The sequence below is a fragment of the Embiotoca jacksoni genome, unplaced genomic scaffold (assembly GCF_022577435.1).
Source record: "Embiotoca jacksoni isolate LCO1_2020_lvr unplaced genomic scaffold, fEmbJac1.0.p SCAF_2, whole genome shotgun sequence".
NCBI lineage: Eukaryota > Metazoa > Chordata > Actinopteri > Embiotocidae > Embiotoca > Embiotoca jacksoni.
The window spans coordinates 25,526,443-25,670,621 of NW_027185340.1; the positions used below are offsets into that span (position 1 = coordinate 25,526,443).

Genomic DNA, 144,179 nt, shown 5'->3' on the forward strand with positions numbered 1-144,179 from the left:
AATGAGAATCATGCTGCTGATGATACACATGTGCTAACTGTGCTAAAAAAAAAAAAAAAAGAGCTGTGAGCAGTGGTGTCCTCACTGAATCAAAAAGCAGCACTAATACTGGTCCACACGCGACCTTAATGGACCCCCGTCCAAAAAGACCAGGACCCCTCACCGGTCTCCCACCAGTGAACCCTGTATAACGAAGCATCAGGCCACTGGGATTAGTTCAGTGTGTCGACCTCCACCGGGTCAAACTGGTACCGACGTGACCTCCTCATAACTGGAGAACTCCATCAATGCTGCTTCACTGGTGTTCATGGGAACACAGAGTCCAGTGTCATGGTGTTGAACCTGTTCGAGGTTCACATACTGACAGGGAGTTTTACTGGATCAATCTATTGATCAGAGTTAATGACCTCAGCGACGACTTCATGCTGTGGTAATATGATCACTGTTTCTGCCCCTATGTTCAAACTTGAGCTCTGTTCTATATGAAAGAACCTTTTATAGCTTTTAAAAACCCACTTGTTTCACCCCAGTGAATGCTTGCCTCCTGTGTAGTCTCATTGATTCTGTATCTGATCCTGTGTTACCCGTCGTGTGTTTGATGGTTCATAGATCATTTTAATATTGTTTTACACTGTACATTTTTGTTTTTTAACTTGTTGTACTGCACCTTGTAACCCTGGTTTGGAAAGGTGCTTTATAAATAAAATGTATTCTTATCATTTTCATTACAGTTGTTACTGTTATCTTCTGTGATGTGAGTGTAAGTGCTCGTGAAGCACTTTAGTGAGACGGCCCGCAGGTTCTATTCGAGCCATGAGAAAACACTAGAACTGTTTGATTTCCATCTTTTACAGAAGTTAAAGATTTATAATGTGAATGAATCATTGTGGTTTCAAACACTCTTTAATGTGTATTTGTGTCAGTGATGGTGTAAAAACTACAGCTCCAACAGAAGAAGAACATGACAAGCCTGAGACCTGCATGGTTGAGCTGATGAAAGGTTCCCTTGCACCTCATAACTTTAATTAACATCATTTAACCCTCAGACTAATCCAGTGTGTTCCAAAAATAAATTACTGCTGACAGATGAAACTATAAAGCCCCAAGCAGCTGGTGTTGTTTCCTTTTCTTCTGTTAAAGTGATGTTACATACAGACCAGCTGTTTCCAGTCTCATTGTCTCAGTTTGAGGACAGGATGGAGGTCAGAGTGCTCTCAGCCAATGGTGAAGCTTCAAAAGGCTCACAGTCTGATTCACAGGGAAGCCATCAGAGCAGCAACAGTGAACATTTCAGCTGGGGATTCCAGCTGACTGTCAACCTGCTTCATCATGAAAGACAGAAAATGATCTTAGTTTATATCTACGAATACATTCTGCTCTCTCACCAACAGGAAAATGTCTCCCTGTTGAACATCTCACACTACTTCGCTGCCCTGAATCACGCTGGCAGGGTCCTACTCAGAAAGACAACCATCCTTCAACCCAAAGTCAAGCATCAAGAAGAGAAATATGATGTGATTGGAAGAAAGGATACATTTAACAAACCAGTGTGTCGGATGATCTATTAGCTGAAATATAATTTATTATTCCTAATTCTGCTTTTATTCGTGTATAATTACTGAAACAGGTTCCTTTTAATGATATTATGAACCGTAGATGATGAAATCCACTAATTATTTGTAGTTTTACGTTGAGGAACATTATTCTTTAATTGTTGCACTATTTTCCCACACAGTCTTTCACAGATAGATAGATAGATAGATAGATAGATAGATAGATATATAGATAGATAGATAGATAGATAGATAGATAGATAGATAGATAGATAGATAGATAGATAGATAGATAGATAGATAGACAGACAGACAGACAGACAGACAGACAGACAGACAGACAGACAGACAGACAGATAGATAGATAGATAGATAGATAGATAGATAGATAGATAGATAGATAGATAGATAGATAGATAGATAGATAGATAGTTACTTTATTAATCCCCAAGGATAATTTTTTTTCCGCTACAGCAGCATTTATAGATACAAGAAAGCAATTAAATAACAGTAAAAAATATTAAATATAAAAATGCACAGTATATACAATAAAATAGAATAAAATAAAATAAAATAGAATCGTTCAATTAAATTAAAACTAACTAAACAATAGTGCAATGTTTTTATTTTTTTTATTTTTAAACAAACAAGGAAAACAGGCAACGGTGTTATTGTTGTGTGATGGATTTTGCCAGAGGTGAGTTATTGTACAGTCTTATTGCAGTGGGCAGGAATGATCTCCTGTATCTGTCCTTGTGACAGTGGAGCTGGAGGAATCTTTTAGAGAAAGTGCTCCGCTGTCCCTGCAGCAGGTGGAGAGGGTGGTCAGGATTATCCAATATGGATAATAGTTTCCTCAGCATCCTCCTCTCCACCACCTTTTCCAGGCTGTCCAGATTACAGCCAATGATGGAGCCGGCCTTCTTAACCAGTTTGTTAAGTCTGTTGGTGTCTCCGGCTCCAATGCTCCCCGCCTCCCTACCTCCCCCCTAGCAGACCACAGCAAAGTACACTGCACTGGCCACAACAGACTGGTAGAACATCTCCAACATATCGCTGCACACATTGAAGGATCGAAGTTTCCTCAAGAAAAAGAGTCGACTCATCACCTTCTTGTAGACAGCATTGATGTTGGTCTTCCAGTTCAGTCTGTTGTCGATGGAGACACCCAGGTACTTGTACTCCTCAACCTTGTCCACCTCCTCCCCCAGAACTCTCAGCGGTTGTGGAGCCGTCGTCTTCCTCCTGAAGTCGACCACCATCTCTCTGGTCTTGGCCACGTTTAGGAGCACGTGATTTCTTCCCACCCACTCCACAAAGTCCTCCACTACTGCCCTGTACTCATCCTCCCGTCCATCCCTTATACATCCTACCACTGCACAGTCATCAGAGAACTTCTGCAGATGTCTTGACTCTGAGTTGTACTGGGAATCAGTGGTGTGTAAGGTGAACAGGAAGGGAGACAGAACAGTTCCCTGTGGAGCTCCAGTACCACTGACCACCATATCAGACAGCACACCACCCAGACGGACAAACTGTGGTCTGCCTGTCAGGTAGTCAGTGATCCAGGAGACGGTGGACGTGTCCACCCCCACTACCCGCAGCTTCTCACTCAGCAGCAGTGGTTGGATGGTGTTAAATGTACTGGAGAAATCAAAGAAAGTGATTCTCACAGAGTCACCGGTTCTGTCCAGGTGAGACTGAGCTCGTTGCAGCAAGTAGATGAGGACGTCGTCCACTCCCACATGAGGCTGGTACGCAAATTGCAGAGGGTCCAGTGAAGATTTCACCAGCGGTCTGAGGTGGGCCAAGACCAGCCTCTCCAGCACCTTCGTCACATGAGATGTGAGGGCAACCGGTCGGTAGTCATTGAGGCCAGATAGAGTCATCTTCTCAGGGACTGGAACCAGGCACGACGTCTTCCACAGCACCGGGACTTCCTCCTGCTTCAGGCTCAGGTTGAAGAGGTGTTGTAGGACCTCAGCCAGCTGGACGGCGCAGGTCTTCAGGACCCCGGGGCTGATGCCGTCAGGTCCTGCAGCCTTGTGCTGGTGGAGTCTCTCCAGCTGTCTCCTAACCTGGCCGGTCGTCACAGAGGTGGAGGGGGGGTCATGGCGTCAATGGTGGAAGAGCCCTTTGGAGTTGAGGACTCTGTGTCCATGCAGCTCACCAGGGGGGACAGAGGGGTGAGGGGGGAAGGCAGCAGAGGTGTTTGGGAGACAGATGAGGGCAGTGAACTAAACCTGTTGAAGAAACAGTTTAGCTCATTGGCCCTCTCCAGGATCCCCCTGGTTGTTCCTCTCCAGGTTCCCCCTGGTTGTCTCTCTCTTCCCTTGAACCCAGTAATCTCCTTCATACCGGTCCACACCTCCCTCACGTTGTTCTGCTGGAGTTTGGCCTCCAGCTTCCTCCTGTAGGAGTCCTTGCAATCCATGAGCTTCTCCTTCAGGTCGTGCTGCACTCTCCTGAGCTCCTCCCTGTCCCCAGACCTGAAGGCTGCTTTCTTCTGATTAAGAAGAACTTTCAGGTCACTGGTGATCCACGGCTTGTTGTTGGGGAAGCAGTGTACAGTCCTGGATGGTACAGTGATGTGTTCACAGAATTTGATGTATTCTGTGATACAGTCCGTCATGCTGTTGATGTCCTCCCCATGTGGTCCACACAGCACATCCCAGTCCGTGGACTCAAAGCAGTCCTGCAGGGCGTCTTTAGCCTCCTGTGTCCACCTCCTCACAGTCCTGGTGGTTACAGGCTGCCTCTGCACCAGAGGAACATACTTTGGTGTCAGCAGGACCAGGTTGTGATCAGACCTACCAAGGGGGTGAAGGGCAGTAGCACTGTATGCATCCATGGCATTAGCATACAGTAGGTCCAGAGTTTTATTGTTCCAGGTGGGGCAGTTAACATACTGGTGCAAAGTTGGCAAAAAAAAAAAAAAAAAAAAAATTGCACTATTGTTTAGTTAGTTTTAATTTAATTTAATTATTCTATTTTCTTTTATTATATTTATTGTATATACTGTGCATTTTTATATTTAATATTTTTTACTGTTATTTTATTGTTTTCCTGTATCTATAAATGCTGCTGTAGCGAAAAAATGCCCCCTTGGGGATTAATAAAGTAACTATCTATCTATCTATCTATCTATCTATCTATCTATCTATCTATCTATCTATCTATCTATCTATCTATCTATCTATCTATCTATCTATCTATCTATCTATCTATCTATCTATCTATCTATCTATCTATCTATCTATCTATCTATCTATCTATCTATTACAGGTTTCCTGCATCTCTGTATTTGTATCCAGCTTTTTTTGCACAAAAACAGTCTTAAAAAGAGTCTGAAATAAAAATGGGTAAAAAATTGTGGTGGTCTTTTCCCCAACCTGCTACAGTTTTGCTGTGGTGCATAATATTGTTTCTGAAATAATGTTTCTGACTTATCTGCATTCAAAATTCAATGTAATCTAAAGCAGCTATTAATCTAAATGTGATGACAGGTGTTAACTGGAAAAGGTTGATATGCTTTCAGAGCTTCAGACACAAACTTCTGTGTCACTGAAGCGTTTCTACTCGACTTCCTGAACAGCCTGAGGAACACAGATCACAGCTGTAATGTACATACAGCAGGCAGTTATTGAAGTGGGATGGCTTTTAATGGGACTATTATTCTGCACAATGACTGATGTTATCTCTCAGCCTGAGGAGGTTACACAGACTCACTGCTGCTCACAGACTGAAGGCACAACACCAACGGATTTCAAGCTGCTGCATGTCCACAGCAGGGACTGCACGTATTCAGTTTAATATTAAACAGAACATTTGGACATTCATTCTAATAATAATTGGGGGGAAAAATGGTATTCTCAATCATCTTCTCATTAACTCAGCCCTATAATAATATGTGGTCGCAGATATGCAGATGATGGTATAGTGAACCATTGACCTTGAAGGAGGTCCTTGTGTCTGAGGACACTTTAGTTTCAGTGCTGCTTTTTAACGTGTGTTTATGTCTCTATGTGATCATATGTGTGTATTTTACTAAACGTATCACAGAGCTACAGAATCAAACAACAGCTAACACGACTGTGTTCCTCACCTGCTCGTGATCATTCAGGTATGAGCTGTAACTTACAAGAAAGTCAGAAGAAGATTTCAGAGACTGTCTTCATTTCATGTTATTTTTCCAGAAACAAAGATGATTTCTGAGAGCTGCCGCCTGTCCATTGTGTGCAGCTGCTTCTGCAGAGTCACTGCCATGAATTGCTCCCTGCTCCTCTGTGGTAAATTCTCTGATGATAAGCACTTCTGCATTTCTCATTTGGGCATTTGCCATGGCATTAATGAAAAGACTCATGTGATTCGGATGAAAGCATGAAGGAAATGAATTGGCTTTTCACTGCTAAGAAAAGCAGAGAGCGAGCAATAAGGCGGGGCAGACCAAGAAAAGGCAATGAAACAAGAAACATTAGCTTTGGGGACGAGCTCCATAATCCAAGCAATTAAAATGAAACAGCTGACAGTGACAGTCAGTGTGCAGCAGCTCGCTGCTTTCATCTGTCTGTGGAGCTCCGTGGAACATGGACGGACAATTACGGAGAAGACAACAGCAGTTCAGATTTATTTATTACATTATTACTACAATATTAATACATATTTGCATATATGTCGATTCAAAGCGAAAATCACTCGAACTGTTTCATGGAGTTCACAGTTTCTCTTCATCATGTTCTGTGATGAGAAAGCAGGACCCCACAATGTGCAAACACACACACACAAACACACACACACACACACACACACACACACACACACACACACACACACACGCACACACACACACACACACACACACACACACACACACACACACACACACACACACACACCTGTGTGAGCTGTGTCCACGAGTACAATATGCTAACAACATGTTTACAATATGTGTACAATATGTTAACACTATGTTTACAATCATTTTACAATATGTTTACAATGTGTTTACAATGTATTTACAATGTATTTACATATATAGGTACAATATGTTTATAATATGTTTACAGCATGTTTATATCTACAAACTGTTTACAAAAAGTGTTTACAATATATTTACATACTGCCACATATATTTCTGTCGAATGTGTTAGGACCAGAACATAATGGCTTCCTGTTAGATGCTAACAAATAAAATGTATAAAATGTAAACATTTTGTTCAAATATAACGTATATAAGGATGGAAGAGACCAGGGGCCTGTTTTACCAAAACAGAATGAAGATATCCAGATAAGAGAGTAAATCCAGGCTTGACCGAACCCAGTCGCTGCATCCTGGATGAAGCTGTTCCACAACAAGCCTGCTGATCAGGTGCAGCTAGATCAACCCAGGTGGAATTAATCCCAATGAATGCACTTTCACAGCTGTTTTCAAAAGACCATGAGGTCGATCACAGATTCACTGATGGAGAAATGGAAAAGAGGCGTGATGATGCTAAAATCCAGTGAGAAACAGCTTTTAATGGAATCATACGAGGAGGAAAAGAACCAAATATGTAAATAAAGAAAACACTGCTGCTTTAATAAAAGAGCACCAACAGGTAGACAGCAGTGGACTGATAATAAATAATAAACATTTAGCAACCACACATCTTAAAACTGCCATAACTCTACAATTCAAGGAGTTACTGGCTCTAATTATCAGTTGTAAATGTTAATGCCTTAAAAGTGAGCAGAGAAAGTTAATAATACTGATATATTATTATATTATATTATTCACCATGAAGATTATACCCCCCCCCCTCTCTCTATGTCTGTGCATACACACACACAAATACACACACATAATCTGTAATTATTATACCTGTGATTTGATAAAATTCCTCCTTAATATCGTGTCATACTTCTGTGGGAAGATAATAAAGATGAAAATATTGTTTCAAAGCCAAATACACCTTCTAACGGAGACAAATACTGGCTTTGCTCAGATTTTCAACATCAGCGTAAAGAAAAACATGTCACTCTAAAATATTTTTAGCCCAGTACAGATCACCTGTAGGACGTCAGATCACCTGTAGGATGTCAGATCACCTGTAGGACGTCAGATCACCTGTAGGACATCAGATCACCTGTCGGACGTCAGATCATCTGGAGGACGTCAGATCACCTGGAGGACGTCAGATCACCTGTAGTCAGATCAGCTGTAGGACGGTCAGATCACCTGTCGGATGGCAGATCACCTGTAGGACGTCAGATCACCTGTAGGACGGTTAGATTACCTGTAGGACGTCAGATCACCTGTAGGACGTCAGATCACCTGTAGGACGGTCAGATCACCTGTAGGATGTCAGATCACCTGTTGGATGTGATATCACAGGATTGCAGCTCCCTTAAGATCTCCTATCTGGCACATAACCTCCTGAGTGAGCCGCCCTCTGATGCAGCCACTATGGAGAATTTAATTTGTGAAACGGAGACACTGCAGAGTTTCACTCATAGATGATGGATGAGCAGGGCTTTTCAGATGCAAAGAACGCTCACATTTAGACCTGAGCTCTTCTGATGACAGTGCCCTGCAGGCTATTCTTCTGAGTTCCTTATTCAGTGTGACATGGATGTATGAATATGTATCAAACTTGATCATTTCAATAAGTTATTGTGGTTTCATTATGCTACAAAATGACCAACCTGATGAGGGTCATGTAACAGAGGGTCTGCAGGCTGTTTTTGGTCAGCTGGGACATTTGCACTCTAAAACTTGTAGACAGGGATCAGCTGACACAGAATCAGTAGAAACATGTGCGTTCAAATGTAACGGGGAAACGAGAGCTGCAGTCTTTAGCACCAAACTCACTGTTGGTCATGGTATCAGTATAACAACTGTTCATTCAGGTGTCCCTTCAATCACTTGTTATGGATGTGTAACCGAGACAGTCTACAAGAAATAAAATGCTACATACAGAAGATATGACCTAAAACATAATTATAACCAATGTGTCACAGTTGAAACTGGGACAGGATCCAAACACACAACACTGAGGCGGTTACAGCAAACTGAAGTTTCCTCACACAGAAATGTTGAATTAACAAAGACCAGGAAGATGACCACAAAACCAAGGAAGAAGTGGGACAAGAGTTCAGAGTCCTGACAGTATGCAAGGACAAAAATCTGATGAAGAGAACTCAAGAAAAAATAATGATATGAAGGTTTATAATGCAGCAACTCGTACAAGTAGAAATAATGAGTGGGCTTACGGCAGAGTGGCTGCAGATCGAGCAGGAACTGGGTGCAGGTGAGGTTGTCAGGATTCCTGTCTGACCCTGTGTGTTTTAACCTTTGTTTCCCCCCAATCTCCTCTCCTCATGTGTTCTGTCATTCCCCTGTTTGTTATTGTGTTTTGTTCTGTGTTTTTCCTGTGCCTGCCTCCGGTCGCCTCCCACTGCTGCAACCCTCTCAGCGGGCGCAGCTGCTCCTTATTTCAGTGATCACCACCTGGCTGTATATCTGCCCCGACCTTACACTCCACCGGTGTCAGTCCATCCGTTCATCAAACCTGGTATCTGGTTGCCGTGCAATGAGTCTGTTTACCTGTCCAGTAATTCTGGTTCTGACTCCGTCTGTCTCCTACATACCTGCCATCCAGTGTCGATCCATGGGAATCACCTGTTCAAAGAAGCCGTTCGGTGTCATTCCACGGCGTTCACCTGAGACATCTTGGCGTCGGGCCATGGGAAGCCACACAGTCGACCTGCCCGCTGTCCTGTGTCGGACCTCAGGATACCACACAGTTGACCCAGCCTGCATCGACCCACGGGAATCACCAGGTGACCAGCCCCTACTCTGCATAGGTCCTCCGAGGACCCCTGCCAGCCTGCCGTTGCTGCGGTCCCGCCTGAACCTGCGCGGACCGGAGCAGAGGATGCAGGGACGTGCCTCCAGCCAGCGTAATCTCACCAGCCTGTCCCTGGGGAGAGTTACGGGACCTGTTTCTCCTACCCTTCGCCGAACTCAATCCCTCTCTCTCCTCCTGGAGGCGGTCGAGTTTTCTACACCGACTCGGGAAGAGGACCGAGACGGGAAGAGAGAGACAATAGGGTTCCAGCCATCTGTGAACGAAGACCTGTATTTGTGCATGTTCGGTTTGTTTCCCCGGACCCCGGGGAGAATAAAACTTCCTCTTTTGAACCTGCCTGCTGTGTGTGTGCATTTAGGGCCATTTATAACACCACCACATAACAGAGGTGGGTGTGGTAGGACGGAGGCCAGACATAGAGAGACGTTGGGGACCCCTCTTGGGCGGAGGGGTTACACAGCATTTTCAGTTTGCGGCTTACAGTCATGTTGGAGAAGCCTGTTGCCTTGGCACCACAGTTCAGGTGGTTCACAGTGAATGTTTTCCTTCAGACACCTCAGAAGGTCCCAGTAGAACTCGCTGTTGACAGTCTGACTCTGGGGGACAAATTCACGGTGCATAACCACGCCCATTTCAAAGAAAACCAGCGGGAAGCAGGACTTTATTTTTTTTTCAGAGAACGTTCTTAGATATGTAATAACATTCTTTCAAAACATTCTAAAACATGTTAAGAATGTTACCACATTTGTACAACCTTGTTACCAAAGAAGCTGTGTAAAATGTAAATAAAACAGATTGCGATGATTTGCAAATCGCCATCAATATTTAATGGACCAAAGACAACATACCAAATGTTGAAATTGAGAAATGTTATTGTTTTATGAAAAATATATACTTATTTTGAACTTGATGGCAGCAACACGTCTCTAAAAAAAACACCTGGTGGAACATCTGACAACTAATGAGGTTACTATGGCAACAATCAGTAACATGATTGGGTATAAAAAGATGATTTCAGAGAGGCAGAGTCTCTCAGCAGTGAAGATGAGGAGAGGTTCACCACTGTGAAAGACTGTGTGGGAAAATAATGCAACAGTCTAAGAACAATGTTCCTCAACGTAAAACTACAAAGAATTAGTGGATTTCATCGTCTACGGTTCATAATATCATTAAAGGAATCATATTAACAGCATGTTTTAAATAATATAATTATTCCTTGATAAATCAGTCTGCTCTGAGGGGGAAGGAGCTGTCCACCACTGTGGTGCTGAAATCAGTCTCAAAGAGAACAGGTCATTTTAAATGCAGCATTAACAACAGTACACATGTAAACCTGGTGTTCACAAAGAAGCATGCACGTGAGGTTTTCTATTTAACGTCATTCTAAGTGGATGATTATTATTGTTTTCACGTTGTCACATAGCACCAGGGCATCAAACGCACGTGCCAATATATAATGAAATGAATAATTGTAACTCCAGGTAGAGCAGGTGAGGACCTCCGGGTCTCTGACAGAAATCTCTGTTTTCACTGTAGATTCACGGCATCACACACTCTTCTCTGCCAATAAAGATTGGGAAAACTGGGGGGGGGGGGGGGGGGGGGGGGAGGTGCGACAGAGACGCTACTTAAATGGAGGAGGAGGGTGGTGTGTGTGTGTGGGGGGGGGGGGGGGGGGGGGGGTAGAGGAGAGAGAGAGGGCAGGCTGTAGCGCGCGGACGGAGGAGTGTCGACGTGGGTGCGTTTCCCTCCTTCTCCCCAGCACTCTGCTCCCATCCTTCCACGGTGGAGGAGCGAAGAGCAGCGGCTCCTCTGGGGTGTTTTTCTCCCGGTATCGATCATCACGCGGCGGTCACGGATTTCCCGTCCGGTCCGGACTCCGCTGGATAATGGATCTACCGCTGCATCTCATCTGGCTGCTGCGCGCCCTCAGCGCGGTGTCCGCCGGAACTCACTGTGAGTACCTGACCGTGGTCCCCTACAGCTCACCTTCTCCACCTGCACATACCACTGTCTGCTGGTTCTGGTAACGACGTGGAGGGGGGGGGGGGGGGGGGGGGGGGGGGGTTCTGTACTCTCCTTCTGTCTGGGGTCTGCGGGATGAAATCTACACATGATGAAGGTCAACCAAACAGGTTGTTTCTGTTCGGCTCTCACTCCGCAGATGTCCGCGGTTTATTTCCGATTGTTTGTCTCAAAAAGGTTTAATAAGAACAGTTTGGTGTGAGCTGCAGTGGAGAGGCTGGAGTCTGCTGGTCAGACTCAGTCCAGGAAGTTTCCGCCGCCGATAGAGGGCGCCTTTCTGCCGGTGAGGGGAATGAACGCTGGAGGGAACACCTGAAGACAGGTGTCTCACCTCATAACTGTTTTAATATCACAATGGAGGGATTCATCTCATGGTCATGTTGTTCCTGGCAAGGATTCATAAAACTCATACTGCTATTATTATTATTATTATTATTTGTATTATTATTATTATTAGATATTTTTTTCAAATATAAGCTAAGTTTGTTTTTCCTTCCTGTGTCAAACATTCAGTCCACATGGACCCAGGAGACACCAGTGATAAAACAGAGGCTAAGGGTTCGTACAGAATATGGAGACCTCCAGAGACAAACATTCATTTAACCATTATACTAATGTGTGTATATATATATATATATACACGCATATATATATATATGTAAATATTGTAAATGAGCCGTTTCCCTTGACTTCCATACGGCACTGTTTCTGTATTTGTTCTAACTAGAGATCTCTCTGTGACAAAATGTCCACACAACGTCCATGTTTAAAGGTCGACGGTGTGAACTCTGAGTCGAAGGAACAACCCAGTCGCTCAGTGAAATACACACACACTGTCGTTGGTTTAAAGTCTGAGGTAGTCATAAAATCTTTATGATAATCTTTATTTATCTATAATCAATTTGTGATGACTTCTGAAAAGCAAAGTAACAAAGAGACCTGAAGCAGATGGAAGAATGTGGTCTGAACGAGACGACTTCTGATCTGCTGCTCATTTCATCAACTGGAAGTTTGTGTCCTCACATTCATGGAAACACTCTGGTCCGGTCGATTGTTGGTTCTGCCGTGTGTTGGTTCTGTCGTATGTTGGTTCTGCCTCGGGTGTGTGTTGCTTCTGCTGTGTGTTGGTTCTGCCCTGGGTGTGTGTTGGTTCTGCTGTGTGTTGGTTCTGCCTCGGGTGTGTGTTGGTTCTGTCGTATGTTGGTTCTTCCCCGGTCGTGTGTTGGTTCTTCCCTGGATGTGTGTTGGTTCTGCCGTGTGTTGGTTCTGCTATGTATTGGTTCAGCCCTGGTCGTGTGTTGGTTCCTCCTCGGGTTCTGTCACATGTTGGTTCTTCCCCGGTCGTGTGTTGGTTCTGCTGTGTATAGGTTCAGCCCTGGTTGTGTGTTAGTTCCTCCTCGGGTGTGTGTTGGTTCTACGCCGGTCGTATGTTGGTTCTGTCACGATATGTGGTGTGACAACAGCAAAACTTCAGGTAAGGATATTTATTTCCCAAACACAGGTTATCAGACAGGCTGGACCGTATGGTCCTCTACATTACATTACATTACATTTCATTTAGCTGACGCTTTTATCCAAAGCGACTTACAATAACTGGAACAGCACGTCAGGCAGGATCGACTGGGTGGTACCCGAGGTCCAACACAGGATAACAGGCATCATCGACTGGGTGGTACCCGAGGTCCTACACAGGATAACAGGCAGGATCGATTGGGTGGTACCCGAGGTCTGACACAGGATAACAGGCAGGATCGACTGGGTGGTACCCGAGGTCCGACACAACTGGATCACAGGATCACAAGATCACAGGCACGCTGGTAGGAACTGCGGCAGGCGGAAAACAGACAGGAGGGTCAGAACCAGATTTTCAAATATGCAAACAACTTACGGAACTGCAGCGTAGTACCAGGTGAGGGTATTGGATGGACTGACGCAGGTGGAGTGCAGGACTGGGGTTCATATACGTCAGGTGATGAACGACTGCCCCAGTCGTGTGTTGGTTCTGTCACAGTTTGCTTCTGCCCCAGTAGTGTGTTGGTTCTACCGTGTGTTGGTTCTGTCCCGGTCGTGTGTTGGTTCTGCCCCGGTCGTGTGTTGGTTCTTCCCCAGTCATGTGTTGGTTCTGCCCCAGTCGTGTGTTGGTTCTGTCGTGTTGGTTCTGTCATAGTTTGGTCCTTCCCCGGTCATGTGTTGGTTCTGCCCCGGTCGTGTGTTGGTTCTGTCCCGGTTGTGTGTTGGTTCTGCCGTGTGTTGGTTCTTCCCCGGTCGTGTGTTGGTTCTGCCGTGTGTTGGTTCTGCCCCGGTCGTGTGTTGGTTCTGTCGTGTGTTGGTTCTTCCCCGGTCGTGTGTTGGTTCTGCCGTGTGTTGGTTCTTCCCTGGTTGTGTGTTGGTTCTGTCGTGTGTTGTTTCTTCCCCGGTCATGTGTTGGTTCTGTCGTGTGTTGGTTCTTCCCCGGTCGTGTGTTGGTTCTGTCGTGTGTTGGTTTTGTGTTCTTTCAGTAATTCTTATGTGCTGTTATTTTGTGCGACGCTGTGTTTGCACACTCCACAGCTTGTTGTGTGTCTGCTGAACTGAAGGGAGCACTGACTGCAGCAGAAGTGGGAGGAGCTGCTGGTCCCAGAAGTTGCTGTAATTTGATCTGGTCAGTGTGCATGAGTCTGTCAGGAGTATAGAAACACAGCGTGATGCTGGAGTTCATGGATTCATCGGATGATCCAAGCTCAAAGTTTCAGTTTTTACAACATTCATCGTTCACTATAGATTCTGCATGTTATCTAGATAGATAGATAGATAGATAGATAGATAGATAGATAGATAGATAGATAGATAGATAGATAGATAGATAGATAGATAGATAGATAGATAGATAGATAGATAGATAGATAGATAGATAGATAGATAGAGAAACAGACAGACAGATAGACAGATAGACAGATAGATAGATAGATAGATAGATAGATAGATAGATAGATAGATACTTTATTAATCCCCAAGGATACATTTTTTCGCTACAGCAGCATTTATAGATGCAGGAAAGCAATAAAATAACAGTAAAAAATATTAAATATAAAAATGCACAGTATATACAATAAAATAAAATAAAATAGAATAATTAAATTAAATTAAAACTAACTAAACAATAGTGCAAAGTTTTTTTATTTTTTTATTTTTATTTAAACAAACAAGAAAAACAGACAACGGTGTTATTGTTGTGTGATTGATTTTGCCAGAGGTGAGTTATTGTACAGTCTTATTGCAGTGGGCAGGAATGATCTCCTTGTATCTGTCCTTGTGACAGTGGAGCTGGAGGAGTCTTTTGGAGAAAGTGATCCGCTGTCCCTGCAGCAGGTGGAGAGGGTGGTCTGGATTATCCAATATGGATAATAGTTTCCTCAGTGTCCTCCTCTCCACCACCTTTTCCAGGCTGTCCAGATTGCAGCCAATGATGGAGCTGGCCTTCTTAACCAGTTTGTTAAGTCTGTTGGTGTCTCCGGCCCCAATGCTGCTCCCCCAGCAGACCACAGCGATGTTCCCCTCATTGCTGTTAGTTCTGCTCCAAACAGAAGTTTTTGTAAATACTTTGCATGACATGATGTAGAATAAATAAAAAGTACCGGCTGCAGGTAGTTAGTATGTCGGAGCCGCATGGAGTTTTTTTTACAAACAAACCCATTTTGTGTTTCTCAACTACTGGCTTGAAGCCTGACACATTTTCAATGTATTTGGAGCCCCAGAGAACTTTTGAAATGCAGGTTTTATTTTAAGGTTTGTTTACCTTGTTTACTCTTGCTGACCTTCTTCTTCTTGTTCTTGTTCTTGTTCTTCTTCTTCTTCTTCACTGTCTTTGTCGAGGTTCGCTGTGTTTCTGTGCACTTTACTGCCACCCACAGATCAGTGGATTCATGTCTTTGGTCTATTTTATATCAGATATGAGTTTACAGGATTTACAAATCATCACATTCTGTTTTTCTTAGAATTCCATCACATCTCCTCCACCTGCATCTCCATCACCTTCATCTCCTCCACCATCATCTCCATAACCTTCATCTCCTCCACCTTCATCTTCTCCACCTGCATCTCCATCACCTTCATCTCCTCCACCTTCATCCCCTCCACCTTAATCTCCATCACCTTCATCTTTACCTTCATCTTCTCTACCTGCATCTCCATCACCTTCATCTCCTCCACCTTCATTTTCTCCATCTGCATCTCCATCACCTTCATCTCCTCCGCCTTCATCTTCTCCACCTGCATCTCCATCACCTTCATCTCCTCCGCCTTCATCTTCTCCACATTCGTCTCCTTCACCTTCATCTCCATCACCTTCATCTCCATCACCTCCATCTTCTCCACCTTCATCATCTCCACCTTCATCTCGTCTACCTTCATATCGTACACCTTCATCTCCTCCACCTTAATCTCCTCCACCTTCATCTCCATCCCCTTCATCTTCTTCACCTTCATCTCCTCCACCTTCATCTCCATCACCTTCATCTGCTCCACCTTCATGTCCTCCACCTTCATCTCCTCCACCATTTGCAGCTCACTGCTCAAACAGGTCCTCGTTGTCTCAGTGCAGCTGCTGAGTCCCTTCCTGGGTATTTATGGGGGTGGAGCTTCTCTAGGCTGACTCAGGTGGGGGATTGTGGTTTGAACCAACAGTGTCAGCAGTGGGTGCTCACAGCTCTGGTCAGCCTTGAGCAGAAACATGCACCATCAGTCACCACCTCCACTGTGCGGTCAGTGCTCACATAAAAGCTGAGTAGGTGGGCGGAACCAGAGATGAAGTTATCTATTCCGTCTGCTTCAGTATACTCTCCTAAAACCAGGACATGTAGTTTATTGTGGTCTGCCTCGGCTCTCTGGGGGTCACCATGACACCAGGCATGTGTTGGCGTATATGTCAGTGATGTGAGCCGATGAACTGAACTAAACTGACAGCTGCATTACTCATGTATGGTGCTGGTGTGCTTTTCAAACACAGCCAGTGATGAGAATCGACATGCTGTGCAGAGATGAAATGGTGAGATGCTCTTGGAGGACAAGCAGTGGCTCTCATATTTACCTCTTGGAAAGAAAAGGGAAGGAGCAAACATCTGTCATAGCTGCTCTCACTGGCCCTGTGTCAGGTGACAGATAATGGCAGCCTCATCTTTGAGAAGACCACGTCCAGCTGTATATTGTCTCTGACAAACATTTGGTGTGTAGCTTCACAAGCTTTTAGAATCTCTCTTTGGTGACAGATGATCTGCACATCACAGCACCGCATCTAAGTTGTAAATTACACATCCTGCAGGCGACTTTCGTCATTACAAACAGCACCCAAATGTTCTAATAGTTTGTTGCCGACGATGGAGCTTCAGGGCACAGACGAATAAGAAATATCAGGCTTTGATTCAGACATAATATTTATTAGTAATGTAAATTCAGAAATGCGGAGCATGTCAGAAAAAAGTAAACACCTTGTGGAGGAATTTCCTGTGAACACAGGTCTCTGTTCAAAATAAATAAAAAGATGTGTTTAACATGAACATAACATCAAAGTGCTTCTATCACTGTTTGTCATACTGAACATGAGTCTGTTCTTGTCCTGTTAGATAATCCTACACCTTCTCTGGAGTCTGACAATAATTTAAGAAATAATTTTTGACATGATGACTGACAACAGGGTCTCAGTGTGACTGCAGGACGTGAGGTCTCTTCAGATGTCTCTGGGCAGGACACAGTGGGGCTTTCATCACCGTGCTGCCATCTATGAACCTTCACAGGGTCTGTGGGTGGAATATTGTTGTACTGTCAGGCAGCTGGTGGAGCATTCAGCACCACCATCCATCTTTTATAACCGTGAGTCTGTCAGCTCAGTGGCTCAGCACCTATAGGTTGTTTTATTTACTTAAACCTCCTGCTTTAAATGAGCTCACACACTTCACAGCTAATTATTTCCTGCTCGCTGGTTGTCGGAGCAGAGGCGGCCACTCAAGGCCCTTTGCTGTAGTTCATATTGATGAAGACTTGATAAATGCATCAGGAGCTAAATGAGGCAAACCGAGTGATATGATAACACTTTACTGAACAAACAGCAGGTTCCTCCACACAGACAGATGGAACTGAGCAGAAAATTCATCCGAACATCCACAGGCTGATGAATACCTGAAGGACTCGGGATGGAGAGATCAACTGAAGGAAGACTGAAACAATATCAACTTGTGAAGTAGCTGTTAATGCCTGAGTGAGAAGATCATGATACGGCATGCAGAGCAAACTCAAACCCAGTACACCTCCGAGCTGCACACAGGTAATACCTCAGTTACACTAAATATTGAAGCCAGCAAGTGACCTGTCATCCACTGTTGTTGTGTGGTCCATGTCCACCCTGTCCCTCATTCCTCACACACCTGAGAAGAAATCATTATTGGTTTCAAAGATACGTATAACTGAATGTCGTCTGCATAGCAAGGATAATTTATGTTCAATGGCTTGTATAATTTTAAAAGTAGTCCGAAGCTTGTGCAAACCCTGAACTAACTTTTTGGTGAGTGGAGGAGTCATCATCTGATAATCCACCAGATATATGATGTAAACCAGCCTCGGGAGATTCCTTTGATTATAATGACATGTCTGAATTACAACTTGTTATTACTGTTACTAATTTCTGTTGTGCAACTTTTGTCGCGTTTGTTTCAACATTTGTTTAAAAAAAAAACTCACATTATATAGACAAAATGCTCACATTATATAGAAGAAAAACTCACGTTATACATGTTAATTATACAGAGAAAAAAATCTCAACTTATAGAGAAAAAACTCATTATAAAGAGGAGAAACTCACATGATACAGATGAAAAACTGATTTTATAGAGGAAAAGCTGATCTTATATAGAGGAAAAACTCATTATTTAGAGGAAATATTTGCATTATAAAAAGAAAAAACTCACATTATACAGATGAAAAACTCATCTTATATAGAGGAAACACTAACATAGAGAGGAAAAAGTAACTTTATAGAGATGAAAAACTCATTATATAGAGAAATCAATCACATTATATAGAGGAAAAGGTCATTATATAGATGAATTACTTAGAGAAAAAACTCACGTTATATATATTAATTATATAGAGGAAACTCATATTATATAGTGGAAAAACTCATGTTATACATGTTAATTATATAGAGAAAAAAATGCATGTTATAAAGAGGAAAAACTCACATGATACAGATGAAAAACTGATTTTATAGAGGAAAAACTGATCTTATATAGAGAAAAAACTCATTATACAGATGAAAAACTCATATAGAGGAAACACTAGCATTATACAGGCGAAAAAAAACATTATATAGAGGAAAAGGTCATTATATAGATGAATTACTTAGAGGAAAAGCTCACTTCATGTAGAGAAAAAAAACTCATGTTATAAAGAGGAAAAACTCCCAATACAGATGAAAAACTGATCTTATATAGAGGAAAAACTCACATTATTTAGAGAAAAAACTCACGTTATAAAGAGGAAAAACTCATGATATAGATGAAAAACTGACTTTATATAGAGGAAAAACTGATCTTATATAGAGGAAAAACTCATTATTTAGAGGAAATATTTGCATTATACAAAGAAAAAACTCATTATACAGATGAAAAACTCATCTTATATAGAGGAAACACTAGCATTATACTGGCGAAAAAACTAAAGTTATATCGAGGAAAAACTCACATTATACATGTTAATTATATAGAGAAAAAAACCTCATAAAGAAAAAACTCATGTTATAAAAAGAAAAACTCATTATACAGGTGAAAAAAACTCATTATAGAGAGAAAAAACTGACATTATATAGAGGAAACACTCACATTATAGAGAGGAAAAACTCACTTCATAGAGATGAAAAACTTACATTATACAGAGAAATCAATCACATTATATAGAGGAAAAGGTCATTATATACATGAATTACTTAGAGAAAAAACTCATGTTATATATATTAATTATATAGAGGAAAAGCTCACATTATGTTGAGGAAAAACTCACATTATACTTATTAATTACATAGAGAAAAAAACAACTCATATAGAGAAAAAACTCTATTTAGAGGAAATATTAAAAACTCACTTTATAGAGATGAAAAACTCATATATAGAGAAATCAATCACATTATATAGAGGAAAAGGTCATTATATAGATGAATTACTTAGAGAAAAAAACTCACGTTATATATATTAATTATATAGAGGAAAAGCTCATTATATAGTGGAAAAACTCACATTATACATGTTCATTATATAGAGAAAAAACTCATGTTATAAAGAGGGAAAACTCACAATACAGATGAAAAACTGTTCTTATATAGAGGAAAAACACATTATTTAGAGGAAATATTTTCGTTGTATAGAGAAAAAAAACTCATTATATAGAGGAAAAGGTCATTATATAGATTAATTACTTAGAGGAAAAGCTCAATTATATAGAGGAAACACTCACATTACCCAGATGAAAAATTTACATTACACAGAGGAAACACTCACATTAAACATAGGAAAAACTCACATCATATGGAGCAAAAACTCACATTATATAGCGAAATCAATCACATTATATAGAGGAAAAACTCACATCATATAGACGGTGTCCCTTTGCCGGGACGCCAGATTGACGCTATTTACGAGTGCTGGAAATCACTTTGAAACACGTGATAACCTGCTCTCTCCAAAGACTCATGAAGTCATATTTTAAAGGATAGTTTTCTATGAACACCAGTGTGAATTTAAATGTGCCCTCCTCTTTGAGATAAAATCAGGATCTCCCCTCATGCCTCTTGGTACCAACAGTTCTGAAGCTTTAGGTCCCTGCTGACTTCTTTCAGGCTCTACGTGTATTTTTGAAGGTTCTGTTTGGCCTTACGACGCACCGTAGTTTGACTCAGTTAGGAGGCCTGTCTTTGTCGCCTCCTCTCCACAGCTGACTTTGGGACTCTTTTTTGTGCTTGTTGGTGGGAGTCATTTATGTATTAGCTTACCTCCTCAGGTGACTCAGAGACCTTCCATTTAGGTGGATGAATGATGTGGGTTTTTTTTATTGATGAACACAAACTTTGCTGTCTTTGCAGTTGTCATAAAAACCTGCCTGTGAAGTGAACCCCCGTGGATCATACAGCTGACTCTTCCTTTGTGGCGTTTTGTTTCTGACCGGAAATTAAAGTCCTTCTCAGTTTAATGGTTTTATGTGGGGGAGTTTAAGAAGACAGACATGTTCCATGTGTGACTGACACTGAGCTGTATACAGTAGCTTCAGCACAGAGGGGGCTTTAGTTTAATTCCTGAGTAGTGGGTGGGTTGGTAGTCACTTTATGTTAAGGAGATCCAGTGGTGCTAACATGAGGAAACAAGACCTTAAATATAGAGAATATTTAGTGTATTCAAAATGTAGTCTGTTTATACTATTTATTTTCATGTTATGTCATATGTTGTTATGTTATGTTATATGTTGTTATGTTATATTGTATGTTATGTTATATGCTGTTATATTATGTTGTTGTGTTAAAGTGTGGTGTGGCACGTCTGAGCTACTGTGGGGGTTCCTTGAGACAGACGACACACGCTGAGCCACAAAGTTTGATTTATGGTTTCGCTTTTATTGGTTGATCCACACTGCGGCACACACTCTGTTACACCCGGTGTTGGCGCTCTCCTGCCCAGCCTCCGAGCATCCGTTTCCAGGCTGCTTCCTCCTTCTCGTCCTCACCAGGTCCTGCTTACTTATGTAAGGGAAGAAACAATCTCCCCGATTCAGATCAGCTGCGCCAATTATCCTCCACCCGGCACCGTTCCCTGAACCACTCCCTCACTCTCTCCCCCCCCCCCTCCCCTCCTGCAGCTGAGCTAACCACGCCCCGCCACCACATACCCCCACCGCCCGACTTAGGCTGGGGAGCCGTCCGGCCTAACCTAAAGTAGGAAGTCGGCCACGGCCATCTGCGCCCCCGGCCTATGGACCACCTTGAAGTTAAACAGCTGTAACGCCAGATACCACCGAGTGAACCGGGCGTTGGTATCCAGAGCATGGTCCGAACAGAGGGTGAATGAGCGTCCCAGCAGGTAGTACCGCAGGGAGTCGACCGCCCACCGGATGGCCAGGCACTCCTTCTCCACTGTACTGTACCTGGCCTCCCTCTCCGACAGTTTCCGGCTGATGTACACAACAGGGCGGTCAACCCCCCGCACCTCCTGGGACAAAACGGCCCCCAGCCCTCTGTTCGATGCATCAGTCAGTAAAGGGGAGAGAGAAGTTAGGTGTGTGAAGGAGCGGTTCCCCACAGAGAGCCTGTTTTACCCTCTCAACTGCCCACTGGCACTGCTCCGTCCACTGGACCGGATCTGAGGCACCTTTCCGGGTCAGGTCGGTCAAAGGGCTGGTCAACTCTGCGAAGCCGGGGATGAACCGTCTGTAATACCCCGCCAGCCCCAAAAAACGCCTCACCTCCTTTTTGGTCTTGGGCTGCGATAGCAGCAGTCTTGTCCACCTGAGGGCACACCTGCCCACCGCCCAAGTGGTACCCCAGATACCGTACCTCCCTCCGCCCAAATGCACATTTCCCTGGGTTGGCGGTGAGCCCAGCCTGCCTCAGGGACTCCAGCACTGCACCCACCCGCTGCACATCTCCAGCATAGCAGCCAATTCCCTCTGAACAATTTTCCTCTTGTGTTCAGGTAACCTGTAGGGCCACAACTGCACCATCACGCCCGGAGACGTCTCAATGTTGTGCACTATGAGGTTCGTGCGTCCTGGGCGGAGGGAAAACACGTCAGCAAACTGCTTCTGCAACTGGGCAACATCTGTTCTCTGGGTCCCGGAGAGGTGGGCGTCGAAAGGGAACGAGGCAGGAATGGTGGACTTTGGAACCTCTGGCCCCAGCTCCTCTCTCTCAGACACAGCGGACACCAGAGAAACAGGCTCCGCCTCTCTCCATATTTTTAGGAGGTTGAGGTGGTAAATCTGTGTAGCTCCGCCCCTGTCAGATCGCACCACCTCATAGTCAACGTCCCCTACTCGCCGTGTGACCACAAAGGGCCCTTGCCACTTGGCGAGGAGCTTTGAGCTGGAAGACGGAAGCAATACAAGTACCTTTTCTCCCGGTGCGAATTGCCTCAGCTTGGCCCCTCTGTTGTAGAGCCGTTGTTGACGTTCCTGGGCCTGGAGCAAATTCTCACGTGACATCTGACCCAGTTTGTGGAGTTTTGCTCGCAGGTCCATGACGTACTGAATTAATTTTTTTCCGGGGCTTGGACCTTCCTCCCAGTTTTCCTTAAGTAGGTCGAGCACCCCTCGTGGTTTCCTGCCGAATAGCAGCTCAAAGGGAGAAAATCCCGTAGAGGCCTGGGGGACCTCCCGCATTGCAAACAACAGAGGATCAAGCCATTTATCCCAATTACGTCCATCATTGTGTATAAATTTACGAATCATGGACTTTAAAGTCCTATTCAGACGCTCCACCAGCCTGTCCGTCTGTGGGTGGTAAACACTGGTCCGAATAGACTTAATGCCCAGTAATCCATAAAGTTATCTCAGTGTTCGCGACATGAACTGGGTGCCCTGGTCAGTCAGAATCTCTTTTGGGATTCCCACTCGGGAGATGACCTGAAACAGAGCCTGTGCAACACTCTTTGCCGAAATGCTGCGCAACGGCACTGCCTCGGGATATCGTGTTGCGTAATTCACTAGGACTAACACAAAGCAATATCCGCGTGCGCTCTGGTGGAATGGCCTGATGAGGTCCATGCCAACACGGTCAAATGGGACCTCCATCAAGGGTAGCAGATGTAAAGGCGCCCTCGGAATGGCCGGCTGGTTTACCAGCTGACACTCCGGGCAAGATGCACACCAACGGCACACATCCCCCCGGATGCCCGGCCAGTATAACCGGGCCATTAGCCGGTCCAGAGTTTTCTCATATCCCATCCCATAACCCATCGGGTTATAGTGAGCCGCCTGGAAAATAATTTCCCGACGGCTTTTTGGCATCAACAACTGGGTGTTTTCTTGACCTGTTTGAGTGTCATGACTCACTCTATACAGTCTGTCCCTAATCAATGAAAAGTGCGGGTATGACAGCGCTGCATCAGGGCGCACCAGCTGACCATCAATTTTTATCACTTGGTCAAAGGCGAAGCGTAGAGTATCGTCCCGAGACTGCTCGAGTGGAAAATCCTCCATGGAGCATAATTCGGGAACCGGTGGAGTCTCCACCGGAGTCTCTGCCGGTTCCCCCTCCCTCTCTGCAGCGTCAGACAACCTCGCATCGCCGCTGAGCGCAGCACACATCCCGCATGTCCCTGCCGGTCGTGAACGCACCCCCCCACTCTGCCCCATTAACTTATGAAACCCAGGCCAATCTGTCTCCAAGATTAGGGGGTGCATAAGGTGGGAGCTAACCACTACCTTTACTTTATGCTTTTTCCCCGTATCAAATTTCTACGGCCACCACCAGATAATCGTGAATATCCCCATGCACACACTTAATCCTCACCCACGATGCCGCCACCAATGCCCCGGGCTGAACCAGGCTCTGGTGGATCAGCGACTGCATGCAGCCCGAATCCACCATCGCCTGGTGTGAACCCCCCTGTATCCTTACCGGAACGCGATACGTCGCTCCTGGACCGGGGGAGGATGTTGGAGGCCTGGCAACCCGAACCATCTGTCCCACCTCCATCAATGGACACTCCCTCCAGTAGTGTCCGGGCTGCCCACACCTCCAACATTCCTGCCCTGGCGGTTGAGGCCCCCCCTGTAGGAAGGCAAGTGTGCTGGGGCTGGCCACTCCCGAGGAATCAGGGAACCGGAGGGGTGTTAGTGCCCGTGGCGCCGGCAGGGCCCGGGCTGCTCCCGGCTGTGGGATTCCCCTCCGCGGCGCGGGAATCGGTCGGGCTGCCACTAGCGGCCAACCCCCCCATCCCCCTGCCCGCCAGGATGGACCATGAGGTGGTCTTTGGCCAGGGTGATGGCGGCCTCCAGCGTCGCCGGGCAGTGGTAGCAGACCCATGCCGCGGTCCTGGCCGGCAGCCCTTCCGTGAATTGCTCCTTCATGATCTTGTCCACCACCGCTGGCGCTCCTCCGGCGTTCCCCGGCTGCAGCCACCGGGTCCCTCAGCCGCTGAGCGTAGGCAAATGGTCGGTCCCTGGCCCCCAGCTTAGCCTCCCGGAAGTTCCTCCGGTGGTCTTCAGGGGACAAGCCTAGCCGGTCCATAATGGCCCTATTCACGTCCCCGTAGATGTGTCGGGCCCTGGGTGGCAGCCCCAGGGCCGCTGTCTGTGCCTCCCCTGCAATGAGAGGAAGGAGCCACACCGCCCACTCTGCCACCGGCCAGCCACACGCCTCCGCCGTTACCTCGAACATTTCGAGGAAGGACCTCATCCGCTGGCGTCATTTTATGCATCGCCACCCCCGAAAAGGGCGCCGGCACCAATGGGGCCCCCACAGCCCGGCCCGCGAGCTGTTCCAAGGCGCGGGTCTGCCACTCTGCTTGCGCCTGTAGCGTCCCCAGAAGCTGGCGGTTCGTTTCCGCCTGATCACGCTGCATTGCCGCAATCCCGCTTAGCATCTGTCCCGGTGCCACGATCGGCTGCATCGGCATCTCGCTCTGTTGTCCGCCTGTCTCCATGACCCACATTGGGCACCAGTGTAGCACGTCTGAGCTACCGTGGGGGTTCCTTGAGACAGACGACACACGCTGAGCCACAAAGTTTGATTTATGGTTTCGCTTTTATTGGTTGATCCACACTGTGGCACACACTCTTTTACACCCGGTGTCGGCGCTCTCCTGCCCAGCCTCCGAGCATCCGTTTCCAGGCTGCTTCCTCCTTCTCCTCCTCACCAGGTCCTGCTTACTTATGTAAGGGAAGAAACAATCTCCCCGATTCAGATCAGCTGCGCCAATTATCCTCCACCCGGCACCGTTCCCTGAACCACTCCCTCACTCTCTCTCCCCCCCCCTCCCCTCCTGCAGCTGAGCTAACCACGCCCTGCCACCACATGGTATGTTATATTGTCTTACGTTATGTTATATGTTGTTAGCCTACGTTATATTTTATGTTGTTATGTTATGTTATATGTTACGCTATATTTTATGTTATATGTTGTTGTGTTATGTTATATGTTATGCCAAATTTTATGTTATATGTTATGTTATATGTTATGTTATGTTATGCTATGTTATGTTATATGTTATGTTGGTAGTGTATAATTTGAGAGGTGGTTAAATGTCTACCTGCATGTTTCATCTGTAGGCTCTTCTACGGTATTTAAAGGCTCGTCCAAGTAAACTGTACATGAGTATTTAAAGGTTGAGAAGTGACGAGTCACTGTTAACACTCTTCTTCAGCCTGCATCATGCTGGTGGACCGAGCTCCTTCCTCTTCTCTAATAACAGTTAGAAATATGTGGGAGTGACTCTGTGACTGATTCACATCATCACAATGAATACAACATGACATAATAAATAATAACATAATAAACAGGGATTTAAAGATATTTAAAGGTGAAGTCCTGTAGCTCTGAGTCCCACCTTGTCTGTACACCGTGAAGCTCTATGTTTTTAACTCCCTGTTGTTCACTCTGAGACTGACTGTTTCATTACCGTAGCAACCCCTCGCTGATTATTGCACTTGTTTTATTGGTACGGTCAACAGAAAGTGGGTGTTGATAATCTGCTGAAACCCTCTGCCAGTAACACAGAAAACAAACAGAGGACGCCACAGCTATTTCAAGCATATTCATTACAGTCTATAGATGGGAGGCTGGTGCAGAGAGAGAGAGAGAGAGAGAGAGAGAGAGAGAGAGAGAGAGAGAGAGAGAGAGAGAGAGAGAGTGTGTGTGTGTGTAAGTGGTATATCTGGAAATGAAAAGGCCTCCATCGGCACCACATTCATCAAAATTGATTTTTTTTTCTGCTCTCTAGAGGCCGAGCAGAAATAATTGCTCTAAATAGGTTAATGTCATATATCATTGGAATTTTCTGCTGGTAAATGACTCATTACAGACAAACAGCATTGTTCTGTACACAGAGACTCTCCGGACTCCTTTGAACATGGAGCTCAGTTACATTTCAGCCTCCTTCCTCTCAGTCTCAGTGACTTAGTTTAAGAGCAGAATTAGTAGGCTGATAGGAGAGATGTGTGTTCCCAGAGGGACGATGTTCCAACAGAATATTAATTAATACTGTTCTTATGTAATTTGTGGACGTCAGTCAGTTTTGGAGACTCAGCTGTACAATATCAGAGTTCTGATCACAATGTAGATTGTTAAATGACTGTTAAATATTTCAGTGGATGAAGTGTAGTGAGGTGAAGTCAGGGTCACTTTATTTCACAGCTCTGCTACCTGCTGCAGGTCCCTAATGAACACAAAGGGAAACAGAGCAGCATGGAGCTCAGTGGTCAAACAGAGCAGCTCTCTGTCTCTGGATTACACCGTGACATGAGGATGATATTATTAGTACGTCTTTAATCTGCCTGTTACAGGCTCTGACTTAATCGCATTAAAAGCTGTATTATGATGTACGTATCAAACTGCTCTGCTTTAATGGTGAAAGTCGGTCTGAGCTGAAAGAAACACAAACATGTTCCTGTCGATGAGCAGCAGGAGCTCACTGAGCTGCTGCCACGTTCGCTGGAGGACGGCTTGGAGAGGTCGCCTGGTGATCCACTGCTCTGACATCCTTTTATTGGCACATCTGAAAATGTTTTATCACCAGATTGAAATCCTGAATGTCTGCTGTGTTCTCATTCAAGCTGTCCTCAGTGATGCTTCCTCACACTCAGGTCGCACTGTGAGCTCAGAGAACACGTGACAGACTGGTGTAACATTTCAGAAGTCTGCAGGAGACTCTGAACTCTGATGTGATTTAAGAACAAGTTTTAACTACTGTTGTCTGTAGACACAAACACAGAGAGAACATCGCTAGCAGGCTAACTCACCGCCAATACCACAACAACACCAACTCCACCAACTCCACAACACCACAACAATTCAATTCAATTTTATTTATATAGCGCCAAATCACAACACAGGTTATTTCAGGGTAAAGTACTTACAGCAAAACTTTACAATATTATACAGAGAAACCCAACAATTCAACAATTCCCACATAAGCTAAGGAAGGAAAAGGTCCTCTTTAAGGGAGAAAATCCTCCAACAGAGGGAAGGAAAACTCCCACTTAACAGGAAGAAACCTCTTACACCACCAGGCTCAGAGGTGGGCGGAGCATCTGCCTCGATCGGTTGGGGTGACATATAACAGCATAACTGTAGGATGGTTCAGAGCCACCTGAGCAGCTCTAACAATATGCTTTATCAAAAAGGAAAGTTTTGAGTCTAATCTCAAAGCTAGAGAGGGTTTCTGCCCCTCAAACACAAACTGGGAGCTGGTTCCACAGGAGAGGAGCCTGAAAACTGAAGCTTTGCCTCCCATTCTACTCTTGGAAACTCTGGGAACCACAAGTAGACCAGCGTACTGAGAGAGAAGTGCTCTTTCAGGACGATGTGGTTCTATAAGATCCCTACGATACAATGGAACCTGGTCATGAAGAGTTTTGTAAGTGAGCAAGATCATTTTAAATTATATTCTTGATTTAACAGGGTCGATGAAGAGAAACTAAAACTGGAGAAATATGATCTCTCTTGCTAAATCCCGTCAGTACTCTTGCTGCAGCATTTTGGATCAGCTGCAGGGTTTTTAATGACTAATTTTGACATCCTAACAATAGTGAATTACAATAATCTAGCCTAGAAGTAACAAATGCATCAATTAGTTTTTCTGCATCACGCTAAGGAGGGATTTTCCTGATTTTGTTAATATTACGTAGATGAAAGAAGGCAGTTCTGGAGATTTGCTTTATATGGTGGCTAAAGGACAAATCCTCATCAAAGATGACTCCAAGGTTCCTCACAGTTTTGCTGGAGGCCAAGACAATGTCATCTAGAGTAACTAAGTGATTTGAGAAAGAGTTGTTTAGGACCAAGTACAATAACTTCCGTTTTGTCTGAATTTAGAAGCAGGAAGTTTTTGATCATCCAGGCCTTTGTCTTTTAGACAGGCTTCAAGTTTTAATAACGGATTAGTTTCATCTGGTTTTATAGAAAGATATAGCTGAGTGTCATCTGCATAACAATGGAAGTTGATGCAGTGCTTCCTGATGACATCTCCTAATGGAAGCATGTACAAAGTGAAAAGTATTGGGCCCAACACTGAGCCTTGTGGAACTCCATAACTAACTCTTGTTTGTCTGGAATACTCATTGTTGACATGAACAAACTGAAATCTATCTGATTAGTGGGATTGAACCAGTCTAATGCAGTTCCTTTAATCCTCATAACATCTTCTAATCTCTGTAATAAAATTGTGTGATCAATCGTATGAAAAGCAGCACTGAGGTCTGGAAGAACAAGTCCAGAAACATGTCCATTATCTGAGGCTAATAAAAGGTCGTTATTAACTTTTACCAGAGCTGTTTCTGTGCTATGATGAACTCTAAAGCCTGACTGAAAATCTTCAAACAGATCATTCCTTTGTAAATGATCACAAAGTTGATTTGCAACAACTTTTTCAAGGATTTTAGAAATAAAGGTTGGGTTGGAAATTGGTCTGTAGTTTCCTAAAACAGCTGATCAAGAGTCAACTTTTTAAGTAAAGGTTTAATTACAGACACTTTCAAAGCCTGCGGTACATAGCCGGTTACAATAGATAAATTGATCTGATCTAATATGCAAGTATTAATTAAAGGGAAGACTTCCTTGAGGAGTTTAGTTGGGATGAGATTCAAGAGACAGGTTGATGATCCAGGTGAGGAAATAATTGCAGTTAACTCAGAGCTCAACAGGAGAGAAATGCTCAAAGTATAAATCTGGTCCCACGGTTGCTTTCAGGGCTTCTGTGCTTAACATCACATCAGTGATGGTGGCAGGGAGGGTCTGCCCGATTCTCTCACTAATAGTGAGAACTTTATTGGTGAAGAAGTTAATGAAGTCATTACTCCTGAGAGCTGAAAGAATAGAGGGGTCAACAGAGCTGTGACACTTTGTCAGCCTGGCTACAGTGCTGAAAATAAACCTGGGGTTGTTCTTGTTGTCCTCTATTAATGATGAATAATATTCAGTTCTGGCCTTACAAACAGCTTTCTTAAATTATATTAGACTATCGTTTTTGAGTGTTGATATTAGACTATCAACACCACCAACTCCACCAACACTACAACACCACCAACACTATAACACCCTCAACTCCACATCACCATCAACACTACAACACCACCAACACTATAACACCCTCAACTCCACATCACCATCAACACTACAACACCACCAACAACACTACAACACCCCCAACTCCACCACCAATACTACAACACCACAGCACCACCAACTCCACCACCACCAACACGACAACACCACCAACACTACCCACACTACAACACTACAACCCCACCAACACTACAACACCCCTAACTCCACCAACACCCCCAACTCCACCAAAACCACTAACACTACAACACCACAACCCCACCAACAGCACTAACACCACAACAGCACTAACACTGCAACACCAAAACACCACCAACAACACCAACAATACTACAACACCACCAATACTACAACACCACAGCACCACCAACACCACTAACACTACAACACCACCAATACTACAGCACCACCAACACCACAACACCACCAACACCACAACACCACCAACACTACAACATCACCAACAGTACCAACACTACTAACACTACCAACACTACAACACCGCAGAGAGCCAAAAGCATGAAGCTAATCTCTTAATCGGGCCGATAATGAACAGAAATCCTGTTTAGAAAAATGTGTGAATGATGGTTGAATAATTAATCTCTGCCAGATGAGAAGTGCAATCACTGCAGCTGTTTTACATTTTACACAGCAGCAGAGTTTTAAAGGTTTCAGACTTCATTTTCCTTTTGAACTACATTGAATATGAAACATATTTATGTTTGACTTCAATATATTTATCTGACAACTGGAGATGTATTAAATAGAATAGATAATAGTCCCGATTTAATTTCAGTATTTGAGGTGTGTGAACAGGATGTGTATGGGTGTGTGTGTACATCAAATCTAGAAAAATATATTCTGGAAATAAAAGTAATCAGAAACAAAGAGTCTAACCTGATCAGTGCAGACTCTGATGGACATCCTGGAGACTGTTTGAAATACTCTTTACTCTTTCATTGTTTTAATTAATAATACATCTCCTTTTGAAGAACAGGCTTTTCAAAGACATCACATCTCCTCATCATTATTCATTGTTTTCTCTTTTTATAACCAGTGAGTCCAACACGACCTGACACATTTTCAATAAACTGATTCCATTTTGGGAACTTCTACTTGTGATCACAACATTGACATTTTATAATGACAAAGGAACTGTTTTAGCGTCTCCTGAGAGTGTTTTGTACCTGATAACTCTCAGTGCTGATAAAGTTTTTTTTTTGTCCTTTCTCTTCTAATTATTTGAAATGTTTAATGTTCAGAAAAGAAACTGTAATTTGTTGGAATTCCTGAGGAAGGGAGTTTCTCTGTGTTCCCTCTCAACAAACTGCATGACACGTTCATGTCTGAGGAATTGATCGATATGATTTATTCATCAGCCGGTCAGTCTGACACAAATATCAGCTGAGCTATCAGGAAGTGAGCAGCTGGCTTCCAACACATTTAGACTCTGAGCCAAAGTCATAAATCTTCTAATATTCTGGATAAAGTGGCTGATTGTCTGTCAGCCAGACTGATCTCCTCTGATGGGACAGAGTTACTGGACAGTGTGAGATAATCAGCGGCCCAGAGAGATGCTGCAGGTCAGCGGACAGATAACCTCACCGAGCTGCAGCGTGGCTCTGAAGAGGAGCGTCTTCTTAATGCTGGTCTTCTGCCAGTTGAGGCACTTCACCCCCAGTGGGGGGGGGGACACGCACAAGCTCTGGTCCAGGCAATGTCTGGGAGCCGCAGACATGGCAGTCAGGCTGGCAGGAAGCAGACTGGAGCCCCTGGCGTGGTTTCCCGAGGTCCGACACCAGCAGACTGGATACTTGCGTGACCGGGTAGCAGGCAGGATGAAGTGGGTGAGGACAGGCTGGGTCCACTGGCGTGGTTTCCCAAGGTCCGACACCAGATGGCAGCAGACTGAACACTTGCGTGACAGGGCAGCAGGCTGGATGGAATGAGTGAGGTCTACAACATGTCACCAGCACGGGAACAGGAACGGGTACCGGTACAGAAAAAGGAATGGACAGACGGCTGGTAGGACTGGTGACAGACTCCAACTGGTAGTATGGACCGACACCTATTGACTGCAGGACCAGGGTAGATATAGTCCAGGGAGGTGATTAGTGAAATGAGCAACCTGCAGGTGGTGATCAGTTGGAGTGATGGCAGCTGTTCAGACTGATGAGGGGCGTGGCCAGGGGAGGTGACTGAAGGCAGCAGAGGAGGACACAGAACAAAACACAAGCACATGGCCAAAACAATAACAAACAGACATGGGGAATGACAGCACACATGAGGAGAGGTGATTGGGGATGAAATAGAGGGCGACACACTAGGGTCAGACAGGGATCCTGACAATGTTTTTAAAAAGTTGTGACAGGGTCTAAAAAGACTGGAAACATTGTGTAATGCTAAAAAAAAAAAAAAAAACCTGAACATGTTTGGATGTTTAACTAAAGTTAAATGTAAAATAAATGTAAAAATGTTATTTTTTTTTTTTAATATTTGGTTGGTTCTCTGTAATATGACATATAAAACACATTTCATCATGTATGTGCTGATCCTACTCGTGGTTATACAGTATTTGTGAAAACATGAATTTCATCTGTGACTGTGAATCAGTGAGCTATCCATAGTGAGTGGATGATGTTGGTAGAAAGGTTGTGTGTTCCTACTTTCAGTTTTATGACAGATTGTCCACCTAATATCAGCTGATCAACACAGTTTTCTGCTCTTTGTAATAATCCATCTTCATATGCGTCACTGAGTGACTGCTCCCCAGGGCAGTGGCAGGTCTCTGTTGTTTCTAACTACCCAGTCGCTGATAACAGATGGAGGAGCTGTTGTGCAGCTGCAGCACTTCAAAGTCTCTGCTGCTTCTTGACGACACGTGATGTATTTATGGCTCGGAGAGTTTCACACTCAGTCACAGTGTGTGTTTGTGTTGTTGCATGCAGATACCCGTCTGTGCTCGCATGAATATGAGATTTAAACCTTGCGGCTTTGCATAAAGAATGTGCCATAACACAATCCCATTCATGGCTGCAGAGGATTTTCAATTATCCCACAGGCTGAGCAGGCAGCAGCAGCCAGATCAGCCCCATCCATAAGTCTGTGTGATTGACAGCTCAGTGTTTGGCTCAGCACCAACACTGGAAACAACAGCAGGGTTTAGGAGAAGGAGAAGGAGAAGGAACTAACTGTCTGTCTGTGACCCTTCAGGAGGGAACTGTCTGTCTGTGACCCTTCAGGAGGGAATTTTTTTTCTGTGACCCTCCCATACTTCACTGTATGCATTGTTGAGCAGAGACTGGAGCTCTTCAGATAGTTCTGTCAAATAATTTCACCTTACTGACAGACAGAGGATGATGGACAGACTGACAGATAACACAAAACATGGCGTATTCGTAGGGGGTGATGGTGAAATTTATTGTGCTCATCTCCCAGAAGTGCAGATTAGGGGCAAAAATATATTTACAAGTAGAAAAAAGTCCCAAAAAACAACAACGAAAATAAAACAAAAATACAAATTCTAAACCAAAACGATTATAAAGTCACCGGTGTCTCAACAAAGTAGTTGTTACCTTCTCTGTAACTCCACCCACACTGACCTGCATCCTGAGGAGGCCCCTTTAAACGTAGTAAGCCCCTCCCATCAGGCTAATTAATTATTAATAAAACATACAATAAAGCAAATATCTTAACCCAGAGGTTATCATTCGTCTGCTTAGTGCAGAAAACAAAACAGAAAAACAAATACATTTTTCTTTCACTGATCTCTACAACTAGCTCTCCTGTCTTTTATGATTAAAAACTGTATTTTAAATAACCGGGACCGTCGCATACTGATGACGTCACAAAACGGTGTACCGCTACTGGCATATTAAACAGCTGATTGGCCAGTGCCTCAGTTTGAACATGAAGCTCTGGGAACCGGCGGAGAGGAGAGTCGACCTGCAGGAAGTGACCAGCGGTGGAAAGTTCTACCAGAACGACGAGTCTGCACATTGATCATCTACTGGACATCTGTATGATTGAATGAACCGCATCTATGTGACGGGGTCGCTCCTTCACGCTGACTCCACCCGTCTCCTCCTCCACCCATCTCCTCCTCCACCTGTCTTCCCTCCACCTGTCTCCTCCCTCCACCCGTCTCCTCCTTTCACCAGTCTCCTCCCACCACCCGTCTCCTCCCTCCACCCGTCTCCTCCCTCCACTTGTCTCCTCCCTCTACTTGTGTCTTTTCCTTCCACCCGTCTCCTCCCTTCACCCATCTCCTCCCACCACCCATCTCCTCCCTCCACCCGTCTCCTCCCTCCACCCGTTTCCTCCCTTCACCTGTTCCTCCCTCCACCTGTCTCCTCCTCTACCTGTCTCCTCCCTCCACCCGTTTCCTCCCTTCACCTGTTCCTCCCTCCACCTGTCTCCTCCTCCACCTGTCTCCTCCCTCCACCTGTGTCTTCCCTCCACCTGTCTCCTTCTCCACCTGTTTCCTCCCTCCACCTGTCTCCTCCCTCCACCTGTGCCTCCTCACTCCACCTGTATCAGTTTGTTATTGTTGACATAAAGAAGCTGATTCAGCTGTTTGGGTGGAGCTCAGCTATGTGAGTAAATGTTATTGAACATGCAAGAGCTCTCTGACACTTTCAGACTCCTGATCCAGCTGATATGTTCCAGTGTCACCCGCAGTGCTGAAGACTAGCTAGTTGCAACTAGTTACATGGCACTGAATTACAAAACAAATTAAATTATAATTTACAGTTTCTGAAAAAAATATGACGTAATTAATTTACTGTTTAAAATGTTGGTGATTCCAAAGCAGCTTCACTTTGTAGACTGAATGATTTTGACATTCACAGACCGACTGTGAGCGTTTCAGTCTATAAAAGGGTTGAGCTGAACAACAGCCAGCCTCCATCTGACATGACAGAGCAGGTTAGAAGTGCAGCTGTTAAAGCGGCCCCAAGGATTTATGTTTGTAAAAATACAAAAGTGTCATCTGTGTATTCGTTTCCAGAAACCAATGAAACTACGAAGAGTCACTGCAGAATGTGGTAATCTGGGAGAAATAGTCTAATCTCACGCTGCTGGATTAAAGAGAGCAAACACAAACACACACACACACACACACACACACACACACACACACACACACACACACACACACACACACACACACACACACACACACACACACACACGCACACACACACAAGCCCTCCTCTGTCCAGGGTCACATGTTAATGGACTGTTGGACGTCCATCTGAGAGGTGGATCAGTGAGGCTGCTCTGTTATTTTCCTTCATTCTTGCCTTAAACTCTAAACATCTGACGGACTGATGATTTACTTCCAACGAAAAACTTCAACTCCTCGACGGTGCATTTTCAGAGAAAATCTACATAAATTAGATTAATCATGTCAACACAAAGAGGCTGTTCTGTTTGAAGGGTAATGGATTCAGATGGATGTTTTAAGTTCAGGATGACGATAGATGCTGTGTTTTCAACATGTGGGATTGATGAGGAAATCCTGTTTGCACAGAGCACAGTCAGGATGTGGTAAACTTTATAAAACATAAAGATGGAGGCAGGAGGCCACAGTGAGTCTCTGTCTAAGTCTTAAAAAACACCTTTAAAGCTCATCATAAACTCACATGAGTGTTCATCTGCTCCAAACTCAACATTAAACGCTGCAGAAGAATACTTCTGTGTTTCTGTCTCCTGTGACATCAGCCGGTGCAGATGGAGGTGAACAGTGTTTTTGATCTGACTTTGAATCAGTGGCAGATGTTTGTTCAGTTTTACTATATTTATTTATATTTGTGAACCTGTGACATCACAGTTTGGAGTCAGTCAGCATGTGATGTCGACACGTCAAGCATGAATTGAATGAGTGAATATTTGCATATTAATATATTGTGGATCTTGGGGTGGAGTCAACGTCACTTTCATTTTGAATGGAAACCCAACCGACACAAAGTATTTTACTATCTTCAAACAGAGCAGATCCTGATCCATCCGAATAAACATCTCATTCTTCTCTGAAGTCTTTGGAGAATGTAACATTGAATGAACCTCTAACACCGGACTGTCTGTGATTCACTTCAATGTTTGATCAAGTCACGGATTCCTACTTGTGTTCACATCTGAGTCCTAACTTTGACTGACACAGGCTTTCATAGTCACACCTGAACTACACCTGTCGACTGATTGTATGAACAAGTGAGCCTCATGAAGACAACCGTGCTCTTCTATTTTGAACACGGTCCTGGGATGCATTCAAATAGTCCAATTTGCTAAGGAAGGTTCCTCAGTGAGTGACGTGACCTGGAAGTAAATAAGTGGCAGCCATATTAAGAGCTGTTAGAATTCTTCACATGTTTAGGAAAGGAGCTTCAATGTTTCCATTCCTATCTCTTTTAGCAGAGGATACAAAGGACCATCTTTTATAAAGGATTGGAGGTAACGCCGTCCCACAATTCCTTACAGCCGCAACATTTAATGCGATACGTCACTTATCTGTTCAGGAACGATGATATGATCAGCAGTAGATTTGAAGGCTGAACATCTTGTGCTCGTATGATTAGAATTCACAGGATGAAGGACCCAAAGTCCAGCCTTCAGCTGTGTCTGCTCCTTTGTTTCATGTCTCTCACTGTTTAAACAAACTTAACCTTTAACCTTAAACTCCACCTTTAACTTAACCTTTAACCAGTCAGTTAAATAAGAAATAACGTGGGGAAAAAAATCAGCCAGTCTGCATCAGTGACTGATTTCTAACTGGTGATTTCACTCTGAGAAAGAAATGAGAGGATTGAAGTGATTTATCAAGTAGAAGTCTTCTGTGTCGGTGAGGCTTTGAGTTTGGAGTTGATGTCACTCCCACATGTGAAGGTCTGTTCTTACATGATTCATGTAAGAACAGACATGTGTCTTTGAGACACCTGGCAGATGTTCCACTTGGGTTTCTTCTGCAGAATTTTGAAAACCTCAAATTCATGATGAAGTCCTTCTTTAATTACAGCAAATTCACTGACAGCCTTAATGTTCCACTGATCTTCCCTTTGTTACTGAAGACAACAAAGATACATGTTGTGACTGGATCACAGTGAGTCCTTCTGCTTCCTTCACAGATCACTGCAACAGTCCTTTGGTGTCCACGTTACCACAAACGTCCTTCCAGAGCTCCTCACAGCCCTCCAGCAGTTACGCTGCCCACAACGCCAAGCTCAACAGGAGAGATGGTGAGTAGAGCAGAGGCTGAGCCGCTGCCTCATCTCTACAGCATGACATCATCTGTACAGCATGACATCATCTCTACAGCACGACATCATCTGTACAGCATGACATCATCTCTACAGCACGACATCATCTCTACAGCATGACATCATCTGTACAGCACGACATCATCTCTACAGCACGATATAATCTCTACAGCACGACATCATCTCTACAGCACGATATCATCTCTACAGCATGACATCATCTCTACAGCACGACATCATCTCTACAGCACGATATAATCTCTACAGCACGACATCATCTCTACAGCACGATATCGTCTCTGCAGCACGACATCATCTCTACAGCACGACATCATCTCTACATCACGACATCATCTCTACATCATGACATTGTCTGTACAGCACGACATCATCTCTACAGCATGACATCATCTCTACATCATGACATCATCTCTACAGCACAACATCATCTCTACATCATGACATTATCTCTACAGCACGACATCATCTCTACATCATGACATCATCTCTACAGCATGACATCATCTCTACAGCATGACATCATCTCTACAGCACGACATCATCTCTACAGCATGCAATGAGTGTCAGCTGTGGAGGGTCACAAGTGTGAGTGTGTGAGTGAGAGAGAGAGTTATGCAGCTCTTCATCCCGTTGTCTGCTCCTCTAGGAGCAGGAGGCTGGTCTCCCATGGTGACAGACCCGGAGCCCTGGCTCCAGGTGGACCTCAGGGAGCGGATGGAGGTGAGGGCTGTGGCCACACAGGGGCGCTACGACAGTTCAGACTGGGTCAGCAGATACGTGCTGCTCTACAGTGACACAGGCCAGGCGTGGAGACAGTTCAGACAGGAGGACGGTGTTGGGGTAAGTCTGTACACGTTCATTTCTCCTGGGGGGGGATTTTCCTTGTGATGTCCACTTGCTGACTGATGCCGAATCATGTGGCAGTGGAATCGCTCCCTGGAGCAACATTAGGCTGATTCTGGTAGTTTGGCTCCATGTTAGGGGTCTGAATTTATGCCGGAAGTGTTCCATGAAACGAAGACCTGAACTGGGACTCCAGCTGAACAGGTTCTAGATCCGGGGACGGGCAGCGCGGTACTGGCAGGGTGAGTGGCTGTGATGACTGAAGTCCGGTTCAGTGGAGTAGAGAGTCCAGGTGGATCGTAGGCAGAACTGAAAGCGCTGAGATTCTGACTGGATCAGACGGCAGGACTGGATGGATCGATGGGAGGAAAACAGGAATGCATTCAACAAGGAAATATATAAATTTGTGTGTGTGTGTGTGTGTGTGTGTGTGTGTGTGTGTGTGTGTGTGTGTGTGTGTGTGTGTGTGTGTGTGTGTGTGTTCATTAATTCGTTATAAACTGTTGTGGGTGCTCCAGTTACTGTGCACCTTAAACTGATTCAGTTGTTTACTTGGACCACACAAAGTGTATGAACAGGAGGAGGTTCCTCTCTGGTCTGGACTTTAATCAGCTGACAATCTTTAGTTCATGGCTGATGGAGGATAAACGAGTGCAGGTTAGTCTGTCCACACCGTATCTGCTCGCTGAGCGTCCACTCTGCCTTCTGCATGCCGGCCTGCTTTGGGATGTAAACACCAAACAGAATGAAAGAACTGTCAGGAAGAGTAGAAGGTTTACAGCTGATGATCAGAGTTTCCAGAACAGAAGAACACATCTGTAGAGCATCCGTGGTTAGTTATAGAGACGATAGGAGCATAAGCATCACAGAGTTCTGGTCTCTGTCTCTCTCCTCGGGGGGGGGGGACAATGTCCATGTTGAACAGGAAATGGTATTCTAAGCAGATAATGTCCTAAAACATGTCTGACCCTCAACAGTCCACTCTGTTCTGGCTCCCAGAGTCAGAAGGACCCGAGTGAAGGGCTGAAGAACGGACAGACCAACCCAGCAGTCAGCCAGACGATCACAGCTGAACAGACAGCACAATGGATGGCAGCTCATTAAAGAGGCATATGTGATGACGCTCACAGCGAGCCGGACACCATAGCTTTCACCCAGACCTTTGCCTCTTACTAATTGACGTCCGTCTGGCATTTTAACAAGTGAAGTTCAAAGGTAAGAGCTCAGTGGCAGTACCTGAGCTGAGGGCACTAATTAGAGAGCAGCAGCTGCTCACACACTGTTCGCTCTCAGCAGTCCTGGACAGGACAAATTACACTCAACCTTTAGTTCCTTAAATCACCTGCACCAACAAAACAAGCATTTGGCCTTTAGTTTGACAGCAGGGGAGTCACATGACTGTCACTGTAGATGTTTAGTGACACAGAATAAAGAAATGTGGGTGTCTGCAAGGAATAATTAGCAGTGATATCATGAACTTCCACCAGAGCTGCATGTCAGTCTAAACTGACAGAATGTAAAACCTCCTGTTGATGGTTGTTTGGGGAGTTTATTTATGGGAGTAGTTTACTTACATAAAGAAGAAAAAGGACGTTCATCTTTATTTTTAACAAATAACCAAAAATATGGTCATCCATCCCTCAGTACTCCCTGACCTCCCCACCCTGTCTGTGGCCCTCAGTCCCACACCCACTGGTTCATGAAAAGTCCATTAAACATTAAACATTTAAAATGAACTCAAATCCTCCTCAGAATGTGAAATAACTGTTCTGTGGATGTTATGACAAAGACGTCTATGTATTAAGTTACAGAGATGGCTAGCACAGACTGTTTATAAAAATGTTTGTAGGCTCCAGGTCTGAAAAGGGAAGACAATGTGGAACTGCTTTAAAGTGTAATACCACTGAGGACCACTAGGGGCTGTCTTCCTTAGACTCCCATTGAAAAAGCATCCAGTTCTCTCCTGAAATCCAAAGTCAGTAAATGTTTACAGTCATCATGGTGTCATTAGATAAACTCCCTCCTTCTGACCAGTGTCCTGATTCTTCTGGAATAATTCATCATTAATTACACATCAGGACTCAAACACTGATATGTTTGGGGGCGGAGCTGTTTGTTTGACAGGTCTGTGGTTAAGTCAGTTTACAGTGTCTTTGGATTCTCAGTCAGATCCAACGCTCCTCTCCAGCTTGTCCAAACATGGTCACTTCCTGGCTCCAAAAAGCCTGAGAAGGCGACGACCAGACTGGAGGCTTCAAAACAGAAGTTCACAAACCAGCGGTTGTCACTTGATATCAATGGAGATTAGCATGCTAACCAGCTAGCCAGGACCAGTCCTGTCTTATAATACCTCACCACAACTCACCAAGTGATAACTGCTGTGTTCCAGATGACTACTGAGGGAACTCAGTACACTAACAGATAGTGGTCTTCCATGTCAGGACTCTTATTGTGTAGTACTTGAGTTTTAACAGACTAGTGTTGTTTCAAATCACACACTGCTGTTCTGTGCTGACAGGAAATTACCTCATCATGTGAACACATCACCCTCCAAAATATCTGCAGCTTTAATTATTTTACCCAGAAATCAATGTGTTTTTGTGGCCTCCTTTTAACACTCAATAAACACACTGATTCTTCTGTCCAGCAGCAGCAGCGGAAAATGAACACTTTGTGTTCAGGAACAGCTGCAGCTTCCTCACACGCTTTAATTTGAAAATTCTTTACGTCGATGGCCCCGCCCTTTCCTCCACAGAGCCAAGATGGCGACCGTTTAGGTGGAAAGCATAGACATATATAAATAGATGCTGCATTGGTCACTTCCACACATTGCTGCGATACATCAATGTGTCCACCATATTGGTCCGGGCCAGACTGGGCTGTCATCACATACAAGTGAACGGGGTAGCTGGAGTTTTACAGATAAAAAAACATAACGTTTCCAATTCCCAACCGCTTTCAATGAGTTGTATTGATATTACAATGTTTACTATAAACGTGGAGTTAAAAATACAGTTTTCGCTCCAGTTGATTAGAATCTTGAGGTCTACTATAATCTCCAGTCGACACTGCAGAGAGGAGTGTGTATTAACATCAGACTGACAGGAAAATATTTATTATATGGTGGAAAAGATTCATTATCATCGGGATTGTAAAAACTCAGATTCTGAGAACTCCAAAAAGTCGGTCTAACGTCACTCGACATGTTAACGTTTGTGGTGAAAGGAACAGAAACACCTGCTCAATGCAACAATAAGTCATGTTATGGTTAATATAGGTCATACTATTTAGCGCAGGGTGTTGTACTGGTAAAAAATACTAATAAACAATACTAATTACTATATTGACGAGCAACGTAAAGTGGTAACAATCCTCTCACACGGCCGCTACTTTGTTGCTGTTAGTTTGCTGTTTTAAACGTTATCTGCTAAAAACAATATGTAGAAATGTAGTGTACAATAAAAAAAATTATCTGTTTTGTCCCTGCAATGGTCTCCATGGTGAAGGTCTCCATGGTGATGACCAGGTTGTTTGTCACTCTTCTGTATTCAGAAGCAAATAGAGCAGATTTTCTTACGTTAGCTGTTTACATCTGACTCTTGTGGCCAATTAGTTTGCTATAAACATGATGTCAATACAACCACCAACACGTGTTCAGTCGTACCTGTGAGAGGTTATACCCTGACATCTAGTGTGAATAGTGCAGCGATTTGAACAATCCCAAGCAACGCACGACTCTGCCATTTTTACTCCCATTGTGTCAACTGGGAGATGTGGCAAGTTGCACGGACCAATATGGCAGCCATGTTGACTTACGATCCAGAGGCCAATGCGGCATCTATGTATATATGTCTATGGTGGAAAATGTCACAAGTAGAACCTCTGGAACACAAGTACAACATCTGGAATACAACACCTGAGTCACAGTCCAGTCTGGCCTCAGTCCAACATGAGATGAAGAAGTATTGTATTCTCACTTGTAGTTCTGATGAATTGAACTCTAAATTCAACGATGACTGAAACTCTTGGAGAACTGAAGGGAAAATACTCACTGACTCTGATGAGATGGACTCCTGCATAAACAGAACAAAACTTATGGTAGTTATTACAATTTTGTGCCAAATGACGAGGCATCATTCAAATGTAATGAGGAAAGTCGGTTGGTGCCATAAATGTATTGTATGTGTATTATCATCAGACTTTCTCTCTGCTGCAGAGAAACATAACAGCGATGGGCCCATGTACATATCTTTTTCTTGGGCTCCTCCCCTCCCATTTCCCAGCATGCCCTCATCCTCCATAACCTGTGAGGATAAAGCAACCACATTCAATATGTGTTAGTAATTGGTAGAAATGGTTTATTTCTAATGAAACATGAAGTTTGGAACATGTAAATCAGGTCAAATTCAGAGAGTGTATATAAAGAAGAAAGTGACTCAACCATAAATCACAATAATCTGTCACAATAATTGAAATGTTATCTGCAACTTCAGGAGGGCATTATAACATTTTATTAAAACACATGTGAGATATCTGTGAGCCTGAAATCTTGTCTGACCTGGAAACAGACTGTATTGTGACAGTATTGGAATTCTGTGAGAATCACCTTCTTTGATTTCTCCAGTGCATTTAACACCATCCAACCACTGCTGCTGAGTGAGAAGCTGCGGGTGGTGGGGGTGGACGCGCCCACCGTCTCCTGGATCAATGACTACCTGACAGGCAGACCACATTTTGTCCGTCTGGGCAGTGTGCTGTCTGATACGGTGGTCAGTGGTACTGGAGCTCCACAGGGGACTGTTCTGTCCCCCTTTCTGTTCACCTTGTACACAACTGACTTCCAGTACAACTCAGTGTCCTGCCATCTGCAGAAGTTCTCTGATGACTCTGCAGTGGTAGGATGTATAAGGGATGGACGGGAGGATGAGTACAGGGCAGTAGTGGAGGACTTTGTGGAGTGGGTGGGAAGGAATCACCTGCTTCTGAACGTGGCCAAGACCAGAGAGATGGTGGTCGACTTCAGGAGGAAGACGACGGCTCCACAACCGCTGAGAGTTCTGGGAGAGGAGGTGGACATGGTTGAGGAGTACAAGTACCTGGGTGTGTTCATCGACAACAGACTGAAATGGAAGACCAACATCAATGCTGTCTACAAGAAGGTGATGAGTCGACTCTTTTTCTTGAGGAAACTCCGATCCTTCAATGTGTGCAGCGATATGTTGGAGATGTTTTACCAGTCTGTTGTGGCCAGTGCTTTGTACTTCGCTGGGGTCTGCTGGGGGAGCAGCATTGGAGCCAGTGACACCAACAGACTTAACAAGCTGGTTAAGAAGGCCGGCTCCATCATCGGCTACAAACTAGATAGTCTGGAAAAGGTGGTGGAGAGGAGGACGCTGAACAAACTATTGTCCATCTTGGATAATCCTGTCCACCCTCTCAACCACCTGCTGCAGGGACAGCGGAGCACTTTCTCTAAAAGATTCCTCCAGCTCCACTGTCACAAGGACAGATACAGGAGATCATTCCTGCCCACTGCCATAAGACTTTACAATAACTCACCTCTGGCAAAATCCATCACAGTACAATAACACTGTTGACTGTGTTTCTTGGTTGCTTGTATATTATATATATATGTTGACTGTTTATTGGTTTGTTGTATATAATATATATAGATATATAATGTACTGTATATATACTGTATATACTGTGCATTTTATATTTATATTTTTTACTGCTATTTACTGCTATTTTATTTTATTGCTTTTCTATTATATTATTCTATTCTATTATTTTATTCTATTGAATAAAACAGAAGCAATAATAGAAACATTATTTTATTCTATTGTTTCTATTATTGCTTCTGTATGTATGCTGCTGTGGTGAAAAAATTTCCCCTCGGGGATTAATAAAGTATATACCTACCTACCATACCTACCTACCTACCTACCTTAAATACAGTATCATATAAAGTTAAAATAAAATATCATATAAACTTTATATAAAATATCATATAACTGAATGTATTGAACATGTCTGTGTCTTTGTAGATCATCCACACACTTGACTGATATGTTCAGAAACTGTTTTTCTAGTTAAAAAGCAGCAGGTTCATATCATCAGCAGCACTGCAGCCTGTTTCCACTGCAGGTCAGCATACTTTGCCTTCTTTAGACTTTGTGCTCAAAACATTATATATACCACGGTGTCATCAATATTTATGTTGTCGTCTCAGCCACATCAATGTGTTTCTCTAATTTCATTTGCCAAACATCAGTACACGTATAAACCCTAGAGTCATTACTGAACGGCTCCTCTGCATGAGGATTTCTCTGCCGATAGAAGTGCCTAGCTTGCATCTCCTTCAAGATTTAGCCACTTAAAGAGTTCAACAGACGAAGTGCTGAGCATGAATCACAATTTTCCCGTTAGATTGTCGCCTTCATTATGTGTGGAGGAACAGTGTCCTCGTGGATCCTCGTCCCCTGGGACACATTCAGCCTCCACTCTGATGGTCATTTGTGTTGCGACTCTGCATGCTTCACCAAAGAGCTTTGTGTGTCCTGCTGCCGGAAAAAACTGATTATTTGCCTTGTTTCGTTTTCTTTTTTTTCTTTTTTTTAATATTTGGCTGTTCATTGATGCTCATTTATAGTTGCTGGTTTTGCATCCTTCACATGTGGACTTTGGCCTGTTTGGTCCTGAAGCAAATACTCCATGTAGTCTTGGTTCAAGGGACTCATTTATGAACGCTGCATACACACAAAAAAAAACACCTGATAGAGGTGTAAGGTGGAGGTGGAGGTGGAGGTGGAGGTGGAGGTGTAAGACTCTACCTGGGAAAGGTAGGGACCAATCATTGGGCTCCGGACGGGAAGATGTGTGCACCAGAAACTCTGTCCATGTACGTACATTTTGGAGATGTGATGACCTGAAACAAAAGAGGATCCTCAAGGCACAAGATTGATCTGTGCTGAGAGGGTGGAGGGTGGAGGAGCTGGTGAAGTGCCGGAGATAGAGGGCTGTGTTGTATTTGTTTCCATCTTCTTTTGATGTATAGGTCTGCCTTTGTGAAGAGTCCAGGCGGTAGTATCGGCTTTGTTTTCAACAGAAGAACATGGCGGGGGGGTGAGTGTTTCCAGGTCCATTGGATCGTCAGAAATCTTGGTAATAGGTCAATCATATAAAATGGCTTCAACCTCCCAAAATACAGTTTGTAGTCCTTCATCGTCCAGTACTTGTTGTTTAAGAACAGAAGGGAGCAAATTGCGAACCATGCGGATCAATCGTTCCCAAACACCACCGTGAAGGGATCCTGCCTCGGAGGTTAAAGTGCCACTTTATCCCACGCTGAAGCATCACACTCTGAATCTTGTCCTGATTCATGTCAGTGAGTGCATCTCTTCATTCTCTTTCCACTCCAATAACGTTTGTGCCATTGTCTGACAAATAAATTTTCTTAATGCATTGATGCAAGAATCTGTGTCAAGTGTATTTGCAACTTCAATGTGCTCTGCCCTGCTCGCCATGCAAGTGAAGATCACACCATATCTCTTGACAAAACTTTGGCCCCTCTTGATCTCTATAGGACCAAAGAAGTCGACTCCAACATCTCAATGGAGGCTTATCTGGTAGGATTCTCTCCAGGGGCAAGTCGGACATTTTCTGTTCTCCAGCTGTTCCCCGCTACCGTTGACACACAACACACTCAGTTATGATCTTTCTTGCAGCGGAGTTAGCCTCAATAATCCAATATTTTTCAGAAATGAGAAAGCATATGATTTCTTCCTCCATGTCCATGCTGTTCGTGAATGTGTTGTAACAACAGTGTGGATATGTGAGAGTCCTTCCTCCAACACTGGATCCAGTTTTTACAAACGCCTCTTTTGACACCATCTTTTCCAGATTCTAGTGCAGATATTTCCTCCTTGAATCTTTGTCTTTGGATGAAAGAAATGACTGCGTTCTCTGCTTTGATAAGGTCTTCAGGACATAAACATGGTCCACTGAATGATGCTTTGAAGACAAACATTTCCTGCTGAACCTTCTCCTTTAGTGTGATAGGATCCTTTTCCACACTACCGACAGCAGTTTCAATCTCTTTTCTCATTCTGGCCAGCTGCATGAGTGTTGTTTTTACTCTCAGAAGCCAAGAAACAGCAGTCTTCAGATTCCACCAAGATGAGAAATAGTAGATCAAAGACTGTGTTGTGTTTAATGGATCACTGACAATGATGTTCATTGTAACTTTCCGTTTGACTTCTGGATCATTAACAGCAACTGCAGTCTCCAAGTGTGGATTTGGCCATTCCAGTTCTCCTTTACAGAGAAATGTTGGTTCCTTCATCCATCTTTGGAAGCATAAGAAGCGGTCTGCAGTTCATCCTCACGAGGCCTCATCTGCAGGATTTTCCTTGGTGCCAATGTATCTCCACTGTGATACTTCAGTAGCGTCCCTCAGAAAATAAATCCTGTTTGCTACAAATCTTTTGGAAGCGTCTTGTTTCAATGTTGATAATGTCGACTTGGGCTGCGAGGACTGCAGCTGTGAGCTCCAGTCCAGGAATGGTCGTCTGTTTTAAGGGGGCCACTTTAGATTTTCCAATGATGAAAGCAACACGCACCTTTTTGTTGTAGTTCTCCAACCTGAGATAGGATACAGTGCCATAGCCACTTTCACTGGGGTCTGAAAAGTGACGCAACTGTGCATGTTGTGTCTGACCAAAATTTGTGGGCTTCATACACCATTTCATTTTAAACTCTGCTATCTTGTAGAGATCTACTAGCCATCCTGTCCATCGCTAAGATGATTTGGGGAATGTTTTCATCCCATCTAAGCTTTTTCTTACAGAGCTCCTGCTTGATCAGTTTGGCTGGCAGAATAAATGGTGCTCAAAATCATAGAGGGTCGTATACAGAGCCAACCGTAGACAAGATACCTCGTCTTGAGTGTGGTCGTTCCTGAGCAGCAATTTTGAACTTGAACACATCAGTTTCAACAAACCAGTGTAATCCCAATGCTCTTTCCATCAGCAGATTGTCTTTGTCCAAGTCTGACTCCTTGGTCTCTTTGGTCCAAAACAGTGCGACTGTTACTAATCCACTTAGACAGCATGAATCCTCCCTTTTGGCAGAGACCAGTCAGGTATTTTACCATCTGGACTGCTTCCGGTTCCAATGACACAGATTTCAAATGATCGTCTATATAGAAGTTGTTCTTTATTGTGTCCGTCACCTCTGCTGGAACATAACTTGCGTTGTCCTCAATAGTCTTGCTTAATGCAAAGTTTGCACAACTCGGTGATGACACTGCTCCAAAGAGATGTATATTCATCCGGTATTCAACAAAATCTTGTTGCCCATCTCCATTGGGCCACCACAGGAATCACAGGTAGTCAACATATTTTTCTGACACTTTGACCTGATGGAACATTGCTTTGATGTCAGCCATCAAAGCGACTGGTTCTTGCCTGAATCGTATCAGAACACCAATGAGTGGGTTGGTAAGGTCTGCAGCAGTTGGCAGCAGTTGGCAGTTTAGTGAGGCTTCCTTGAAAACTGCACCACAGTCAAAGACAACTCTTAAAGTCCCCTTCTTTGAAGGATACACGCCGTGATGTGGGATGTACCACAACTCTCCATCACTTCGACTTAGTTTTTCAACTGGTACCATTTCAACAGAGTCATTGTCAATCATATCTTTGATGAAAGATGTGTACTCATCATGAAATTTCTTGTCCTTGTTAAACTTGCGTTTTAGACTTTGAATGGGCTGCTCTGCAATACAGTGGTTGTTTGGCATGCTGGGATGTTCTTGTCTGAAAGGCAAGTCTAAACAATAATGTCCAGCTTTCATTTTTGCTGTGTGATTCATGATGTCCAAAAATTTGACATTCTCTTTGGACATCTCCGTTGTTTCCTTGTTGGCTCTCTCACCGAAGTCCTGGTTGTACTGTTTGACCAACAGCTCCTCTACATTTTCAATAGATATCCGATTGACAGCAGCAGCAGGATAACCACCTTCCTTCTGGCTCTCATTTCCTGTCAGGGGACCGTATATGACCCCAATAGGGTCCTCACAGCATATGGTCGTTCTCTTTGGCTGTTGACCGCCTCCCAAGGTTCCAGTACATTAGAGGCATTCATTCCAATGAGTAGGTCGACTCCAGATTCTATTTCATGAACTTTTGATTTGTCTCAAATAAGGCCACTGTGCCAGGTCTTCTTGTCTGGGGATGTTGTCATTTGAAACGGGCATAATTTTGTGTGTGAACACATCAGACAGAAAAATAAAATAATCTTTGTCCAGACTGGACACTTCCAAATCTGAAATATGGTAACTGATCACAGGCTTTACTTGGTTCATGGTACGTAACAGACCACTGGTCTTTGGTTCTGTTATGTTGAGCTTTCTCATTAAGCTCTCTGTGCAAAAGGTAGATGAACTTCCATGATCCAAAAATGCCTAGGTTTTCAGCACTCTGTCCCCTTGTGGCTCTTTACTTGTACAGGTACAATTGAGAAGGTGGATGTTTCAGTACCGGCCCCAATATGCCTACATGTATGAGGTGAGACAACAGCATTGTTCCCAGTGGTTTCTCATTCCTTTCTGTATGCTCTGGTTTCTTTTGTTCAATGTGAAGTATTTCAGGATGATTTCGGTTGCACACATCACATATTAAATGGCTCTTGCTCATGTGTCCAATTTTCAAACAGCCAAAACAAACTCCCTTTTCCTTTAAGAAGTCTATTTTTTCTCCTCTGCGTAATTTTCTCTTGATCTGTGGACCCCGCCCTAATGTGTGGCCCCTCCTATTACAGAACAAACAAGAAATGTTGGAGTTATTAGTCGGTACATTTCCTTTTGGTGATGTCAAGTTTTCTTATATTTGTGTTTAGTATTTTGTGTAAAAGTTTTTGCAAAACTGCTTTCTTTCAGTATTGACATCATTTTCAAGGGTTTTATGAAAGGTAGGATTTTTTATAGTAGCAACTGGCGCATCCTGGATGTTTCCAAAGAGGGGATCTGACTGTATCTTCACATGTCTCTCAATGAAGTCAACCAGCTCAGAAAATTGAACTCGTCCTCCACGTTGTTCCTGTAGACCACAAACCCTGTTCCTCCACTTGTCTCAGTTTGTATGGCAGTTTCTGAAGAATGACTTCAGATTTAGTTGAACCAGAGGAGCAGTGATGTCATTTTGTCTTTGAATTATATCACAGATATCATTCTCGGCTGCAGCATTAATATAGATCAGCTCAGCTTCTTGCTTATGAGTCCCAAGATTTTGCCCTTTGAGAGAGTACTCAGCTAAATGATGAGCTTTGACAGGTGATCCAGGAGTTTTTACTTTTGGTCTCGCAACTGTTCCTGAGAAGCAGAGTGGCTTTCAAATAACACATTTCTGTTTGTCTGCATTTCACCAGGTAAGTATTTATCTGCATGTGGATGTGATGCAGCAGGTGTTTCATTTTGAGCAGTTCCTCTTCTATAATAATAATTGATTCCATCAGACACTTTTGAGTGGTTTCTGGATCCCATTGTTTCAAGCACATTAAATTTAGCATTTGTAGCTGTTCAGTCTCTATTTCCAGTTGTTCTTTCTTTCTCCGTAATTGTTCCTCTTGTGCTTCAAGCTCGTGTTTCTTTTTCAGGGCAGCATGTGATGAATGTGATTTATTGCTTGATTTGGGCTTTGAAATATTTGAGACTCTATCGTCAGGTCCAACATCATCAGAGTTAACGGTACTCGATTCTGTAGCACTTTCAGCCAGGGAATGTGTAGATCACTGTCCAACCTCAGATAACCACACATTTGAATTATGTATAAACCCGTTCAAAGTATCCATCTTTTGTTGAAACCACTGGTTTTGCTTTTCAACTTCCTCCTTAGGCGGCGGTAAACTCAACAAGGACTCAAGGCTTTCATTGGTCTCATTGCAGAGTTTAATTAATTGCATCCGGTCAGATTGCATCTCATTTGCATTTTCATTTGATTTCATAAGCTCTTTCAGCATTTACATTAACTTGTTTGCTTGTTTGCCTTTCAGGTTTCTTGCCTTCTGACAGTTTTCGACAAACATTTCCAAACCTTTGGCATTTTCCCTTGAGGAATCCTTTTCAACATCGTCCTTGTGTTGATAAACATCAGAATTAACACCGGACATTTTAAACACCGTTCCTTAATCGTGATCCAGGGACAATTGGCGGCACAATGTTTCATAAAGTGCACAATCTTTATGTAGCATTCAGTCATCCGATCCAGTTAAACAAGCTGTTTTCCAATACAGCGTTCCATGAACAGCTTCTCCTGAAGTCGTATTGTTTTCACATACTGCTGTCTTTGTGTTGGCTTGAAGTTTCCAATCTCTGTCCGTCACGTTGGCGTGGTTGCTGACAATATCCAGGTTGGCAGTTTATGGCAGTGTCGGGTGTGAAAGAAGACAATCCTCTATCTTTCAAACTCCAGTCCCTCTGATCCAGCGGGTTCTCACTTAGAAACTGTTTTCACTTAAATCCAGCTCTGATTTAGAGCTAGTTCTCACTTAAATCCATTTGATTTAGAAACAGCTCTCACTTAAATGTAATGGTAATCCATTGTTCCAGTTTTCCTTTTACCATTACTTCACAGGTAGGTTTAGGTTCTTACGCAGACATTGAAATGAATACCAGACTTTTTCAGTTTGACTGCAGTTTATTGAAGAGATGTAGTTGAACAGGATGAAGAAAAAAATACCATGAATCTGTCAGGTTGTTTGGTTCTGCTCTGGTGATTCGTCTGATATGCGGTCTGGTGAGAACTGTATACCTTTCCCGTACCTGTGCCCCCCCTTTCCTGTTTCCTGTGCCCTATATATACAAAACCCACACGCCCCTGTGTATCCAATTACTGCCACCAGGTGTCCAAAAAATAACATCACAAAACATCTAACTAAATAATACAACATGCCAACAATAACAGAAATAGCTCCTACAGTGACAGTGTAACAGATTGTGACAGTGTGTCTGACAGTATTACAGCGTGACAGCGTGTGTGTGACGGTGTGACAGTGTGTGTTACTGTGTGTGTGTGTGTGTGTGTGTGTGTGTGTGTGTGTGTGTGTGTGTGTGTGTGTGTGTGTGTGTGACAGTGTGTGTTACAGTGTGTGTGTGTGTGTGTGTGTGTGTGTGTGTGTGTGTGTGTGTGTGTGTGTGTGTGTGTGTGACAGTGTGTGTTACAGTGTGTGTGACAGTGTGTGCTACAGTGTGTGACTGTTACAATGTATGACAGTGTGACAGTGACCATGTTACAATACGTGTGTGATAGTGTTACAGTGTTCCAATGTTGACAGTGTGTGACAGTGTGTCAGGGACAAAATGGAAATGGACCAAAGAGACAAGTCAAGTCGTCATAAAACGACCTCCTCACCCCGTTTCTTTGTCCTTAAATGAAAACGTTATGTGATGAAAGAAAGATGAGACATGAATTCATAAGGACTCAGAAATGACTCCCACCATGTTCAGAGAATCTGAGTCCTCTGACACCAGGCCACGCAATTATGCAATGGTGGATCCCATTGGCAGAGATTTACATGGTGAAACTACAACTCCAAGAAGATGGACTACAAAAAATAATCTCAGACACTCTGTCCCTTGTGTTCTTACCGTGTTGTTTCTGTAGGTTTTAAAAACATGAACACAATATTAGGTCCCAAATAAATCTTCTCCGTCATCAACATCAGCTCAGTTCAGTTAATTTAAGTGCTAACTGTGACAGTATTTCAGTGATTTTAGCTTCAATTTAAAGCTGCGTTATTATACAGACTCTGTGGTTAATTTATGTTTCGATTGATAGACGTGTTCTTTGTAGCATTTCTAAATTTCTTATCATTGTTATGTTCTTGTTTGACATGAAAATGTTGTTGGTATTAACTACTTAATTTGTGTCAGAAGCCAGTTGCCATCCAACTGACTTTTTCTACAGCAGACAGCTGTTACAGCAGGAAAAGCACAGGTGGAACAGATGCACTCATTTTAAATAGGATCCTGTATTGTGCACGCTGGTTCACTGTCATGGCTGACACACTGACTGGAACTGAGCCTCCATTAATAAATCCTGAGCCGTCCTGCTTGTCAAAATGTCTGCTGCTAAAAAGGTTTTGAGCTCAGCTGCAGCTTCAGTCTTCTGCAGCTTTAAAGGAAATACAGATGAAGAATTAACTAATGAAAAAGCAGCTGTGTGGTATTTCTCAGAAGACCCTTATTTCCCTGCTTCTCACTGTGATGGACCAGATATTCTAAAATGTCTGCACCACATGGTTCTTATCTCTTCATCAAGCAGTGTTCAACCCAAAGATAAAGACGTTGCCCTTGGCTTTGCCCTGTCAGCACTTTTCAATTTAAAGAATTAGTGTCTTTGCTTGTGCTTGGATTTCAACCATTCAGCTGAAACAAAAGGCTCCTTCCCTCCTGGTGGAAGCATTACTGACCTCTCTCTCTCTCTCTCTCTGGGACCTCAGTACATTGTTTTGCATCAGTTTAATGTTGCTATAATAACCATAGCTTGTATCTCTGTCTGTTCCTCCAGCGGTTAGTGGGGAATGTGAATTCGGAGGACGTTGTCCACAACAAGCTGTCCCACTCAGTGAGAACCCGTTTCCTGCGTTTCATACCTCTGGACTGGAATCCAATCGGTTGGTTAGGCTTCAGAGTCGAGGTGTACGGCTGCTCTTTCAGTGAGTGACTGACTGACACGCACGCACGCACACACACACACACACACACACACACTGAGAATAACCATGTGTTCATGAAACAACATTGCTTGGTGTTTTCAGTCCTCCATTGCCATATATGAGCTTGATACCTTCCCTGTAACCACAGACAGTTTTCACTGTGTGAGTTCTCTCTGTGGGGGCAGGCTGTGGCTCAGACAGTAGAGCAGCTTCACCACTAATTGTAAGGTTGGTGGTTCGGTCCTCCTGCCAAAATGTCCTTGGGCAAGACACTGAACCCAAGTGCAAGTTGTATGGCAGGACATGGTAGGACAGCTGGTGGAACAGTTGGCGGGACAGCTGGCTGGTAGCCCTGGCTGGTAGCCCTGGCTCCTTATTCCTCCCGAGTCAGGAGGGCAACTCAGGGTGATCAGTGGAATCAGCCACCTGCAGGTGGTGATTGGGGAGAGTGGTGGCAGCTGCTGAGACCAGTGAGGGGTGTGGCCATGGGGGGTGACAGGAGGCGGGGAGAGGAGGACACAGAACACATGGGGACACAATAACAAACAGACAGGGGAAAGACAGAAAACATGAGGAGAGGTGATTGGGGACAAAACAGAGGAGCAAACAGTAGGAGCAGACAGGAATCCTGACAGAAACACAGATACCAAACATTATTAACACGAAGCCTCCATGCCGGCGGCAGTCAGTTGGTACGGTCGAACGTCCGTCTGTCTGTCTCATCTAAACTGTGCTGCTTGTGTAGGTGTTCTGTGTGTCGAGTTGAAAATTTGTGGGAAGCATCCACCCAAACTGAATTCAGCATCCATCCATCCATCCATTAGCTACACCCGCTTTATCCTGACCTGCATGTTTTTAGGTGGTGGGTGGAAGCAGAGTATCTGGAGAGAACCCACGCAGGAATGTTGAGAACATGTAAACTCCACACAGAAAGGCCCGACCACAGTTAAGAGTTTAACCAAGCCTCATCGGAGGCTCGAACCAAAAACCTGTTCGCTGTGAGGCGACAATGCTATTTTGTTAATCCACTTTTGCATTGCAAGTGATAGCTTCCTTTGAATAGTGTTGCAAATGATTCTGATTCCGCCTCCTCAAGGGGTTAACACTCATGATAATAATCATGACTGTAATGTAATGCATTTGTAAAGCATTTATCATTAAGGTTCACCTCTTTCTCCACCATGGCGGACATAATTGTCTCTGCTAAACATCATGCTGTGTGTAAACATCATACAGTTGTGTGTAAACATCATGCTGTGTGTAAACATCATACTGTTATGTGGTGGGTGTTTTACCAGGACCCAAATGCAGGCTCACAGACTCGGGTATCGGTTCCAAAATACAGTCTTTATTTCCATAAGCAAAAACAAACAAACCAAACAAACAAACCAAAAAGTGGCACCTACAGTGTCCACTTGCTTCCAAGTCGGGAGGGCAACTCAACCGACTGATCCAGGGAGACACGGCTCTGCAGGGCAGCCGGCAGACCAGCGGACAGGACCGCTGGAAGAAACAGAGTCAATAATCCTCCGAGTTGGGAGGGCAACTCCACCGACTGGTGACTCCGACAGGTAGCTCTGCAGGTGGAACTGGAGCCGGAGGAACGGGAACGGGAACAGGACGGACGGAGGATGGACGGGTGACTAACTAATGAAGCGACAACCAGAGGAGTGCAGGGGCAGGGTACATTTTGTCCGGGGAGGTGATCAGGATCTCCCTACAGCACACCTGCAGGTGGTGATCAGGGGTGAGTGGCTGCAGCTGCTGGGACCGGTGAGGGGCGTGGCCACAGGAGGTGAGGAGAGGAGGACACAGAACAAGCAGACAGGGGACTGAGGGGACACAGGAGGAGAGGTGATCGGGGGCAAAACGGAGAAAAACAAGACTCCTGACACATACAGTTTGTGTGTGTAAACATCATGCTGCATGTAAACATCATACTGTGTGAACATCATACTGTGTATAGCTTCAATAGTTTCTTCTTTCGTCCTTCCAGAGTCAGACGTGGCAGACTTTGATGGCAGAAGCTCTTTGTTGTATCGGTTCAACCAGAAGTCCATGTCAACAGTGAAGGATGTGATCTCCCTGCGCTTCAAGAGCCGTCAAGCTGAGGGGGTTTTACTGCATGGGGAGGGACAGAGGGGAGATTACATCACCCTGGAGCTTCACAGGGGAAAATTGGCTCTCTACCTCAACCTGGGTGAGTTTCACCACTTCACTCTGCCAGTACAGGATTTACAATGTGATGTTGAGGCCTGTTTGCTTGATTCTCATCACTTCTTATTTTTACTGGAAGCCTTTAATTTTGAAAGGTGCGATGTCCTCCAAAGGACCAGAACCCTCTGGTGCTGAGGACTGAGGTCTGAGAACAAGCAGAGAGAAACAGAGCAGTGAGATTTAGAATTTGAATTTTTTTTTTTGGTCTTCTTTCAGAGAACAGGTGTTGTCATTACCAAATCACTGTGGCAGCACCCTTTATTGACAATAAAATATTCTTAAACAAACAAGTGAACATGTCATGAGATCTGTATTTAAATATGACCGGTTACAACTACTAGAACCAATACCATAATTATAGGAACCAGATTGTGTCATTATGCGCTAGTATTCCTGTAATTAAGTAATGCTGATTATGAACATCTCTGTTTCACTTTGCAGAATGTTTTCCTGCTTCTTACACCTGAAATGGTTTTGGTGTTTTTGCATCTTGTGGTGTTTGGTCTTCACCCTATGTCTCTCCATCCACCCACCAGAGGCTTTCTGTCACTGTCCCTCTCTCTGCTTGGGGCCTCATATATGAATATTTTGAGGATCCATACAAAAAGTGTACATGTACACAAGAGCTGACACGTTTAGATTCATAAATACATGTAAACTACACACAATGTTGCCTTTATAAATCACAGTCCACCTGGACATGTGTGCCTTTACGTCCCACCCTCTACACGGCCAAATTCAACCATAAAGGGTTGAATGTGGGAAGGAAAAATTCCCTTTTAACATGATGAACACCTCCGACAGCAGGATGAACAACTCAATTTTAACAGGGAGAACACCTCCAACAGCAGGAAGGAAAAACTCCTTTTTAACAGGAAGAAAATCTACTGCAGGAAGGAAAAACTTTCTTTTAACAGGGAGAACACCTCTGACAGAACCAGGCTCAGAGCAGCAGTCTCTCACAGAGACATGAAGATAAAACGTGAGGGAACATATCTACCTGGTTGAACTTACACAAGCTTCATTTTGATATTTGACCCATAATTTGAGCGTTGTCTGCTGTACAAAACTACAACCCTCCCTGTTATTGCTCTCTATTCCCCTGTCCTCACTGTGTGGTGGTATTTGCCTAACATGCAGATTCTGCTCTTTTCTTCCATGGAACAAACTTCCCTTAATTTTTCTGTCACAATGTTGTAAAAGAAGTAAACTTAAATGAATAAAAAACATATTTGGTGCATGTATTGTGTACAAATACATGCAATACTATGTGATAACATCCTAACACATTGTTTGGAAAGACATTGTTAAAAAGTACCCTTATCACACAACGTTGCCCCGAGGCAACGAAAAGAAAAACTCAACATATAAATTAAAAAAACTTCATAGAACCTGACAAAGGCTTCTTTACACCTTGAACATGAACATGAACATGTTTCTTATTTGGTGTTCATGTCATTTTAAATTACATAACTGAGGCAGATAATGTTAACTTCTCAGTCCCGCCTTCAAACGAACCTTATTGGAACATTTTGTAGTTAGGGTTTTTGGAGTTTTTTTGACCCTTCGGGTTGGTTGCAATCATTTAAAGAAACATTAATGGACATGGGCCCCAATAAAACTTTCTGTTTCCTGAGGGCTACGCTGTGCAGTCGAGGGTTAAATCAATCATTAAAATGTGACATAATCTATAATTCTATATTCTGGCTTCAGTTCACCACTTCACCATCTGTGTCTCCAAAATATGCTTACGGATGGCTCAGCATTTTCTTTGAGGTGCGCAGACTTTCCCGTAAAGTTTGTTTTTCTAAATCCTGACTTTGGCGTGGGGAGAAGCGTATGTGCCTTTCAGCCATTTTGTGCATACGCAACAGTTACAAATGATTTTATTTGATCTGCCATGCCCACCTCTTAGTGTGGGACTCTTAGTGTCCCAATCTGACTCAGCACTGCCACTCTGTTAGTCACCTAGTTCCCATCAGGTGCTTTTGAATTCATACGTCAATGCGGTCTTGTGTGTGTGTGTATATATATATATATATATGTATTTATGTATATAAAGATATATACATAGATTAAACATCATAGATAGAGTAAGATATATCGATTATAGATAGATATAGAGCAGAGGAACTGCTCAAAATGGAACATCTGCTAAATTAAATGATCATCCAAACTTACCTGATCAAGTGTAACAAAAGGACAACATGAACCATCTGTTAAAGCTCATGTGACTCATCTAACTCTCTTCAAAGGAAAGATGTACAGATTTATGTTCAAGAGTGTTTAGTGCTGCTCTCCCGACTGCTTTAACTTTAACCACATCATTTCAACATTCTCCATTTTTACACATGCTGAGCTGATTAGTGGGGAGTGAGATAATAAATTCACACATCACATGTTTTTCTTGGTCTTTCTGTCTCAGATGACACCAGGCTGAGGTTCAGCAGCAGTCGTGTTGCCGTCACAGTTGGCAGCCTGCTCGACGACCAACACTGGCACACTGTCATCATCGAGCGCTTCAACAAGCAGGTGAACCTCACAGTGGACTCCCACACACAGCACTTCCAAACCAAAGGAGAAGGAGACTCACTGGAGGTCGATTATGAGGTCAGTGCGTCCGGCCAGTCTCTCACACTGATGAGCTTACATTAGCATGCCATTATTCAGTGTCATATTCAGTGTGAGTGTCCCATTGATGTTCTTATCAACACATTTTAATGACTGACAGTTGGAGAATTTCAGGGCTTAGATGGTTGAATCATCAAAACAAAAGATGCTTTTATGATTAAAAAGTCAAAGATACAAGTATGTGAACACAGAGGTTCCTATTTTACTACCTGGCACAGTGCAAATCCAGGCAGGTATTTTTGTGCAGCACAGCGTGCAGCACTCTGCTTGCAATGAGTTGAGATTTTCGTGGATCAATGATAACCTGGCTGCGCCAACATGAGCCGAATGGTGCTGCAAGGGGTGTGTTGGTTAAGATGGGGTCTGAGTGGATGTTTATTTTTACTTAAGTGTTCAGAGACACATCAACAGACCGTTCTAAAACCCCACAGACAGGTTTGATGGTTTGGTTAATCCCATTTACATTAATAATTAAAACTAGATTTTGTTTTAATGCAACCTTCTGATTGAGTTAATGATATAAACATTAAGATGACTCTCATCTATTGAATTGGATGTGAATCAGTCAGTTGGAGTGCGTCATGTTGTAAAGAAAGCTTGTGACACCAAGGTACAATCAAAATAACAGAATGTGTATTTCTTTGTGACATGATTACTTAATGAAAAACTTAGTTTTTGTTTTATGTTTTCATAAAAGCTGAGTTTTGGAGGCATCCCGCTGCCTGGAAAACCTGGGACCTTCCTCAGGAAGAACTTCCATGGTTGCATCGAAAACCTCTACTACAACGGAATCAACGTCATCGACCTGGCAAAGAGACGCAAGCCACAGATTTACAGCGTGGTGAGTTGGACTTGGATTTTATTAAGCTTTGCTCCACTACATCCATCCCAGAAATAGTGAGCTACAGTCGGGCTCAATCTCAACGTCCCCCCTCACAGACTCACAGACTTTGGGGTGCATTCCCGGTAAGTCCTCCAGGGTTGAGGGTTGTCCCACTGTCAGATCATTGAATCTGTGAGGTGTCTCTGGAGAAATTTGGAGCCCTTTAAGCACCCTTTGTGTAAGTCCGCATTTCTGCAGACTTTGCCTGAAGGAAGCACTCACATTTCATAGCAAAATTGGTGATGTATTAAACATGTTTTTCCCGTCGCCCAGAAGATGTAAACAAACCAAACGTAGATGGTTTTATCTGGAAGTGACAAAACCTGCTGCTGTGGTTATTTTTTTTACATGTTTTTAAAGTTGTGTGTATTTTAAAGCCATCAACATTACTAAATCCAACACAGACGTTTTGTCTGTGTTGGATTTAGTAATGTTGATGGCTTTACTGAGTTTTGGGAATTTGTTAAAATGTATAATCATTAAACACACAAACAATATATATATATACACAATATAAACAACATTTATAAACATATATATATATATATATATATATATATATATATATATATATATATATATATACAACATTTATAAACATATATATATATATATATGTTTATAAATGTTGTACATGTATATGTATACAGGGAGAACATACAGGGAGAATATATAAACACAGGGAGAACATACAGGGAGTACATATAAACACAGGGAGAACATACAAACACAGGGAGAACATACAAACACATGGAGAACATACAAACACAGGGAAAACATACAAACACAGGGAGAACATATAAACATATCGAGAACAGACAAACACATTGAGAACATACAAACACAGGGAGAATATATACAGTAAACACAGGGAGAACATACAAACACATGGAGAACATATAAACACATGGAGAACATATAAACACATGGAGAACATAAACACAGGGAGAACATACAAACACATGGAGAACATAAACACAGGGAGAACATACAAACACAGGGAGAACATATAAACACATGGAGAACATATAAACACAGGGAGAACATACAAACAGAGGGAGAATATATATATATAATATATATATATATATATATATATATATATATATATATATATATATATATATATATATATATATATATATATAATGTATGTGTGTGTGTTTGTATGTTATCCATGTGTTTATATGTTCTCCCTGTGTTTGTATGTTATAGAAGTGTTTATATGTTCTCCCTGTATGTTCTTCCTGTGTTCATATTTTCTCCCTGTGTTTGTGTGTTTTCCCTGGGTTTGTATGTTCTCGATGTGTTTGTATGTTCTGCCTGTGTTTGTATGTTCTCCATGTGTTTGTATGCTCTCCATGTGTCTGTATGTTCTCCCCGTGTTTATATGTACTCCCTGTATGTTCTCCATGTGTCTGTATGTTCTCCCCGTGTTTATATGTACTCCCTGTATGTTCTCCCTGTGTTTATATGTTCTCCATGTGTTTATATGTTCTCCCTGTGTTTGTATGTTATCCCTGTGTTTGTATGTTCTCCTTGTGTTTATATGTTCTCCCTTTGTTTATATGTTTTCCCTGTATGTTCTGCTTGTGTTTATATGTTCTCCCTGTACGTTCTCCCTGTGTTTGTATGTTCTCCGTGTTTATATGTACTCCCTGTATGTTCTCCCCATGTTTGTATGTTCTTCCTGTGTTTGTATGTTCTCCCCATGTTTGTATGTTCTTCCTGTGTTTGTATGTTCTCCCTGTGTTTGCATGTTCTCCCTATGTTTGTGTCATCCATGTGTTTATATGTTCTCCCTGTGTTTGTATGTACTCCCTGTATGTTCTCCTTTTGTTTATATGTTTTCCCTGTATGTTCTCCCTGTGTTTGTTTGTTCTCCCTGTATGTTCTCCCTGTGTTTATATGTTCTCCCTGTACGTTTTCCCTGTGTTTGTGTTTGTATGTTCTCCGTGTTTATATGTACTCCCTGTATGTTCTCCCCATGTTTGTATGTTCTTCCTGTGTTTGTATGTTCTCCCTGTGTTTGCATGTTCTCCCTATGTTTGTGTCATCCATGTGTTTATATGTTCTCCCTGTGTTTGTATGCTCTCCCTGTGTTTATATGTTATCTTTGTGTTTATGTTCTCCCTGTACGTTCTCCCTGTGTTTGTATGTTCTCCCTGTGTTTATATGTACTCCCTGTATGTTCTTCCTGTGTTTGTATGTCCTCCCTCTGTTTGTATGCTCTCCCTGTATTTTCTCCCTGTGTTTGTATGTTCTCCCTGTGTTTATATGTTCTCCCTGTATGTTCTCCCTGTGTTTGTATGTTCTCCAGGTGCTCCTGGTGTACCCTAACCTAACTGTGGTATGTCTGGGTGTGGTTACGCGCCATAAGAATTGTCCACAGTACTTCCATCCTACACCTCGGGTTCATTTGAACCAACCAGATTTACCACTGCTGCAGCTATCCAGGGTCGTGTTCACTGCGGCAATTTCAAATTGTTTTTAACGTGACTTTCTTTTTGAATGGCAGCAGCGTAAGGAGATGCTGAGTTTTTATTCTTCTGAACATTCAGATTTCTGGTCACTGACACTGAAAAATGTTCAACCTTGGATAAACTGCTGTGCTCATCACTTTTTACCCAGCTGTCCAATCACAATGAAAGAGGGGTTGGACAAACGCACTGAACTACTTATACTGATCACTGATTGGTCCACCGTTCAGACTGGTTGAGTGAACGCTAATAGAAGCTATGAGTGACAGTCTGGTGGAGCCAGGCTGTTCCAGAAACGTGTCCTAGGTTGTTAGGTGCTGGTGTCAATGGTTGTCTGTCTTTCTGTGTTGGCTCTGTGATGGACTGGCCATTTGTCCAGGGTGTAACCAGCCCACACTCTACAGCTCTAGCACTCTCATGACCCTGTTCAGGATAAGGGTGTATAGCTAATGGATGAATAAAGGTTGAAAATCTGTGAATGTTTTATGTAATACCATGAAAAGACAACATCTTTGGTTTGTCATCCCACAGGGCAACGTGACCTTCTTGTGCTCACAGCCTCAACTGGTGGCCTGCACCTTCCAGAGCTCCAGCAGCAGCTTCATGTCGCTGCCGGTTTCTGCACCGTCTGCCATCATGGGAGGTTTCTTCATTCGTTTCCAGTTCAGGACGTGGAACTCTGACGGGCTGCTGCTCTTCGCTCGGATGAACCCGGAGCCCCAGAGACTGGATCTGCAGATCAGCACCAGCCGACTGCTCCTGACCCTACACGGCTCAGCACTGCAGAGATCCGAGGCCTCGGCTGGTGAACAAACACACACACACATACATGTTTATTTAACTGATCGCATGCTTTTATCCAGAAAAAAAATATTCCAAAGTTTCTCGAGCAAGCTGTTATTATAGTGATGAAAACTCAAAAACTGATTTCAATGAAAACATGGATGAACAGAGGTCTGTTCTCTCAGTCTTCATCCAAAACGAGGGCCATATGTTTTCAGAAGAGGTCCTGACGTTTTCAGCTGCAAACAACTGCTTCATTGGACACGAGGCCTGAGAGTCTGCAGACATGTTAGCAGCTCCGAGAGGCTGTATGCTGTTTTGAGCTAAATGCTTAACAAATAGCTAGTGTCAATTTGAAGCCTGTTGGCCTGTTTAATGATTTCATTAATTTACATTAACACTTTGATAATATTCTCAATGCCATACATACTTTCTTTTTAGTCATTACTTCCATCTCATTCAAGTGGCTTTTACTTTTTATGTGTTGATGTAAATAAAACTTGACATTTTAAACTTACATAAAAATGAGGACTGAAACTATTGAAGCTGTTGGAAACTTTGAAAGTGAAGCATCTGAGCAGGCAGAATCAGGATTCGCTGACTGATAGCATAACAGTGATGGAAGAAAAAATGGCAAAACAGAATAGAAAGTTTCTTCATAAAATAGATTGTCAGAGCAGCGGTAAGGTAAACTGATGCAACGAGGGCTTAGGAGGTGATCATTGATTTTACAGGTAAACACAGGAACTGTTCAGTTTGTAGAAACAGGAGCTGATCAATGAGGCTTTATAAAACAATCAGATGACAAGATTTTATTTTCTACATCCATTGAAAATTAAACATCTGGGAGAGAGAATCCCAAACACACATACGAACAAACTGTTTTATTCTTAATCATGTACCGATGTATCAGTGTTACACCAGCAGAAAGGAGAGAGTGCAGTATTCCTACTCCTTAACACTACTGAGTAGATGTGTGACGTTCCTCACCTAATCCATCTCGCTTGAACAGAACATGTGGTTGTGGGTATAATTTCATCCTTCCTATTTTTAGCACCTTACTTGGCAATAAAAAAAAAACAACCTCCGTTTTCTCGGAGTAATGTGAGGAAATGTCATGTTCTGCTTGTAAAGACCAATGAGGGGATGATGGGGTTTCTCTGTAAAAATATCACAGATAATCATGTTGGACTGAAGGAAACTGAGCAGATGGCAGCTTGGAATGAAATACAGTCAGAGGGACCACATCTTGAAATCATTTCACCATCACAATAAACCACATTGACACTTCTTGTTCAGTTTGAGCCACACATCAAATGTTCTTTTTTCACAATTAAACCAAAACAGTGGCTACATAGATGTGTAGATGTAGATATGTAGATGTAGTACTAGATGTAGATGTTTAAATGTAGATGTAGATCTATATATGCATAGATGTAGTTGTAGATATAGATGTGTAGATGTAGATGTAGATGTGTAGTGTGACAGGGTTCAACCTCAGTCCTTCAATAAAACAGCCCAAAAAATGGCATAGTCGTAGGTAGCGATGGTGCAATTTATTGTGCGTCTCCCAAAAATGCAGAATTGTGGCAACACAAATATATTTACAGATACTCAGTACCAAACAACAAAAATGTTTGCAAATAAATAATAATAATAACAAAAAAAAACTAATTCTAAACCAAAAAGTTTGTACACGTCAATATTCTCTTCATCAAAATGGCTGTTACCTTCCTCATAACTCTGCCCACACTACTCCCTCCATCCTAAGGAGGTCCCTTTAAATATCCTAAGCCTCTCCCATCAGGCTAATTTATTACCCTCAGATGTATAATGCAGACGATCTCTACACTGAGGTTCTAGTTTGCCTGCCTACTGCAGGACCCAAAACAGGAAAATAAAATACATTTCCTTCATGGAGCCCAACCATTAGCTCCCAGATAAACCTGTCCGTTATGTTTCAGACAATATTTTTAATGACAGGGATCGTCGCATCATAGTGACGTCATCCAATCGCTTATCGTTAACAGCGAATTTATACACCTGGTTGGCCGCTGCTTTTAGTTTAGACTAGTCCGGTAGGAGAGTCAACCCACAGTAAGTTTGCTAGCAGTGTTATACGAAATGTCTCAAGTGTGCACCGTTGATAATTTCCTGACAGCCAAATAACCGTGGGTCCCGACGTAGTAATCTGCATGGCGTGTGAATGAACCGCGGGTGTGTGTGTGCATCTATGTGTGCGTATCTATGTGTGTGTGAGTAGTCCTCATGCAGTCAGTGACGGGCTGCTCCATGTAAATGTAGCTGTAGCTGTAGATGATGTGTAGATATGTAGCTATGTAGATGTTTAAATATAGATGTAAATGTATATACAGTGGTGTTTTCCAGTTTTTTTGCATGTCTGTCACTTAAATGTTTCAGATCATCAAACACATTTAAATATTAGTCAAAGATAACACAATTAAACACAAAATGCAGTTTTTAAATGAAGGTTTTTATTATTAAGGAAGAAAAAAAATCCAAACCCAAATGGTCCTGTGTGAAAAAGTGTTTGCCCCCTCCTGTTAAATGTTTTAATGTTTAACTGTGGTTTATCACACCTGAGTTCAATTTCTCTAGCCACACCCAGGCCTGATTACTGCCACACCTGTTCTCAATCAAGAAATCACTTCAATAGGACCTGCCTGACAAAGTGAAGTAGACCAAAAGATCCTCAAAAGATAGACATCATGCCGAGATCCAAAGAAATTCAGGAACAAATGAGAAAGAAAGTAATTGAGATCTATCAGTCTGGACAAAGGTTATAAAGCCATTTCTAAAGCTTTGGGACTCCAGAGAACCACAGTGAGAGCCATTATCCACAAATGGAGAAAACATGGAACAGTGGTGAACCTTCCCAGGAGTGGCCGGCCGACCAAAATTACCCCAAGAGAGCAGCGACGACTCATCCGAGAGGTCACAAAAGACCCCACGGCAACATCCAAAGAACTGCAGGCCTCACTTGCCTCAGTTAAGGTCAGTGTTCATGACTCCACCATAAGAAAGAGACGGGGCAAAAATGGCTGCATGGCAGAGTTCCAAGACCAAAACCACCGCTGAGCAAAAAGAACATTAAGGCTCGTCTCATTTTTTTCCAGAAAACATCTTGATGATCCCCAAGACTTTTAGGAAAATACTCTGTGGACTGACGAGACAAAAGTTGAACTTTTTGGAAGGTGTGTGTCCCATTACATCTGGCGTAAAAGTAACACTGCATTTCAGAACAAGAACATCATACCAACAGTAAAATATGGTGGTGGTAGTGTGATGGTCTGGGGCTGTTTTGCTGCTTCAGGACCTGGAAGACTTGCTGTGATAAATGGAACCATGAATTCTTCTGTCTACCAAAAAAATCCTGAGGGAGAATGTCCGGCCATCTGTTCGTGACCTCAAGCTGAAGTCAACTTGGGTTCTGCAGCAGGACAATGATCCAAAACACACCAGCAAGTCCACCTCTGAATGGATGAAGAAAAACAAAATGAAGACTTTGGAGTGGCCTAGTCAAAGTCCTGACCTGGATCCTATTGAGATGCTGTGGCATGACCTTAAAAAGGCGGTTCGTGCTGGAAAACCCTCCAATGTGGCTGAATTACAACAACTCTGCAAAGATGAGTGGGCCAACATTCCTCCACAGCTGGAAAAGACTCATTGCAAGTTATCACAAACGCTTGATTGCAGTTGTTGCTGCTAAGGGTGGCCCAACCAGTTATTAGGTTTAGGGGTAAACACTTTTTCACACAGGGCCATGTGGGTTTGGATTTTTTTTTTTTTCCCTTAATAATAAAAACCATCATTTAAAAACTGCATTTTGTGTTTACTTGTTATCTTTGACTAATATTTAAATTTGTTTGATGATCTGAAACATTTAAGTGTGACAAACATGCAAAAAAATAAGAAATCAGGAAGGGGCAAGCACTTTTTCACACCACTGTATGTAGATCCGTAGAAGTGGAGCTGTAGATGTAATAGATGTAAATGTTTAAATATAGATGTATATGTAGATCCGTATATGTAGTTTTGGATGTAGATATAAGTATGTAGAATTGTATATATATATATACACATGTAGATTTAGATATTGCCGTTTCGATGTAGAAGTGTAGATGTATATACACTGCTCAAAAATAAAGGGAACACATCCTATATCTCAATGAATTAAATATTCCAGTTGAAAATCTTTATTCATTACATAGTGGAATGTGTTGAGAACAAAATAACATAAGAATGATCAATGGAAATCAAAATCATTATCCCATGGAGGTCTGGATTCAGAATCATACTCAAAATAAAAGTGTAAAAATCAGATCACAGGCTGATCCAACTTCTGTGGAAATTGTGTGTGGCCTCCACATGCCTGTATCACTCCCTACAACGCCTGGGCATGCTCCTGATGAGACCACGGATGTTCTCCTGAGGGATGTTCTCCTGAGGGATCTTCTCCCAGACCTGGATCAAAGCATCGGTCCACTCCCGGACAGTCTGCGGTAGACGTGGCGTCGGTGGATGGAACGAGATACGATATCCCAGATGTGCTGGATTGGATTCAGGTCTGGGGAACGGGCAGGCCGGTCCGTAGCATCGATGCCTTCATCGTGCAGGAACTGCTGACACACTCCAGCCACATGAGGCCGAGCATTGTCCTGCATCAGAAGAACCCAGGGCCCACTGCACCAGCATATGGTCTTCAATGGGTCTGAGGATCTCATCCCGGGACCTAATGGCAGTCAGGGTACCTCTGGCTAGCACATGGAGGGCTGTGCGGCCCTCCAAAGAAATGCCTCCCCAGACCATCGCTGACCCACCGCCAAACTGGTCACGCTGGAGGACGTTGCAGGCAGCAGAACGTTCTCCACGGCGTCTCCAGACTCTGTCACGTGTGCTTAGTGTGAACCTGCTCTCATCCGTGAAGACCACAGGGCGCCGACAGAGAAGCTGCCAATCTTGGTGTTCTCTGGCAAAGTCCGATCGCCCCGCACGGTGTTGGGCTGTGAGCACAGGCCCCACTTGTGGACGTCGGGCCCTCGTACCACCCTCATGGAGTCTGTTTCTGACAGTTTGAGCAGAAACATGCACATTAGTGGCCTGCTGGAGGTCATTTTGTAGGGCTCTGGCAGCGCTCCTCCTTTTCCTCCTTGCACAAAGGAGCAGATAGTGGTCCTGCTGCCGGGTTGTTGTCCTCCTACGGCCCCCTCCACGTCTCCTGGTGGACCGGCCCGTCTCCCGGTATGTCCTCCGTGCTCTTGACACTGTGCTGACAGACACAGCAAACCTTCTTGCCACAGCGTGCATTGATGTGCCATCCTGGATGAGCTGCACTACCTGAGAAACGTCTGTGGGTTGTAGACACCTCATGCTACCTCTAGTGGTGAGGACACTGGCAAAATGCAAAAGGGACCAAAAATCATCCAGAAAGGACGAGGACAGAGAAATGGTCTGTGGTCACCACCTGCAGAACCGTTCCTTTATAGGGGTTGTCTTGATAATTGCCTCATTTCCACCTGTTGTCTGTTCCATTTGCACAACAGCAGGTGAAATTGATTCACAATCAGTGTTGATCCTAACTGGACAGGTTGATTTCCCAGAAGTGTGATTGACTTGGAGTTACATTGTGTTGTTTAAGTGTTCCCTTTATTTTTTTTGAGCAGTGTAGGTGTCGATGTATATGTAAATGGATAGATGTAGTAGTATATGTAGATGTTTAAATATTTGTAAATGTATATATGTAGATCTGTAGATATAGATGTAGTTTTGTATGTGTAGATGTAGTTTTGGATGTGTAGATGTAAAGATGTAGAATTATAGATGTAGATATTAATGTTTCGATGTAGATGTTTAGACATGTAGATGTATACATGTAGATGTAAATGGGTAGATGTGTAGATTTAGATATAAATGGGTAGATGTAAATGTGTAGATGTAAATGGGTAGCTGTTTAGATGTAGATGTGTAGATGTAGTGCGGTAGATGCAGTTATGCTGCCTGTTACATTTTTATCTCATTACATCCACCAAGAGGGTTATCTTTTCACTCCATTTTCTTTGTCTGTTGGTCAGCAGAATTACAGAATGAGTGGTGGTCCAATTGTTATGAATCTTGGAAGATATTGCATGCTCCAATGAGAAACCTGCCAACTTTTGGAGCAGATCATAATCACAAAGTGGATCCATGAATGTATTTTCAATGTCATGAACTATGTGAGATATAGAGTAGTTTACCTTTTAATGCCAGACTCCTTAAAATCCATTATATCATTAAAATGCAATAGTGATACAACAGGGGCCCTTCTAGAAATAGCATAACTCCGTATGAGGATCCACATTGACAGGTAACAGTGACCCACTCGGAGACACAGGTTTCCTGCTCAAACTTAAGGAGATGTTATGGAGCACCGGAGGTTTATTGAGAAGGAGAGTCTGTCCCAGAGGTGCTGGGACTGGACCGCCTGCAGCAGCTCTCAGGTGCACCCCGACTGATGGTACTGCTTCGGTTAATACTTGATGGATTTTCTGACAGTCCTGTGATCTGTCAATATCAATCCCACCAGTATTTGTCCCGGTAGTCCCGATGGTCAGTACACCTCTGTGGATCAGTCAGGACAGTAGTTTCACAGGGAGGAGCTGGAACCAGCACAATTATTAAAACTAAATATTTTTTAATCCATCCTGACATATGTTGTGGAGTCAGAGTCACTGAGTGGACTGGTGGCCTCGGCGGTGGTCCGTGCTCTGAGTGTCCTTCTAGCTGGTTTATATTATTATAGCAGTACTGTTAATCTGACTGTTATTCACTGGTTCCCTTCCAGTGGGAGGATAATTATTGAGGTCACATCAGGAGTAATTACTGAGGACATTTTGGTTATAAATTCAGCAGCTCGTATTGCTACTTGGAATGGAAACAAAATAGATTTCAATCATGTCCGGGGATAATCTTGGGATTTGTGTTAACAACAAATTACATTTGTTCATGTTTGAATGTAGAAAAAGATGCACAGACATGGCAAATACTTAAATTAATCTGTGGGCTCTTTCTTTGTATAATACTCATGATATGGAAAGGGATGGACATCTTGTCTGCACAGTTATTGATGCATCAGAACTAGATGGTGAAATCCAGTGGATTAAACAGCAGCAAACAGTAAAGACTGGACTGTTCGATATTTTATTGTTCCTCTGGCGTTTCTTGGCAAAAAGTAAAACCAACCACGTGGTGCAAAAAAAACCTGTCTCACTGCTTACATATACAGAAACAGATCATTTAGTATGTTTAACAGATACAGATTATTTATTTGGTTTAACAGATACAGATAATTTAGTTGGTTTAACAGATACAGATAATGAAGATAGTGGTGTACCCATTCGTCCCTATTAATCGATTGTCCAATGTCTAATATCATTTATCTTGGTAAAACATAAAAACTAACAGTATCTAAAAGTGTCCCATAATAACTGGATAAAGTGTTTATTTAAAACCGAGCTAAAGACTGACGGAGGAAATGCTGCTACATGTTCACACCTGTCCAAATAAGAAATACATAACTTGTTATAAAGGTCACATGTTAATAGCAGGAGTAAATGAGTTGCCAGGTTAACAGGAAGAGGATTAGCTTTGTAAAGTACACTGAGCATGTTTATTCTGTCTGATAGCAGAGGCAAAATCTGAATGTTCACCTGTGGACCCGCAGACTGAGTCCTCGTGAACTTTAGTCAATCGTTCTTTGACGTGTTTTGTTCATGAGAAAGAGTTATTGTCACTGACATGCAGCGGTGACAGAGAACAGAGAGTGAAAGGAGACGAGCTCAAAGCATCATGGGATCATCTTTCTGTCTTTCACAAATACTCTAATAAAAGCTTATTTTGAAATAATGTCAGAAGTAGCTGGCAGGGACAGATAATTAAAAGTTTAATAAAAAGCATATGAAAAACTTTGCTGTATTTTTCAATGGAAATCAAACTTCCTGTAAATCTGTTCCATTAAAACCTGCCAGAAAAACTTGGGATTATCTCATCCAGGCAGCTGTAATGCTTCTATTGTGAAATATTTCTGCAGGAAGTGTTTAGCTGCCAGAAGCCCGACACAGATCGACCAAACAGGGAAGTAGAACCAACTGGAATTAAGTAGTGAGTACGCACAGTACTTTATTGTCACAATAGAAACTCAGAGCAGCAGAGTGCTGCGATGACAGAACTTTATTACATTGACTGTTGTAAAAATGATACTGAATTTATCAAGACAGAAGATCAACATGGAGAGTGTTGAGGTTACATCCTTAATAAAAGTAACCTAACCTCTACCTTTGACCAATGATCACATGATTAATGAGTCTGATCTGCAGCAGTTTGATTGATGTAGAAATAGAGTGGAATCTGAAATATCAATTTTTATTTTTTTTATGACATGTTAAATGTGTTTTTAGATGTTCTACAACCTCAGATGTTCACATTATTTCCAGGTTCTGCCCTGCATGACCTAAAACTTGAAGGCAAAGAAGGATCACTGATCATTTCCTGCATGTGTGCCAGTAAATCGTGTGTGTACAGAAGTATGACTGGACCGTATTATAAATACTAATGAAATCGATGTTGGCATCCATTGAAAATGTTATGAGTAAGAGACTTACTTGTCATTTCCCACCAGTTCTGACATTCAAAAAGGGAACACATTGGTGTTGAATTGAACAGATATAATGAAGCCTTGAATGGTGAAGTGGGATTGTTAAACCGGCTCTGTCTCTTCGGGAAGCAGCCTGACTGAGAGATGTGGACTCCAGCATTTCTGACAGATCAGCCGCAGGGGAAACCAGCAGGGTGATAAAAACCTCTGCTGCTGTTCTCTGGGCTAATGTTTTCTTTTTCCAGACACTTGAGCAATAGATACCCAGATCACTGATGTGATATTAGAGTCTACATATAGATACTGTTTTATTACCTCGGGCTCAGGCTGAGATCGATGTGAGCTGGTAGCTAGCAGTCCCTTACGGCTTGTTGAATGAAACAGCCAATGGAGTGGAGAGAGGAGCGCCCGAGGCAGTCGCAGTCTTCAGACAGGAGGACAGGCATCATTGGATTTTAATGGCTTCTGAGACAGGCAGGGATACTGAACTGTCCCCCGGGGGCCTGGAGAAACTTAACAGCCCATATTTTTGAGAAATTAAAATAACTCTGAATGAGTCTTCATCCTGTATGAAGCTTTTTGTCCCTTCTGAGCTGTCAGTCATCTCGATGCCCATATATACCATGATGTCATCCGCCTGATATCTAACTACATTAGCATTAACATGTCAATCAAAAAGTAGACTGATGATGCTAAATTAGTGTTTTAAAGAAGAATCCTGAATTTTATATTTTCATAATTTTGTTCACTCCTCTCGGTAATAACAGCAACCTGTTCATGAATCTTTACCTGTATGACTTCTTAATAGTGATGACCCTGTTAAGTAAATCAGTGGTGGAAAAAGTTACTCTTAAAAACAAGTCATTCTTCTAAATGAATTGGACATCCTTTGTGACAGAAGACTCACTTGTAAAGACTTCGATTTAACCTCACAGCACAAGAACAGTTTCTTTCTGACTGCAGCCTATCAACAACGAGGTCCACTGACAGAGACCCTGTCCCTCTCAGAGACACTCAGAGACATTTATAAACACTCAGAGACATTTATAGACACTCAGAGATACTCAGGGACGCTTATAGACACTCAGAGACACTCTGAAATACTCAGAGACACTGAGAGACATGTATAGACACTCAGATACACTCAGAGACGCTTATAGACACTCAGCTACACTCAGACGCTTATAGACACTCAGAGACACTTCGACACTCAGAGACGCTCAGAGATACTCAGAGACAATCAGAGACATGTATAGACACTCAGAGACGCTTATAGACACTCGGTGACACTTACAGACACGCAGATACACTCAGAGACACTTAGAGACACTTATAGACACTCAGACACACTTTTAAACACTCAGAGACGCTTATAGACACTCGGAGACGCTTATAGACACTCTGACACTGAAAGACATGTATAGACACTCCGAGATACTCAGGGACACTTATAGACACTCAGAGACACTCAGAGATACTCAGAGACATGTATAGACACTCAGCTACACTCAGAGACACTTATAGACACTCAGCTACACTCAGAGACGCTTATAGACACTCAGAGATGCTGAGACACTCAGAGACGCTCAGAGACACTCAGAGACAATTAGAGACATGTATAGATACTCAGAAATGCTTATAGACATTCAGATACATTTCTAGACACTCAGACACACTTTTAAACACTCAGATACACTCAGAGACACTCAAAGACACCACGTGCATGTATAGACATCCAGAGATACTTATAGACACTCTGAGACAGTCAGGACACTTGTGGACACTCGGAGACACTTGGAGACACCACATGCCATCACACATGCTGTTTTTTTTGTGATCATTTGTACTAGCACACACTCCCATGTTTTTGTACATTTTTGTACTCGTACTTTTATAATTCAATATTTATAGCACCTGTCTGGTGATTTTTCTTCTCTTATGTTTTAGTTTGTGATTGTTCTGCAAACGTTGAATCAAACTACATTATTAAGACAGGAGTTGTAATGAAACGATAACTATTGTTTAACCATCAAAAGGAATTCCTACAGCGTTGTGAAATACATGGGGCTGAAAGCTTGGTGGCATGCTGACTACTGTACTTGTGTGTCATGGAGATGCCTTGTGCTGATAATGTCAAAATGTGTAAAATGAGGAAACCCCTGTTGGCATTGCTTTTATTCCTTTTTTTTTTTTTTTTTAAGTTTCCACCTAAATCAAACATCCCTAAATAAGAGCACCAGAACTATGAGGGCAAAATGAACAGCCATGGACCCTCACGGGATTTATTTTCCTCCCTACTGCTGCTCCGCATCACATGGTGTTATTTTCCTCCCTACCGGTTTCTGCTGCTCCGCATCACGTGGTGTAAAGCTGCCTTGTCATTTGTTGAGGGGTACAGTAGGAGCGCTTGTTTTAAAACAGTTGATTCAGCAAGAGTCCCATTTGAAAATTTTGAAATACACCAAGACTCTTTGTCCCCATTCAGGTCAGTGATATTTGAAAATATACATTTTACCTGATCCAAACTATGTTATTTTTGTTTCTTTTTAAGATATATACTCATTTCAAATTGAATTGTTGCAACACATTTTTAATAAGTTGGGACAAGGTTATGTTCACCACTGTGCTGCATCACCTCTTCTTTTAACAACACTGTAAATATATGGGAACTGAGGAGACCAGTGTTTGTTGTATTTTTCATGTCATGATGCTCCAGATGTTTTCAATGTTTGACAGGTCCCTCTCCTCTTTAACCTGGAGGATGCAGCATCCATGATTTCCAAACAGAATCTCAGATTGTGATCCATCAGACCTCAGGACAGTTTTCCACTTCACCTCAGTCCATCTTCAATGATCTCGGTCCAGAGAAGGCGGCGGTGTTTCTGGATCATGTTTCTATCTGGTTTCTTCTTTGGAGAATTTTAACCTGCATTTGTGGACGCAGCGATGAACTGTGTTCACAGACAATGGTTTTCACAAGTGTTCCTGAGCCCATGCAGTGATTTCCACTCCAGAATAGTGTGTTTTTAATGCAGTGCTGCCTGAGGGCCCGAAGATCACCACCATCCAATATTGGTTTCCAGCCTTGTCCCTTGTGTTCAGAGATTTCTCCAGATTCTCTGAATCTTTTAATGATATTATGAACTGCAAATCTTTGTAGTTTTATGTTGAGGAACATTATTCTTAGATTGTTGCACTATTTTCCAGCAGTCTTTCACAGAGTGGTGAACCTCTCCCCATCTTCACTGCTGAGACTCTGCCTCTCTGAAATCATCTTTTTATACCCAATCATGTTACTGATCTGTTGCCAGGTAAACTAATTAGTTGTAAGATGTTCCACCATGTGTTTTTTTTAGTTGTTTTTTTTACATTACACAACTTTTTAAGTCTCTTGTTGACCTTGTCCCAAAGGGCATGTTGCCATCAAATTCAAAATGAGCATATATTTTTGATTAAACGTAAAAAAATTATGTTTCAACATTTTCCACATAGTCTTTGTTACATTTTCAATTCAATATGGGTTTACGTGATTTGCAAATCATTGCATTCTTTTTTTTTATTTGCATTTTAAACAGCGTCCCAATTTTTTTTGGAAACAGGGTTTTAGGTTTGTGTTCAGTTGTTAGAAAATTAGACATATGTCAGATAAGTAGGCTGCTGCAAAACCATGGAGAGGAAGTATTATCTATATAAATTTAAATATCAACATGAAAATTGGCAGACAGCTAGTATAAGGACTTTAAAATACTACAGACTGCTATTTTTGTGCAACCAACTTTAGGGTTTCAATCTTAATTGACGTAAGGTACTTCCCTCTGTCTCCAGGTCACAGAGTCAATGATGGACTGTGGCACACGGTGAGTCTAGACACCAGAAGTCAACAGATCTCTCTGACTCTTGACAATGAGCTGCCTTCAACCATAGACCAGTGGGAACAACTGGAAGCTACAGGCAGCTTCTACTTTGGAGGTCAGTGGGTGCTCAGTGTGGTTGTATGAAGATACAGTTTCAGAAAAAGAAAACCACAAAACCTTTGAAATATTTCTGGTTGTTCACCTGCATGTAAAGATACATGTTTCTACTTGTTCACCTGCATGTAAAGATAAATATTTTTAGTTGTTCACCTGCATGTAAAGATAGATATTTCTAGTTGTTCACCTGCATGTCAAGATACAGTAAATGTTTCTACTTGTTCACCTGCATGCAAAGATAAATGTTTCTAGTTGTTCACCTGCATGTGAAGATAAATATTTCTAGTTGTTCACCTGCATGTAAAGATAAATGTTTCTAGTTCACCTGCATGTAAAGATAAATATTTATAGTTGTTCACCTGCATGTAAAGATAAAGATCAGTGTGTTTCTCCACTCAGGCTGTCCCTCTCCAAGCTGTAACAACTTGACTCCGGTCTTCCAAGGCTGCATGCGCCTCATAACCATTAACGGTCAGCCAATCAACCTCAATCATGTCCAGCAAGGATTGCTGGGAAACTATAATGAGCTTCAGTTCGACACCTGCAACATAAGAGACAGGTAAACAAGATGTTTTCATGTTCTTGTTCACAGCTGAATACACTTTGACTTCATATACTTTTGATACTGTAGTAGCTGCATTTAATTCCAGTGATTGGATTATGTGCACTTTAGGGCGGCTCTCTGCCAGCTGTTGTTTGAAGTTTAATAGATGATCCAGCTGTCAGACAAGGGGTCTGAAACTTTGATCTGCTAACTGCAGTCTGAGCTGGTCCACATATTCCTCATTTGGTTGCTGTGAAAAGATCATCCTCAGCTGGAGTCGTATTTCACATGTTGTGATGCTGCAGTCTTTAATGACCGAGTTATGATCTGACACTGACATAGGATGAAGAATTAACCATATTGTTCTGTGCTCATGGAGGAGACACATCCAACTTAGTCTGTATGGTGTCTCAGAGTCCAGGGGGGAAGTTCACATTCAAATAAACAGTTGGTATTTTAGTGAAATAACTGTCTTAGACATTACACACAGATAGTCTGATTTACTAAATGTTTGCGTGTGTAAAATCACGTACAAACTCCACACCACCCTCAAATAAATGTCCAAGCAGATTTACTAACGACGTGCAGTGAGGATTGCGTCATTCAAATGTGCAGTTTAACACAAGTTGTCCATTTTGCGTGTTTGCCTGCCATTCATATGTGATATTGGGCGTTTCTGCCTGAAGGTGTAAAATACTGGGAGGAGAAATGTAAAGAAAACAATTTAGTACCCGCAATGATATTTACTAAACCTGGAAGTAGAATCAGGAGAAGTGATTGTTGTGTATTTTAGTACGACTGAAGGTTTTAATCAGATGAACATCAGGAGAGACGGCTGCTCTTATTGTGAAGGAGACGCAGGAAACCAGGGAATACGTAGAGAACGAGGTTTTACACCCGTTAAACATTTCTGATGTCAGAGGGAAACATTATTCAGACATATCGTCTGTCCAGAGATGATATTTTAGAGTTATTGAATGAACTGAATGATGATTGACAGCCAACAACAAGGAGGAGCCACGAAATACTAGCAATGTCAAAACTTCTTCCAACTCAGCATTTTCCTGCCTCTGGGTCGTTCCAGCGTATCTCTGCTTGGATCTCCCACCAGTCCTGTTATTCAGGTGAGCTGTCACAGGTCCTGAATGAGTCCTGCAGAATTCACAGGTAGCTTCATCAGGTTCACGAGACCTCGGGAGGAACTGAATGAAACATCACCTGCTCATCACAGAAAGATCTGAACCTGCTGATCACTGTTTGTTGGAAGATCTCATCCACCGTTCCTCCTCTTTTATTTTCTGATGTTTTATTATTACGCCTTTTTTATGACTTTTAATTTTTCCCACAGTCTTGACTTTCTTGCTGATAATCTCCTATATAGCGTTTTCTTGTTATATTTATATTTCTTAATTTCAATGGGATCAGATTTCCTTTTGCAGTCGCTCTGTTTTCCATTGCTGGAATCACTTTAACACGCAAACCCTCATTTAAATACAGAGATTTGCACTTTGAGATCTTTGGAAATCAGGCCCAGAATGGTCAATACTAGGAAACTGGAAAACAAATAAGATAAGATAATATAATCCTTTATTAGTCCCGCAATGGGGAAATTTACAGGATTACAGCAGCATAGTGGATAGTGCAAACCTGACATAATGAGTAAAAACAACATGGTAAAAAACAATATTTAAAAATAAGTAATACAGTTAGGATATTGACATATTTATATTGCATTAAATATAATACAAAACAGACAAAATGATTAAATATATTGCACAGATGTTTTTGTGTTCGGTGGTCTACTGGGAGCACAGCTGGTGGGATGTGTTGTCCGTCAGGGATGATAGCTTGGCCATCATCCTCTTGTCTCCCACCACCTCCACCGTATCCAGTGGACACCCCAGCACACTGCTTGTCTTCTTAATGAGCTTGTTCAGTCTCTTCCTGTCAGCTGCCGAGATGCTGCTGCCCCAGCAGGCCGCTCCATAAAAGATGGCTGATGCCACCACAGAGTCGAAGAAGGTCCTCAGGAGTCCCTGCACTCCAAAAGACCTCAGTTTCCTCAGCAGATACAGTCTGCTCTGACCCTTTTTGTAAATTGCATGAGTGTTATCAGTCCAGTCCAGTTTATTGTTCATGTGAACACCCAGGTACTAATAAGATCTCACAATCTCAATGTCAATTCCCTGGATGTTCACTGGTACCGGAGGACAGTGTTTACCCCAGCAGAAGTCCACCACCAGCTCTTTGGGTTTGCCAGAGTTGATCTGGAGGTGGTTCCGCTGGCACCATCCTATAAAGTCCTGGTTCAGTTCTCTGTATTCTGTCATCACCGGCGGAAATGAGGCCGACGATTGCAGAGTCGTCGGAGAACTTTTGCAGGTGGCAGTCAGCAGAGTTGTATTTGAAGTCTGAGGTGTAGATGGTGAAGAGGAATGAAGTTAGAACGATTCCTTGTGGGGCCTTCGTGCTGCAGCACACCAGGTCGGACTCACTCCCATAATTCGCACACACTGTGGACGGTGGGTGACGTAGTCCAAGGTCCATGTAGTGAGGTGGTGGTCCATCCCGGTCTGCTCCAGCTTGTCCCTCAGAAGCAAAGGCAACAATGTGCAACAAAAACACAACAATCCTTAAAAAATGTATAAGATAAGTCCTTCATATTTGTTTTTTTCTTTCACTCATCATTGGAGATAAAGTCCTGAATTCTCTCTGTTTGACACCATGGTTGTGGACACGGCCACCAAATAACCTTCTCTCGAGTTTCACCTGGTGGTCAGCGTGAGCACCACGTCCTGGCTGCTCATCTGATCCACACAAAGTGAGCATGGAGGCCATTTTTCATTTGGCCCTACAGAAACTGATTGATCATTAATGTTGGTTCACACAGTGTACATGAAAACACCTCATGTCTGACAATCTTTTCTTCACTTATGTATATTCTGCCAAAAAATCTCTGGACACTTTTTTTCCTGAGTGTTTTATACTTTTACTATTTCAGCTTGTCAGTTTTAGAAGTTGTGCTCTTAAACCATCAAAAACTGTGCAATAAAGCTTAAAATTGACCTTGCCCTTAATCTCACCCAAATCATATAGACCTCTGCTAGTAGTCCACTCTTCTGTGAAATGCAAATATGCAACCACTGCATATGTTTGGGTGCATTTCTAATTGTGGCAGTGTTACAGTTGCACCAATTCCATTTCTCCTGTATGTAACCAGTGTTACAGAAGACTCCACAGAGGTGCACTGGACAATGGGAATACTGGGACAAATCTGTGTCTGCTTCTTTATCCGTCCTGTACCCACGGATTTGAATTGTGATATGATGTCATCATTATATTTTCTTAGTTAATTTTGCTACCATTTACTGAATTTTAAGATGTATGGCATTTAGTAGGCAAAATCGCAGACAGAGCAATGTTAATGAAAGTGCAAAATAGTTAATGGATGCGCCTGGGGCTGCACAATGAATCATTGAAATCACAATCTGGATTCTAAATGCAAACGTTTCTGCTGCATCAAAACAAGCGCGCCTACTCTCCCTCAACCAATGACAATGCAACGCTACACCAAGTGATGTGGAACAGCAGAAACTGTCAGTGAGGAAAATAAAACCCAGTGAGAGAAAAATCCTCATTAATAGGTTATGTTTGATAAAAGAAGACGAGAGACTGAACTGGACTGTTTATATGTTCAATATCAGACTCATGAAGCGGACCTGTATCTGTTGATTTAAACAACTGGGACTCGGGAAGGATCTGATACTCAGAGTGCAGCTCACTGACTGATAGATGGATTTATCTGTTACAGGTCAATGAGGTGACTGCTGGACTCTGCACTATTTTGTAAAGGGATGTTTTTGTCCTGATGCTGAACATTTTACATAAAATATTAATACAGACTCAATGTAGTAAGTACGTTTGAAGTAATAAGAATCAAAGGCTATTTACAACATCTGGTGCTGATGAAGAGTTCTCAGGAACATGTGGTCATCAGGTTGTGTTCTTGTTCATCTTCTACCTGTTTTAGGATCACTGTTTTGTGCTTTTGTTAAGAGGAAATTAATGTTTGTGGGATTTTATGGCCTTTTCTCTGTCCGTTTAAACTTCATTGCTCAGTTTATGGTGAGAGAGCACCTCTGTGGGTCGCTGCTGTAGTTTCATGACCTGTGAGAGCAGCCGTGAACACAAAAGAAAGAGCTGGATGGTAATTAAACCAACAGCTGCAACATTATCCGAGCTGCGGCTGCCCGCTCCACTGCAGTTAATGGCTGAGAAATGAAAGCGTATGAAATTATAGATGCACGCTTGAAAGGTCGGCAATTATGTGAAACTAGAGGAGGCTCCAAGAAGGGACTGTTAATCAAAAAAGTTTCCTTGAAGTGCTCATTTGGTTCAAATCCAGTAAACATGAACTCTGGTCTGACATTCATGCTTTTATTTTGGAGAAAAAACCTCAATGCCTTATATTTCAGACAACAACCGAATAATAAAATACATAGTGATGCTCTTTAATTTCCTTCTGGTCTGTTAATATGATAGTGTGAAACGGGAATCTTTACAACAGCACATCACCTCAGGGTTTTATTTTCCATCAATGAATCTTTATTTTTCAAACTGTTATACTACTAGCTTTTTTTATGTTCTTAATGTTGCTTTGACTCATCTGTCTCTGGAAATACTGAGATAAATTGTATTGTTTTCTGTCTTTCATCACAAACAACAAAATACAAATGGAAAAAGTCTTCTTCCACTTCATCACGCCAGTTCAACAGCACATGAACACCACATGAACACCACATGAACATCACATGAACGACACATGAACAACATGTGACCAACATATGAACAACACGTGAACATCACGTAAAAAGCGCATGAACATCACATGGACAACAAAAACATCTCATGAAAAACACAACAACATCACATTCGAAGCACATGAACAACACATGAACATCACATGAAAGAAACATAAACAACACATGAACAACAAACATAGTATGAACAACACATGAACAACACATTAACAACACATGAACATCACATGGACAACACCAGAACATCTAATAAACAACGCATGAACAACACAATAACATAGCATGAACAACACCAGAACATTTAATGACCAACACATGAACAACACAATAAGATCACATAAACAACACATTAACAACACATGAACATCACATGAACAGCACATGAACAACACTTTAAAAACATGAACATCACATGGACAGCACTAGAACATCTCATGAAGAAGACATGAACAACACATGAACATAGTAGGAACAACACATGAACATCAAATGAACAACACAAGAGCAACACTAACAACACATGAACATCACATGAACATCACATGCACATCACATGAGCAACACTAACAACACATGAACATCACATGAACATCACATGAAAAACACATGAACAGCACATGAACAACACAAGAGCATCACATGAACATCACATGAACAACACATGAACATCACATGAACAACATAAGAACAACACATGAACATCACATGAACAACACATGAACATCACATGGACAACACCAGAACATCTAATGAACAACACATGAACAACACAATAACATCACATGAACAACACGAACAACATGAACATAGTATGAACAACACGTGAACATCACATGAACATCACATGAAAAACACATGGACAACACCAGAACATCTAATGAACAACACATGACCATCACATGAAAATCACATGAAAAACACGAGCAGCACATGAACATCACATGAACATCACATGAACAACACATTAACATCACACAAACATCACATAAACAATATATTAACATCACATGAACATCTCATGAACAAGACATGAACAACACATGAACAACACATGACCATCACATGAAAATCACATGAACATCACATGAACAACACATGAACAACACCAGAACATTTAATGAACAACACATGAACAACACAATAACATCACATGAACAGTACATGAACAACACTTTAAAAACATGAACATCACATGGACAGCACTAGAACATCTCATGAAGAAGACATGAACAACACATGAACATAGTATGAACAACACATGAACATCAAATGAACAACACAAGAGCATCACATGAACATCACATGCACATCACATGAGCAACACTAACAACACATGAACATCACATGAACATTACATGAAAAACACATGAACAGCACATGAACAACACAAGAGCATCACATGAACATCACATGAACAACACATGAACATCACATGAACAACGTATGAACAACACATGAACATCACATGAACATCACATGAACAACACATGAACAACACATGAACATCACATGGACAACACCAGAACATCTAATGAACAACACATGAACAACACAATAACATCACATGAACATCACATGAACAACACATTAACATCACACGAACATCACATAAACAATATATGAACATCACATGAACAACACATAGACATCACATGAACATCACATTAACAGCACATGAACAACACAAGAACATCACATGGACATCACATGAACAGCACATGAACATCACATTAACAACACATGAACATCACATGGACAGCACTATAACATCTCATGAACAATACATTAACATCACATGAACATCACATGAACAATACATTAACATCACATGAACATCATGTGAAAAAACACATGGACACCACATGAACAACACATTAACATCACATGAACATCACATGAACAACACATGGACATCACATGAACAGCACATGAACAACACATGAACAAAACATGAATAACACATGAACAACACATGTTTCCTGCTCATGATTTCTCCTCCACGTTCATGATGTATGTGGAAGCTGTTGAGAGTGAAGATGACCTTAAGCAAGTTCTGTTGGCTTCAAATTGTTCTTTTCAATACAGTTTTGATATTAAAAGTTTTGAGGAAATATTATTAAATGTACAATTTATGTCACAAGTCATGGAGACCAAGATGGAGTTCTAAAAGTGAGACGTTTATTTACATGTTGAGAAAAGCCAATTGAGTCTGGTGATGAACTGATGCTGTGTTTATCCAAATCAACATGAATGTTAAAGTAAATGGTCTGTAAATGTATAGTGCTTTATCACCTTTTGGTCTCAAAGTGCTTTTACATGGCTTTTCCGTTCACCCATTCACACACACTAATGAAACTGATCACCATGCAAGGTGGCGCCATCAGGAGTATATTCACACACCAATGGTACACCATTAGGGAGCAACTTAGGGTTCAGTGTCTTGCTCAAGGACACTTAGCCATGTGGACAGGAGGAGCTGGGGACTGAACCACCAACCTTCTGATTAGTGTGCAACCCACTCTACCGTCTGAGCCATAGCCTCCCTTATGTAAGTCACCGCTATCATCACTGTATCTGTAATCAGCACTCAATCAGATAAGAATAATCAGAGAGTTCAGTCAGAAACTATGAATAAGGACCAGCTCTAAACATAAACAACTAATAGAACTGCTTCTGTGTTTTTCCAGAGCAAGATTTGAAAATGAGTTTTAACTTAGTTCTCTGGTTGGTTGATGGAATGAGTGTGATAATTAATTTGACTGGGAGGAGTTGATCAACTAATACTGACATGTTCCTCCTGCTGCAGCCGGTTCTTGAGAGACAGAATAATTTATTTGGTGATCGGTTATCAAATCATTTGCGAAAATATTCAAAGAGATAAAATATTCATGGTCCACATTGGATCAACCTGTTGGTTTTTTCTGTTTAATTAATAGTAGTAGTATTTTTAATCTAATGTTTGTGTTCAAGTTTGATATATTTACTTTTGGTGGTCGTCTATGAGGTCTCTATGAAGTCTCTATGAGATTTCTATGGGGTCTCTGTGAGGTCTTTTTGGGGTCTCTATGGGGTCTCTATGAGGTCTGTATCAGGTCTCTGTGAGGTCTTTTTGGGGTCTCTATGGGGTCTCTATGAGGTCTCTATGAGGTATTTTTGGGTCTCTATGGGATCTCTGAGGTCTCTATTAGATCTATATGTGGTCTGCATGAGGTCTTTATGAGGTCTTTTGGGGGTCTCTATGGGGCCTCTATGATGTTTTGGGGGGTTTGTGGTGACAGCACTAAAGAAGCTGCAGAAAAATGTGAAGAAGAGATGGAGGAGAAGGAGAGTAATGCTTTAGTTCAGGAGTCTCCGATCCGTCGCTCTCGACCTACCAGTAGCTTGTTACCCATTTCTGAGGATGTCTCTGAAGGTTCCAACAACATGCAGTGTTTCCCACACAGAGACTGACTGCCCAGGTGATCCATTTCAGCATTTTCTTATCAATTATTTTTTAATCTGTCTGACAGAACGATGTGATGGATTAATGAGTGGACACTTTCCCTTCCTCCCTCCCTCCTGTGTCTGCTCAGCACCGTGTCAGTGTAACGGAGGGGGGAAAGGCAGAGTTTAGCTCCGCTCAACGTGAGACACACAGAGATCAGAGGATAGAAACACAGCAGAGACTCTCACACTGAGGTGGAAACAAGCGGTGCTCAAAAATTAGGTCAATACAAAAAAAAATATATTTACAGCTGAACTGCAACAGGGAGGCAGAGCTATAAAGTGTGTCTGTCTCTGAATGAGACCAAAGTAAATTGGCAGGTTTTCAAATTAAAAGCATACACCAAAAAGCATGCACATGCTGTTAAATTTAAGCTGTTGTGATACTAAATGTGTGTTGAGTATCAGTTTGTTATTGTTCACATAAAATAAGCTGATTCAGAAGATTTGGGCGGAGCTCAGCTATGTGAACAAATGTTACTGAACACGAGCAGCTCACAGAAGAAAGAAGATTGGAGACCTGTCTTTAGAGTTCCTAATAAAATCAGTCTTTAAAGTTCCTAATAAACTCAGTCTTTAGAGTTCCTAATAAAATCAATCTTTAGAGTTCCTAATATACTCAGTCTTTAGAGTTCCTAATATACTCAGTCTTTAGAGTTCCTAATATACTCAGTCTTTAGAGTTCCTAATAAACTCAGTCTTCAGGGAGGCTGTGGCTCAGACGGTAGAGTGGGTTACGCACTAATCAGGAGGTTTGTGTCTCAATCCTCAGCTCCTCCTGTCCACATGCCTAAGTGTCCTTGAGCAAGACACTGAACCCTAAGTTGCTCCCGATGGCATACCATCAGTGTGTGAATGTACTCCTGATGGCAGCACCTTGCATTGTGATTAGTCTCATTAGTGTGTATGAATGGGTGATTGGAAAAACCATGTAAAAGCACTTTGAGACCATAAGGTGATAAAGCACTATACATGTACATTTAGAGTTCCTAATAAACTCATTCTTTAGAGGTCATATTTCTAGATATGAGGGCTGCACCGTCCACATTGGGATGGATGCCGTCTCTCCTCATCAGACCAGGTTTTTACCAGAAGGTTTTTCACTTTTCTACAAAGGCACGTTGACAGCCAGCGGTGGAGTGACGACATGTAGCTAAACATGTCCTCACTGGTCAGATCAGGCAGCGGTCCAGAGAAAACTACGGAGTTTGAAAATACTTACACACCAATTAAACATGAATTTAATGACTTCTGATTGGTGTAACCGGGTGTCATTACCACCAACATGAATAAAGATCTAACTGTATGTACAATTAGCCTTAGTCAGAAGTTTACATTTGATTCAATGCTGTGTGATTTGTTGTTGACTGGCTGTTTTAGGTTTGGCTTTGCATATTAATTTTGATTAAATAAATAGTATCTGAGCCTGCTTTTATTGTCATGAACTGTATGTACTGTTGTATGATGTCAGGCTCAGTAAAAACACTCCTCCGTTTCAGGTGTCTTCCTAACCTGTGTGAACATGGAGGTCGCTGTTGGCAGTCCTGGAGTTCCTTCTCTTGTGATTGTTTGGGTACTGGCTACTCCGGAGCCACCTGCCACACCTGTGAGTGACATGTTATGGAAAAATGCTTAATTATTATTTATTTATCAATTTTTTATAAATCATGTGAGACCCCAGATCTCAGAGTTAACTTCAAATACCGCAGTGGGCAAGTTTTAAATGGAAATTTAAAGACATCATCAATGTGTCACCAAAGCTCAAACAGTGATAATCACCTCGGACTAAAGATCTGCCAACACGGTGATGCAACATCTGAACCCTTTTATTTTGAGACAACACTGAAACCTGGAATATTGCAGTAATAATCTGTCACTGCACTGAAAACTGTAAACTGTAATCTTCAGTAAATATAGTGGTTGAAACAAACAAAATAAGACCCACATTGTAAAAACAGTGAAATGTTCTCTTTGAAATAGTTTCAGATTCACACATCCATCTTGGAGTTTTTCCTCCTGGGTATCGACTTCACCTTGTTATTCAGTGTGGAGCTGTCTCTGGATGAACTTCCTGTGCCCCCACAAGACTGATTTCCTGTTTATATGCAGGCAGCTGTCGGCACACATCAGACACAATGTGACACAGAAAACCGCTCTGGAATTTAAAAGAGGCTCCTCTTTTCCTGCTTTATACACTAACTCGTCTGCTTTGTACACAGACTGTTCTGGCTCATATTGCTCAAACCTTTTATAACTATAGAAGATAGTTGTGGTGGTGGGGCGTGGTTAGGCTCAGCTGCAGGAGGGACTGATTGGGGGAGTGGTTCAGGGAACGGTGCCTGGAAGGGGCCAACAGTGCATCCGGAAAGTATTCACAGCGCTTTACTTTTTCCACATTTTGTTGTTACAGCCTTATTCCAAAATGGATTAAATTAATTATTTTCCTCAAAATTCTACACACAATACCCCATAATGATAACGTGGAAAAAAAAGTTTTTTAATTTTTGCAAATCTATTGAAAATAAAAAAATGAAAAAATCACATGTACATCAGTATTCACAGCCTTTGCCATGACACTCAACATTGAGCTCAGGTGCATCCTGTTTCCACTGATCATCCTTGAGATGTTTCTACAACTTGATTGGAGTCCACCTGTGGTAAATTCAGTTGATTGGACATGATTTGGAAAGACACACACCTGTCTATATAAGGTCCCACAGTTGACAGTGCATGTCAGAGCACAAACCAAGCCACGAAGTCCAAGGAATTGTCTGTAGACCTCCGAGACAGGATTGTATCGAGGCACAGATCTGGAGAAGGGTACAGAAACATTTTTTCAGCAATGAAGGTCCCAATGAGCACAGTGGCCTCCATCATCCATAAATGGAAGAAGTTTGGAACCACCAGGACTCTTCCTAGAGTTGGCCGCCCGGCCAAACTGAGCGATTGGGGGTGAAGGGCCTTCGTCAGGGAGGTGACCAAGAACCCAATGGTCACTCTGACAGAGCTCCAGTATTGCTCTGTGAAGAGAGGAGAACCTTCCAGAAGGACAACCATCTCTGCAGCACTCCACCAAGCAGGCCTGTATGGTAGAGTGGCCAGACGGAAGCCACTCCTCAGTAAAAGGCTCATGACAGCCCACCTGGAGTTTACCAAAAGGCACCTGAAGGACTCTCAGACCATGAGAAACTAAATTCTCTGGTCTGATGAAACAAAGATTGAACTCTTTGGCCTGAATGCCAAGCGTCATGTCTGGAGGAAACCAGGCACCGCTCATCACCTGGCCAATACCATCCCTACAGTGAAGCATGGTGGTGGCAGCATCATGCTGTGGGTATGTTTTTCAGTGGCAGGAACTGGGAGACTAGTCAGGATGGAGGGAAAGATGAATGCAGCAATATACAGAGACATCCTTGATGAAAACCTGCTCCAGAGCGCTCTGGACCTGAGACTGGGTCAAAGGTTCATCTTCCAACAGGACAACGAACAGAAGCATACAGCCAAGATAACAAAGGAGTGTCTTCGGGACAACTCTGTGAATGTCTTTGAGTGGCCCAGCCAGAGCCCAGACTTGAACCCAATTGAACATCTCTGGAGAGATCTGAAAATGGCTGTGCACCGACGCTCCCCATCCAACCTGATGGAGCTTGAGATGTCCTGCAAAGAAGAATGGGAGAAACTGCCCAAAAATAGGTGCCAAGCTAACACATGCGAGCATCATACTCAAAAAAGACTTGAGGCTGTAATTGCTGCCAAAGGTGCTTCAACAAAGTATTGAGAAAAGGCTGTGAATACTTAAAAATAAAGAACGAAAATATAACACGTACATACGTTATATTTTCGTTCTTTATTTTTAATAGATTTGCAAAAATTTTAAACAAACTTTTTTCACTTTGTCATTATGGGGTATTGTGTGTAGAATTTGGAGGAAAAAAAATAATTTAATCCATTTTGGAATAAGGCTGTAACATAACAAAATGAGGAAAAAGTGAAGCGCTGTGAATACTTTCTGGATGCACTGTAATTAGCCCAGCTGAATCAAATCCCTGATTGTCCCTCTCCTCTCTTTAAAAACCAAGTAGCAGGACACCAGAGGGGTCGGGCTCCTGGGAAGACTGAGCAGCGGGCTGGCTGCAGCCCGGACGTGTGGCGTGTGACGTGTGGCGTGTGCTCAGATGCTCGGCAGGAGAGCACACGGTCATTTGTATTGTTTGTGTTTGAATAAACATGTCGGAAACCTGTACTTTGGCTGGTTGTTGTTCGTTCATGCTGAAAGAATCCACGGTGACGGCAAGATGTTCGTCACAATAGTTTTAAAGAAGTTTCATAAATTAGTTTTAAAGCTTTTTTTTACGTTTTTGAAAAAACAGCAGAATGAAAATACAGTCCTCTTCATGTAGTCCTCGGTCTCTCCCACCAGACCGGGTGGCTCTGACCCACATATTCACACCATGTCTGTCACCTGCCTATAATCATAACCATAACTACAACACAGGTGATGACTTCCAGCCAATCAAAGACAGCTGTGGTGTATTTTAAAAAAATAACACTGCTCAAACACCCATTGATGAAGGAGGACTGTGACTTCTTCCACACTGTGACTTCTTCCACAAACTTTAACACAAACACTGTCTCAGTTTAAGGGGCTCGGACAATGTTATAGGCTAGTTTAAATGGAGATTTATTTTTTTTTGCAGACAGGGCTGCTGCATGTAAGCAAAACACAGTAAGTGACAAATTATTTTGATTTTTAACACAAATTATGGTAACATCAAATCTTTATGGACATTTTTAGAATTATAATAACTAATAATAACTATGAAGGTAGAAAACAGTGCTGTAGCTAAAACCAAAGCTTGTGAAGCAGCTGGTGGGACATCCTGGAGCAAAAGCTAATTTATTTATACTTTTCCCCATTTCTTCGGAAATTTGGAAATGCTCCAAAGTTTTTGCAAATATTTTTTTTTTCTATATAACATGAATAATACAACAACTAAACATTAATAATCTGGACAAAAGTTAAACTAGTCCTGTTAAATTCTTACTAGCCTATAGCAGAGCAGCAGTACCTGTTGTCTCAAATTCATGTGATTGAAGCTCCCTTTAAGTTACACATTTAAATGTTTATTAAGATTATATGTGTTAGTTCAAATGTACAAAAGGACATATTTCCCTTAATTGGCCAAACATACAGTAACATTATCTGAATGTTTTTCCAGTGAAGATTTACAGGTTCTATTTGTGTTCAACATTCAGTTCATAGTTTTCAGTCTTCACAATCTTTTTTTCCAGCTCATGTTTCTGGAGTTACTGATTCTCAAATAAAAACTGTCTGCTCCTTCCAGCCATTTATGAGTCGTCCTGCGAAGCCTACAAGCTGATCGGCAGTTCCTCTGGCTTCTACTCCATTGATCCAGATGGAAGCGGCCCCTCGGGACCTGCACCGGTCTACTGCAACATGACAGGTGAGTTCACCGTGTTGTCACCTTCAGTCTCTCAGAGGACCGGAGCTCAGAGTGAGTATCTCACAGATCAATCTGCAGCACTGAAATCATTAGTCACTTCCTGCCGACCGTTGCGGACAGTCCAGAACTACTTCATGTGATGTCATTGTTTTTCATCATTTTATTCAGAGTTTCCTCTTCCTGTGATTTGTTCAAACTCTCAGAGCCTCTTTAAAAATACAAGGAAGAAACAGAATGGAAGAATACATGTTCATTTTAACTCTCCAGGGATGCAAGAGATGTAATTTACGAGTCAAATACTTGTAATACATGATCAAATATGATAAATTCAGGAAAAATACTCATCACAGCATGGTTGAAAAGGACAAATATGAAAGTAGAGCACGAGAACTTCAGCTCGTTGACATTTCTGAGACATTTATACAAATATGTAGTAGGATTTTTGACTGTGTTGTCCTCATCACTTATGGAGAAAGACCTGAAATCTCAAAGATGCTGAGGAGTAAATATCCGGGAAGAGATGATGAGGAAGTGGAGATACCACCTGGATCTCCCCTGAACTTAAGATCCTTTTTAATTAAGTTGATAACAATGTGAAAAATAACAACAAAGGAATCCTTATTTCAAAAACAAGCAGGATGTTTGGTACACGACTCTAAAATATGCTTTTCTGTGGCAGAAGGATTTCATAACGACAGTGTTGCAGCGCTAGTTGACAAACAAAGACGTTTAAATATATGAACAATATTTCAGCCTGTAATATAGAAAATCTGGTTTATCCCAAATATTCTGTGAAGTTTCCTTTTTTCTTGATTGTAGCGCTGATACCAAAAACACGGTTAGTTATATATATATATATATACAGTGGTGTGAAAAAGTGTTTGCCCCCTTCCTGATTTCCATTTTTTTTTGCATGTCTGTCACACTTAAATGTTTCAGATTATCAAACAAATTTAAATATTAGTCAAAGATAACACAAGTAAACACAAAATGCAGTTTTTAAATGAAGGTTTTTATTATTAAGGGAGAAAAAAAATCCAAACCCACATGGCCCTGTGTGAAAAAGTGTTTGCCCCTCCTGTTAAAATATAACTTAACTGTGGTTTATCACACCTGAGTTCAATTTCTCTAGCCACACCCAGGCCTGATTACTGCCACACCTGTTCTCAATCAAGAAATCACTTCAATAGGACCTGCCTGACAAAGTGAAGTAGACCAAAAGATCCTCAAAAGATAGACATCATGCCGAGATCCAAAGAAATTCAGGAACAAATGAGAAAGAAAGTAATTGAGATCTATCAGTCTGGAAAAGGTTCTAAAGCCATTTCTAAAGCTTTGGGACTCCAGAGAACCACAGTGAGAACCATTATCCACAAATGGAGAAAACATGGAACAGTGGTGAACCTTCCCAGGAGTGGCTGGCCGACCAAAATTACCCCAAGAGCGCAGCGACGACTCATCCGAGAGGTCACAAAAGACCCCACAACAACATCCAAAGAACTGCAGGCCTCACTTGCCTCAGTTAAGGTCAGTGTTCATGACTCCACCATAAGAAAGAGACGGGGCAAAAATGGCTGCATGGCAGAGTTCCAAGACCAAAACCACCGCTGAGCAAAAAGAACATTAAGGCTCGTCTCATTTTTTCCAGAAAACATCTTGATGATCCCCAAGATTTTTGGGAAAATACTCTGTGGACTGACGAGACAAAAGTTGAACTTTTTGGAAGGTGTGTGTCCCATTACATCTAGCGTAACATCGGTCTAACACTGCATTTCAGAAAAAGAACATCATACCAACAGTAAAATATGGTGGTGGTAGTGTGATGGTCTGGGGCTGTTTTGCTGCTTCAGGACCTGGAAGACTTGCTGTGATAAATGGAACCATGAATTCGACTGTCTACCAAAAAACCCTGAGGGAGAATGTCCGGCCATCTGTTCGTGACCTTAAGCTGAAGCCAACTTGGGTTCTGCAGCAGGACAATGATCCAAAACACACCAGCAAGTCCACCTCTGAATGGATGAAGAAACACAAAATGAAGACTTTGGAGTGGCCTAGTCAAAGTCCTGACCTGAATCCTGATGCTGTGGCATGACCTTAAAAAGGCGGTTCGTGCTGGAAAACCCTCCAATGTGGCTGAATTACAACAACTCTGTAAAGATGAGTGGGCCAACATTCCTCCACAGCGCTGGAAAACACTCATTGCAAGTTATCGCAAACGCTTGATTGCAGTTGTTGCTGCTAAGGGTGGCCCAACCAGTTATTAGGTTTAGGGGTAAACACTTTTTCACACAGGGCCATGTGGGTTTGGATTTTTTTTTTTTTCCCTTAATAATAAAAACCATCATTTAAAAACTGCATTTTGTGTTTACTTGTTATCTTTGACTAATATTTAAATTTGTTTGATGATCTGAAACATTTAAGTGTGACAAACATGCAAAAAAATAAGAAATCAGGAAGGGGGCAAACACTTTTTCACACCACTGTATATATACTGTATTTGTGTGTGTGCGTGTAGATGAGAGGGTGTGGACAGTGTTGACCCACAACATCACAGCTCCAGTCAGAGTCCAGGGCTCGTCTCTGCAGAACCTTCACATCATGATGTTAAACTACAGCGTCTCGGCCGAACAGCTGCGCAGCATCATCATGAGGTCAGAGCAGTGCCAGCAGGAAGTACTGTACAGCTGCAGGAAGTCCCGCCTCTTCAACACCAAAGGTACAATCAGCTGTTTAAGACCTTTCCTCTCCTCCATCCAGTTTGTGTTTCACTGAAAAACCTCATTCTGAACTCGTGAAGGAAAACATACTCTGCCTGCTGCACTGTTATTCATGTTCTACTGTTGCAATAACTTGAAAACCAATTTTTTTTTCTGCGAACGTTCATCTTGAATTGTTCTGGGAGCATTCGGTGTCGCAAACATTGAATAATTGCTCCTAAATCATGAAACATTCATGAAGTCCTGAATTCTATCATTCCCGCTGAGCCTTGAATGTAAAAACTCAAGTTAATTATCAAAGCAGATCAAAGACCGACGGGAAGACGCTGCTGGATGTAACATGAACACAGTGATGAATGGAGATAGATAGATAGATAGATAGACAGACAGACAGACAGACAGACAGACAGACAGACAGACAGACAGACAGACAGACAGACAGACAGACTGACAGACTGACTGACTGACTGACTGACTGACTGACTGACTGACTGATTGATTGATTGATTTCATGGTCTTGTCCAACTTCTTCTCTGTCTGTGTGCTTGCAGATGGCCGTCCATTGTCCTGGTGGTTGGACCAGAGTGGACATAGACAGACCTACTGGGGAGGCTTGCCTGGAGTCCAACAGTGCTCCTGCAGCTTGGAAGAGAACTGTGTCGACATGAACCACTTCTGCAACTGCGACGCAGACACAGACGCATGGTACATAACATATACACAATAATAAATACACATCAACAGCTGTTCCTGACACTATCACTGTTGCACTACCTGGAGACTGAAGTGTTTTCACACCTGTAATCTGCCTCATCCAGAAGAAATATCCTTCTTCAGACTATTTAGATCATTTTCTAAGAAAAAGTACCAATACAGAAGTTTAAAAATACTCCATCACAAGTAGAAGTCCTGCCGAAGGTGAAAGTAAAGAAGTATCAGCAGCAAAGTGTTGTCAAAGTGTGAAAGTAAACCGAATGGTTTGGTTATGCGCTTATGTAGTGCAGCATCAGTGGGTCAGCAGCATGTTGCTGTTGGAGCTGCTGCAGGTGGAGCTGCAGGTGAAGCTGCTGTAGGTGGAGTTGTTGCAGTTGTGAGATGTGTGGAAGGAAAAATCCCCGTTTGTTTGAGCTGTTAATGGCTCAGAGATGTGACCTTTGAGCCGGCAACACACGGCTGTTTGTAGGACGTCAGCAGACACACAGGTCATCTGTAACTGTGGTGGACTTTAACAGCTTCTTATTTTATCCACTGAGTCAAATCTTCATCTGAGCGGGAACTAAAGCTTCAGATAAACTTGATGGATCTCTATTGATCTGTCTGTACTTCAAAGGATATACAGGACAACAACACGGTCTCATTGAACGGATTATTTTTTTCTATTGGTAAAGTGTATTGAAACCATGGTCTATGCTGATTTGGCACATTTAATTCAATTGAATTAAACAAGTTTTTAAACAACAATCTACTAACAAAGGATAAATGAAATGACTGTTAATAACAGAGTACAGTCAAGGTGGATTATCTGTAATGAAGTTTGGATAATAGTGAATAATAAAATATGATTATCTACTGTTAATCTCTACGGATAACTACAACCCTATGTCCAAAAAACTAGTGACGCTGTATAAAATGTAAATAAAAACACAATGTGATGATTTGTAAATCATATTAGCTCACATTGTATTGAAAAGAGACCCAAGACAACACATCAAATACCAAAATGGAGAAATTGTATTTTTTAATAAAAAAATATCTTCTCATTTTGAATCTGATGGCAGCAACACGTCTCTATAAAGTTGTTCCAGGATCATGTTCACCACTGTGCTGCATCACCTCTTCTTTTAACAACACTCTGTTTGGGAACTGAGGAGACCAGTTTCTGGAGTTTTGAAAGTGAAATGTGGTCCCATTCTTGCCTGATATAGGATTTCAGCTGCTAAACAGTTCAGGGTCTCCCCTGTTGTATTTTTCATGTCCTGATGCTCCAGATGTTTTCAATGATTGACAGTCTGGACTGCAGGAGGCCAGTTTATCAGCGGACTCTTCCGCTACGGAGCCATGCTGTTGGAATACGTGCAGAATGTGGTTGGATGTTGTTTTGATGAAATAAAAGTCTTTCCCTGAAAAAGGTTCTAAATGGTTAATTACTCTTCATGAATGACTAAATTAAAATCACAGTAATTATGATTGAAGCACAGTATCAGTTTTGGTGTTTCACTCTGGATCTCTTTGCACATTTTATGTTAATCTTCACCTCAGTTGGTCGTCAATGGGATTTCACGAGGGAGCTTCATTTGCATATGTCTACAGGCACCTGTCTGCATTGTGATGTATTGCTGTGTTTGCTTGTTTACTCTGCAGAGGAAAACATTTATGTCTTTTCTCTGTCACAGGGCTACTGACACGGGAATCCTGTCCTATAAAGACCACCTGCCGGTGAGCCACATGGTGATCGGAGACACCAACAGAACAGGCTCGGAGGCCATCTACCACATCGGCCCTCTGCGTTGTTATGGACACAGTAGGTGATCACTTCAGTGTTAACACGAGAGGTAAAACCTCCAGCTTCAGATGGAGGTTTAGCTTCTCAGGCTTGGTGCAGATTTCAGACTAAACATGTTTCAATCTCATCTTTACTTTTTTCATATCTTCTTTGTGAGAAAAACAGCAATTTCATTTTTTTTTACTCTGCAGACCACATCACATCTGGCAGACAAAAAACGGTGTGCTAACAACTGTCATTTGATCTATCTCCACAAATTAAACTTCACAAACAAGAAAGGGGTTTAAAATATCTTAAACTCTGTCTCATCTTTTAGTCTGGACATGTTGACATTGTAGGAGACTTGGTCTGATGTGGTCTGGATGAAGAGAGAGACATACAACTTCCTTTTTTGTATTTACATAAATGGAATATTTTTTTCACATATCTGAAGAAAAAAAACTGTTCCCAAGATATCCAGTAACAGAGGCTGAGAAAATGATCAACTATTAATGAAGCCCTGTACAGGCAGTATGTGTTAAACAGTTTAATAGATAAATGGTTAATACAGGAACATCTGTACACGAGCCTGTATTTAACTTCAGATGAATATGGGTGACTGACAGCATCCACAGATTGATGAGACTATGAAAAACTTCAGATCATTAAATCAGCACGTGTTGATAGATCTGCAGCTTCCGACTGGAGAAGTGCTACTGCCGAGTGTTGTGACACACGACCGGCCATTTACATTCATTAAATCAAAATCAGATGGGTCGGTCAATATCCTGTTGTTAATGTGGAAGACTTCTGATTACTGCTCAAAAGTAGTGTTTCATATAGTGAAAATATGCATCTAAAAAAAGTCTATTTAGAAAATAGTGACTGATAAGTATAACATTTACCCTGGCACACATTCCCTCAGGTGCTTGGATGCTTTCTCATCCAATTCTTTACTTTTACTCTGAATACTGACGATCCCCTCAATGTCTGACTGAAGGCTCTGACTTGTTTTTCAGAGTCCATGTGGAATGCAGCATCATTCTCCAAAGAGTCGTCCTTCCTCCTTTTCCCGACCCTGCAGGCTGAGGTAGCTGCTGACGTCTCCTTCTACTTCAAAACCAGCGCTCCCTCAGGAGTCTTCCTGGAGAACCTGGGCCATAATGACTTCATCCGAGTGGAGCTCAGTTGTGAGTGAATGACAGACACCAACCAGAATCACTGATCCCAAAACAGTGTAAAATCTAAATAAAAACAGAATGCAATGATTCATGAATCATGTAAATTCCTATTTAATAGAAAAGAGACCAAAGACAACATATCAAATGATGAAATGGGAATTGTATTGTTTTATGAAAAATATATGCTCATTTTGAATTTGATGGCAGGAGCACGTCTCTAAAATGTTGGTCTATTTTCAATTAGATTTTGGTTTAGGTGATTTGCAAATCATTGCATTCTGTTTTTATTTAGATTATACACAGCGTCCCAACTTTTTTGGAAGCGGGGTTATAAGAAATGCTCTGAATGTATGCAGAAGCAGAATTATATACTTATATGGATGATATATAAATATCCTCCTCTGACCTCGTTGTGATCCTCCACACATCTGTAACTAAAGCCACACCTTCAATACCACAAGTTGTTTTAGTTGTTGTTCTTGTATTTCTCGTGCATTACCTTTAGAATTCATTTGAGGAGCGAGATCTGACTTTTAGAATGTGTGGAGCCATAATGTTTCTCTGAAGGTCTTTCAGTGTCTGACACTTGTTAAATATTGACAAGTTGTCAGCTGAGTCTCCTCATGAAACCGCTCAGGTCATTGAGCTCTCCTTGCAGCACTGTATCACATTGCACCAGCTGGGGATGATATAGTGGAACATAAAAGAGCAACCGTGCTATTCAATATGTCCCAGCTGGTTTCTGTGTGTGTGCGTGTGCGCGTGTGCGTGCGTGTGCGTGTGCGTGTGCGTGTGTGTGTGTGTGTGTGTGTGTGTGTGTGTGTGTGTGTGTGTGTGTGTGTGTGTGTGTGTGTGTGTCCTCCCAGCTCCCTCAGTGGTCACTTTCTCCTTTGACGTGGGAGATGGTCCAGCGGTCCTGGCTGTGAAGTCCCACCTCCCTCTGAATGACAGGCAGTGGCACTATGTGAGGGGGGAGCGTAACGTGAAGGAGGCGTCGCTGCAGGTTGACCAGCTTCCTCTCCGCTTCCTGGAGGCTCCGGTTGATGGGCATCACCGTTTACACCTGAACAGTCAGCTGTTTGTAGGTAGGACATCAGGTTTTAAATTCAACATGTTCGCCTGCACTTTTATATTCAAGTAACTCAGAGGAACTCGGTTCCACAGGTGACGTTTACCCGGACTGTCGAAACCGGGTTACTGCACATCTAAAGCAGTGTGGAATGACTATATTATGATACAGACGCTCCCCCAGACTTTAACCTGATTCACATTAGTTCAGAGCATTATATGCTGAGTTTTAATCAGGTGTCACACAAGTAGATTGAACAGCAGCCTCGTTGTAAATTCTCAACATCTGTTCTGCTATATGGTTATGGTTTGATTATAACGTGGTCGGAGACGCAGGTCATGATGTGAATAGAACTTGATGGTCATCCTCATCCCAGGTGGTGCAGCATCACAGGAGAGAGGCTTCCTCGGCTGCATCAGGACTCTGACTGTCAATGGTGTGACCTATGACCTAGAGGAGAGGGCCATGGCAACAGCAGGGGTGAGCTCTGGTTGTCCTGGTTACTGCAGCGGCCCCGGCAGCCTCTGCTACAACAGAGGGAGGTGTGTGGAGAAGAGCAGCGGCTACACCTGTGACTGCTCACAGTCCGCCTACGGAGGACCCACCTGTAAAGAAGGTGAGTGACCAATACATTCATTCTAATTATACAACCCAAGAAAACAGTCCACAGCTCAAGAGTTTTACATATACTGTACATACCAAAACATAAGCACAGTGTTTATTGAAAGGCCTCGAGCTCCTCTGAACCTGAACATCAACGAAGGTGTGAAGACAATAAATGAATCACTGACTGTGTTGTTCCAGCCTGTAAGCTGGAAGATGACTGAAAAGGATCAATTCTGTTACGAGTGTCTCTGAATAGCTGCCAGGCTGTTTGTACAAAGTTCCGTTAGTGATGCAGTGGTAATGGTAAAAGTGTCCGCAGCACTGTGTTACAGCTGTTCTGTGGAGTGGAGCAACAATAAGAACATGTAAGAACTGGAACTACAGACAGATGAGAGGTGGGAGAAACGTGTTAAAATGGTTCCTGCTGGAAAACACTTTTTCATTTCCCAAAGAAAACATGAGGTGACTTACAGAAACTCTCCTGGTTTCAGACTAGTTGTATATAAATAAAACTGAATTGAATTGAATTGGTTCAGTCATCAGTCTAAATGATTAACAACTGTCTTTGTAGGGTTGGTACAGTCTGTTGCTACAAGCACAAAAAAATGTGGAATTGCAGGCCAGCTGCCAAAACACTACAACTCATAAACAAGGGTAGATCACAAAGTTCCGAGACAACTGCTCACGCACGGAGCACAGCAGCGTGGTGTGCACGGAGCAGGAGGAAGATATAACCCTGATGAGTAACTGGTACATATTTCATCTCTTGATCATCATCAGTTCCTGAATTACACACATTTTTGTGAGCGGTGTTCTGGGTGTGTCTACGATGTTTTTCACACCTGAAACTTCATCAGAGCGAACATCAAAGTTTATGAAACATTTCTGAGGAACAGAGAGAAGTCTCAGGGAGACCAATCAGGTGAGGAGCTACGATTGTGTTGTTGTGGGTGGAAAGTTGTGTTTTCATTGCACTGTGAGTGGCGTGTTGTCATAGTTAGAGAACCCTGTTACCATGGCGACACAGTTTGGGCCTCAGAAGGTCCCAGCAGAGCTCCATGGTTTCACCCCGACCCTCAAAGAAAACCCAGCTGATTCTCCTGATGCTCTTCTTCCAGTGTTGGACGGAGACGTCCTGAACGTCTCTAAGCACACGTCTCCAGGATCGTTGCTTCGTGGTCTCAGACCTCCTGAAGCAGCGGAAGATGCACCCGGTCCACTGCTTACAAAAACATGTGGAACTCAGGAAGTGATGATGAAGAAATGAATTTGTACCAGTGACTCATCAAGGTTTTATCTGTCTGCTGCTCAGTTCTCGCGCACCAGCTGCAGTCTTATAACGTATTGATCTACCCTGGTATATTATTAGGAAATATAGAAGTGCTGAAATGCAAAGAAATGTGTTTGAATGTAAAATACCAGCTTGAATTTATTGTCTTTTCTCAGTTTTTTTAGTGTTGTGAGGGTCAGGTATCTCTCCTTCTCTTCTATTAGTCCAATAAACTGCCAGTAGCACTGACTAAAAGGTCAAATAAAAGTTATTTACATATATTTGGTTCGATGCTGAGTACAAGCTTGTGTACATAACATTAAATCACTATTAAAACACAATCTGATGCTTAAATCAATCAAATCTTGACTTAAAACTGTCAATCTGGTCAAGAAGCTACAGAATCATTTATTATTCAGCCGAGTCCAGTGTTCAGTAACATTAAAGATATCATTTACAGAAAAATACTGAACTGGGAATGAAAAACATTTCACCACAACTGTATTCATGCTAGAGGTGCAGCCCTGTTCCCAGTCACTCACACATGCATTTAGTTTCATTTGAATAGTGCAAATGCAGTTCATGTGTTTCATGGGAGATATTTTTCAGTGACATGAATCAAATGCAAAAGACAAAACAATCCGATGTGAATCTTTTGTTTTTCGACACAAACAGGCAGATGACAGATTTAAAATCTCCCAGTGTGTCAGAGGGGTGTAAGTCATTCTGGTGTCATTGTCAGTGATTTACAGAGAACACAGTGGACGGTTATGCGTAATGCTGTGGAACTTCTCAAATAAGAGACTGCAGATTTTCCGACATGTGACCTGCTGCCTTCAGACAGCTGCAGGGATTTAATGAAGCGCTTCATACCGTCTAAAGCAGCTGGTACTGTCTGACTCAAACTAATTATTTTAAATGGTGTCTGAAGATTCTCACATTTAGCTCTTTTGGTTATTAGCAGGTTTACATTTACAATGAAGATCTTAGCTTAGTTTGTTAGCATGCTAATTAGCACCAAACTCAGAGTCGAGCTGAGGCTGATGGTGATGTCATAGTTCTGCAGATATTTGGTCATAAACCGGTTCTACGGTCGGTCGTAGTGTCATCCACAGGAGGACGTTTCATCTCTCATCCAAAAGGCTTCTTCAATCCCCGGCTTTGACCTCTGGTGGGGTTTGTTGAGGTCACAGGAGGGACACACCTGGCCATCTCGTGAGGCGTTCAGGGTCACAACAGTGATGTGAAAGTGAGTCCTTATGGTCATGGTGTCGGCAGGGATCTCATTACTGCATGTTAAGATGTCGTATCCACCTCCTCTGTTTAGACATGGTTGTTCCAGTTTGACGGAGGTGCTACTACATTTTCAAACCACCGATCTTCCCTGGACAAAATGAGAACATTACTGTCCTCAGATGAGTGTCCCTGTCCCTCAGATAGACAAGACTGAGTCCTGTCCTGAAGAGGTGTCTCTCCTGTGTTGTTCCATGTTCTTCTGAAGCAGTTTTTGTTTCCCTGAAGTACAAGTCTGATCATTCCTCACTGTTAGAACGACATCGCTCTGCTCATGTCCACGTTCTGTCCTGACGTTCTGTCCTCTGACGTTCTGTCCTCCGGGGTGGACCGTCTTCTGTCTCAGAGGGTTGCTTAGTTTGAAGTGGTGTTATGTGGTGGTGTTGGTAAACGGACCCAAACGCAAAAACACAGCAGGTAACTTGAAAACAGGAAGTTTTATTTTCCACATAAAAACAGCAGGGGGTAAATAAAACTGAACATGCACAGAAATAGTCCAGGATGGCTGGAAGCCAAAAATCATCTTTCTCCCTGAGTCGGGATCCTCCCTGAGTCGGGATCCTCCCTGAATCGGGGCAGGTACCCGAACTAGTCCAGAAAAGGAGAGTAAGAAAGACCTGTGTAGGCAGGTGAGGTTGTCCCAGTAATTCTCAGTGGGGCCGAGGCAGCCGCTCCACACCGGGCAGCATGGGCTTGGGAAGAACCGCAGCGGCGGCAAGCCGGCAGACAGGTGGTCTCCAAGGACCGACGCTGAGCAGGGGGGCTGGATACCTGCTGATCTCCATGGACCGACGTAGGACGGCAGGTACGTACCTGTGGTACCGGGGTTGAAACTACGTCGGTACGTCGGGGGCAGGCAGACAGGCACATAGGTAGGACTGCAGCAGGCAGGAGAACAACGGGGTCAGAACCAGAATTACAGAACAAGCAAATGGACTGACTGAACTGCAACGTGGTCCCAGGTGAGACGATCAGACGGATTGATGCGGGTGGAGTGCAGGACTGGAGTTGATATACTGGAATCTGAACCAGCTGTGCCAGCTGAAAGAGGTGTTGTATTGGGAGGAGTCTGGAGGCGGGCAGTGGATGAATCCACACCCTCCAGACAGACCAGAACATAGAACACATGACAGACAAAAACAAACAGGGGAGAAGACAGGAAACATGTGGAAGAGGTGAAACAGAGGGAATGGCAAACAGAGACAGGCATAGATCCTGACAAGTGGACAGGGACAGTCCTGTGATGTAAGGGATGTCCTGTTGTCCTTTTCCTGTCTGTCCTGTTTCTGTTGGTTTTGGTGGAGGTCCAGTTTGGATAACTTCAGATTTTAAGAGCTCTCCTTCTCCGTTCTCTCTGATGTTGTGGACACGTTCTAGAGAACGGTTCTAATAATCATTGTTTGTGATCTGGTGGTTGGAGAGATTGAAGGAGTAAATATTAATCTGTGTTTGGGTTTTCTGTAAACTTTGACGTTGAGGCTTCTGTCCTCTTCAATGTGTACTGTCCAGCTCAAACAGGTGAGACTGTTTCTTCTGACGTCCTCCGGGGTGAACATGATCATTCTGTCCACCGTTGATGTGTTCAATGAAGGCTTCTACTTCGTGTGTTTTCATTTTGACCATCCTCGTAACTGAATCAGTGTCTGGGACCGGTTCCTGTGAAGGAGATCCGGGTCTCATCCATGTTGAGGTTGTCTACTGTTGTCGACATCAGTGAGCGCAGGACACAGCCAGGCTTACGTATTCAGTCAGGCAGAGGTGAAGCAGGCCACGTGGTCCGGGCTGAGTTTGGTCCTGATGTCCTTACAGCAGGTGAATAGTGATGTTGTAGGAAACCACAGTGTCATCTGAGTCCAGTTTGTTTTAGCTTTGGTGAGTTTTTAAGGTGGAGCGTCTCCACCAGGAATTTCCTGTTCGTCAGTATTCATAAATGATATGTTGTAATGGAGGCAACAAATTCAAATTGAATTCTGGGCTCTCGATGATGATTCATATTGAAGTTATGACAAGAATAAGAATATTTGAGATTTCATCTATTCATTGTGTGACACATCCAGTTTATGGCCATCCTGTGAACAGTGAATGACGGCGTGTGAAATCACAGCAGCCGACAAAATGACATGATATGTTTGGTTATCATGACTACTTAATAATACAAGCTGGAATAATCCATGAGATCCACACAGTTTGCAGTACACTCTGCAGGTCTTCACTGTAATGAATGCTTTAATTCCTGATGTTACTCATACATCACATCATCCAGGTGCACGGCTCATTTTTACTGAGATCGACATGACTTCTATCACTATTTGTTCACAGCTGTACTTTAAATCCACAGGAACATGAAGAGGATTGTATTTAAACTACAAAACTAATATTCATAGAAAAAGAACCAGAAGAGCCTGTGGTGAAATATTTTCCATTAATATCATTCAGCTCAGTGCTGATATAATCTTTTTTATAACACTAACATTAACACTTTTAGTAACAATTAATCAAAACATGTCCATCACACCAGGAACAAAAAATTATTAAGCATCAAAAGTCTGATCAGACTCATCTAGTATTTTACATTTGTTCAAACAGATAGTTCCTAATTTAAATCATATAAATTATGTATGTAAAATTCATGTAAGGCAGCTGTTTCAGCACCATCTCCCTGAGTTGTATTGAATGATGCAGTGACCATTACTTTGGTTTCTATATAAAGTCATACACATGAAATGTAGTTAAAACTCTAAGGGCCTGATTTACTAAGATCTCAAATAGAGGGTACTAAATTGTGTGTTTGTTGAAAAAGTTTCCTCATATATTTTGCAGCCGTTTTGTGGGTGATTTACTGAGTAATTGCATCTTTGATATCAGGTGCAAATCGCAGTATTCTACTTGAGGTATTTGCGTGTTAAAGTGATTCCAGCTGAGTCGTAAGAAGTTTTGTCATTGCTGGTATTTCGTGGCTCCTCCTTGTTGTTGGCTGTCAATCATCATTGAGTTCATTCAATAACTCTAAAATCTCATCTCTGGACAGATGATATGTCCGAATTTTTTCTGCCTCTGCCATCAGAAATTATTTAACAGATGTAAAACCATGTTCTCTACGTATTCTCTGGTTTCCTACGTCTCCTTCTCACCACAATAAGAGCAGCCGTTTCTCCTGATGTTCATTTGATTAATATGTTCAGTTAGTAACGGCCACTATTACAGATGTATTCATTCAAACACACAGAATGGACAACGTGTGTTAAACTGCACATTTGAAAGACTCAATCCTCGCTGCACGTCGTCAGTGCTGGACATTTTTTACGGATGGTGTGAAGTTCGCCTGTGATTTTACTCACGCAAACCTTCAGTAAATCAGACCCGAATATTTCCTGGTGGTTCAGTCCGAACAGTTCAGTGAGCTCCTGATCTTTGCTGCAGCACCATGATTGTAATGACGTCTTAATAGTAGGACTGTAACTGTAGCTGGCGAGGTTGTGTGTGGGGGTTTATATGAATGACTGTGTTGATAAATGTGTGTGTGTGTGTGTGTGTGTGTGTGTGTGTGTGTGTGTGTGTGTGTGTGTGTGTGTGTGTGTGTGCGTGGTTCTACAAGAAAGCAGCACACTGGTAATACTGAAAAGAAGTAGTGGGCCGGGCTATCGCTAACAACTACTGAAAGTGTGCTACTTATATAGCTCAACTTCAAACTGCACACCCTCCTCTCACAGTCAGTACAGAACGACAGTCATTTTCTACAGATAACTATCGGTGCACGTCACTTTAGCCATAACCGTGGCTTTCCCAGCCTCTGATGAACGAATGCTTTCTAAGCGTTAGCATGCGATTATCATCAGCATTCGGCGAGCGGAATTTATGCTCATGCAGCTCAATTCTTAACGAAACAAACTTTACTCATAAACACACTGAAATCACAGAACTATGTATCACACGGACAAACTGTCTGGTCTCTGAACGCACACATGAATGACAGACAGTGAAACTCTGGTGACTGTCGTTACAGGCATGCCCACAACAAGGGCTCTGATTGGCTGATTATTTCAGTCCCTATAAAGACTAATAATGTCATGATCCCAGAGGATGAACCATTCACATTTCATGGATCTTCTGACCTTTCCTGAAGCTACTGTGTAATAAACAATTTACCTGGAGGGAGGACTGGCAGATCTTGAGAGTTTCACAGGGATTCATATCATCGTGAGAAATGTTTATGTGTGTGTAGATTGATCTCTGTGTCCTCGGTGTGTGTGTGTGTGTGTGTTTGTGTGCAGAGGTGTCGGTGTCCTTCGACAGAGAGTCCTCGGTCACCTTCACCTTCCAGGAGCCCTTCTCAGTGATGCAGAACAGGAGCTCCCAGACCTCCAGTGTTTCTAGAGGAAGCAGCAGCAGCAGGGCCAGAGAGGACGTGTCCTTCAGCTTCATCACATCCCAGAGTCCAGCAATGCTGCTGAGCGTCAGCACCTTCAGCCAACAGTACATCGCCGTCATCCTGGCCCGCAATGGTACACGCACATCTGACAGTTCACAGTCAACTCACAGAAACAAGCATGCATCAACAAAATACTGCCATTCAGAAGGAAATGCAGCATCTATATATTATTAGTGTTAGTATATAATTATACTGTGTAAATATAACTTCCTATCTCACTATGTCCTTTTATGGGTTTTTCTAACTTTCTAACCTCATCCGACAAAATCAGAACTACAATTTATTGAGCTGAGAACATTTGTTTTGTACTAAGGACTGGTCAAGTCCAGTCAGTTGTATTTATACAGTCCAATCACAGCCAGCAGTTGATGAGTTCTACTTTTACAGGGGAATGAACCAGTGGAAGTATTTATCTATACACTGTAGAGATTCTAACCTGCACAAACCTCCATCAGATGAAGGATCACTGAGTCCAACCGAATAGACCAACATTCAACTACATAGATAATATTCTGCACCCTTTCTGCTCCAGGGGATGAAGAGGAGGTGAAATCACCTCAGAGTTCAATTGTGCATTCAGCACCGCTCTGTAAAATGTAATAAGTAGCAGGAAGACTGAAAAACAACAAACTCGTCTGTTTGTATCATTAAACATGTTGAACACAAACGAATAGAAAGCTTTATTGTCACTGTAAAGGATACAATGAGCTTCAGAGTCCTTCTCATGATCAGTGCATTTCAAAAAATAACAGCACCACAATACACATTCAAAATACATAAAAAGTCCCAGGTAGAAGTTGGAGCACTTGAGTATGTGCTTATTACACTGAAGTAAATGAATAAATAATAGAATAATTCCTTGGCCCTGGTAAAGAAAGTGTTCCTGAGTCTGCTGGTGCGAGCCTTGATGGACCTGTCGGAGGGCAGCAGGTCGACCAGGTGGGTGGGAGGAGTCTCTCAGTATGTTTTAGATACATGACAGTTTAGACAAAACATAACATGTAATGTAACTTTTTAGAAGTAATACTCATTAAAACAAGATCCTCCATCAGCTGATGAGGTAAATCACCTCCTTCTCATGTTTACATGGCTCCATTCCTTCATTGGTCTTTCTTTCTCTTCATGGATGAATGAATAGAGCAGGTTTGTATTAATGTGCTTCAGGGCAGAATGACAACTTCTTTGACTCCCTGCGACTTCTTTCTGTTCCCCAATAATTAGTCACAAACGTGTGCTCTCTGCTCCACTTTCAGGTGTGTAAAATACGACATCATGTTTAAATCAGGTGCTGATTTTGATCAAGCAAAAAAATCTGTCACACTTCCTCATCAGGGTTCTACCTTCCTGCTGCCCCGTGCACGCCACAGTGCAGCGCATCGTCCTCGAGCAACAAGAGCCGTCTCTCAACTTATTGATCCACCCTCGTAAATATTAGACTGTCTTGATTTATTATATTATTTTTTTCAGAAACAAATAAACAAACTGAGCTGTTTAAGCTTTTGTTTTTCATCATTAATGAAAATAAAGTATTATCATTGTGTTGATTTCGAACATTTGGCTCGTGCAGCTGTAAATGGCACTAACTTTTCTTTGTCAAGGTATCTACATGGACAAAACATTGAGTTTGATAAAAGAAAAAGAAGAGTTCACTTGTAACTGACAGCTGGACAGGGAAACTATTCTGAAACAGTCAGATGTGGATTTAAATGTGAGTTTCAGGGCCAGCAGCATCTTTTTATGTGCTTTGTGTGGTTTTGTGTTCAGGAAGTCTGCAGATCTGGTATCACCTGCAGACTCACAGGAAGCCGGATGTGTTCAGTCCCATCCTCAGCAGCCTGGCGGACGGACGACTCCACCGGATCAGAATCCACCGTGAAGGCAAAGACCTCTATGTTGAGGTGAGGCGTGGACACGTCATCTTCTCATACAGCTTCCCTGTCTGCTATGAACTGAACTGCTTCAGCACCACGCTCAACTGATGGATGGATTCTATGTTTTTTCTCTGAGCCCACCTTATCTTCATAGTCAGTATTGCGACATTATTTAATATGATAATAGATTCAATGTGTGTAAAACATGATTGTCTTTCTAGAACTTTAACCCTAACCTGCATCTGAGCTTAGTTTCCATGTACTGATACTGAAAACAGAAAGAGAAAAACAATGTTATAAGTACAGTGATGATCGGATGATAAGAGATAAGAGTGCAGCAGGAGTATAACTTACTTATCTCTTTTAAAATTAAAAAGCTATATTTGCCAATAATATTACATGATGAAATAGTATTCATTTCACACTTTCTGTAATTTTTCAGCTGCTCCTGAGAGGAACAGAACAACTTTGAGCAGGTCAAAAGGCTTCAACAGTCTTTATGCACTTTAAATACCTGAGCAATGACGACCCACAAATAATAATACTCTCCACATCACTCAGCGAGATCATTATCTCCCACTGCCTAAAATCCAAAGAGTACGTGCAAAGTCTGTCCTCTCACACAACGATGACTGATAACTACTGCTACCTTTTCTAATCATTACCAGACAACCTTTCTTGTAATTATGAGATCTGGATCGAATAATTATAAGATATTTTCTCTGGGTTATGTGATTGTAATTGTAAGATATTAAACTTTGTGAACCTTGTTGCATAGATTGCAATCAAATGCTCCTGGGCAGTTTTACCAGGTGAAGAGCGAGTTAACAGCGAGACAGTTGCATTTTTATTTTTGATATTGCAACACAAATGTTATCCAGGTAAAGATCCACAAAAAGTGTGATTTTTATTTGTATTCTGGGGACACTACAATGAAATTAAACCTGAACATACCAACACAACTATCTGTGGTGTTGGTATATTACCATCACCGGCATTTGGTGGGTCAAGAAGGACGGACTGAAACATATTTTAGAGAGCTCACAGATGTTGGTCCTGTTGGCACGCATCCATAAAAAAAAGGGGGAAAAAAACAACAACAACTAAAGATAGATGTTTGTTTCTGGGAACACGTCTTCTGTTAAGCAATCTAGATCAAGCCTAGTGTCTGAGTCAGCATGTCCGTGTGGAGGTCTGAAGCTCTTAAAAGATACTTGTGGACTGATAGTGGTTTGTGTCTGTTTGGCAGCGGGCAGCTGATTCTGTCTTGGTTTACATTTTTATTGTAACCACCTTTTTCTTTGATTACTTTCCACTCCACCAGATCAACCAGGAGATCCACGGAAAATACACGCTGTCATCTGATGCAGAGCTGATCTTAATCAAATCCTTGACATTGGGCAAAGTCATCAGTAAGTCCTCTCATTATGTTCAGCTTCCCCTGAGAAAAGGTTGAATGTATCATTTCCTGCAGCTATTTCCTTTCCATTCTTCACTTGGATCTCAGAGATCACTGCAATCCAAATAAGTACATAGACTTCAGTATCAACAGCAAATGATATGTTATAGCTGTTGTCAGAGCTGCAGCAGTGGAAGGCTCTTTAGGGACTCGCCATACAAGAGTCTAGTTTTATCTGTACACATGTGTATGTGACACATCCTTTTAAAAGATGTAACTGTTTGATCCAAAAAAATGCAGCCTTGGTGATAAAGGGACAGAACGGAGAGTGACCTCCAGTGGAAGTTAAATGAACTGCGTGTTTGTGTTTGTGTGATGACTGCTGATGAAGGTTGAACAGACTCCAGTCATTTCTACACTCACCAAACATCTTCATCACTTTCATGTCTGTGTTATTGTGCTGAGTGGGAGAAGTGACGTCTCTGATGAGATCCACCACAAACATCCTCCTGCATTAAAAACATCTACTCTTAACTTTCAGGGGAAATTCTTGGAAAACATTACAATTCTAAGAATTTTCTCAGATATTTGATATTGAAGGAACTTTTAGTCTGAGGAATCTTTGTGAATACGGTGCCAGATCTCCTCTCCCGGTAGGGAGGGAGGCACGTTGCTGGATAGTAGATGGTGCTGCCTCTGCAGCCACAATGTTGGGCAATAAGACACTACACCTACTTTGTCATACCACCATCCTCGGCTATTTAGCCTGCTGTGGATGCCCAATAAGAGTGGCTGGACATGAGCGTGACTAGCTGGCACAATAAAACAATGCATGTAGGAGGCTGGCCATGTGAGCATGGTGCAGACCGACACAATTCACACAATTATCACAGCCATCCTCCAAAGGAAGCTTTATCCCGCAACCTAAACAGGTGTGGCTTGTGTAAAATGTAAATAAAAACAGAATGTGCTGATTTTCAAGTCACATACACTCATATTTAATTGAAATTAGACCAAAGGCAACATATCAAATGTTGAAACAGATAAATTAGATTTTTTTTTTATGAATCACATCTGCTCATTTTTGATTTGATAGCAGCACATGTCTCGAAAAAGTTAGGACAGGGTCATGTTTTGATGAAATAAACAAGACCTTCCCTGAAAGAGACGTTGTCTGGATGGCAGCATATGTTGCTCCAAAACCTGAATATATCATTCAGCATTAATGCTTCCTTCCAGATGTTCAAGCTACCCATGCCATGTGCACTAATGCATCCTGTACTATCACAGATGCTGGCTTTAGAACTGAGCGCTGATAACAAGCTGGATGGTCCCTCTCCTCTTTAACCTGGAGGATGCAGCGTCCATGATTTCCAAACAGAATCTCAGATTGTGATCCATCAGACCTCAGGACAGTTTTCCACTTCACCTCAGTCCATCTTCAATGATCTCGGTCCAGAGAAGGCGGCAGCGTTTCTGGATCATGTTTCTATCTGGTTTCTTCTTTGGAGAGTTTTAACCTGCATTTGTGGATGCAGCGATGAACTGTGTTCACGGACGATGGTTTTCACAAGTGTTCCTGAGCCCATGCAGTGATTTCCACTCCAGAATAGTGTGTTTTTAATGCAGTGCTGCCTGAGGGCCCGAAGATCACCACCATCCAATATTGGTTTCCAGCCTTGTCCCTTGTGTTCAGAGATTTCTCCAGATTCTCTGAATCTTTTAATGATATTATGAACCGTAGATGATGAAATCCACTAATTCTTTGTAGTTATTCTTAGATTGTTGCACTATTTTCCAACACAGTCTTTCATAGAGTGATGAACCTCTCCCCATCTTCACTGCTGAGAGACTCTGCCTCTCTGAAATCATCTTTTTATACCCAATCATGTTACTGATCTGTTGCCAGGTAACATAATTAGTTGTGAGATGGTCCACCAGGTATTTTTTTTTAGCTTTACACAACTTTTCCAGTTTTTTGTTGACCCTCTCACAACTTTTGAGACGTGTTGCTGCCATCAAATTCAAAATGAACAAATATTTTTTTGTTGTTGTTTTTTCCGTTTCAACATTTGGTATGTTTATATTTTACAAAGCTTCCTGGTCTTTTTGGAAGCAGGGTTATATATATATATATATATATATATATATATATATATATATATATATATATATATATATATATATTATATTGTGAGAAGTTATACAATAAAACCTTTTTAATTAACCTTTTTAATTAGCCTTTTTTATCATATATATATCGTATAACCTCTCACGATATATATATATATTATATATACATATATATATATATATATATATATATTATATTATATATTGTGAGAAGTTATACAATAAAACCTTTTTAATCATATATATATATATATATGTATATATATAATGCGACAGACACCAGCGCTTTATGGCAAAGTCAGAGATGATCAGAGATAGAACAGTCATGTTTTTAATTATATATATACAGTATATATATATATAATCTTGCTCTCGTTATTAGAAGGGACACCAGTCCAATATTGGACAAATTATTAATTCAAAATTAATATGAAATCACTCAGTCATACCTGAATCGAAAATTCTCGTATCGGAACTCAAATTCTTTGATATATCCAGAAAGATACTACCGTCACACAGTTGGGTCTAATTAAAAATGATTTATTGTATAACTTCTTCCAAGAAATGACTAAATGACAGATGTGTTTATATGAATGATAATGTACAAATTACTTCTGTTTACTGATGGTGAAATGAAAGAGGACAATTTTACCGGGTAACAGATAAAGAACTAAATGAGTGAAATTTAAGTCGATAATACTATTTTAGAATTTGCCACCCTTAAGAAATGAACCAGCCTACTGTGTGATGAGTTTGTCTCCGGACTAGAAACAGGTCCAGATGGTGTCACGCAGAGGTCCGGTATAGATGGAAGTCGACTAACGGGGGTTTCCTCCCGTTCTCAGCTTCCCTCCGTCCGGTTCTTCTGGCAAAAGCTGGCCTGGAGGTCCCGTGGAGGTCGTCAGGCAGAGAGGCAGAAGACGTCTCGGTCAGCCTGGTGTCGGCAGGTTGACTTGGGTCGGCGATTCACTTGTAACTCTGATGAGAGCTTAGAGCTGGCCTGGCCTGGCTGCAGCATTAACAAAATTACTGATCGTGATACAGGAGTGATACAGGCTCATCAAAGCGAAGTTGCTGACGTACTCTGAGACTTTTATTGTGAGTGCGCTAGCTTAACAAAAAGGCAGATATAAAAATAATTAAGTCAAAACTTAGTGAAACTCAAAAATAAAAGAGAATAAATCGAATCTTGAACCGAATTTTAGGTGAACTTAAAACGAATCTTGAACGAAAATAAAAACGAATCTTTTAGAAATTGAACCAAATCTGAATGATCAGCTTGAGTCTCTCTTTTAAGTTAAAGAGGATGGACAAGTATCAGGGTGTTGAATTTCACCTTATCTATACCCTGCCTCAGGGGGAGAGGAGGAGGTGTCATGAGGAGGTGTCGCCACCTTTAACCCAATTTGATTCAAACTATGTATAAAAGAAGTCCCTTATTTCACTTCACCAACGTATTATGAGATATATTATTACAACACAGATCACATTTTAAACGATAAGGTAATTTTACCTAATTACTCAGGAGGCGGAGAGGAGTGAGAGAGAAGGGTGAGAGAGAGAGAGGTAGAGAATTTGGGTTAAACAATGTTCACATCTCTTAGACTCAGGATATAGTTTTAGTGACACCTAAACTTTTGATTAACATCACACTGTTAGTATAGGAATATAATAGCATACAGGACAGCAGTATATGTAGGTATGAATCACCAAGTCCATAATTTGTTGTTGTAGTTTGTGAGTTTTTGGTAACATCTGACCAGATGAGGGAGATGTGGATCTTCCGGGATGGTCAATATTGGAGGTCATCGGGTCTGGAGAGTGTCAACTGTGGAGTTAGTCTATTGACCCAAAGGGCTTACAGGGGTTATTCTGTGGTTTTCGGCTGGGCGGATGTGGTCTCCAAAGTGACAGGTTTTATAAATCCAAAAGGGTGTGGATATCGTCACTTGTGGCAGAAGTTTGGGTTTTTATGAGGTAAAAGGGTGATAAAGAAGGGCCAGATGAGTTTATCAACAGTTCACATCCTGCTGTGTTTTCTGTGTTGAAATCAGCTTGATGGGTCCTGCTAAGATCACAGAGATAACGGTGAGGAGATGTTGTGCTGGCACTTTGGGAGGGATACTTTACAAAGCCAGTTCGCTACACATATATATATGTGTGTATGTGTGTGTGTGTGTGAGAGAGAGAGAGAGAGAGAGAGAGAGAGAGAGAGAGAGAGAGAGAGAGAAATATAATTCTCTTCTTTTTTACAACAACACAAAAAAATAAACCTTTAAAACAATTAAATGTTACAAAGTACAACAAACTCAGAAAAATTCACATATGCATGTTGGAGATGAAGGTGGGAAAACTGACATCTTTTCACCTTCCCTGCTTTCTGTCCCCACATTCCCTGTCTCTGCTGCTCCTAAATAATAAAGGCACAATGCCAAAACGTCCTTACATTAATGAATGTTCTAAAATAATGTAAAAGTTTTATTTGACACATTCTCGCTCTCTTTCTCTCTCTAGGGAGAGAAGACCTCCAAGAGGATGTAGTTCAAGCAGGTTCCAAGGGTTTCATTGGCTGCCTCTCCTCCGTCCAGTTTAATCATGTGGCTCCTCTGAAAGCAGCACTGTTGAATCATGGCAGCTCATTGGTCACCCTCCGAGGTCCACTGGTTCAGTCTAACTGTGGAGCGCTGGCAGATTCCATCTCATCCCATAATCTAAGAGGTAACACATCAACAAAAGTGACTAAATTCAGGCAATCAGAAAAACATAAACAGTAACAGACTTGTAAATCTAAAACTTACAGGGAACTCTTTACCTCTGTGAGCATTCAGCAACAATAACCACAAGCAGGTTTTGTTGTTTCCAGATGAGTCGGCGTGTATACACATATAATATTACACAAATCAGAACAATGCCATAGTGACATGCAGCATTTTTCCACTCATTCTGTCCACTCAAGTGTTGTACTATTATATACAGTGGGTATGGAAAGTATTCAGACCCCTTTAAATGTTTCACTCTTTGTTTCATTGCAGCCATTTGCTAAAATCAAAAAAGTTCATTTTATTTCTCATTAATGTGCACTCAGCACCCCATCTGGACAGAAAAAAAAACAAATGTAGAAATTTGTGCAAATTTATTAAAATAGAAAAACTGAAATATCACATGGTCATAAGTATTCAGACCCTTTGCTCAGTATTGAGTAGAAGCACCCTTTTGAGCTAGTACAGCCATGAGTCTTCTTGGGAATGATGCAACAGACTTTTCACACCTGTATTTGGGGATCCTCTGCCATTCTTCCTTGCAGATCCTCTCCAGTTCCGTCAGGTTGGATGGTGAACGTTGGTGGACAGCCATTTTCAGGTCTCTCCAGAGATGCTCAATTGGGTTTAGGTCAGGGCTCTGGCTGGGCCAGTCAAGAATGGTCACAGAGTTGTTCTGAAGCCACTCCTTTGTTATTTTAGCTGTGTGCTTAGGGTCATTGTCTTGTTGGAAGGTGAACCTTCGGCCCAGTCTGAGGTCCAGAGCACTCTGGAAGAGGTTCTCTTCCAGGATATCTCTGTACTTGGCCGCATTCATCTTTCCTTCAATTGCAACCAGTCATCCTGTCCCTGCAGCTGAAAAACACCCCCATAGCATGATGCTGCCACCACCATGTTTCACTGTTGGGATTGTATTGGGCAGGTGATGAGCAGTGCCTGGTTTTCTCCACACATACCGCTTAGAATTAACGCCAAAAAGTTCAATCTTGGTCTCATCAGACCAGAGAATCTTATTTCTCATAGTCTGGGAGTCCTTCATGTGTTTTTTGGCAAACTCTATGCGGGCTTTCATATGTCTTGCACTGAGGAAAGGCTTCCATTGGGCCACTCTGCCATAAAGCCCCGACTGGTGGAGGGCTGCAGTGATAGTTGACTTTGTGGAACTTTCTCCCATCTCCCTGCTGCATCTCTGGAGCTCAGCCACAGTGATCTTTGGGTTCTTCTGTACCTCTCTCACCAAGGCTCTTCTCCCACGATTGCTCCGTTTGGCTGGACGGCCAGGTCTAGGAAGAGTTCTGGTCATCCCAAACTTCTTCCATTTAAGGATTATGGAGGCCACTGTGCTCTTAGGAACCTTGAGTGCTGCAGAAATTATTTTGTAACCTTGGCCAGATCTGTGCCTTGCCACAATTCTGTCTCTGAGCTCCTTGGACAGTTCCTTCGACCTCATGATTCTCATTTGCTCTGACATGCACTGTGAGCTGTAAGGTCTTATATAGACAGGTGTGTGCCTTTCCTAATCAAGTCCAATCAGTTTAATTAAACACAGCTGGACTCCAATGAAGGAGTAGAACCATCTCAAGGAGGATCAGAAGAAATGGACAGCATGTGAGTTAAATATGAGTGTCACAGCAAAGGGTCTGAATACTTATGACCATGTGATATTTCAGTTTTTCTTTTTTTAATAAATTTGCACAAATTTCTACATTTCTGTTTTTTTCTGTCAAGATGGGGTGCTGAGTGTACATTAATGAGAAATAAAATGAACTTTTTTGATTTTAGTAAATGGCTGCAATGAAACAAAGAGTGAACAATGTAAAGGGGTCTGAATACTTTCCGTACCCACTGTAAGTAAAATTGCAATGTCTTACATAAAAGTAGTTAAAGTACAGATTTATTAGTACTACAGCATTTTTGAAAATGTTGTATGACACATTAATATTAATGCATCAGTGTGGAAGCAGAATTTTACTGTTGTGTGCGTTCAAGAAGACAATAATTTGAAAAACTTTCTGTACAGTTACCAACTTCTGACCAGTTATTCTGAACCCTGGGGTCCGGCCCCTACCAAGGGTTACTAAGTCCATTTGACAGATTGTGAAATCAATAATGTAATAGAGAATTTTCTTGAAAAAGTTGTGATCCCGTCTTATTTAAACTTGTGAAATTTTCGATCATTTCCTCTCTTTGGGTCTTGAACTATTTAGTTAAGTGGCTTTCATTTTATTTGAACAGTTAACATTTAAATTACGCCATGTGAGAAGTTTTGAACCCCACCGGCATAAGTGACTTTTGCCTGGTGGTGCTTGCATCAATGGCAATTAAGTATTTGGAATACCTGGTGTTCAGGCCTGGAGATACCTTGACCCCAAACACCACAGAACCCTTGCAGTTTGTGTACTATTCTCAGAAGAACGGATGCATGCATCCTCTACCTGGACTACAGGTCAGCCTGCAACACAAAGAGCCCAAACTAAGCTTAATGTGACACAGGCTGAACTCGGATTGACACCCTCCGCCCATAATTGCAATCTGGGACAGACCACAGGTGGTGAGGTGGGTTAACAGGATGTCCACTGGGCTCACACTGAGCACAAGAACCCACCAACTCTGTGTCCAAAATTGTTCTCACAATACAAACATGATGACACAATCACTGTGGCGACAATCTCGACACGATATTTAAGTTGACAGAAGACATAGCCATCCTGTGACTTTCTGAAAACAACAATAAAACCTCAGACCAGCAGTTTGTGGGGAACCTCACCATTTTTGGACTACCTGGTCCTGAACACATGTAACAAGAAGGAGCTAGCTGTGGTTTTTTTTGGTTTTGTATTGTTTTTATGTATATTTAAGGAAAAGTTCCATATTGAGTTGAAATCACATTCTTGTATTCTGACAGTTTGTTGTCATTGTTTAATATCAAGCTGTTTATGTTGTGGGGTTAACACAATAAAAAAGCTCTGCATATTCACTCATTATTCCAAACTAAAGGATTTCTGTCTTCTGCTTCCACAGATCAAGCTGCAACGATAAATAAAGAGAAGGAGCAGCAGGGTGGTGAATCCAGAAGTGATGTGGCTATTATAGCAGGTCCTTTTTCTTCTTTAATGCTCATTTATTTGGATTCTGGCTAATTGAAAATGAGTCATAGGTTTTTTTTGTCACTCTCCCCATCTGCTTCTGTCTTAATTATTTCTTCTGGTCTGTTACCTTTGTTTAAGTTCATTTACACTTTGGGCTCTATTTTAGCATTGGCATACAGCACAGGATCATAACATCAAGTTATCTTCTCGACTCCACCTCTTAGTTATGTTGGTGACTCACCACATGCCCCAGTGGGAGGTGTGGCTTCCGGTGTGGAAATACCAATTCAGGAGCTCACAGCACTCTTGGTGCAAAGACTGAGTGTGTTTAGATCGGCCCACTGCAACCCTGGCCAGACATGGTCACGTGTACCTGATTTATTTGTGGATTGTTACCAGAATTATCGTGGTATAATTTCCTTCATGTCCCAATGACGATCACTGAGGGTTAAACAGGCTGCTCTTTCTTCCCATAAATGTTAACAGTTATTCTCTGATTTAAACTGGAATTAAACAAATACAACATGCAAGACCACATTTTGATTCTATTTACTCTTTTATAGTATTATGTGAGCGAGGCCACTTAATTACCAATACCATGGATTTGTCCAGAACCTCTGACAAACTGGGTGCAGAGGACTGTGATCTTCGCTCTGCTGGCATCGTTGAAACAGGTCCTCAGGACTGATGCTTCTACTGTATATTGTTATTACACTTGGAACTATATGATCATTGGTTTCTAAACGGGACGTGTTTGCATCTAAATAAATGTGATATGTGTGTCCTGGCTTTTCTTCAGGTGTAGTGACAGCAGCAGTGTTCATCATAGTTTTCATTTTGGCTGTGGTGACCCGCCTCCTGCACTGGTGGAGGACCCACAACAGTGATGACATCATCAAGGAGCAGAGACAAGTCAACAGGACAGAGAGACACCTACATAACTCCCTCAGGGACAACATGAAGGAGTACTACATCTGAATACATGAAGGAGTACTACATCTGACTACATGAAGGGGTCAGTACTTGACAGAGACCACAAAGCTCTCCTTCATGAGGTGGACGGTGGGGTTGTGTTGTTGCTGCATTCCTTCATTTACAGATCTCTACCTTTGGACCAGGGACAGTAAACCAGGAATGAAAAGAGACATTACGTCGGTGTTTGACATTGCAGGAAGCAGCAGATGAAGAGATGAACAGAACCTGCTGCACGCCCTGAATGTCTGCAACAGTTAACTCCAAATGCTGAAGACTTTCAGTAGAATATTCTTAATGACACTTGGAAATCCAGAAAGGTTGGCCTGTCATGTAAGATATGTGCACATTTGCTGGCATCTTTAGTTTTCAGTGTGATGGTGAATGTGGTATTGATAGGAGAGAGGAGCAGTGGGCCAATACTGCCTACTGTACGAGTGCCTAATTTGTCCTCAAGTTTTCTTTTAACATTTTAGAATTATGTTTTAGTGATTGGCACAAAGGAAATCCTACTTCCATATTCAGGACCTTGTTTTATTTCAGCCCACCATAGAAGAAAAAAGATGATATTCTAATTGCCCATTAGCTCAACAGCATTACCCATTGGACCATTAGGCGATGTGTGAAATGTTTCTGTGTTGTACAAAGGTCCTAAAGGGTCATAACAGGAAGTTTCTTTGTTTGCATTTCCTTACAGTACTTTTGCATTCATTCTGATCCAGAGAAAGACTGAGTTGTTTGAAGGTATAATATTATGTATGATATATTATATATATATAGCGAGTCAGTGTAACCTGTTCTCTCGCTGTTCAGGCTCAGTTTGACAGATTATTATTGGAGCTAGTTCATCTGCTCTCCAACTGACTGCTGTTGAGGCTGATTGACTCAGACTGTAGCTGTGATTATGGTTGCAGCCATGGCTGTGCATCAGTGGTTACGATTCTGACTGTGACACATTGATTTATAATGGGTGTCACACAAACTGTGTGCAGTGATGGTTGTTTGGAAGCTACTGTATTCCTGAAATGCAAACACTGTCCCAAAGCAATGCTTCGTAATGTTACCAGGGGCAGTAAAGAGTTGTCACAGTACAGCTAGCATAGATATTTCCATAGTATCATAGTTTTTGAGCACAGCAGCAGCCGTAATCCTGTCAGTTCCCATGTCCAGCCACAGCTTCCCCAGCACTGCCAGTCAGAGCAGCTGCAGTGTGTTAAGTGGTATCATCTCTTCTCTCTGTACTATCTGCATAGTGGTTCAGTAAACTGCCAGTGCTTCAGAACTGGACTGGACCAATACACCAACTGCTCTTATGGATCAGGAGGAATATGGAAAATAATACAAGAGAACAGAGAGGTAGTTTAGAAAAACAACTTTCCACCATGACCCTTAGTTTCACGCTGTGCAAAAGTTTTGGGCACTTTATATTCAGATTCAAGTCCATCGCGTAACACCATCGTTTAGGCCTCTAATCGCCCCCAGATTCATGACATGGCCAGGACAATGAGCCATTGAGTCAGAGTCATTAACAACTATGTTCAGCCATAAGAAGAACCAGAAGTCCTGCAGCAGGTGATCTGACCCTAACAGAGCTCTGATGTCAACATCATGGAGTCAGTGTTGATTACATGAAGACACAGAAGACACAGAGGGTGCTATTTCTACCGGTGCCTTTGTATTTTCTGACAGTAAAAGGGTCTTTTTTTGTGTAGTTTTTTTTCTCTTTATTGCACTTTGTTTGAAGGTAAATTTATAAAAACTATTAATGGTGGTCATTTGAAAACATCCTTATTTTGCTGTTAGTGCCTGAAACTTTTGCACAGTGCTGTATATACTAGCCTTGGGCTGCCTTGGTATTTATTTTACCCTTATTTACAACAAATCATCAAATGTCACAAAGCAGAATTAAACCAGAGGGTCTACCCACAAATGAAAACCTACATTTCAAATTCTACAAAACTCCTTCCCCTTCCCCACCCAAATAAACAAATACAAAAAAACAAAAATTCAACTAAAAGTGGTACTAAAAATGTTACCTTCAATATTTCTCAATACAGCATTTTATCGTATATCACTACCGCCCAAGCTTAATATAGTGTATATACACATACATGAGGGCAGAGTGTCATGATAGGAGCTCCAGCCATTGCACGTGCTTGTTATTGTCTCAAGATGTAATAATCTTCACTATATTGAATTGAATACATACCTCTTGTTCTTTTTATGTTATTTTGGCATTGGGTCATATCATGTGATTACTTCTAATTCATTTGTACAAGGTTAGGTTTTTTTTTTTAGGGGTATATTGTAAATATGAATAATTTAATAATAAAGATGAATATATTCTTATCACTGTGTTCAGAGATAGAATCCCTTGAAGTTAGAGAAAACCACAGCACACCTTCAGCGGTCCTGTGGAGTCTAGGCCTTGGCAGGTTGGACCTGCTTTGGTCACCTGGCGAACCAAGAGCCCTATATATTAGGCGAGTGGTCATGATGTTTATGCTCATCATTGTTTATTTGTCATAGCACAAGAATCCTCAATGGTTAACGCAAGAGTATATGACAGCATCTCATGACGTTATCAATAACTATGTATTTGATTCACTATCTGTTAGAAAAATTACTCAGAGGCTATATTCAAAATCAAACATATCATTTATTCTTGCAAGAAGGAGCAAAATACATGTACACTCAAAGAAGGATGTCCAGCATTGCTCAACGTCACTCCTCCGTAGGGCAGATTTTATACAGTGTGACAAACAGTTGACAGTCACCCCCATTCCCTTTGTATCTGCTTTTGTATGGTAATACTGAGTTGGTTGCAGGTCACAAGATAAGGACACAGGGGAGTCGTGAATTAGATGCGGAAAGTAAAACAAAAGGAACTTTCCAGGAGTCACTTGCAAATAACAGTAAAACAAAAGAAACCTTTCGGAGCCTCTTGATGAGAAACTTTCCGGAGTCACTTGCAAATAACATGACCACATAGAAACTTTCCGGAGCCACATGCAGACAAGAAGAAACCATCTTTTTTCTTTCCATCATATCCCTCCTTTTTATACAAAGTATAACATGTACATGAAAAAAAGAAAAAAAACAAAAGAATAACATACAGTGGGTACGGAAAGTATTCAGACCCCTTTACATTTTTCACTCTTTGTTTCATTGCAGCCATTTGCTAAAATCAAAAAAGTTCATTTTATTTCTCATTAATGTACACTCAGCACCCCATCTTGACAGAAAAAAACAGAAATGTAGAAATTTGTGCAAATTTATTAAAAAAGAAAAACTGAAATATCACATGGTCATAAGTATTCAGACCCTTTGCTGTGACACTCATATTTAACTCACATGCTGTCCATTTCTTCTGATCCTCCTTGAGATGGTTCTACTCCTTCATTGGAGTCCAGCTGTGTTTAATTAAACTGATTGGACTTGATTAGGAAAGGCACACACCTGTCTATATAAGACCTTACAGCTCACAGTGCATGTCAGAGCAAATGAGAATCATGAGGTCGAAGGAACTGTCCAAGGAGCTCAGAGACAGAATTGTGGCAAGGCACAGATCTGGCCAAGGTTACAACATAATTTCTGCAGCACTCAAGGTTCCTAAGAGCACAGTGGCCTCCATAATCCTTAAATGGAAGAAGTTTGGGACGACCAGAACTCTTCCTAGACCTGGCCGTCCAGCCAAACGGAGCAATCGTGGGAGAAGAGCCTTGGTGAGAGAGGTACAGAAGAACCCAAAGATCACTGTGGCTGAGCTCCAGAGATGCAGTAGGGAGATGGGAGAAAGTTCCACAAAGTCAACTATCACTGCAGCCCTCCACCAGTCGGGGCTTTATGGCAGAGTGGCCCGACGGAAGCCTCTCCTCAGTGCAAGACATATGAAAGCCCGCATAGAGTTTGCCAAAAAACACATGAAGGACTCCCAGACTATGAGAAATAAGATTCTCTGGTCTGATGAGACCAAGATTGAACTTTTTGGCGTTAATTCTAAGCGGTATGTGTGGAGAAAACCAGGCACTGCTCATCACCTGCCCAATACAATCCCAACAGTGAAACATGGTGGTGGCAGCATCATGCTATGGGGGTGTTTTTCAGCTGCAGGGACAGGATGACTGGTTGCAATTGAAGGAAAGATGAATGCGGCCAAGTACAGAGATATCCTGGAAGAAAACCTCTTCCAGAGTGCTCTGGACCTCAGACTGGGCCGAAGGTTCACCTTCCAACAAGACAATGACCCTAAGCACACAGCTAAAATAACAAAGGAGTGGCTTCGGAACAACTCTGTGACCATTCTTGACTGGCCCAGCCAGAGCCCTGACCTAAACCCAATTGAGCATCTCTGGAGAGACCTGAAAATGGCTGTCCACCAACGTTCACCATCCAACCTGACGGAACTGGAGAGGATCTGCAAGGAAGAATGGCAGAGGATCCCCAAATCCAGGTGTGAAAAGCTTGTTGCATCATTCCCAAGAAGACTCATGGCTGTACTAGCTCAAAAGGGTGCTTCTACTCAATACTGAGCAAAGGGTCTGAATACTTATGACCATGTGATATTTCAGTTTTTCTATTTTAATAAATTTGCACAAATTTCTACATTTCTGTTTTTTTCTGTCAAGATGGGGTGCTGAGTGTACATTAATGAGAAATAAAATGAACTTTTTTGATTTTAGCAAATGGCTGCAATGAAACAAAGAGTGAAAAATTGAAAGGGGTCTGAATACTTTCCGTACCCACTGTACGTCGTCATAAGGGGGTGGTGGTTCAGTCGTAGGTGGAATCGGTGTCGTGTTAGTGGTCTCGTACATTTGGTTAGTTGTAGAATTTTGTATGTAAAGGATGTCCTGTTCAGTCAGTGCTACAGTGATTAGCCTTTGGATCAATCCTCGGATACAGGGAATACAACAACAACCACAAATAATAAGTATGGCTGCTACAATTGCAACACGAGTGAAACAGGCGAGGAATAGGTCTGTCCATTTTCCAAACCAAGATTCCATCATCCTGGAAAAAGGATCATCAATCTCAGCATTTACAGCAAGTTCCTCACTTAGAGCGGTAAGACCCCGCAGAGCCTTGGTGACAGATCCATCTGGTGCTGTATTGTTTGGAATAAGCATACAACATGCAGAGCCAAACATTTTGCATATACCCCCCTTTGTCAGCCAGCAGCATGTCCAATGCCGTGCGGTTCTGCCACGCCATAAGTGGCATCGAGCTGTTCGCTGAGGCCCTTAACAGCGTCTCATGTCATTTAAGTGTGGGTGTGCCTCAGAGCATCCAATGTAGTCAGCTTTGCCCAGCATCTGAGCTGAGTACTGCATCCACTGTAGCCACATATTGGTATCGCCATATCCCGTCTCTAGTGACACCACATCTGTAAATTTAGTGATTTTCAATCGTCGGCCTACAGGATCTACGAGTGAGCTCGTATTTGCAACGCTTTGGTGGGATACCGTGGCGGTTGGTTTTACTATATTTATCTGGATCAAGCCCTTTGGATCTCCCCCAGATATATCTGCCCCTTGTACTAACAGTCTGGAGTCGCATTGTTTTGGATTCTTCAGTGTCAGTATTAAGGTGTTGCAGTTTCGTATGTGGCAACCTGGTGCGGTAGATCCTTTAATCAGAGACAGTCGTTGTTTTAGGTTGGCACAATATCCATGCAGATATTTGTCTGACCAAACTAAGCTACGGTCTTTCCCCTTACAGGGAAGAACCGCACATGCGTCAAATGATAGACTGGCTTGTTGCCCTTCTGTAAATGTGAGAATGAATGCTCCCTGTACCCGGTACTGATTTTTTTGTTCCTTGCAAATTGTCCACCAGCCCTTACAAATGCTCTTTTAGTGCGGCGAACTTTGTCTGTAGCCTGAGGTCCTATTGTGGTCTTGTCGTCTGATGTCTGATTGTCAGGTATGTTGTGTTGGGCTTTGTACCAAAATATGGGGAGTACTATGAGCAGAGCTGTGACTATCAGAAAACAAAGGGTCCCACTTAGGCCACAGAGTCCTATCCTCCTGAATGGATGCCATGTGATGCTGCCTTGAGCCATTTTAGCTGTCCACAGATATACCAAAATAAGCTCACCAGAACCTACTCGCCAGTTACTAACAACAGTTAGTTTCTTCACTGGTTTGAGACAAGTACCCCTATTGGTATCACCTCCCTTTGTAGCCAGACTTCACCACAGGAGAAAAGCCGGATTACTTAATCTGGTATGTCTGTTATGTGGTTCAGGCAAAGGTCTCATCCTTCTGCAATGGCTGAGGTGTATTCAGGAGGTCTGTTCAGCAATCTGAACTGCTGTTGGGGTAGCCAGGAGTATTTCGAAGGCTCCTTCCAATCTGGCGGAGCTCCAATATTTATTTTGTATCACCTTAATGAAAACCCAGTCCTCTGGTTTCAGGTCTATCGACCTGTGTAGGAGGGACAACAGAAGACATAATATCTTTTCTTTTTAACATTTTGGCCATGTAGTCTGCAGTCGTCTGGTCAGTGGGCTCTTTCTTGTCCACAAAAAGTCCAAGTTGTGGCATGTGATAGGGATGTCCGTGTATCATTTCAAATGGTGAGATGCTTCTTACACTGGTTAGAATATGCATATTTAATGTTACCAGTGGAATGCATCTCATCCAATTCCACCCTGTTTCTGCCATCATCTTTCTCAATTTTAATTTGATCGTCCCATTAGTTTTTTCCACTAGGCCTACTGACTGTGGATGGTATGAGCAGTGATGTCTTAACTGTGACCCGAAAGCTGTGGCTAGGTGTTTTATAATGTTGTTCACGAAATGTGTCCCGTTGTCGCAAAATATCTTTTCTGGTATTCCAAATCGTGGTATAATGTCCCTTGTAAGCGCTTTTGCTACGGTCAATGCATCCGGTGTTTTAGTTGGGAATATTTCTACCCACTTTGAAAAAGGTGTCGATGATAACTAGGCAATATTTCTTTCCTTCGCATGGTGTTAATTCAATAAAATCCATGCAGAGATGCTGGAATGGATACTCTGGTGTAGGGAACCTACCCCTTGTGGGTCTCATGTTTCCTTGGGGGTTGTGTTTTGCACATATAATACATGCCAAACAAAAAATGTTTGAGTAGTTTGTAAAGCCATATGTTGTAAATGCATGGTTTATTATCCATCACTATTGTTGTAACCCCAATTGTTTTCCCCGAGTCCGTTGATAGAAGCAGTCTTTAGGCAGTTTCCGGTCTTAGCTTATTTTTATTAAGCATAGAATACAAGATATCTTGGAGAGCCCAACATCAACCTGAGGTCTCTTTGTTGGAGTCTGACTTCCCCCTTTCCGGCACATACACTTATACTATAGGAAGAGGCGTTACATACGGTGAGGCGGGAACATTTGCATATGTTTGTCTCAGTACTTTTCCACTGTCCTCCGTTTAAGCCACACCTCCTCTTGCCTGATAGCGAGTTGCACCCCACGTGACCCGCCCACACAGATTCCTGTTTTCTATGTTAAGACAAACAGTCAACACATTCAGTTCCCTCGAACACATTTCATTTCCTAATATGATGCACTAGTTGCATCTTACATTTGGCCATATTTCATACACGTGATATGTTCCTGCATAAGCAATGTGTTCTACAATGTTTACAGTCAGTATATATTTTGAGCATACAGCATGTGAGCCCTCATATGCACTAAGCAGATCTATATCCCACACTATCCGAGACCGAAGAAGGATCGTCCGGTCAGGAGACACCAGGTGGGTTTTCTTTGTGTCGCCGTGAGTTCGTCCCCCAGAGTCAGACTGTCGACACCGAGTTCCACTGGGACCTTCTGAGGGTAACATTCACTGTGAACCACCTGAACTGTAGCGCCATGGCAACATGTGTGTAACGTAAAAGAAAAAAATTATTGACAGATTAAAGAATAAAAATGATGCTTTCCAGCTGTAGCTGGTTGCTACAGGTCTGGTGGTTTTGAGTGAAACTGATATGACAGCTTTCAGTCTTTGGCTGCGGTTTGTTTTCCTTTTTTCTGTCTCATGTTTCTGTCTGTCTCTGTTTAGTCTACATGTTGTCCATCCCTTGTGAGCTAAGCTCCGCCTTCTATCGAGTCCACCTCCACCTGCTCCGGATCATGAGGGACACACCTGCACTCACTCTCCTCATCAACTCAACAAGCTGAAACACTGCAGCTACTCAGATTTTCGAGTCATCCAGCATGTTGCTACTTTTCTCGCAGCCACTTAGATGAACCCAAATCATCTTATTTCCTTGTTCAGTGTTTCACTCTGCTCCAGTCTGGCTCGCTCCAATGCTCTCCAATCCCGGATGCCAGCTCTTCAGTCCCGGATGCCAGCTCGCCAGTCTCCAGCCCATCCTGTCTTTATTTAACCGAGCTCTGCCGCTGTCCTATCAGGACACACCGTCCTATTCTCCTCCACCATCCTATTCTCCTCCACAGATCACCATCTCCTCCATCTGTAGAGAAGCAGAGAGAACAGAGGTGAACTGAGTGTCTGCAGAAACTTCCTCCATCAGCTGTCAGTCAGTGATGCAGCACATCAGAATAAAGAGCAGCAGGACTTCAGTCCTGTTCAGAGCAGCAGCAGCAGCCTGCTTCCTTACAGCTCTCATGTTCACGTGTTGGAGAGAACACGCTAAGCTCCAAGATCACAAACCTGCACACAGTGTGAGGAAACAAACTGCTGAGTCATGATTACTGGACTCCAGCAGGTCTGTTTAACACCACTTGGTTACTAATGTAATGCTGGTTCTGTGATGTGCAGGCTGCAGTCAGACTGATCTCAGAGCTGTGACAGATGAAAGCGATCAGCTGTTCAGGGTTGAAACGAGCAAACAAACAGTCTGAGATCAGATGTGATGGACGAGGACCGCCGTCTCTCTACTTCCTGTCAGGCTGTCAGCTGGAATCAGCTTTACCTCCTGCACACGTGAACTCAACAACAACAGTCGTCTCCATAGCAACTCAAACACACCATCACAATGAGCATCAGGCCGATCTGATTGGCCGACCGTCGTCTCTCTGTTTCCTCTCACAACTGCACTGAGAAGGTTTTCAGGAAACACTGGATCTTTGATACCAACTGGGTTTGTTACATCACTGAAGGTAGCACAGAGAGACTGAACCCTCTACTGACCTCACAGGCTGCAGTCATGGACAGGAGACATGGACATGAGACATGAGACATGGACAGGACATGAACGAGCTGCAACTGATGATTAAACAGAGAAGATCTACAACAGGAACAGACAGTGAACTTACTCCAGAGTCTCCAGACGACAGTGTGGACTCTCCAGAAAACCACACAGCTGCTTCACTCCTGAATCCTGCAGCTTGTTTCCACTCAGGTCCAGATGTTTCAGATATTTCAGATGGGAGGGGTTGGACATCAGAGCTGACACCAGAGAATCACAGCTGATCTCTGACAAACTGCAGCTCCTCAATCTGAATAAAGAATAAAAGCAGTGAGTTGAGGATCATTCAGTGTTTCATGGTGTTCAGAGCTGAAGAAGCTTCACAATGTACAAGTTTAGAAAATGGAAACTCCAAACAGCTGCAGGTTGAAACAGTGAAACAGAAGCAGTGAAGAAGAGCTCTCATTAATATGAATGACAATATGCTGCTGCTTCAATAAAGACAGAGTGACTTCAGCTCTTAAACTCTGCAGCTCCACCAGCGGCTCCATCGATACAAACTCATGTTGTCCAACAAACTGATCCCAGATTCCTCTGAAGATCCTCAAGTTTACAAAGAAAACAAACATGTCGACTGAATGTGGAAGAAAAGTCCATCAGATGATCCAAACTACATCTACAACATTTGATCTGATGTGATCTGTTTGAATATTTCAGTCCAACATCATCACATCACTCCAGACCAGTGTGAACAAGCACATACTGAACATGTATTTGTTGCAGTCTGATGTTGTGGAAAAGATTTAGCTTTTTATTTCAATGTCAGACTTTAAGGTGAAAATCACAGTTTCACAGTCGATCATCCAGTGAAGGATTTTTCTTCTTCTATGAAGGTTTTAAATGTGGACTTTGCTCTGCCACAGTCAGTGGACTAAACCAGAGAAGAAGAAAACAGACTTTCCCCTGAAGATCCTCAGTGTGGATCAGTAGAATATCAGCTGATGTCTGCAGTTTAGCGTCACCACAACTTTCACATCATGTTCATCTCAGCACAACTAAAACATGGAGTCTTACTTCAGAGTCTCCAGACTATAGTGTGGACTCTCCAGAAAACCACACAGCTGCTTCACTCCTGAATCCTGCAGCTTGTTGTAACTCAGGTCCAGATGTTTCAGGTGTTTCTGAAGGGAGGGGTTGGACTTCAGAGCTGAGACCAGAGAATTGCAGCTGATCTCTGACAAACTGCAGTTCCTCAATCTGAATAAAGAATAAAAGATGGAGATAAAATCATGTGATCAGTTTGAATGACTTTGTCCTTCTGTTATTGAGGATCTTCATCATGTCAGCCTTCTACTGACATCATCCAAATGTCAGGACAACATTCATCCACCTCTTCATGTCAACACAGATCAACAAGATGCTGCTCACCTCCGTCAGGTCTCATTACACCATCACTACTCTACTGATACTTTAAACAGCTGCAGCTGATGGTGTGATTTCATCCGAGTGTGTTGTGAAGGATCAATATCAGTGATCAGACTTTATCTGAGGTCACACTGAAAGAAATCGTTGAGTTTCAACAGATCAGAGTTCAGAGGATCTTCTGTTTCCAGCTGAGACTCTTTAACACACATTACAAACATTCATTTAACAACCATCAGAGAACATTTTCTACACTTTCTGCAACAAACACTCGTCTGTTGGGATGACTCACTGAGTTCAGGACCAGAGAACAGAAAATCATTCACAGCTTTAAGGATGGAGGCTCTGTTTTTACATGAAGGAGCTGCAGCTGATGATTAAACAGAGAAGATCTACAACAGTAACAGACAGTGAACTTACTGCAGAGTCTCCAGACTACAGTGTGGACTCTCCAGAAAACCACACAGCTGCTTCACTCCTGAATCCTGCAGCTTGTTGTTACTCAGGTCCAGATGTTTCAGATGGGAGGGGTTGGACTTCAGAGCTGAGACCAGAGAATCACAGCTGATCTCTGACAAACTGCAGCTCTTCAATCTGAATAAAGAATAAAAGATGGAGATAAAATCATGTGATCAGTTTGAATGACTTTCCTTTTGTTATTGAGGATCTTCATCATGTCAGCCTTCTACTGACATCATCCAAATGTCAGCACGACATTCATCAGTTCCATTTTGAGAACAGGACTGGACCCAAAAGGACGACGACCCTGAGCTGAGGACACCAGAGAAGACTGAGGAACTTGAACGGTCACATAGTTTGGGTTCCCAACAGCCCGACACGAGACAGCTAAACAGTGAAAAGGTTTATGTGGAAGTGGAGCGAGCTCAATCCGAGAGGTTCAGGTCAGGAGTTCTGCTGGATTTGGAGCAGGCGGCTGATGAAGCCGAGATCCGGAGAGCTGGTGGAGCCGGTGAAGGTGAGTGGCCGGATCAGGAGGACTGCAGCCGCTGGAGTTTTCAAGGTGGAGGGAGACTGGAGAAGCGATGCGGTGAGTAACTGAGTCGGTGTGGCCGTAGCACAGCGGGACCGAGCAGCCTAGGAGCCGGGCCGCGGTAGCTGAAGGCAGGCGGAGCCGATCGGGTAGGTAGCCGAGCCGAGGTGACCGTAAACTGGCAGAGCAGCTGAGGTGAGCGGCCGGAGGCTCGGCGTGGCTGCAGGTCATCGATGGAGGTGAAACGAGGAACCGATGACAGGCCAACTGGACTACAGGTGTCAAAAGAGGTTCATCAGGAGTTCTAGCACTCTGGGAAACTGGACAATCTGCTGCTAAGCAACTGCAGCACCGCTGCATGTAACCAGAGGAGGGCTGAGGAGGAGGCTGCGTCCAGGTGTGTGTCATCAGGAGGAGAGTGAGCCATATTTGCTGTGTAGATCATTGTTTTATGTTTGCTGTGAATCAGTTGCTTTTATATTTATTTTAGCATGGTTTGTTTTTATTTGCATTGTGGTGTTTTAGTTGCATGTTTTTATAACCTACGATTTTACCAGGTATACTATTGGACGCTATTTTGACCTCAATAAAGCAGATTGCAGCCACTGATCCCCTGCACATGGAGAGGCTCATTTGATCTACAGGGACCAATCGGGAGTGCTGGCAGTACTGAACTGGCCAACAGCGCTGCAGGAGTGCAGGATCTTCCCACCCTCCCAGGTGGACACCAATTACTGGAGCCACTATAAAGGACAGACTACAGCACAACAGAAGAGGAGGGCCAGAATGAGAGCAAGCAGCACAGCAAGGAGCAAGAACCTGTGATTTTATGGAGCCCTAAACTTCTCAAACTAGGTGGTGTTGTCAGGCAACTTTTATCTTCTTTTTATCTCATCTTAAAGTTATAGTCTATTTAAATTATTGGATTTTAAATCTCCTCCTTATGGGGCTGACATGTGTGACAGGTGATGGACGGCAGGTGGTATGAATGTGGAATCTGCAGGGGGAGGAGCTAAGCACAGAGCAGACACAACATGAAGAGACAAACACAGACTGACAGGATACACAAGGAAAAGGGAAACAAAGAGGGATCAGAGGGCTGGACTACAAAGCAACTTCAACATACTCAGACTTTCTTTGTCCGAGCTGCTCAACAAAGATGAAACTCTCCGTCAGAGATAATCGGTACTACGATGGTGCTCAACAACTTTCTCTACTAACTCAGGCTTTCTGGGGCCTGTTTCACTAAAGCTAGATCAGGGATTAAGATGGGATTTTCCAGGTATCCTGGTTTAATTAAACCTTGGTTCAGTTTCACAAAAGCAGTGGCACATAAATTACCATGGAGATTTATTCTGTGCAACTAAACTGGTCCAGACCAGGCTAACAGCCCAAGCTAATAGACCAGGCTAACAGCTTAAGCTAACAGCCCGAGCTAACAGACCAGGTTCACAGACCAGGCTAACAGACCAGGTTTAGTTAATCCTGGTTCCTTTCATCAGTGTTCAATCTGATCAGAAACCAGTTTCTTACAGTTCTTCTCTGTCAAAGGGAAGTTTAGCTCTAAAATAAATAATGAAAGAAGTTTAGCTTCATGAAGACGATTGTTTATTTTATTATTTGAGGTTTGATTCATATTTTATTACACTTCTTGAGATGATTAGAAACGGACAATAAAGTTGCACAGGTGTTTTAAATGAAGTCATGAAGACAATAAAGTATTAAAAGATGGGTGTTTCTTTACAATCACTGTCCTTGATGATGTCATCGATGATAAAACACTTACAGGCTTTCTGATGGAAAAAGGTGTTTCTGGACAGGTGGGAGCCCTCGACTTTTCTTAATGACTGTCTTTCTGTCTCTGTCTCTCTGTTTCTCTGTCTCTGTCTTTCTGTCTCTTTCTCACTGTGTCTGCCTCTCTGTGTCTCTATATCTCTGTCTCTCTGTCTCTCTTTCTCATTTTCTCACTGTCTCTGTCTCTGTCCCTCTGTTCCACTGTCTCACTGTTGCTCTGTTTAACGGTCCATCAGTCCCTCTGTCACTAGTTCTCTCTGTCTCTCTTTCTCACCCCGCATACCGAGCTCCACAGGATCTTCTCTGATTGGTGATGTCATTTTTCTGAGAGATCTGTTTTGATCCGATATCGCCAACATAACCTGCTCCGGACCAGGTTAAGTTTGCAGCATCAGTTACCATGGTGATCTAGCCAGGTTAATAAAGAGACATCTTGGTGACACTGACAACCCTTTAGTCTCAACACACCTCACTAACCCACTAATCTGGCTTCATAGTTCACCTCTCAGGGAAGACAGGAAACTGGTGGATCCAAACATCATCCACCTCTTCATGTCAACACAGATCAATAAGATGCTGCTCACCTCCGTCAGGTCTCATTACACCATCACTACTCTACTGATACTTTAAACAGCTGCAGCTGATGATGTGCTTCCATCTGAGTGTGTTGTGAAGGATCAATATCAGTGATCAGACTTTATCTGTGAGGTCACACTGAAAGAAATCGTTGCGTTTCAACAGATCAGAGTTCAGAGGATCTTCTGTTTCCAGCTGAGACTCTTTAACACACATTACAAACATTCATTTAACAACCATCAGAGAACATTTTCTACACTTTCTGCAACAAACACTCATCTGTTGGGACGACTCACTGAGTTCAGGACCAGAGAACAGAAAATCATTCACAGCTTTAAGGGTGGAGGTTCTATTTGTACATGAAGGAGCTGCAGCTGATGATTAAACAGAGAAGATCTACAACAGTAACAGACAGTGAACTTACTGCAGAGTCTCCAGACTACAGTGTGGACTCTCCAGAAAACCACACAGCTGCTTCACTCCTGAATCCTGCAGGTTGTTTATACTCAGGTCCAGATGTTTCAGATGGGAGGGGTTGGACTTCAGAGCTGAGCCCAGAGAATCACAGCTGATCTCTGACAAACTGCAGTTATCCAATCTGAATAAAGAATAAAAGATGGAGATATAAATGTACCAGATGAGTTTTTCCTTCAAAGAGTAACTCTGTCCTCTGTGATCTGTGACTGTGGATCATCAACATGTCGGCCTTCTACAAACATCATCAGTTCCTTTCAAACTCCAGCCAAAGATTTCCTGTATCTTCAGTTTCAGCAGCTCTTCACTGATCCCTGAGAGCCCCACTGCTGTAGCGAAGAAATTTCCCCTCGGGGATTAATAAAGTGAATAAAAAATTTTAAAAATAAAAATTTAAATCTTCTCTGCATGTTACAATAGATTTAAAATCATCACAAATCCAGCAGAGGGACAGATGACTGAGGACAACGTTGGTTCTTTGACTTCCTGTCCCTCCACTGCAGCTCACACAAGAAACACAGCGACTGGATCTGTGATCAGACTGCTGAGGACACGGATCACTGTCAACTTTACATGTTCACACAACACGGCTGTGGATGATGTCGTCCATCTGGTACCACTGGAGTCAGGTCATCAGAGGATTTCTCCACAGATAGAGTGGACAGGAGGGAGGACCGCTGACACCAACACGTCTTTTCATGTCCATATGGACATGTGAGCGTTGTATTCAAACACGTGTGAACCCGTGTGCTCAGACAAACATGCAGACGTTTTATTATTTTGTTTCTGGACTTTTCTGAAAGCTCTGAAGTTTATTCAGATTTGTGCTCAGAAATCTCCAACATGAACTGAAGTGTGACACATGAACAGAGAAGAACTGCAGCAGCAGCAGTCAGTGAACTGACCTCAGAGTCTCCAGTCGACAGTTCGGACTCTCCAGTCCAGCAGACATCAGCTTCACTCCTGAATCCTGCAGGTTGTTTCCACTCAGGTCCAGATGTGTGAGGTGGGAGGGGTTGGACTTCAGAGCTGAGGCCACGACTTCACAGTGAGTCTCTGAGAGTCCACATCCTGTTAATCTTTGATTGATGATAGAATAAAGAAAATGTGTTATTATAAAAGCAGAAATCAGCGTTATAAACATTTCACTTTGATTTATTTAACACTAAATCAGAACTTTATTCATCTCAGGACTCTTTAACACAGTAAAGTTCTTCCAACAGAACCGCAGAACATCCCAGAGAGGAACCCAACAGTTCAACATAAGCGACACCTGGAGGAAAAAAAACCTTTAACAGCAAGAAATCTCCAACAGAACCAGAAACAGAGGTGGAGAACATCTGTTAACAGAACCAGAATCAGAGATGGAGAACATCTGTTAACAGAATCAGAACCAGAGGTGGAGAACATCTGCCTCGACCGGTTCTTCTGTTCTTATTTACATTTTACACAGCTGTGGTGGTGGGGCGTGGTTTGGCTCAGCTGCAGGAGGGACTGATTGGGGGAGTGGCTCAGGGAACTGTGCCTGGGAGAGGCCTAATTGGCCTCAGCTGTAACTAATCCCTGATTGTCCCTCTCTGCCTGTATAAAAGAGAGTAGCAGGACACCAGACGAGGGTGAGGACACGGACACGGAAATGGAAATTGTGTGTGCATGTAGGTATTGTAAGTTTGTGGTGAAATAAACACCTTGGAGACCAGACTTCAGAGGACTGCTGTCGTTTGTGCTGTAAAGAACCCACTAGTGATAGGAAGATGCCTGTCAGAGCAGCGTTCCAACTTTTTATGAAATGGGTTTGTATCTGGAGAGACCAGCTTTCCCTGAAGATTTCTTTCTTAATGTTGAATTGGAGTTGAAACGTGAGGAAAAAAAAGAATCTGTTATTTCTTCCAGCACAAAGTGAAGAAGTGAAACCAGGTTGTATAAACACTCCCTGAGATTCTTCATCTCCAAACTGTCTCTGAAGTGGCCGAGGCCTCTTGACGTCCTGCTGGGATCAGATCCACTGAGAGCTGGGAGCTTCTCTGGGCCTCAGACACAGTTTGACTGACAGCACATTGGATTGAGCAACACGAAGTGTTCAAGGACTCAGTGAAGCTGTGAGAAAGAAGATGGTAGATTTACAGACCTCGGGAATGTGTGGGAGACATTTCTAAACACCTGCAGACTCCAGGATCATCAGTTCAAACAATTGGACATAAGTACAAGTTACTAGGAGGAGGAGCCACATCACCGAGGTCTGGAAGAAGACCCAACTGTCCCTCAGCAGAGAGGAAACTGGTTCGGATGGTCAGGAACAAGCCAAGAAGCAGCGAGGCCCAGATGGACCATGAAGTGGAAGCTGCTCAACACCAGAGTCTCTGTCTACAGTCAGCTGAGAAGCTGCCGTCCAACCAAGAAGCCTCTGCTCCAAAAGAGACACCTTCAAGCTGGACAACACATACAAACCTCACTTCCACTTCATCAGTGACCTGAGTGAAGTGACTGGATTTCACTGAGTTTATATTGTAGCGGTAGTAGTCCTGAATGCAGCTGTTACCACCTCACTAAATGCTGCATCACACATGTTATAGGCTGTTGTGCTGCTTTCTTTTTAATATCATGACAGACTTCACGTCTCCACGTGTCAGAGTTCAGCTCTCCATCCTGACACAAACTGAGATCTCTGTTGACGACACCATGTGACAGCTGACGTAACACAAAGGATCAGAGCTGAATACAGCTCAGTGTCATCAATACCCATCAGTTGAAAAAGGATGGATCGACCCGACTGGAACATCCCAAATAATGATCTACTGACAAATGAAAGGCTCACAGATCATGTAGAAATACCTGCATATCAGCAGAAGAACAGTTTGACCATGTGATCAGCATTAATCACAACCAGCTAGAACAATCTACATTTGAATCCTCACAGCTTCTTAAACAACACAACTGACCATCAGCTGTTTGAACTAAAGAAATACATCCTGTGTGTCTGTGAAGAACCAAACTACTGATCTGATTGATAACGTTAATGATCACATGTGGACTCACCGAGCCGTCCTGCAGTTCCTCACAGCAAGGATCAGTCTCCGTCGTCCCTGTGGTGATGTGTTGTACTTCTCCAGGTCCAACTCATCCAGAACCTCCTCTGACATCTGCAGCATGGAGGCCAGACCTGAGCAGTGGATCTCAGAGAGTTTCTTCTCTGATCTGTTCTCTGACTTCAGGAACTCTAGGATCTCCTGATGGACTGAGAGGTCGTTCATCTCCATCAGACAGTGGAAGATGTTGATGCTTCTGTCTGGAGAGATCTCATCAATGTTCATCTTCAGGTTGTTGATGGTTCTCTTGATGATCTCTGGATCGCTCTCTTTCTGACCCAGCAGGCCTCCTAACAGTCTCTGGTTGGACTCCAGGATGAGGCCATGATGGAAGCGAACAAACAGGTCCAGGTGGCCATTCTTACTTTGGAGGGATTTTTCCATGACTCACCTCAGGAAGTCATCCAGAGATGAGACTCTGTCGTCTTCTTCCAGGAAGTCATCCAGAGATGAGTCTCTGTCGTCTTCTTCCAGGAAGTCATCCAGAGATGAGTCTCTGTATTTTTTTCCCAGGAAGCCCTGCAGCACCTCTGTGTTCCTGGTGGAGTGACAGTAGAACATGTAGACTGCCGCCAGAAACTCCTGAACGCTCAGATGAACAAAGCAGTAAACCGTTTTCTGGAAGATCACACACTCTCTCTCGAAGATCTCTGTACAAACTCCTGAGTACACCGAGGCCTCTGTGACGTCCAGACCGCACCGCTGCAGGTCTTCTTGGTAGAACATGATGTTTCCTTCCTCCAGATGTTCGAACGCCAGCCTCCCCAGCTTCAGAAGAACTTCCCCGTCAGCCTCCGTCAGCTCCTGTGGACTCGTCTCGTGTCCGTCGTACTTCTTCTTCTTCCTCTTGGTCTGAACCAGCAGGAAGTGTGAGTACATGTCAGTCAGGGTCTTGGGCAGCTCTCCTCTCTGCTCGGTGGTCAACATGTGGTCCAGAACCGTAGCGCTGATCCAGCAGAAGACGGGGATTCCACACATGATGTGGAGGCTCCTGGAGGTCTTGATGTGGGAGATGATGCTGCTGGACACCTCTTCATCAGCAAACCTCCTCCTGAAGTACTCCTCCTTCTGGGCGTCAGTGAAGCCTCGTACTTCTGTCAGTCTGTCCACACACTCAGGAGGGATCTGATTGGCTGCCGCGGGTCGGGAAGTAATCCAGACGAGAGCCGAGGGAAGCAGATTCCCCTCGATGAGGTTGGTCAGCAGCACGTCGACGGAGGACTCGTGAGTGACATCAACCAGCTTCCTGCTGCTGAAGTCCAGAGAGAGTCTGCTTTCATCCAGGCCGTCCAAGATGAACAGAAACTTCCAGACAGCGAGCTGCTCTGCTGAGACCTTCTGTAATGTTGGATGGAAAACACAGAGCAGCGTGAGAAGACTGTGCCGCTCATCTCGGATCAAGTTCAGCTCCCTGAACGACAGCAGAATCACCACGCTGACGTCCTGGTTCTCCGAGCCCTCAGCCCAGTCCAGAGAGAACTTTTGCACCAAGAAGGTTTTTCCGACACCGGCGACGCCGTTGGTCAGAACCACTCTGATGGATCTCTGATGGTCGGGGAAGGCTTTAAAGATGTCATGGCACTTGATTGGAGCATCATGGAGGATCTTCTTCTTGGTCTCCAGCTGCCTCACCTCATGTTGGGTATCAACCTTTTCACTCCGTCCCTCTGTGATGGAGAGCTCCGTGTAGATCCTCTTCAGGAAGGTTCCACTTCCTCTTTCATCACTTCCTTCAGTTACATGTTGACATCTCCTCCTCACACTGATCTTATGTTCATCTAAAACCTGCTGTAGACCAACATCTGGACAAAGACAAGAACAGCTGTCAGACTAAAGAAAGAGAAGCTGCACACAAACCAAAGACAGGAAGAGGAACCTGGTTCAGTTCTGTTGGATTTACAATCATTTAAATGTCTGATGTAACAAATGAGATGGTATAAAACATGTCGAGTTTTCAGAACTGAGTCCTCAGCAGACAGATGGAACGTCTTACTTTTTACAGTGCTGGTCTGACTGGCTGTCTGCGGTCCAGGTGTGGATCTTTGTCCACACTTTGGACAGGAGGAGTCTCCTGGTGGAGCCGACTGGTCCCAGTACGAGGTGATGCACAGTCTGCAGAACTGGTGTCCACAGCTGGTGGAGACGAGATCTTTCAGGACGTCCTGACACAGAACACAGCAGGACAGCTGCTGGTCCTCAGAGACACCCCTCCTCTTCGTCACACCCCTTCTCTTCCTCCCCCTGTCAACACATTTCATGATCACTAAAATGTTTTGCTGATGTTGTTAAAAATATCAGGATTTAAGGTTTCTTTCAGTTTGTACACTTACAGCTACAGAAACAATCAAACTATCTAAATGATCAGCTCTTTTGGGAAAATGGTGCTATTACTTTTCATTCGGGTAGTTGTAAATATGAAAATATTAAGCATTTTCCATAAAAATCTTTGCCACTGGTTTATTTCCAGGCCTTTTGATTAATTTTTCAGTTTTCTCAAAACCAAACCTTTTGTATGATTAGGTTTTTGGACCAGTTTTGGGTTTATAATGGGTGTGTATTGTGTCTTCTAGAGTGAGTGATGTGACCAACAGAGAGATGACAGCTGAGGAAATCTTTAGAGATTCTTCTCTCCAACCTTTGACCAGGATCCTAATTTTCACTCTACAGGCATCCTTTTTTCAACTAATGAAGGAAAAAGATTCTTCTTCCACACAGTGGGTGGGTCTGAACCAACAGACTTCCACTTTGTAGCAAACCTCAGTTCCTGTTACAATCCAGAGGGGGGCAGCAGAAGACCATTTATGATTTGTCTTTTCTTTCAGAATTCTAGAAACACCTGGTCTGTTGAAAGTGTCTATGTCTGCATAGGTATGATGTGATTTAGAAGCACGCCACATGACGACTCTTTGTCAGAGATGTCTGGTTTTATACCAGGTTGGACCCACCGTTTCTTCCATGTTATTCCACTTTATTTCCTCCCAAGCATGATGCTTGTTTCTCTCAGTATTGGTGTGACCTTGTGTAGAAGTCTTCTCTAAAACAGTATGCAGGTTCGATACCAACTTGGGCCAATCTTTCATACATGTGTTTTTAAAAATTTCATTCCACACATTTTTGACATCTCCTAAACTGTAGCTCCCAATACTACCAAATTTTCTGTAGATCATCGTTGGACAAAGCTGGTTAAAAGTTGTATAAAGCTTTTTGATATCTTATTTGGGTTTCAAGATATTGACTAATAACTTTCACAGGGTCGGAACTTAGGAGGACATAGGCTATAATTCGTTAATGATTTGTCCGATCATAATAAATTTTAATAGATATGTTCAGACCGTGTTTGGAAATAGACCTAACAAAGCATTTTAACCTTCAGAGGGTGCCACAAATATGAAAAGTTTATGTCATTATTGGTTGCACGCATTTGGCCAAAATTCAGTTCACATGATCTATGATCAGAGCTTAGTTGATGTATGACATTTTGTAATGATAGATTAAAGTGGGCGTGGCTTATCACAGGAAATCTACAATTCACATTCCATGCTTCAAATAGTCAAAATAAATCACCGTACTGAGCTGAAATCCTTTCAGCACATTGAGTGAATCGGGACAAAATCTCAGCTCACTGGTTGCAGTGTGGGGAATTCAGAAGTCCATCACTCTATATCTTTCAAAATATGCAAAGTCAGATGACATCTACAGCTCCATAAATCTTCCTTCAAATGCTGCCAACATCATCACAGGCTTTCTATACATATCACATGTTTTCAGTTTAGTCAAACGGTGATTCCGCAGCAATATTTAATATTTTGCTGTAATCGGTACTGTACACAAAAGATCTTTTACTTTGCCAAATGTTTGCTTAAACTTCACCAAAATGTTTGACAATGCACCTGACATCATCAAAATGATGTGATTTTTTTGTTGTTTTTTAGATCTTGTTATCTCCAACATTTTAATTATGGAAAGTATTTAAATTTTTAACAGACAATTAGTGCATGTGGGCCTGGCCTATTCATCCTTATGCTCTGTCTTATACCTTTGCTCAATTTAATGCGAGCTATCTATATCCATTGCCCTTGAAAACCTCCTCAAGTTCAGAGGGACTGCCCCCGGGCCGTTGGAGTTTAAAGGGCACCCTCAACAAAGTAAAAAAAAAAATTGCATATAAACTCATGCCAGATGTCTGTGGAAAGCTAAGACTCTAACATTGATTTGATCCATATAAACCATTTTAAGATCCTATAACCACAGCAGGTTGAGAGAGCAGCTTTGTTAGACCACTATTAAACAAACAAACAATTACAGTGTTGGTGTAACTCACCAAAACAGACTCAGAGTCCCAAACTGACCCGGAAAAGTCTGACAGAACCCCTCTGGTTCAGTCAGCAAAGGTCCAGTAAATCCAATCCAGCAAAATATTTAGTCCAAAAAGCATTATTATATCCAGAATACACACGCCGTGTGTTCTTAAATCTCCACAGATTGTCGTTAAAAACACCAGATATCCTGGCACAAAGCCAGCTCTGTGGTAGTCTGATTCACACTTTACCTAATTTGGCTGACACCGTTTGATTGACACCTCACTGAGCCAATAAGACCTTCTAAATCCTGTCTCCAGCCTGCAGAAGCCAACCGGAGCGCGTTATGCGCGAAAGTGTCCACCTCTCTTCTGTTGTTTACAACTGTAGCCAATCACAAGCTACTGTGCTGATGATTGACACTTTGTATAACCAATGAGATTCTGAACAGGGGATATTTGTCTTTCAGGGGCGGCTCTTCCGGCTTCCTGACTCTTTGGCTGTCAAGAATAGTGACTCTGACTGTTGAGGATAGAACTTCAGAGTGTTTCCTTTCAAAAGAGACCAAACTCATGCTTCTACTACAAATGGTTGAAGAACAGCTTTCATTTTACTTTGGGTCGGCCTTCATAAAACCTTTTATGCTAATTGTACTGGAAGCATAGACACTAAGGAGAAGAGCCCGAGGCTGCATTTTCACTTTTGAGTGCCGAAGTCAAATCAACCCTCAAACTACGGTAGTAACCAGGTTGAGCGAGCAGAAGGGAGAATATAAAATACCAGGCAGCATTTGGGATACAGAGAGGGACCAACCCGAGGTAGCACATCTGTGAAGAAGATCTAACTGAAACTGGAGCAGAGGATGAAGGTAGAACTGTGAAGCTGTTGAGTTCACATTCGTTAACGTAACATCTAACTGGGAAAACTCTGCTGAAGAGGACGGAGGACAGAGGACGGAGGACAGACCAGAGACTGTGTAGTGACTGATAACGAGGACTGATGGCTGTTCTTCATCCTGGTGAAACTTCACACTCTCTTAACAGAAAGCTACACAGCAATACCACAAGCTGCCAAACAGACTACATTGAATGGGAGCCGCACTAGTGATTACAAATACTATAGTTAATAGTAAAAAACATGAAAATGTGAAAACTTGAAAGATGTTTCCAGTCCACCAGCTCTGCTTTACTTTCAGCTAAATGAGCTGCTTCCTTCTGCTGAGCACTAAAGATCTTGAACCTACAAATAGCCTGATGTAGCTTTATTTATTTTTGTTTTTTCTGTGATGTTTTTTCTGTGATGTCTCCTAAATAAAAGCAGGATTGCAACACAGATATTCATCAACTTTCTCTTCAAGTCAGCTTTCTGCAATATGTAGCGAGACATCCTCTTCAGCACACAGACCATCAGGTCATCCTAAAGTCACAAGAAGTGACGACACAGGACACCACTGGTCGACGGAAAAACTCCCCAAAGCTTTCTCATCATAAGATGCACCAGACTGAATCTACCTTTTATTGTTATTATTGGGTTTTTTTGTATTTATTTTTTTATTATTATTATTATTATTTTAATTAGTCACTCCCTGTTTAAATTAATCTCACACTTTCACAGCAAACAGCGTTTTAGAGTTACCACGCTCTGTATTTTTATTAATCCCAAGTAAACTTCCAGCCAAGTGAAAAATAAGTACTTTTAATTGCGACTAATTGAGTTTAATTATCGTCTGCAACCGACAACGCTGTTGTTTTATTATTTTTCTCTCTCCGCTTATAAGAAACATTTTTGATAATCTAGTCAGGATGAATCCAGTCATCTCTCAACCGGGACAAAGCTCAGAAGATACATAAGATGGCGCCGTCCTATTGGCAGCTTGTTACAGCACCTCCCCCCTCGAGTGTGTCAGGATTCCTGTCTGATCCTAGTGTTTTCCTTTGTTTTACCACCGATCACCTCTCCTTCGGTGTCCTCTCATTCCCCTGTCTGTTTGTTATTGTCTACCATGTGCTTCCGTTGGTTTTTGTCTCCTGCAGTACCCTCCTCCGAGTTCCGTCATCGGCCACGCCCACCTCCGTAGATCTAACTGGATCGCATTCGACTAATCATCTCCAGCTGGATACAAATACCCCGGTCTCCCGTCTGTTCATCGTCAGTTCGTCCGTTGCCTACCCGTCAACCCGTCCCGTAAGTCTGTCCGTCTCCCTGTTCTGAGATTCCGGTTCTGACCCCAACCTGTTTCCTGTTTCCTGCCGTTCAGTGTCGAGCCACGGGCATTCACCTGAACGAAGGAGGAGGAGGAGGAGGGGGGACATCAGTGGAAGAGAAAGATTTTCAGCTCAACCTGAGCAGGTTCAAAGTTTGAATTGATGTGATATAATGAATTAACGTGATGTAATTAATTGACCTGTGATATAATGCAGCGTTGTTCATGTTGCAGTCCTTACAGAACTAAATTAACTCCTCCTCTCTTATTATCTCCACTATTGTAATGCAGGTGGTTAGAAGTAGTTGGAGAGCTCACTGTCTTCTGTCTCTGGCGTCCAGTTTTATTCCTGTTACAGCTCAGGGGGACAAGCTGGATTTGATTGCATCTATGTGTTTCACTCATTGAACAAATACATTCTAATTCTATTCTGTTTTCCCAAAGCAGGCTGCTCCGTCCACCAGAGAGACAGAGGACCAGTGGGACATCATGCATAAAGTCACCGAGAGGTTAGATGTCAGACGGACGGCTTAGTGGGGAAAAGAACTGCAGCCACAGGACTGTCATACAGAACACTGAACACCTTCCAGCAAGGGGCCGGAGCTTCAGCTCTTCAGGACACGCCCCCCCAGTCTCAGAGCAGAGAAGACTGATGATTTTCTCACGATTTCAAAGCCTAATTTAACAAACTTGTCTGTGTTTTTATTCATTCAAATTTGGATGGGTAGTTAATAACCCATACTTCTGTGGTGTGATGTGTACTTTACAGCATCTTTAAATTTAAATCTTGAGTCTTTGTGATTAACAGAAAGTGGTTCCCCCGATTATGAACCTAATCCGCTACAAATAAAAGTCTCTTACTGTGAGTCTGAAGGTCCTAGTTCAGGACTGAAGTTTAGAGGAAAGTCTTTGGACTGATCACTCTTCATGGACAGACAGATGGATCCTGCAGACTCTTCTCTCTGTCTGTAGAACTGATCTCTGCAAACACAAACATGTTTCTGTCTTCATGTGTCCACTGACTTTAACCAATCAGGTCTCTAGTTTCCTCTCAACATGTTTAATAAGTGAAGCGTCAGAAACAGTCTCTTACTGTGAGTCTGAAGGTCCTGGTTCACCACTGAAGTTTGGAGGAAATTCTTTGGACCAATCACTCTTCAGAGACAGACAGATGGATCCTGGAGACTCGGCTCGGTCCTCCTCTTCCTCCCCACAAACACTCATCTTCAGTCAGTCTGAGAAGTAAAGCAGCAACACTGTGAGCTCAGAACACCAAAATCCACCCAGAAATAGTTCTGAGAAACCAGAGGAAGTCTGGTTTCCTCTGTTTCTGGAGGTGTTAGGTAGTTTAGAGGGGACGGTCATCATCAGTCAAAACTACTCACATGTCATTTGGACTGTTATCATGACCATTTTTATTTAAAAATGTACTGTGTGCAGTAAAAAACATGACAAACATATTCCCATTTTAAATTTGATGGCAGCAACACGTTTCAATAAAGTTGTTCCAGGATCATCACCACTGTGCTGCATCACCTCTCCTTTTAACAACACTGTAAATGTTTGGGAACTGAGGAGACCAGTTTCTGGAGTTTTGAAAGTAAAATGTGGTCCCATTCTTGCCTGATATAGGATTTCAGCTGCTCAACAGTTCAGGGTCTCCTTTGTTGTATTTTTCATGTCCTGATGCTCCAGATGTTTTCAATGATTGACAGGTCTGGACTGCAGGAGGCCAGTTTATCAGCGGACTCTTCTATGGAGCATGCTGTTGGAATACGTGCAGAATGTGGTTGGACGTTGTTCTGCTGAAATAAACAAGACCTTCCCTGAAAGAGACGTTGTCTGGATGGCAGCATATGTTGCTCCAAAACCTGAATATATCATTCAGCATTAATGCTTCCTTCCAGATGTTCAAGTTACCCATGCCATGTGCACTAATGCATCCTGTACCATCACAGATGCTGGCTTTAGAACTGAGCTGATAACAAGCTGGCCAACTTCACTGTTCACTTCAAGGAGAACAAACCCTCTTGAGACGGATTTTACAGTTTGGTTCTTGGTCCCTGCTTTTTAAACTTTGCTTTTTGCTTCATACATGTGATCAATCAACCACATGTTTTTTGTTCCTTTTGACTGTTATTTGTTTGAAGGGGAATTAAGTAAAACTGTGTATGTGAAGAAAATGGTATTATTATTAAACCATATTTAACAGAAGCACCATTCCCTCCTTCTCCTTGTTGTGTTTATTGAAGCCTAGTTACTATGACAACATCCAACACACACAACATCTGCTGTTGTGATACCCTGTGACAGTTAACTGTTCGTACTCTGAGCCTTTATGTGAAGCTTCTTCTTCCTTGTCTGTAATAATAGTAATTATATGCTTCCAGACCTTTGTGACAGTTTATATACATATATATGTGAACACATTGAAAACACGAAGAGAAGAAGGACTCGGTGGGGATTTTGTTCCCGAGTTCAATCTGTTAACTTCTGTGACGCAGTTTCAGAGCAGTTGATCAGCTGGAGCCTCTGAATCCACAGATCGATCCAACTGATTAGCTCATTATTTCCTCCGACCAAAATAATCATCATGTTGTGTTAAAACTCACCCTGAATCCTGTTCAGCGTCCTTCCGTCTGCTCTGTCGACTCAAAATGGAGACTGGACTGTATACTTTCACTTTCACTTTCACTCCCTCTTATCTAACGTTGTGTGTGTGTGTGTGTGTGTGTGTGTGTGTGTGTGTGTGTGTGTGTGTGCTGGACAATATTTCATATAAATACAAAACTAAAACTGTCTTCAAATCAAATGAAGTTTATTTATGCAGTCAGTATAAGTTTTAGTAAAAGGCACAAAAAACAATGACCGTCAACAATATTTAAACATCTATATTAGAAGATGTGCACAACATGTAAGACAGAAAAAAAAAGTAGAAATTGTACAACCCGGTTTCTAAAATAGTTGGGACGCTGTGTAAAATGTCAATGAAACTATGATTATTTGTAAATCATGTAAATTCATATTTAGGGAAGGATTTTTTTTCAGGACTACTTTTGCGTTTCCTCGCAACACTTTTCTTCTTCCGTCGGCTCTGAGCCTGAATGTCTGTTTGCATCCAGCTGCTGTGGTCCTCATGAACAGTGTGTTGGTCCATGTCAGCTGGAACACTCAGATACTTCGGGAATTAGAGATGATGTGACCAGCTGGGCATTTAGTGCTCATCCATGTTAAAGGCCAATCCCCGACAGGATTAAGCTTCTTGTTGTGAGCAGAGCTGCTCTGTCTGCTGTGGGTGAAGCTAGTTATACTGGTTATTGTTTGGACTTTAACTGCTGCTGTGGTTCAGGCTGTAGTCTTAAGGATATTTCTAGATGTCACCATTTAAACCAACCCTGTGTCAGTGCGGTTTTACAACCTCACAAAATGTGTTGGAGGGAGGCATTGATGGTGCCACAACGGTTGCAGGTTTGCTTAGTCTCAAACCACTGCTGGAGGTTGAGAGGGGAGGGGAGGGTGTCATACGTCGCACTGATGAGAAAACTGATTCAAGCCTGTGGCAGTTTCCAGAAGTCTGTCCAGTTAATTGATCGACTCGCGGCACCCTGCCACGTTGTCCTGCGTCCCTTCTGTCCCTGTGCAACAGTCTTAACTCTATGCTCCTCCTGCTCCATCCTGGTAACCTCAGAGACAACCTCTCCTTCCTGCTTGCCCTTGACCATAGGGTGGGTGGGTCGCTCCATCCGAAGCCAGCCTACCCTGTCTGGATTGTGCACATAATTTCCTGATGTTTCAGTCTGCTCATCACCTTCTGAACCTCTTCCTCCGCCCTCCATTTCCTTTCTGTCACCACTTGGGCATGCGCGTCCTTCACTAACTCGTCAGAAGAGTTCTTTAACTTTATCAGCAGCCTTGCCTTCTCTTGTCTGTACCTAAGGCTGATAGATTTCAGAGGTATGTGTCGTGAATTCCACCCGAACAGGCTTACTGCCGAAAGGCACTGTGGGAGCCCGAGCCATTTGCATATGAAGGTGTTAGCTTTGGCATCCATTCTACTTACCATTGATGAGATGACATCACAAAGCTTCACAGGCCACATTACTCCTGGATAGAGAGTGAAGTGGCAACACCACACCTTGTACTTTCCAGGTAGTTGGCTAGCATCGATCTTTGACAGCCCAGCTGAAAGCTGACAATGGTTGGTCTTCCCCATCTCCTTGTTTGAAAGACTGGATGTTTATTGCCTTCACAGACTTTGGATGGGCATGTCGATGATGCGGGGGATGTTTTCTCCCCTAATGGTGAAATTGTTCCTGTTGTTAAGCTCCCCTTTCCTCGACTTGTGCGGCTTGAATTTCATCCTTGCCCAGGTGATCAGCTTGTCCAGCCTCTTTCATCAGAAAGTGTTGTCTCTTGAACAATGTCAGCACCTGAGTTCCACATGTT

The 144,179-nt window shown here is 42.6% G+C and overlaps 2 protein-coding genes across 4 annotated transcripts; one reads left to right on the forward strand and one right to left on the reverse strand.

Annotated features, from left to right (window-relative positions):
* The first annotated feature begins 11,136 nt into the window (after positions 1 to 11,136).
* On the forward strand, positions 11,137 to 118,083 carry LOC138201594 (contactin-associated protein-like 5). Of its 3 annotated transcripts, XM_069155215.1 has the most exons (25): positions 11,137 to 11,359; positions 36,842 to 36,952; positions 37,641 to 37,834; positions 52,402 to 52,549; positions 54,546 to 54,749; positions 57,192 to 57,376; positions 58,095 to 58,238; positions 61,292 to 61,565; positions 74,019 to 74,162; positions 74,564 to 74,723; positions 84,511 to 84,617; positions 88,357 to 88,476; positions 90,992 to 91,192; positions 91,745 to 91,898; positions 93,587 to 93,714; positions 94,695 to 94,865; positions 95,723 to 95,941; positions 96,302 to 96,541; positions 103,366 to 103,596; positions 105,288 to 105,421; positions 106,719 to 106,806; positions 111,441 to 111,644; positions 114,707 to 114,781; positions 115,338 to 115,448; positions 115,574 to 118,083. In XM_069155215.1, exons 1-25 carry the CDS (start codon positions 11,293 to 11,295, stop codon positions 115,750 to 115,752), a joined length of 3,993 nt encoding a protein of 1,330 aa, XP_069011316.1. In that variant the 5' UTR covers positions 11,137 to 11,292; the 3' UTR covers positions 115,753 to 118,083. The 3 variants fall into 3 exon arrangements, with proteins under 3 accessions (XP_069011316.1, XP_069011317.1, XP_069011318.1); XM_069155216.1 differs by lacking the exon at positions 115,338 to 115,448; XM_069155217.1 differs by lacking the exons at positions 106,719 to 106,806; positions 111,441 to 111,644; positions 114,707 to 114,781; positions 115,338 to 115,448; positions 115,574 to 118,083 and having other exon boundaries at positions 104,856 to 105,317.
* A 4,881-nt stretch (positions 118,084 to 122,964) lies between these two features.
* LOC138201595 (protein NLRC3-like) lies at positions 122,965 to 142,422 on the reverse strand. The gene is given in 11 exon segments (XM_069155219.1): positions 122,965 to 124,211; positions 125,017 to 125,199; positions 125,964 to 126,146; positions 126,732 to 126,905; positions 130,097 to 130,270; positions 131,052 to 131,225; positions 133,183 to 135,034; positions 135,226 to 135,365; positions 140,595 to 140,714; positions 140,827 to 140,968; positions 142,346 to 142,422. Coding segments are annotated over 10 exon segments (3,147 nt in total). The 5' UTR covers positions 140,958 to 140,968; positions 142,346 to 142,422; the 3' UTR covers positions 122,965 to 124,195.
* Positions 142,423 to 144,179: the final 1,757 nt, after the last annotated feature.

What these genes read in the sequence shown, in the direction of transcription:
- LOC138201594 (XM_069155215.1), top strand. Translation starts at nt 11,293, where the DNA reads ATGGATCTACCGCTGCATCTCATCTGGCTGCTGCGCGCCCTCAGCGCG. An exon ending in GAGATCCGAGGCCTCGGCTG is followed by an intron (nt 61,566 to 74,018) that starts GTGAACAAACAC and finishes CTCTGTCTCCAG; the next exon opens with GTCACAGAGTCAATGATGGA. An exon ending in TCTGCGTTGTTATGGACACA is followed by an intron (nt 93,715 to 94,694) that starts GTAGGTGATCAC and finishes CTTGTTTTTCAG; the next exon opens with AGTCCATGTGGAATGCAGCA.